Source organism: Sarcophilus harrisii, chromosome 4 (genome assembly GCF_902635505.1).
Source record: "Sarcophilus harrisii chromosome 4, mSarHar1.11, whole genome shotgun sequence".
Classification (NCBI taxonomy): Eukaryota; Metazoa; Chordata; class Mammalia; order Dasyuromorphia; family Dasyuridae; genus Sarcophilus; species Sarcophilus harrisii.
This window is the reverse complement of record NC_045429.1, coordinates 426772476-426899719: the sequence shown is the minus strand read 5'-3', so window position 1 is coordinate 426899719 and position 127244 is coordinate 426772476. Positions and strand designations below refer to the sequence as shown.

Here is a 127244-nt window from a genome sequence, read left to right as displayed (position 1 = left end):
AGGGAAGAGAGCAGAGATTACAAACTAAAGGTCAATGAGCTTGAGTACAATTCCTGGGAAAATTGTAGAATGAATTATTAAAGTGAAAGATGTTAATGAACATCTAGGAAAAGATGATCACAAAGAACCAGCATGTCTTTAAGAAGAAGTATGGAAGCATATCCAAAACAAAACCAACCAAACCCTTTTTTGGGTTTCTTTAGAAATATTAAAAAATACTATTTCTTTAGCCTAAAACTCATTCTAGAATTTTCCCTTTAGGGAAATGGGAAAAGCAAAAGCTACGATCTTTCTTTACCATGACATAAAGGTGATAATTAAATTTAATCCTAGTCTCTGATTTTTCTTGTGCAGCATGATAAATGTGGAAATATGTATAGAAGAATTGTGCACGTTTAATCTACGTTGGATTACTTGCTCTCTAGGGGGAGGGGTGGGGTGGGAGGATGAGAAGAAAAAAAAATTGAAACACAGGTTTGCAAGGGTGAATGTCAAAAACTATCTTTGCATATATTTTGAAAAAAATTATTACTTAAAAAATAAAATTTTATAAAGTTTCAGCATGAAAAAAGTGGGTCTGTATTCAACTTTTTGAAAATAAATAAATTTGGGGTAGCTAAGTGGCACAGTGGATAGAGGACTAACCCTGAAGTCAGGAAGATCTGAGTTCAAATGTGCCTCAGACACTTAACACTTCCTGTAATGCCGAAGAAACTGAGCAAGACAGAGATTTGAGACCAATTCAATAATTTATTAAATGGAGAGAAATACTGGGACCAATGGATCCATGTTGATCCCAGAGCTAGACAAGACTATCATCTCTCTCTCTCTCTCTTTTTTTAATAGCCTTTTATTTACAGGTTATATGTATGGGTAACTTTACAGCATTGACAATTGCCAGATCTCTTGTTCCAATTTTTCCCCTCCTTCCCCCCACCCTCTCCCCCAGATGGCAGGATGAACAGTAGATGTTAAATATATTAAAATATAAATTAGATACACAATAAGTATACATGATCAAACCGTTATTTTGCTGTACAAAAAGAATCAGACTCTGAAATATTGTACAATTAGCCTGTGAAGGCAATCAAAAAATGCAGGTGGGTAAAAATATAGGGATTGGGAATTCAATGTAATGGTTTTTAGTCATCTCCCATAATTCTTTCACTGGGCGTAGCTGGTTCAGTTCATTACTGCTCCATTGGAACTGATTAGATTCATCTCATTGCTGAGGATGGCCAGGTCCATCAGAATTGGTCATCATATAGTATTGTTGTTGAAGTATATAATGATCTCTTGGCCCTGCTCGTTTCACTCAGCATCAGTTCCTGTAAGTCTCTCCAGGCCTTTCTGACATCTTCCTGTTGGAGACGGCAGCGAGTTTTTTATGGAATAACAAGAACAATGACATTACTGATATTCTAATGACATCTGAAATGGATAAACCTTTATCTTGTCAAACATTAAGGAATGTCTATAAAACCTTTATTTCAAACATCAAGAGGGGACGGTTATAACCTAAGGCAGAACAACGAAATAGGACAATTGGAGGAACTGGTCACCCCATTAAAAGGGAACTTTAACATAACATTCCTAGCTGTGTGACCCTGGACAAGTTGCTTAACCCAATTGCCTCAGCAAAATAAATGAATGAATGAATGAATTTAACTCTAATCTATATAAGATCATTGCCTCCCCATGTTCAAATGTGATTATCATGACTTTTCCAATGACAATGTTTTCTCTTTTGAATTTAGAGGTTAAGATATTGATCTCAGGATGAAACATTTTTCATTCATTAAGTGTGGTGGTCCAGGAAGAAAATGAGTAGTTTAGAATGTTAACTCATGCTATTTTATTTTATTTTAATTATTATCTTTTATATTTTAATATATAATATCACATTTTATATATTTATTATATGTAATATAATAAATTATATTATGTGTCAAAAACACATATATATTATAGAAAATAGAATTTATATTTTATGCTATTTTGTAATTTTATAAAATTAATATTTTTAAATTATTTTTTTCTTTGTTCAAGTCTCCCATAATTGTTACCTAAAATTATCTTGGGGAGAGTTATGTCAGATGACATGGGGGGTCTATGTTAGTATGAAGATTTTCAAATGAAAAATGATCTAGATATAAATTAATGTTCAACTCAAAAATTGTTTTAAGAAGATGAAGCTAAAAGGCAGAGAACATTATTAGTATTATTTCTTTCCCCCTCCCCCCAAACATAGGTCAATCCAGACTAAGTTTATTTTCTTTTATGACAAAGTTATTAAGTTCCCCTCGCTCATTTTGTTTATTTATTTGGTTTGGAGGCAATGGAGTTGTGTTGTGGTTCAGTTATTCACTCATACACAACACTTTATGTGTTCACTCTGCAAACCAACATAACAATATTGTCCATGGGATTTTCTTGGCAAAGGTACTGAAATGGCTTGCCATTTCCTTCTCCAGTGGGCTGAGACAAACAGAGATTAAGTGAATTGCCTAAGCTGATATAGCTAATGAGTATCTGAGTAAGAATTTGAACTTCAGACCTAGAGCTCTCTCCACCTCACTCTCCTGAGGAACAAATGATTCATTTAGATTTTAACAATGTATCTAATAAAGAATATTTTACTGTTCTTATGGAAAAGGTAAAAGGTATGGACTAGAAGATAATACAATTAGATGTATTTGGAATTGATTATCTAGGTTCAAAGAGTATTTATTAATGATTTAATGTAATCTTCTTAGGATAGTTCCAATAGCCTCCCAGGAATCTGTGTTTGATCTTGTATTGTTTAGCATTTTTGCCAATAACTTAGATAAAAATATAAGTTCCATAGTCATAAAATCTGTTATAATGGAAATTCCTTTCAGGTATGGATTGGAGTCAGGAGTACCTGAGTTCAAATCTAGTTTCAGATAGTTACTAGCTGTGTGACCCTGGGAAAGACACTTAACCCCATTACCTCCAAACTAAAAAAATAAATAAAATGGGGTAAGGGTGACTAATTGAATCAATCGCTTCCTTTGTAATTATTTGGAACCAGGGTTTAAAGTCAGAAGACCTGGATTTCAATCCTTACTCTTTGACTTAATTGTTCTATCACCTTACTCTTTTATTCCCTACTAAAGCTCAATTTCCACATCTGTACAATGAAAGAAATTGAACTCAATGCTCTTTAAGGCTGCTTTCAGTTCTAAAACCATGACCCTATAATAAAATTATGAACCTACTGAAGTACAATACCTTAGCAACCAAAATTTTGGACTTTTGCCCACTTCTGTTTGTGGGTGGTATATTTCCCAACCTCAGCTATCGTGTCCTCTATACTATCCCCAAGCTTCTCAGAGATGGTTATCTCCTTTTCTCTTACAGCTACAGTTGTTTTGAGTAAAGCAGATCCATATGTGTAGCAAGGAATTCTGTCCCTAAACATCCTCTGGGAAAATTCCTGACCTGGATGAATCCTACCATGAAGTATTAGATCTGGAATCAGATGAATGAGTTTCAAGTATTAATTCTGCTATTTGGTTGTCATGTGTCTATGGATAATTCATTTGACTTTTCAGGTCTTGGTTTCCTAACCTATAAAATGGAAGAGGAAGGTGGGCTTGATAATCTCTAAAATTCCAATTAATAAATCTGTGATTTTATGTTCTTTATAACCTCCTGACTTTTCCTCTTAAAAGTGACTTTATCTTTTCCTCATCCCCAGTCTTCTCTGGTGTTTTTAACAGATGACCAATCCCTCCATATCCCCTTGGCCAGAGATTTTTGCATCCCAAGCATGCTTTGGAGATGGAGAGGGCATGGGAAAGAAGAAAAATGGCATGCAAAGAAGCAGGAAGAATTACAAGCCCAAGGACCATAGAATGTTGCCAGCTCTCACCAAGTCTGTTTACTGTCAACACATATGTACTAATATATACAGATCTCACAGATGTTTGCAAATGAGGCAAAGCTGTGAGGAGGACTGAAACAAAAGAAATGGCAGCCCTGTAGAAGACCTCCTTTCCTGGTAACCAATGATCAGGAGCCAATTAAGAGGATTGTCCAGTTCCTAGATATGAATTTTAAAGTCAAGGTTCAGCTATTCTCATCAATCCTATTCTCTCCAACTTGCTTTACCAAAAACGTGCTTGACAAAGGAGTAATTCCTGATCTTAAAGAGTTTCAGAGAAGAGATTCTATCACTTCCTCACTCTTCAATTCCATGATTTAATCTCTCTCAGGAAGCTTTTCTTATCTAACTTCCATTCCTATTGTTGCAACTGAAATAGATGCTAGCCTTAAGGCATCTTGCAAATAATGGATATGTTGCCTCGTATTATTGTTGTTGGATATTATTCTCATACTTGTTGACGTGTTGCTTTGCAAGTGGATAGTGCTAACAAACTATAGATGGCATAAACTGGGGATAGTAGTCTCAGAGGAAAGGCACTGAGATTAAGGAGCACAGAAGATGGGATTTTTCACAGACTTGAAGGAATCCAGGGAAACCAGAAGGCACAGATGAGGAGGAAGGAAATTCCAAGCATGGAGGATGCTCAGAGTCAAGAGATGAAGAGAATGATGTGTGAGGAAAAGCAAGACCAGTGGCATGGATCTTAGAACACAAAGAGAGCAATAAAATATAAGACTGGAATAGAGGAAGGGAATAGATTACAAAGGGCTCTAAAAACCAAAGAGAGGATTTTATATTTGATCCTAGAGGTAATAGGGAGCCACTGGAATTAACTAGGGGAATGTAACAGTCAGATCTGTACTTTAGGAAGGCCACTTGACAACTGAGTGAAGGATGGACTGGAAGACTCCCCCAGCTATTGTAATAGTCCAAGCATAAAGTGATGAGGGACCGTGCCAGAGTAGTGGCAATCTCAGAGAAGAGCTGGAAGCATGTATGAAAGATTTTACAAAAATAAAATTGACAGACCTGGGCAACAGATTGGATGTGGGGAGTGAGAGAGGAGCAGAGATGGACCTCTATAGGTTGCCGGAGTAACTGGGAGGGTAGCGGTGCAAAGGATATATAAAAAAATAAAGCAGTCTCTTTCCTCAGAGAGCTTACATTCTATTAGGGGAAACAACAGAAATAGATTTGGAGTCTGAGGCTTCAAATTCCAGTTATTCATCTTTATACCACCTGTATAATCTTGAGCAAATCACTTAGACTTTTGGGGAGCCTCAGTTTCCTTTTCTGTAAAAGGAGATGGTTGCACTAAATTACTTTTAAGGTCCTATCCATGATATTTTAATGATCCTAGCCTTTCTTAGCAGTATTATCTCTGAATATATTCATTGTCAACTTGAATTAAGATAGAAATAGATTTTTAGTTTTCCATAAAATATTTGCCAGACTCCAGTATGATTTATTTTAGACCTAACCTAAATTCCTTGTGGTCCAAGAATTAATTTGAGTAACTTGATTTACTTTCTTGATTGCCCTCCTTTATACTGAAGAGCTGAGCTCTGAGGCTTCCTAAGAGAAAACATCAAAAACCTAGCTCATGGATAGAGGCTGAAGGTATGATTGACTAATTTTCCCTCCCCAGCTACTCCAGGTTGTAAAGATCTACCGCCCTCTAGTGGATATACTCTTGGGTAGTAGTAGCATCTCTACCACCCAAAAGGATGCTATTAAATGAGAAAAAGAAATTGAAAGAAAAAGCACAGGCAAAGAGGCAATGAATGATGGTTTGTTTAGAGAAACCTAGTGAAAAAACAAAAAAATATTTGATGTAATTAATAACTTCAGCAAAATCTCAGGTTATAAAATAAGTCTGCACAAATCATCAACATTTCTATATATTACCAACAAAACTGAAAAAGAGATAAAAAGAGAAACAACCTAAAATAACCACTGGATGTATAAAATACTTAAGAGTCTATCTACCAACACATGCACAGGAATTAAGAAATCAATAGAAATAAAAGATAGAGCTAAATAATTAAAAAATATCGATTGCTCAAGCCGTAAAATAAAAATAAATGAACTACGTAAATTAATTCACTTACTCAGTGCCATGCCAATGAAACTACCAAAAAATTATTTTATAGAATTGTTCTTTTTTTTGTTTTAATGATGAAATTCAGAGACAACTAGGTGGTATAGTAGCTAAAGCACTAGTCCTGAGTCATCAAATATGATTTCAGACATGTGACACACACTATCTAAGCAAGTCACTTAACCCCAATTGCTTTTATAAAAAAATAAAAATAGTGAAATTCATCTTGAAGATATTCATCTGTGGTCATCAAAACTATTTGGTACTAGGAGGATGATTTCAGAAAGGCCTGGAGAGACTTACATCAACTGATGCTGAGTAAAATGAGCAGAACCAGGAGATCATTATACACTTCAATAACAATACTATATGAGGATCAATTCTGATGGACTTGGCCATGTCCAGTAATGAAATGAACCAAATCTGTTCTATTTGTTCAATAATGAAGAGAACCAGCTACACCCAGCGAAAGAACTATGGGAAACGAGTATGAACCACAACATAGCATTTCTACTCCTCCTGTTTTTGTCCTCTTGCATTTTTGTTTTCCTTCTCAGGTTATTTTTACCTTATTTCTAAGTCCGACTTTTCTTGTGCAGCAAATAACTGTATGGACATTATACATATATTGTGTTTAACATATCCTTTAACATATTTAACATGTATTGGTCTACCTGTCATCTAGGGGAGGGGGTGGGGGAAGGAAGGGAAAAGTTGGAACAGAAGGCTTTGCAAGGGTCAATGCTGAAAAATTACCCATGCATATAATTTGTAAATAAAAAGCTATAATAATAATTTTAAAATGTAAAAAAAATTGTTTAATGTAAAAAAAAAACCTATTTGGTACTGGTTAAGAAACAGATCAATCAGTAGAACAGATTAGGTATACAACATATAGAAGCAATAGAATAGTAGCTTTTTGTTGGAAAAACCAAAGACTCCAGAGTTACTGGGATAAGAAGTTTGTTTGACAGAATCTATGGGAAAACTTGGAAGTAGTTTAATAAAAAGTAAGTATAGATCAGTATCTCACATTATATACCAAGATAACCTCTAAATGGATATATGATTTAGCCATAAAGGGTAATGTCATAAACAAATTACAGAGGCAAGGAAGAAATCACCACAAATTTTTGGTTGGGGAAGAATTCATGATCAAACAAGAAATAAAGAAAATAATAAAAGATAAAATGGAAAATTTTCATTATGTAAAATTTTACATATTTTTAAAGTTTTTCCACCAAAAAAAAAAAAAATAAAGGTAAAATTAGAAGAGAAGCAGGTAACTAGAAAAAATCTGGCAATTTTCTCTAACAAAAATTTCATTTCCAAGGTGTAAAGAAGTGATTCAAATTCATAAGACAAAGAGCCAGTCTCCACTTCATAAATGGTCAGAAGATATGAATGGGCAATTCTTAAAGGAAGAGAATCATGCTATCAATAACCATATGAAAAAAATGATCCAAGTCATTAATAACTAGAAATTTTCAAATTAAAACTCCTAGGTTCTACCTCATATCCATCAAATTGGCAAAAATGTGAAAATAACAAATATAGGGATTTCAGGAAAATAAATACATTTAATATAATTGGTAGAGCTGTGACTGTAACAGGCAGAATTGAGAATTTGCATAGCCATTGTGGAAAACAATTTCAGACCATATCCTAAAAGTTACTAAATTGAATGCACTATTTGATCCAATTATACTAAAACTAGGTCTCTTTCTTAAAGAGATCAAAGAAAAAGGAAAAGGACCCATACTTATTATTATCTTATTCCTACTTTATTGCAAATCAACTGTCATGGTAGAGAAAGAACACTAGGTTGTTAGGAGACCTGGATTCTAGTGTACACTAGCATAAAGCATAAATTATCAGTGTAAATTTAGGTAATTACTTCTCTGGATCTTAACTTTCTCATCTGTAAAATTAAAAAGAGATGGTCTCTAAGATAACTTCCTGTCCTGAAATTCTATGAATTTATATTGGTTCCTAAGTAGGTAATCCTCTGAGAATAAATTATATGGCAGAAGGTGTGTGTACTGATATTGGTAAACACTTGGCTCTTATAAAAGGTTGGATTTTCTCTCTTGTGGAAAAATTTTATTGTATGTGTTTTCCATAGAAAAGCACTGACAGAAACAAACCAAAAAATGTGGTGCATTCTCATTATTTTCTGAAAAATGCCAAGATTAGTGACTTTCTCCACACCCAGATTTGGACTAATATTTAATAGATCTCATTCATACTCTCAAAATGAAAGCTAAAAATTAAAAAAAAAGATTTTTGAAAAATCAACTGATAAGAATTCAGATATCTGGCATTCAAAATGCCCTCTTACTCCTCTCCTCTGCAAATCTATGCATAGATTCCTGCTCCAACTTAAAACCCCAATCACCTCTCAGGTTGAGGTCACATTTTTGTTCTATGTGTCACTCCAGTGCCCTTTTTTCTCCTGGCTTTGTAAAATCACAAGCCAGAGTGTTAACCATTCTCCCCACATTATCTATGATAATAGCATTTTGACTCCTTAACAATGGAAACCTCAGTGCTTACATGTCTATGTGTGTTTATTACTGTAAGTAATTATCAAAGGATGACTTTGCTTTGTTGGGTTTGTAAATGCTAATCCCTGAAAAAGAATCATTTTGGGGAGAGTGTGTCTGTACTTACCTACTAGAGGCAAGTATTCTCATACTGACTTCTTTGCCATCTCCATATTTCCTATCAGTAATACTGTTTAACTGGCATCTCATTAAGGAAACAATGCCTTGAGCTGCTCTCCTAAAATTGCATTTCTCATTCTTCTTTTAATATAAGGCATTTTGCACTGAGGAAAAATCACCCATCTAAGTCATTCTATTGACTGAAACAGACTTTACTCCCATTTACCCCACACCTCCTTCTCTCCCTTTCACCAACAAGGTAGCTAGATAGAAAAAAGGGAGATCTGAGCCTTGGTTTTTGTTTTGTTTTAAATTTTCAGCAGTATTCTATTTTTCCAAATACATGTAAAGATAGTTTTCAACATTCATTTTTGTAAGACTTTGTCTTCCAAGTTTTTCTCTTTCCCTTTCTTACCTCCTCCCTCCCCAAGGCAGTAAGTAATCTGATAGTTAGATATGTGCAATTCTTTTAAACATATTTCCATACTCATCAAGTTGTGCAAAAAAAAAATCAGACCAAAAGAGGAAAAAAAAACAAAAGAAAAAAAAGGTGAAAATACTATGCTTTGATCTGCATTGAATCTCCAGAGCTTTCTCTCTGGATGCAGATGGCATTTTCCATCCCAGGTCTATTGGAATTGCCAAGGCCTTGTTTTAAAGCTAATTCCACTGCCCGCAAGGGGCCCTTCTGATAGGCTCCATTCCCTGATTCTCAGTCTTTCCCCGGTGAGTGATTGAGTGTCCAGGATCCCCAGTGCAACCCCAGGATGGTTCCCAGAGGTGCTGGGAGACAGATGGGGCTCTGCTCTCACTGCTGGGATCACCATAGTCCAGTCCCACAAAACTCCCAACTTTTGCAGTTAGTACAAGTGGGCGCCCAGCGCTACTTTCATGTTAGTTTTGTCAAACAGAAAGCAGAGAAGAAACCAAAGGCCAGGAAGGTTCATTTAAAATGGTTTAGATTCTTCGGATCACCAAACCACACGCTGGTATGCGTCTGCTTCCCCCTAGTCTGGCGAAGGAAAGGGGCTATAGAACAGATGGCCAGATACTGCTTTCATGTTCGTCCATTTTGGTTTTTGTAGCCCATCTCCCTTGTTCAGTTGTTCTAGTTCCGTTTCCTTAGTGCAAAGTGTACCTGGGTCTCAAACTTTATGATGTAAAAATGAGAAGAATCACTTTAGTGGATGGGGTGGATGAGCTCAAAGCAATGCAGGAAATGAAATCCCACTATGCTGAGGGCATGCAGATAAATGACTGGTAGATACGTTGTAAACAGTACGAAGTGTTCTGGCTATTCTCTCCCACACAGTTAGTAGCTCAGGGACAGTGGTGATCCATCTTTTGAATATCTCTTACACTGCAGTGATGGGCTCTGTCAAGTTTGATGCTCCCGTACTTTGGACACTTGAACATCGTTTGCCTTGGCTTCAACTGTAACTTTTCACGAATTATTTTGTGGAACTTCTCCTGGGTCCTGCACCTGGGTCTGTTAGCATAGCCTGGAAGTAAGAAGCAAGAGCCAGGGAAACAAGACAATACTACTCCATTGATTACACTATATACACAGTGAGATGTGTGTGGAGGGGCTTTGGCCAAGTAAAAGATGAAGACAACTCTGAAAGAAGCAATCAATGATGCTTCATTATTAAGTAGAATTCAGCTCTATTTTCTTTTTTCAACCTCTATCTTTTCATTTATCTTAAACAATGAATTATTTTAGAGAACTTTCATAATTATTCTCATATAGTTTGATGCAGTCAGCAAATGTACTGATTTCTGAGTTCAACACTTGTAGTCTCATTAATATATTCTAATTTATGAAACTGAGCTAATTGAGATATTGCTGGGTAAAAAGTTCCTTGAGAGAAGATGAAACTATTAGGTACTTCTTAAGAGTCACTGGGAACACTCAGTTTTGATATTATAAGAATATGCAATAGAATTTGTTATTAATGCATTTTAAAACAGCTATTTCAACTATATTTTCAAATATTTGTTGAACACTTAGCACAAGCCCCTTGTAAAAATATGAGAAAATATGCAACACACTTTCTGTTTTTAAGAAGCCCAGTATGGACTTGTAAAGATATGAGAAAATATGTAACACACTTTCTGTTTTCAAGGAGCTGATCATCTAGGGGAAAAGAGAATCAATGCACATGAAACAATTCAATAATAATGCAAGCTACTAAGTAACTAAGAGTAACTATATACCATATTATAAGTGCTTAATAAATTTAAAAGACAGTTCAGTTTGGGCTAAATTAGTAGGGGAAAGGGTTGGAGCTGGCATATACTATATGAATGCTTATTTACTTCCCCTTCTTTCCTCTTCCCTCTAAAGGATTTTCTAAAATCATCTTTGACTCTTTTCTCTCCTATCCTATTGATTTATTCTAGTTTGCAAGCTCAGATAGACTGGAGAGACCATGTCTTCATGATCTTTGTAACTCCATCAGACCATAGCACAGTGCTCCAAAAAATTACAGAGAGAGAGAAGGAAGAGGAAAGAGGGAGGGAAGAAGCGGGAGAGAAAGGAGGAAAGGAGAAAGAAAAGACAAAAAAAGGAAGAAAGAAAGAAAAAGGAAGAAAAATAGAAGAAAAAGAAAGAGTAAGATATTTTGTTAGTTCAAAATGAACTAAAAAAGCTATTAATTCCAACCCAAAAATACTCTCGTCTGATTAAGTCTTTTAGTGGTTTAGCTAAAAAAGGTCCACTTTAATTTAAATAGGCTGAAAAAGCCAGTCAATTCTTTTGTTAAAAATTTTTAACTTCTTTGTTTATCTCACTCCCCTCACCTCCCATTCCCAGATATCCATATTGCTGTTGAGCGTTTTCATATCTGATTTGGTCACGGGGGAGGATGAGGAAAATGAAAAAATCATAGAAGGAAAGGTGTACTGGAGCGCCAGCTTTGAACCAGTAATACCATTGTTAAATAAATTTTTAGTGTGAACATTTAGACTTCAGAAACTGGCAAAGGGCTAGAAAGTGGGACTTGATTTATTGTTTGGTTGGTTGTCTAGGCTTAAGAAATTGATGGAAAAGATGTTAATAATGCAGATTAAAATTTTAAAATGTGTCAAGGCACTTTCCGCCCACAGGGTTGGTTATTAAGCATTTGCTAGAACACCCCTGGAAAGAGGTCTCCCCAGTTTCTTTTCCCACGTTGGGGCTGAGCACTCCAGGCTCCCAGGAGGCTGCTAATGAGAAATGCATGTCTGGGCAGCTTTGACACCCAGCTTAAAGAAACTGGCTGATCCTGCAAAGGCTCCAGGGGATAGGGCCGGATCCTCCCTCCACAAGATGTGAAAGCAACAGAGGAGCTGGCTCAAAAATGACAAAACACAGGAAATAAATAGAGCATTCAGTCCAAGAACAGCTTACCTCACCATGCCCAGCCTAGAGAACACTAGGCCCTCTCGATCTCACTTTTTTTCCTCCCTCCTTCCACCTCAAGTTAAAGAGTTTCCAAGACTTGGATGCCTTTCTCTCCCTACCAACCCGATACCCCTTCCCTATGTCAAATTTTCTGCTCTACACAGAAAGGACTCCACACCTACATGGGGAAATACAGAGACTCAAGATTCCTCAGCTGAAAGGGAGCCCAGAGACTATCCAGTTCAGCTCTTAGATAAAACATAAATCTTATTTTTTCATTTCTCTATCAGGTTTTCCTTGATTTCTCCTGCTACCTTCTCTGGATATAGTACTCTCTGTATACATACTTGTATATAAGAATATACATATGTATACATCCATATAGACATAATTTACACATATAGACATATACACATGTAAACATTTATATGTTAATTTTATTATCATACGTAATGCCGTTCAGCCCTTTCAGGTATGTCTGATTCTTTGTGACCCCATTTGGGGTTTTCTTGGCAAAAATGGATGATTGGCCATTTCATTCTCCAGCTCATTTGACAGATGAGGAAACTGAGACAGGCAGGGTGAAGTGATTGGCTCAGGAGCATATTAAACATTTACTAGAATGTATAATAGGGCAATTAGGTAGCACAGTGGACAGTGTCAGGCTGGGAATAAAAAAGACTCATCTCGATGAGTTCAAATCTAGCCTCAGACAGATAACAGCTATATGACTCTAGGCAAGTTATTTAACTGTTTTCCTCAGTTTCCTCATCTGCTAATGAGCTAGAGAATAAAATGGCAAACTACTCCAGTATCTTTGCCAAGAAAACCTCAAATGTGATCACAGAATGTGACGAATGAACAACAAATGTCATATACACATATTACATTTATTCCATTCCTATGTTGTATATTCTATTTACATAATTTGTCTTTGCCTACAGACTGTAATGTCCTTAAAAGCAGAAACTGTTTTCATTTTTTGCTCTAATGCTTAGCACATCTGGCACATCTGTAGGTTAACAAATGCTTGTTGAATGAGCTACAACATCCCCACTTATCAACCAACCACTCTAATCTTGAAGACCAAGAAAGCTATTTATATTAGGTGGGCTTCTCCTTTCTTTTAAAAATTAACAAGCATTTGTTTTTCCTTCCATGACCCTAGTTGGGGGGAAGAGAGCAGAGAAAAAAACAAAAGCCCTTATAACAAATCTGCATAGTCAAGCGAAATAAAGCAACATATTGGCCATTTCAAAAAAGTCTCATTTTGAATTTTTAAAAAATTTTTATCCTCCCAAATGGGAAAAAAAAAAAAAAGGAAAAGGAAACTTTCCAATAATGCTTCATCAAATAAAGCAATTCCCACATTGGTCATGTTCAAAAATTGTCTACTCCTTGTCTGTCTCCTCTGTCAGGAAGCAGGTAGCTTTCTTCTTTTTCCATTCTTTGGGAATTTTTTTTTTTTTTGGTCATCATATTGATCAAAGTTCTTAAGCCTTTCAAAGTCTTTTTTTTTTTTTTTGGGGGGGGGTTAGGTTATTGTATAAATTGTGGTCTTGGTTTGACACATTTCACTTTGTCTCAGTTCATACAGGTCTTCCCAGAGTTCTCTAAAATGGTTCATTTTGTTATTTCTTATGCTTTTCTTTTCATAGATTCTTTCCAGAAATTCCTTTACAATTTGGTTACAAGTTACCTTATGAGGTTTACCGCACATACTTCCCCTTATAAATCCTGTTTTAATTAAATTGACTTAGTTGCTCATTTTGACATAAGACATTCTACCTCTTGCCCTCGTGCCTAGAATTCACTCCTTCCCCACTTGCTTTCCCCTCCTTCCCATTAGAATTCTTTTTACTTCAAGGCTTAATTCAAATACGAGGCCTGTCTTGGTACTAGTTTTTAAGGGATATTCTAAGCCCTCATATTTGCTTTGTATTTGCTTAATCACAAACACATTGCTCTTCCTTACCTTGTCCCCCAGTTGCAGTATGCCTTTTGAGGGCAAGGACTTTGATTTTTGTTAAGCACACAGTAGTCCTTAACAAATACTTGTCAAAAAAATAAAAAAGTCCTTTCCTTTTTATAGCTGGATATTCTTACCCCCTCACCTTTCCACTACTTCCAATGGGAAATCTCTCTGGTACATTAGTCAGTATCCACCCCACTGTTACCCTGTTCATAATACCCAGCCCAGGCAGACCTGCCAGAGAGAGGAAAGACTTGGTGAGTTAGTTCTAGGAGGAGGAGAGAGGTTCCTGGTGCCTTCTGCACCCCTGGGTGTGAGCCTCCTGAAAAAATGAGAAAAGGGAAATAAAAAAAAGGGAGCTCAAGCCCTCTGTGGCGGAGCGAGCCAGGGCTGGGGTTGGGATTTCAGGTTCCTCTGGTCCAGAGAGCATTAGTGTAAATTCAGCCACGTCCCCATTCAGCCCTGCGGCCATCTGCATACCCAGCCAGAAAGAAAGAGTTGGTGCTAATTGGATGATGCCCAGAGATAGCCCAAACACTCCCCAAAAGCCGCAGTCAGCATTTCCAGAGCTTTTCATTTTTGCAAAGGACTTGGCAGTTACTCATCTACCCTGCGGTGCTAGTTGGTGGCTCTATCTGTAATCACTGCACTTCTATCTCCTACCAGTTCCCTTTCCCAAGCCAGGAGACATTCAGGCATTCAGCCAAGGTCTCCACTCCCGGCAGGGCCCAATGCCAGAGTTAGGAGTCACCCCCAAACTCTCCTGGTCCCTCCGAAATCAGGATGCAGATTGCTTAAGCTGAGCTCCCCTTCTGCAGCCCCTACACTCTGAAAGAACTCAAGCGAGGAAACCACAAATGCTTTGGGTTGGAGGGTTTGCAAATCATATTAAAGAGGAAGATCTGTCTCTCTAAGAATTCTCCCCATGTGGAAAGCAGGGCTTCCTTCAGGAGGCTAAAGGAGATATTTTTGCTTTTTTCAGCCTGTAAATAAAAATCAGACCAGAATCTCAAGAGACACGTTAATATAATTTATTCAATTCACCATATAAAGAGTATAGACTGGAAACATTTTAGAGCTAGAAAGGACTTTGGAAATGGGCTAGTTCAGACTCTTCACTCTATAGATGAGTTACCTGAAGCATGGAATGACTTGCCTACAGGGGTGGAGCAAGTTCTGGGTCTAGTACCTCTACACAGATACAGAAAGACTTGAGCTTTCTACTTTTGAGTTAGGCAGAGCTAAGGGACTTAAGAGCTTTGCTTTTTGTTAATATTTTTCTATAGGATTCCATTAATTCTCTTTTGCTTTATTTCTCCATCACCTGAGGCTACAAGTCAGGGACCTAGAAGAGATCATTCAGAGGCAGTATACCCAAAAGGCTCCTGAATGGTGGAGGAGGGAAAGAAAGCAGGGTAAGGGAGATTCAAGGGAAATCCTTTTCCAAAGAGTCCTACTCATGAATTCTCTGTACAATCAATATACACTTCCTTTCCCACCTGCTCTCCCGCCCCGCTATAGTCTGAATATGTAAACACACATACAATTCCCTACCTGGTCTACAACTTGGGCATGGGAGAAGGGGAGAGGAGAGGAAAAACACAGAAAAACACATGAGAAAAATAAAAGCCACAACTCTTAAGTTCCAGAACTTTGGTATTAAAACAACTACAAGACATAACCAAAGACACCAATAACTTAGCAAAATAAATACTGGGGGAGCATCTGCTGCTTCTCTGGGACTCATGCAATCTGGTGGAAAAACTTTCCTCCAAGCTCTGGGACCAGGAAGCTAGGATGTTTCTAGGGCCGAGTTTAAATGGAGGAAAAAATAAAAATAAAAAACAAACAAAAACACTTCAAAAGTTTCTGGGAATAGTGGTAGAAGCCAAAAACAGCAAGGACTAGGGCCTAGCTGTCAGTGTCCCTTCCCGCTCCAGATCCATTTTCTGAATATAGATTTTTTTTCTGTCTCATTCTATTCCCCAGGAAAATAGGAATTTAACCATAAGGTAAGACTCATCCCCATTGTACCCACATGATCCCAAGTTTGGTGGGTACCCCACCATCTTAGGAAGCAGAGAAATGGGGAAATGGTGTTTTGCTAGGAGCAACACAGGAGGAAAAAGGTTCGGTCCCTGAGGATGAGAGCCAGTCTAAGTGGATATCTGTTGCTCCGTGTCAGGGCTGGGTGAGCCAGGGCACCCCGTCCCACTCCTGTGCAACCCTGGTCTCCGGGGCAGTCCGACACCCACTTTCAGAGGGAAACTCTCCTCTCTAATGTAGATCAGCAACAATCATGGTATTATGGGCGTCACCACGGGATCCACCCTGGTCCTGGGCCCAGCAAAGTGGGTTTCTGTCCTGGTGGCTTCCTTCACAGGCTCCGGGTCTCCAGAGGAAGGCCTTCCCCTTCCTCTGTCTGCCCAGCACACAGAAGAAAGGAGCTCAAGAATTAGGCATAAATGGGGGCCTCGGGGCAGCCAGGGAGCGGTCAAGAAGTAAAAGTCTGCGACACAACAGGGGACGGGTTTTCTCTTTAGGCCAGTAAGGGTAGCAAGCAGCACTATTCACTTTACGGCTCAGGTTTCCACCACGCGGATGAGAGGCAGGGGCTTAGGATTTGGAGGCCTGGAGATCCTGCCGCTGGGAAGAGACAAGAGGAGAACACTTAGGGCCCCGAGTCCTGCTTGGGCCCCTCCTCCACCCACTCTAGCCGCCACTTTCTATCTGGTTAACTTTCGTGGTAACTAATCTTCCCAGTGCTTATATAATTTTTTTAAACCCAAATTGCCAATCACCTCTCAGAAGACTGTTAAGACTTCAAGACCCTTTTCAATCCTATGAAGCTGACGCTGTTCTTTATATCCATACATGATCTTCTTCTCCAATCATCCCATAAATCATCTTCAATCTTGGCCCATAAATGATATCAGGGAAGAGGAGATGAGAGGGCAATTTAGAAGTGGAAATGCAGAGAAAAGGAAAATGGGAGGTGTGTCAAGGGACCAGGGTGGGGGAATTGGTCAATAGTGTTTTTGAATAGTGAAATTTTGAATTTGAAAATAAAACACCTAAGTTTACAAAGGAAACCAATTAATTAAGTAAAATTGTCAAAATATTGGGGGGAAAAAGGTTCAAAGGAACCAGGTTAAGAATCCAACCTGGTCTAAGGGAATAGACTTGTTCTATGTCATTCTTTTGAAAGCAAGTGAGATATGGAATTGAGTAAAGGCGCCCTCCACAGCCAAGATTTTTCTCTCTTGTTCTTTTCCTTTTTTTCTGAATTGAGCCCATATACATAGATTACATACTCACCTTCCCAGGGTATCACTCTTGGTTCGGGTTTGGGTACTGAAATTTCCAGGACTGATCTGTTTTTCTATCAGGTGTTCCATTCGGTCATGCATTTCTAAATTCTAGGATACACATCTCAAGGTGAGAGCACATTCCTTCTCTTGTTGTCCCCCACCCACTGATTAATCCTTTCTTGCAACCTCTCCCTGCCACCTTTGGAGATATTACTCCTCAACTGAAATACCTTCTCCTCCGTATCCACTACTCCTTTTCTTCCCCCCCCTTCTTCTCCAGGTTATCTTCCATCCAACAATGATGATTTCTTTAGTGACACCCTTTACTGCATCTATTCTTCAGTCCTCGATGTATGGACTTGTCTAGGTAGCCTTAAGTGTGTGTACACATCATGTGAACACAGGGACACACATCCAGTCTCCTAAATGAGGCTGTAAGCAGCCAGAGAGCAGAAGGCCCATTCTTCCATTTTTATTTTGTCTCTCATGTACCACCCACTCAAGTCTTCCGCAGACAGTGGTTGCTCAATAATTATTAGTTACTCAAAAGTATGTAAGAGCCCCGCAGCTAAGTTAGAAATTATTCAGTAAACACAACTACACTTCGCAGAACAAAGGTACCATCCCAACAAGGAAAATTAATTGTCCCAAAGACTCACTTCCTGAAGCTTTCCCGCCCCCATCAGCCTCCCAATCTTCTCAGGCCCCAAGAACCCACATTCCCCTCTAAGGTGATTTCCATGTGTCTTACCTCAGCTTCCAAATAGGCAACCTTCTCTTTGAGCTCCTGGATGGTTGTGTCCTTGGACTGAATCACCGTTTTAGAATTCTGAAGCTGTAGGGGCAAATAATGGGCTATTGAAAAAAAAAATAATCAACATAGGCCAAATGACTTTCACCTGGGGCTGCTAGAGAAGCTATGGAATGTGAATTTTCACCCCTTTATGAGCTGGCTTTCAGTTTGCTTTTTGGTACAAAAGGCATTTAAATCAACATAATGATCTCAGATGGAAAAAGAAGCCAAAACAATGTACTCTATTTGGCCTGGGAACATATACATTCTACAGTGCAGCAGATTCACCTTCCTAATTATGTTTTGCTTAAGCTCATAGAAAAATGAGTCTGCATTTCCTGAACACACACTACCAGTGGGGAAGAAAACCCTGAAATATGCCAGCCTGAGTGTATGAATCCGGTTTAGGATTTAAAATCTGCTCTATATAGGGACAAATCTATACCCCCTAGTCAGGCTTGAAGCAGCTCCACAAGATGAGACCTCCATACCTTTGCCCCAAATGAATTTGGGGGTGACTGCTTGAGGGGGAAAATGATGTAGTGGGATACTTTGGTCCTCTGATCTTTAAGGGAGGTGGGGAGGGCTGGGTCAGGAAACCCTGAGTCTTCTGACTTTGGAATCTGTCCCAGAAATCTCTCCTGATTACTCCTTAGCTTCTAAGCCTCAGGAAACTCCTAGGATAATCACCACCTTTAATTCTCCTAGAGATTACTCCTTAGCCCACCACCTTCCACCCTTAATTCATCTGGAGATTACTCCTTAGCCCACTACTCTTAATTCATCCAGAGTAATCTTTTAACCTTGGGCCATAAGAATCAATATGTACTCCTTAACCTTAGACTATAGAAGACTAGATAAAGCTGTACTCTGCCTTTCAGTCATCTGCTATTTTCCAATCATGAACCTAGCCTGCTGAGAATACTCAGTGTCAAAATATACCCTTTTTTTGCCAACTTAAAAAATAAAAAATAATAAAATTTTCTCTATATCACATTTAAAGACAAAGCAAAGAGAATTCACTCTTTTCTTTTCATTAACAACATTTTTCAGAATGGCTCACAGAGAAAGGAGGAGAATGAGTTTTGGCTCATTTTCTTTCCTCTCCCTACCCTCTATGGAAATCAGATGATAAAAAGGCAAAGGGGGAGAACTAAATCAGGACAGTATAATCCCGGATTATAAATATGGATATAGATATATATCAAGAGAGAATATGCTATAAACACTCAAACAGAAACCTCTGGGTAAAGGGGCAAAAGGATTTCCCTGGCCCAGACTTGACAGGCAAAAACAATTCCATAGGGCAGTGAGGGATGGGATATTTTGGAGAGGGAGAAAGGGAGATGAGATCTCACCTGCTCTATCATCTGCCGGACTTTCCGCTGCTGGCTCTTCAGCATGTCATCCAGGTGATGGATCTTCTCCCGAAGGCCAGCCACTTCTTTCTCCAGCTGAGCAGCTCTGGAGACAGAAAGGATCAGAGGATTGATGCAAAGAGAAAAAATACTGTCTCTGTCCCGTTACAAGGTCAGGACAAGAGAGAAGACAGGATTTCAGGGCTGTTAAATTCTGTTTCTCTTTGCTCTGAGGAGTATGTAATCTATGTATAATATTCTGTTTTACTATCATCTCTGCCAACTGTCCCAAGGGCTTGGGGTGGGATGCCACAGAATCATAACGTTCTGGAGCTGGAGTTCATTGGGCCTATTATATGCCAAGGCATTATGCTGGGCCCTGGAGATACCAAGAGAACAAAACACAATTTTTGCCCTTCAAGGTTTATATTCTACACTTGTGCATTTAAGAAATGGTAAGTCTGAAAAGAAGCCTATGATCTTACTATGAAAGCTTTTATCATTACACTTTCACAATAGCTGCTCTGTTTGGTTTTGACTTTATACACATCATGTTCCCATGTTCCTTTCCTCCAATGGCAAGCAGCCTCTTTTTAGCTTCCTTTCCCCCATTAGACTAAAACTTCTAGACGGCAAGGGCCATCTTTTTCTTATTTGCATTTTCACACTTAGGATAGTGATTAGCAGAGAGGAAGCACTTGATAAATGTTTACTGGCCATTGAGTATTGAATAAACCAAAGGGCTTGTTTTGATATTAAAGACAATGGAAGCCAATTAAGATTGTTTAGCAGGAGTGACAGTCTCAACTCTGCTTCAGAAAGATTATTTTGGCAGTTTTGCTGAGGAGCTATAGAGGTGAGAAACATGAAGGGTGATCTCAGAATTTAATATGGGAAGAGATTTCAGAAGTCACACTGACAAAAACAATTCTTGCCATAATCTACGAGCAAGTGGCCAAGAAGCCCCCACTGGAAGATTTCTACCACCTCCTTCCAGGCAGACCATTTGGCCTCTGGCAATACCCGATTATTGGGAATCTTTGCTGTATCAAACCTAAATTGGCCTTTTTGTAAATCCCTCCTATTGCTCCTGATTCTGTCCTCTGAGTCCAAGAGAACCTGTACAGTGGAAAGAACATTTGATCAGAGATCCCAGGTTCAAATCTCCATGATACACATCACTTAACTTAAAACCCTCCGAGTCTGTTTCCTTGTGGGTAAGAAGAGGCTAGACACCAAATGGGCAGCCATGTTCCAGTTCTAAGTCTGTAATCCTCCATTCCCAAAGCTCATCACCCCTCCCTCCAGGAGGACCTTCCAAAACTTGAAGCCAGCCAGTCTATCTCCCTGAGCCTTCTCTTCTCCAGGCTGAAAACCGCTAGCTCCTTCAGCCTGTCTTCTCAAGATACAGATTCAAGGCTCTTCACCATCTGGGCTTCTTTCTCCAGACACTCCTCCAGCTCCTCAATGCCCTTCTTAAACTATGGCACCCAGAACTGAGCACAGCATTGCAGATATAGTCTGAGACAGCAGGACAGAGGAATCCCTGGGAAATTCTGGAGATATCAACTGACTTCTGGAAGCTTTCCTGACTCTCAAGGGCCACCAAGATCTCCTTGGCTCCCGCCCCACCTCCACTGCTAATTTAAATTAAGCTTACTGTTCACTAACACTCCCAGATATTTTTCAGATGACTTTTGCCTAATCATGCCTTTTTCTATCCTTTGCTTTTGAAGTAAATTTTTGAGCCCAAGTATAACATTTTACAATTTCATCTTAGGAGCTTCAGTCCACTGCTCTAACGCGGGGCTTCTTAAAATTTTTCCACCCTTTGGTGGACCCTTTTTCACTGGAGACATTTTTACATGATCCCCAGGTACACAAAACATTTACTAATAAATCATAATTTTACAACTCTCATATTCAGCTATTAGACCTCATATGGAGTTGCAACCCAAAGTTTAAGATGCTGAGCTCTAGCCTATTAAGACCTTTTAGGATCCTGCCATATATCATGTTCTCCTGGTTTTGTGTCATCTGCAAATTTTATAAGAATGCTGCCTGTGCTTTTATTCAGATCCTTGATAAAAATCTTAAACAGCCCAGGGACAAGAATAGATCCCTAAAATCCTCTACTAGAGACCCTTTGCCAATGAGACATCGAACCACTTATGACCACTCTAAGGAGTTCAGCCATCCAACCTGTGATAAATCCATCTGTGTTCTCCTTTAGTCCACATCTCCACTTTTTCACAAGACTAGTATGAGATTTACTTTATCAAATGCTTTGCTAAAAATCTTGGTGAACAACACATCTGCTAGTTTTGTAACCCTGTCAAAAAAAGAAAATGCCAATCTAGAATGACCAGTTTTTGGTGGAGCCATGCTGCTGTGCTTCTAGATTATCTGCTTACTGTCTTTTTCATGATCCATTGTAGAAGTCAAGCTCACTGTCTATTGTTCACAAGCTTTCATTTTCTTTGCTGAAATTTTCCCTTCTCCAATTGAGCAGCAATTCCATTTTTAAAAATATCACGGACAGTGACTCAATAATCATATCCATCTGTTCTGAGTACCTAAGGATGGCTCATTTGGGTCAGATGATTTGAATTAAACAAGGTCACTCAGATAACAAAGTACTCTCTTATTTGGCTTGGGCAGCAACTGCCTATCAGTTATTTGTATGTCATTTGGGGGTGGGGGGTTGGGGGCAAGTAACAGATCCATCTTTTTAAAAATCTAAGTTGGCTGGGTATTTTCCTATATAGTCACAATGGTTTCTGTTAGAGCAGGGCTTCTTAAATGTTTTACACTCACAACCCCTTTTCATCTAAGAAATTTTTACTTTACCCCATTTATATAGGTATATAAAAGGTATACAAAATCAAACATTTACTGATAAATCATAATTTTTTGACCCCCACATTCAGTTACAAGAGCCCATATAGGGTCATGATCCACAGTTTAATAAACTTTGCTTTAGACAACTTTGCTTTTTCCTCCTCTCATCCTTCTTGGTCTGACTTCTGCAAAATATTAGTCCAGGATACCTATTTCTCCTGTGAAATGGGGGTTCTTAATCTTTTTTTTTTTTTTTTTTTTTGTATTATGGACCTATTGGTAGTTTGGTGAAACCTATGAATTCCTTTTCCAAGGATAATGTTTTTTAAAAGCACAAAATAAATTACATAAGATTACAAAGGAAACAAATTATACTGAAATATAGTTATCAATTTTCTTTTTTTTAATTCAGACCTTAGGTTAAGAACTCCTCTTCTGTAACCTTTAAAATCTATTCTCCCCAAATCTAGGATGTATATAAAACTATACTTATAGCTGCATCTAGCTTTTGTTTTAAGTCATTCCCCCCTACTCCAATTATATTCCAGTTAGTAAAAATCAAATTTAACTCAGAATTTTCCCTTATTGGTTCCTATACCTTTTAAAGGTATAGAAAATTATCTTTAAATCAAATGAAGTTTATCAGTTACTCTGCTTTTGGCAGGGAGAATGCTCTGGCAGGTATCTGGATGAATGAAATCTTTCATCGCTTCTATATCATGTGCAAATGCCAAACATGTGGCAAACTCCTCATCTAGTTCTCCTTTCTGTCCAACTGATCTGCAGTATATTCTAATGACAGAGTAATACCAATTACACACAGCTCAGCCTCAGCCTTGGATCACACTCACCATTTTGGCTCCTACATATGCGCTACTAAATGAAAGGGAAGAAAATCATTCAACTCTGAGTCCACTACAAATTTATGTTATTTAAGCCCAACTGGGCCCTCACTGTTGCTAGGCAAACCTGCTATACCTTCCCTTATTAACTCACCATCCTGCTCTCCACAGGGACTCTTCCAAAGTTTCTCATCCCTTCTTAAATATCCCATGGCTTCCCATTCCCTTCAGATGTCCCAATATCTCTGGAATATGGCCCCCTTCTCTCTCCTGACACTGCTATCGCCTCAATTTTGGATAACCACAAAAGCCTCATGTGAGTCTGCCTGTCTCGGGTCTCTCCCAACTCTGATCCATCCTCCCTTCAACCACCAGAGCGATTTTCCTACTCGACGAACTCTAGTGGCTTCCTGGGACCTCCAGATCCCTTCATTACCTGCCCCCACCTTCTTACACCTTACTCCTTAACTTGTAACTCTGTGATCCAATAACACTGGCCTCCTGGCTAGTCCATGAACACGACACTTTGGGTATTTTTCTGTCTGTCCCCCATGACTAGAATGCTTTTACTACAGTTACTGATTTCCCTGGCTTCCTTCAAGTCTCAACTAAAATCCCATCTTTTTACAGGAAATCTTTCTCAATCTCCCTTAATTCTAGAGCCTTCCCTTTATTATTTCCTGTTATCCTGTACATAACTTGCTTGTTTGCCTGTGGATTTCTCTATTAGATAGTAAGCTCCTTGAAGGTGTATGGATAGGATTTTTCATCATAAGTCCTTCATAGTCATGGATCACTGTATTGCTGCAAATAGCAAAGTCATTAACTGATCATCCCAAAACATTGCTATTACTTTGTACAAGGTACATTTCACATTGATTGAGTTCATGAAGGACATTCCAAGTTTTTCTGAGAGCATCCTGCTTATCATTTCCCATAGAACAACAACATTCCATCATAATCACATACTACAATATCTGAAGATATGTTCTTAAGATATAGAACTTTGGGAACCTGGGTGACAGTGGATAAAGAACTCAAACTAATGTCAAGAGACAGGAGCTCAAATTCTGCCTTAGTCCCTAATAGCAGTATCTCTACAGTTACTTCCATTATTAGTCTCATTTCCTCATTTGTAAAATAGGGAATTATAATGACACCTACTACCTCAGGGAATTGTTTTGAAGATTAAATGAGTTAATATACATAAAGCAACTTTTTTAAAGCAATTCTTAAGAGTACTACATAAACATTTTTATAGTTATTGTTACTAATCTTTTTCACTTATCCCCCTCTCAATCATGCCATTTTTTCATCTCCCTGTTTTTTGTGTGTGTGTAAGGTATACTTTAAAAAAGCTATATTCCAGGTATGAGTTTTAACCACCAAATCTCAAAGATACTTCTGAGGTCAAATATACCTATACCTCCTTACAAAAGGCCTACTTACTTCCTTTTTGGTGACTTAAAACACTGGTCCATTTCTGTATAGCTATCTGACTTCATGACCCCTTTGGGGGTCCATTTTTTCCTTTAAACTTTTGGGTTATCTTCTCTGATATTTTTCATTCACTGTACCTATGTACTTTCTATGGAATCAAACTTGGTAGATATACATAGGAAATTCCCTTGCTCCCCATATTTATTTTAAAGCCTAAAGATGGCAAAGATCTATCTTTATACAAAAGATAGACACCAAAAAAACCAAATCCCATTCTCAGATACCATCTTCTTTAATCAGTCAATTCAAAATCTTAAATTACCTATAGTCTTCTTCATCTCGTCTTCAAGAAACAGCAGTAAAGAAAAATACAAACTTTCTTGACCAGAACATTTTCATAATCTCAGCAATTACTTTTTAGATTCCTTCTGGCAAGGTCATGTGTCTCCAAATGAATCACAAGAACTGGTGGTAGTCATCTTTTTTTTTTTTTTTTAATTAGCTAAAATGGATTTTCAAAAAAATATTATATCTTTTAAGTCATCAATTTTCCTAAATCTTGGAAAGCGCCATCATATCTTGAATACATAGGATATATACCCCAGAAAGACAAGAAGTCTATTATTATTGGGTCAACCAACCATTGCTACTTCTTTTCTGATCCTTGCTAGAGGATCTCACCCCCCCACAGCTGCTGTATTTGTGTCATGTTATTGTTTAGAAGATCAGTTTCTTCTTGGAGGATCTAGCTCCTTCCTCTTCCTCATTTTTAGAAGAGGAAAGTGAAGTATAATAAGAAGTGACTCCCTAAAATCACAAAATCATTATTAGCTCAGCCAGGACTGGACCTAAAGCTTTTAACTTCCAGGCCAGTAATTATTCTATCACACTACATGATCTCTTCAAAGCAGACAGAACCAAAAATCCCCAGAAGGCCAAGCCACTTGAGAAAAATATGCCATGACTTTCCAGCCTGCTGCTGCTATCTCCCTATGCCTCAGAAGCATAATGCTTGGTGACCCCAATTTTCTTTTACAAGGTAGAGGAGTCCAACACTATTGGGAAACCAAAGTAGAGACTATGATGGAAGGTTTCATTATATTGCAGTTACATAACCAGCCCCTTTTGGGGTAACAGTGAGGGATACCTAAAAAACCCAGAAATCTACAACTGTCTCCCAAGTCTGGCATTTAAGCTCTAAAACTTCCTTTTTCTACCTCTTCTCTATTTTCTTTCTCAATTTGTTTTGTTTGGAAAATCTGCATTTTATATGGCCAATTATTAAAATAGTTTAACTGTATATGAATATGGATAAAAAAATTTATTAAGCACTTACACATCAACTACCTGATTATAAATGTCAAAGGAAAGAGAATTCCTGCCCTTAAGGAGCTTCTCTGCTAGAGGGCAGAGTGGATTTGATTATGGCTTGAGAACTCCATCCTCCAGATGAGGAAGGAGAAAAGCAGAAAAATGGCTGAGTAGGCAGGGAAGTCTGACTGCAGCCCGCCTGCTCTAAGCCCATTACTTATATATGTTATAGATCAGATTTTATATAAGCAACATAATCTGTAAAATAAATGGTTTTATGAATGTAGGCGGCCAACGGGTACAGAGGACAGAGCACTAGCTCTAGTGAAGTTTAGCAAGTGGGCCACTGTGGCTGGAGGATAAGTAAAGCATCAAGACTTGAAAGGTAGGGAGGGGCTAGATTATGAAAGTCTTGAAGGATCATGGAGAAGATTTTATATTTGATCTTGGAGATAGAAGGGAGCCACTGAAACTTATTTATTGAGTTGTATGTATAGGAGGCTTGGGTAGATCCATGTGTTAGGAAAATCATTTTGGTAGCCGAGTCAAGGATGATTTGGAGAGAGTGAAGAAGAAAGATGTACAAGGAAATACCTCTCAGAGTTATGGATACCAAACCAAACCAAACCAAACCAAACCAAACCAGAGAAAATTACAAAAAAATAAAATAACTTCAACTACCTAAAACCAAAAAACTTCTGCATAGACAAAATTAATGCACCTAGTATAAGGTAAGGAGAATAAAAAATCTTTGTATCAAAGTAATCTGATTTAGCATCCAAGATAAATATAAACAAGATAAAAAACAATGCCATTCCCAATCGATAAGTGATCAAGGGGCATGAACAAACTGTTTTCTTTCATTCTTTCTTTCTTCTTTTTTTTTTTTTGAGGCAATTGGGGTGAAGTGACTTGCCTAGGGTCACATAGCTAGGAAGTGTTAATTGTCAGAAGCCAGATTTGAACTCAGGCCCTCCTGACTTCAGGGGCTGGTGTCCTATTCCCTCCCTGTGCCACCTAGGTGCCCCGAACAAACTGTTTTCAAGAAAAGTTGCAAAGTAATCAGAAGCATGAGAGAGAATCCTCTAATTCAATAATAATAAGAGAAATGCACATCAAGGTAATGGAAGTTTCACTTCACATCCCAAAACCTGACAAAAGACAAAAATAGATAACAATAATTAATGCTGGAGTGGTTGGAAAGATAGGTTTTCTGGGGGCACTACTGGTGGATCTGTGAATCAATATAATCACTTTGTGTAAATAAAATCACTAAAACAGTCATATTTTTTGGCTTGGAGATTCCATTTTGGGGCTTATATCCCAAGGAGGGCATAAGAAGAAAGTCTCCATAAATACCAAAATATTTACAATGGCAATTTCGGCAATGGCAAAGAATTAGAAAACAACGTAGATACCCATCATTTGGGGAATGGCTAAACAAATTGTGGTATATGAAAGCAATGGAATATTGTTGTGTTGTAAGAAACAATTAATGTAATAAATAAAAGCACAAAAATATATAAACTGGTGCAGAGATAAGGAAGCAGAATCAACAAACTTCCTTTCTATCTCCTCCTTCCTTCCTCCCTTTTCTTCCTTCATGCTTCATTTTTACTCTGTCTTTCCCTCCTCCTTTTGCCTAAAATCCATATAACCACATAGATTTAGTTTCTTCCTCTTATATTTCCATTAATTCAAACTTTCAATATGGGGGGGGGAGAGAATAACCCAAAATAATTCAGTTGTATTTTGAGTTTCTGACCCACTCTGGAAACAGATTAGGTCAGGGAGGCAGATGACAAAAGCAAAGAACTAAAAATAAAATGTTTAGATTTTCCATGGCTGACCTAAATTTAAGATCTAGAGTCATAAGGACAAGGATAAAGGCCTCAAGAAAGCTCTATCCTCAAAGACTGTGACGGGAATTACGATGTACAGGCCTAATAAGATTATAGTTTAGACTATACCCAATACAACATTAAACTGGATCTATGATTCATTAGTTGACAGTTTATTTCTGTTTATGGCCTACAGCATAAGGAGGCCAGAAATTCCTCAGTGGCCTAGGGCTGAGAGTGGCCTAATTTGGTGATACTTTGTTTCAATGACACAGGCTTTCTCTGTCTCCCTGACCATAAGGAAAGTAGAAAGTAATTTATTCATCATTTAATATTAATTAAATTAGAGGTAACTTAAGTCTACCTCCCAAATCACTGTTGAAATTTCTTCTTTTGCCTCTGCTGGATAAATACACCTTTTCTAGCTTCTTTCAAGGCTCTACTTGGTTCCTACCTTCCCAGAAGAGGCCTTTCCTATTTGAAATGGCTTTATACATGTTCACCCATACATATATAGAATCAACCACACCTACCACTGGGTAATAGCAATAGCAACTATTTCCCGCTAACGTAAATTCTTCAGGAAAGTTTAGATCTTGGTTTTCTCAGTAATTTCTCAGGATTGCAATAAAGGCTCCCTTCTTCCATTATATCAAACTGTTTCAGGTCACCCATCTAATCTCTGTTGGAACCCTTCCAGAGACAGGGAGTTCCATAAATAGGCCCTTCTGTTTCCACTCACATTCACCCTCCACATCATCCTTTAGTCTGTGGCCAAATCTCTTCTTCATTTGCAAAGCCATACCATTCATTAATCAAAACCTTCCATGGATTCACCAAATTAAAGTTCAAACTCTGACACCTGGCATGTAAGCCCTTACACAACTGCTGCTGTCTGAGCTCAGTCATGGCCCTTTGTGGGACAGCTAGCTGGTGAAGTGGGTAGTGCTGGGCCTGGAGTCAGTAAGTCATCTCCCCAAGTTCAAATGCAGCTTCAGACTCTTACTAGCTGTATGACCTTGGATAGGTCTCTTTGCCCTGTTGACCTCATTTTCTTCATCTGTAAAATGAGCTGGAGAAGGAATTGGCAAACCATTGCACTATCTCTGCTACAAAAACCTCAGACGGGGTCACAAAGAATCTGACGTGATTGAAAGAAGACTTAATTTTTTAAAAATTGCCTTTCCACATTTTTCTCAAGATACTCCTCTCTCTCTATGACTGGTCTGAACTAGGCTACTATTTGTATCCCATACATGACCTGTATTTTATCTGCCCTCCATCCCTTTTTTCCTAACATCTTTTTTTTTTTTTTAATTTTATTTTTTTTTTCCTAAGGCAATTGGGGTTAAGTGACATACCCAGGGTCACACAGCCAGGAAATGTTACGGGTCTGAGGCCAGATTTGAACTCCGGTCCTCTTGCTCTATCCACTGCACCAACTAGCTGCCCTTAAAGCCAAATTCAAATGTCACTTCCCTCAGGAAGCCTTCCTTGATTTTCCCTGTTATGGTGCCCTCTGCTCCCCTTGGGCCTCACACATGCAGCACTTGGCCGGGTGTGTCACACACTCTGGATATTTCACATCCGTTTTATGGAGGACAGGCTACCCTGAATGGATACGAACCAGGTCTTATTTTGCTCCCACTTACGACACCAGGTTCCCTTCCTGCTAATCTTCTCTGTAGCCTTCCAATTTTAGCACACGTGCTGCTGAAGCAAGCGCCCAGGTCCCCTTCCTAGCTCAGACAGTAGATCCGTCCCTCTCAGCCATGGCTCTGACCACCCAGAGCTCCCTGGCAAGGGGGGGACCCCTCAAGGTGGTCCAGGCTCCCAAACCAGGGAGAGTCCACACCCTGCTGAAGCATGTGGGTGAGTCAGGCCAGCCAGGTGTGACATCAGCAGCAGCTCCCACCCCAAATCTGGCCCTGTAAGAGCCCCAGCATGCAACGCCCCCGCCCCAGCTGCAAAGTGAGCAAGCAGGAGCCTTACTTTTCCTGTTCTGCAAGGCAGTCAGCACTGCGGGTCCGAAGCTCCTCCAGGGCTGTGTTCCCTTCCCTGACCTTCTCCTGCAAGCTCTCTTGTTCCTAGGCAGGGCCAGAGAAAGGCAAAGTTGGGATGGGGGAAGGCGTCTGCCTCCACGGAGAATCACAGGGTCCGCCGCCGCACAGAGATGGGCTCACGGGGCGCCTTCTGCCGAGATCGAGAACCCTTCCCTCTCCCCCTCAGAAACCTCACCCTGCTGCCCTGTGGGAAAGCCCAGCCCTGATGATTCCAGGGCTGGTTCATCTGCCAACTCTGGTTACCATTCCCCGGGCACCAAATGCCAACTTAAAACAATCTCCAAGCCTAAATGGGAGATGTACAAGCTGGAAGGGAAAAGTCCCTCAGCAACAGGAAAGGCTAAGAGGAGAGCCCCCCCCACCCCCCAAAAAAATAAAACAATCTTCCTCATCTTTCAAACAAGGAAGGAAATCCACCATTGTGGAATGTCCATTAAAAAGAAGGCAGCTGGGTCTGAGTTTGCAGGACAGCACAAGTACCCAAGGCAGGAGGGTAGACTAGGGTCATATCTTAGGGTATCTCCTAGCCCTGAGGATCTGAAATCCAAGAGAATAGAATAGTCACCTTCTCCATCCCCAACATGCACCTCTGAAGCTCGAGAACCTCCGCATCTCTCTGCTCCAACTTGCTCTCCGCTCTCTGAAGGGCAGAACTGCTCATCTCGGCTTCTCTCTGGTACCGGCTAAGTGTGGTCTAAAATACAGAATGGTCACTTGGTAACTGGGAAGATCCACCCCACAGATATCTGTGGGGGAGAGCTATAAAATTCCTTAGCAGGTGCCTACTTTGTCCAAGTCACTGTGCTAAATACTAAAGAATGAGAGACAAAAATTAATCAGTCCCTGCCTTGAAGCAGCAGCTGACATCTTTATTAGGGAGGGACACCATGGACACAGACAAGTAAATATAATTTATTTAGAACTGGTAGGAGAAGGAGGAATCTATCCATGTAAAGGTTGGGGGTGGGTGACCCCTGCTCCTTGGAAAGCTAGAGATTCTGAGGGGGTAAAGAAGTGCCTTCCAGCCCAGGGCAGGAAGTCAAAAGATGGCATGCTGAGTTTGGAGAATAGGGAGTGGACCAGTTGGGCTGGAACAGAGTTCAGGAAGGGGAGTAATATAAGTCTGGGAAGGTAGGTGGGAGCCAGATAATGGCAGATGGTTAAACATCACACTGAGAAGTTAATATTTTATCTGCAGGTTGGAAAGAGTCATCTAACAAGAGGAGAGCAATATTGTCAGCCAGGTGTGGAAAACAGATGAAAAAAGGAGGGAAGCAATAAGACCACGTGAGAAGCTCCTGCAATAGGCCAGGGAAGAAGTGATGAGACCCTGAACTTGGCTACTTCCTGAGAAAGAGGAAAAAGAATGAAAAAGAGCTCAATGTGGGGAAATGACCAGACATGGGAGGGCTGAGGGCAAAGGGCCAAAAATGACTCAGAGGTGATGAACCCGTGTCATGGAGAAAATAGGGAAAGATTCAACAGGAAAAGTGAAGTCTGACCAAGGACACTACACGGCAATAGTTGGGAGAACAGGACAAAAGAAAAACAAGGCTTTTTTCCCCTCTCCATTTCAAGGTAACTCCAGTGGGCTAGAGCTGAGCTCAGCCAACCAATAAGTATTTGTTATATACCTAATTATGCCAGGCATTGTCCTAGGAACCAGGAATAAATACAGAGACAAACTTGAAACAATTTGTCTTCAAAAGGCTTACATTTTATCAAGGTCTCCTTCCCTGGCCATACTTCCCCAATAACTACAAGATTAAACTTAAAAATAAAAGATGGAGATGGTAGTCTGCTAATTAGCCAAGGCCTCTTCTCTGCTACAGAGCCAAACACATCGGGATTCCAAAAGTCCACAAACGATCTGGCCCTCGGGGTAAACAAAATAGGGAGCTCTCCCCTTCTGATTTAGAGACAGATAAGCCAGGCTGGAATTATCCCAGCATTTCACAGAGAGGGAATTCCCACTGAACCATAAAGTGCTAAATAGTAAGAGTCTAATCCACCGTTCGTGGTCCCAGGATCCCAAGTCCTGTCAATAGATCCAACAGTACTGACTGAGACATTTCTTTCAAAATGTCCTTAAGTCTTTTTTTCCACCGGGGGCAGGAGGCTAGACTTGAAATCAGGAAGGTCTTGGTTTAAAATCCTCCTCTGGGACTTCCTACCTGGGCACAGCTTCTAACAAGCCCTTTTCTCCCCTCTGCCACACTTTTCTCCCCTCTTAGCAGCATTCCTGCTAAAATTACACAGTACTTTTCTGGTGCTTTTTCGGTGTCCACAACAAAACATGAGAAGACTGAAATTATATAGTAGGAAGAACTTCCTTAGTATAGATTGGGTAGGTAGGTAGAAAAGGTTCTTTTTTCCCCCCTTTGTTTTTTTTTTTTCCCCTTTCTTTTTAAAGAGAGAAAACCAATATTTTAGATTGGCTCAGGTCTGGAAAGTTCACTTTTAAAGATTAGAAAAAAAGCCTGACACCCAGGGACATGAAGTGACCTGCCTACAGTATGAGCACTGACTGAGTCAAGGCTTAGACTGGATGTCCCACAGGCTTTCTAGCTCAGAGTTCTTTACATTTCGTCATTATTCTGATATAAAATGACCCACGCTGGACGAGGCACAGGGGAAGGAGCCAGATGGCCTCTGAAGGGCCTGCCTAGGAGTGGGGAAAGTAGAATAACAGGCAGGTCCAGCTTCTCCCCAGGGTAGGTTCCGGGAGAGGAACAGGAGACTTGGTATCCAGGTGGTTTTCTTTTGCCATGTTATCTCCCTTGTTTGTGGTTATCAAGGAAAGTTAAGATCTCCATTAGCAACCCCCATCTGGCAACAGTTAGTGAATGTTACTAGATTTTCATGGCAATCATGTACCTTGATTTTATTCTCTCATTCTCATTCTCTCCCTCTCCCTTTCCTCTCCTCTCCTCTCTCTCTCTCTCCCCGCCCCCCCCCCCCCATTCATCCTCTCAACCAGAACCATAAACAAAGAAGGTGTATTTGTTAGAAAAGGTCAGAGGATCATTCAAACAAAACAGCAGGATGAGACACTCACAAAAGACTTTTAAATCCAAACAAGCTTCTCTTGTCATCTAACTTCTGAGGGAAAACATCTGGTTTTCTCAGCCCCTCAGCCCCTCTCTCACCAACTTTATTCCATTTTACGACCCTGCACGGACACTTGGGTCCCAGCCAAACCAGTCTCTGGGCTAATCCCTGTATGGGCCACTCAAATTCCTGCCCTTGGGCTTTGTGCAGCACTAGCCCTCACAGCTGGAACACTTTTCTTCCTCGCCCCTGGCTGGTGGGATCCAGGGCTCCTAAAAAGCCCTGCTCAGGAGCCACTCTTCCTAATACAAGGCTTGTTCTACCTCTATTATTACTAATGCTACTATATTACCATGACTACTAAAAATACTGCTGCTACTGCCACATACTATTAAGGTTACTACTATTACTACCACCACCACTACTAAAGTTACTACCACTATCCCTATTACTGCAGCTACCACTCTTACAATTAGGGAGGTAAGTGTTATTATTCCCCATTTTATAGATGAGGAAACTGAGGCTGGGGGGAAAAAGGATTTCACTTATCTAGGACCAAATGGCTATTACCTGCTTTGTTTTTCCTTGTGTACTCAACACTTAGCATAGTGACATTTAACAAATGGTAGACATTTAATAAATGTTTACTAACTAAAGTAAAATTCAAATTCAGATCTTCTTAACTCAAAACCCAAAGTTCTAGAAACCATATTCCCTAAGCCAATTCTACCAGGTATTGGTATTCTTGAATCCCTGGCAAATTATTTTGTATTTGTGTACTTCTTGTATTCCTCTAAAAGAATGTTAAGCTTTTTGAGGACAGAAATTCTTTTTTTTTTTTTGTCTTTGCACCACCCCCTCTCCCCTAACATGGTGTCTGGCTATATACAGTAGAGGGTTAATACATGCTTATATAATTAAAATGAATAGTATTGATGAGGTCAAAGTTACCGATCTAATCCCTCAAAGGAAAGAAATATCTCTATTCCAAGGTCTCACTTCACTCTCAGAAAAGGGACTCACAAATTCATCCCCATCACTGAAAATATACCATTGAAAGAGGACATTGTATCACCGGTATATAAATAGCACCCTGGGTCTGAATTGTCCTTGTCTTGCTGGCCAATGGGAGCTGGGCTTTTTCACTCCAGCCACTTTTATGTGACCCAAGGAAGGTGGTCAACCCAGAGAAACACTGCTGTGGAAGAGGCTCTCATGCTCCGGATTAAGCTTTCTTCCAGAATTCTAAATAATCAACAAGCTCTCCTGGTCAGCAGTGGCAAGCAAGGTTTAATCCCAAGCAGGAAAAGCAGCTCATCCAGCAGCAGCCTCCTCTTCCTCCTATTCGTGGAGGAAGTAACTAGTAGTCACCTCAATACCTATCGATTCTCCACTTAGAATTATAGCCAGCAAATTTTTAGCCCCAGGCTCCATCCCTTCTCCAGCCTTAAAATAGCAGAAGAGAGTAGTGGAGATAGAAGGGACCCTAGAGATTATCTAGCTCTTCCCCTCTGGATTGCCCTTCTTCATTTTAAGATGGAGTAGATAAAATCTGATTGGTGCCTCATAAATGAGCTAGCCCCATATTAAAAACCTCTATATTTAGAATGAAGTCATAAAGAAAACTTTATATTTATCCCTGATCATTCCAGAAAAATAAGTCATTTTAGAGACAAGGAAATTGAGATGTAAGTCAGCTCCTTGATAGTTCCCTTACTCTTCACTGATCTGGAGCTTCTGCCAAAGCAGAACCCAGTAAGCGTGAGGTTTACCGGGGAGGGCAGTGTCCACTAGTCTGCGAGCAGTAATGGCAGAGCCTACCCCGCCCTGATATTCTTACTTTCTTACCCTCCCCCAGCACCGTGACCGTGACCCAATCCCTGGGCCACTCCTCCTGGACCGAGTCTGTCAACCTCCTCTCCTGCGGCCCCACTCATCCCCTCTGTAAGATCCAGGCCCAGAGTGAACCTCAGGACCTTCACTCACTGAAGGGTACGGTCTGTCTCATCGGAACATAAGCTTCTAGCTAGCAGGAATTGGCTTTGCTTTCACCTTTATATCTCCAGGGCTCAGCACTGTGCTCGGCACAAATATACACATGTATATACAAACACACACATACATTACATATACACACACATGTTTATATGTACATATACACACACACATATGTTTATATAGACACATACACACATCTATATGTATATACAAACACACATACAGCTAAATGGTATTTTCACTTTTTTGTTTGCTGCCTTTCTTGTAGTTTTTTCCCCTTTTGGTTTGATTTTTCTTGTACCACATGACAAATATAAAATATGTTTTAAAAGATTCCACATATTTAACCTTTATCAGATTGCTTGTTTGGGGGGAGGGAGGGTAAGGAAAGGAGGAAGAAAAATGTAGAACACAAAGTTTTACAAAAATGAATGTTGAAAACTATCTTTATAAATATTTAGAAAAATAAAACACTATTGGGAAATATTTGTGTTTCTTTGGAAGTCAGCTCCTCTGACTCAGCCTGAAGCTGGATTCTCGAGTTCCCATTTTATCACAGGGGCGGCTCTACCCCTCGGTCTGTTCCAGGACCCAACGCCTGTTCTCAGATCTGGGAAAATGGAAGCCGGCCATCTCCCCTCCAGCTCAGACCCAAGACCAAGCCAGCTTGTGCAGAGACTGCACATTAATTCTGATGTTAGTCTAAGTCAAAGGTATTTGGAAAGAAAAGCCCGCGAACAAGCATGAGGGACACCTGCGGCAGACAGCAATGACTTCTGAGTTAGCCATCTTTGGGACAATTCCTTGTCACTCTCCCTCCCCCAGCCAGAGGGCACAGACTCAACTGCTGACTGCCGAAGTGGCCCCGAGGCCCTTGAGCAAACAGTGACCGTAGCTGCCTAAGGGGGAAAATGCACCCAAGGCCACCGTCCTTCTGTGACATGTTCCAGACATGTCCATCAGGACCATCAGAAGGACGGGGGGAGAGTGGAAAAGGGAAGATGGCAGAGACAGGCGGCGGGGGAATATGGCTCCTCACCTCGAAATGGGTCCTGTCTGACTGGTGCTGCCTCTCAGCCTCCTGCAGCTTAGCCAGCAGCTCTCGGACGGTTTCCTTCAAGCTCTCGGGGTCTTCGTTGTGATGACCTCGTACCTGTAACCAAGCACTGGCCGTTAGAGGGCAGGGGGGCCCAAGAGTTATTGCAGCTGTTCAAGAGACCCAGGGGGAAGGGGCGCACCAGGCAGCCTGCCCCCCCCCCCCCAAAGGAAGTCCGTCCCACCAAAGAAATGGCCGGAGACCAGAGGTCCCAGAGGAGCCGACTTGCTGCTGGCTGCCCTTCACCCCGGGGTCATCTTCAGCAGGGTGTTCCACAGGGTCTCATAGAAGGGAGGTAGCACAGCACTAGAGAGCGGGACTGAAAGCAAGAAGGCCCGAGTTTTAAATTTGCCTTGGACACTCACCAGCTCGAGGGCTGTGCGCAAGTCCCTGAAACCAACTAGACCTGCTTCATGTAAAAGGAAAATAATGCTTGTAGGTAGCAACCCCTTCCACCCTTAAAGTCTGCGTGAAGCTCAGATTATATGTGTAAAATATCGTGTGTGTGTGTGTCTATGTAAAATATTGTATATATATAGTGCTTTGTAAACTTTAATGTGTTATATATCAATAATTATCCTGTTCTCAGCTAAAATGTTAAGATGATATATATATATATGTAAAGTATTGTGTGTGTGTATATAAAGTGCTTTGTAAACTTTAATGTGTCATATGTCAATCATCTTGTTCTCAGCTAAAATGGAAAGATTTTATGTGTGTGTGTGTGAGAGAGAGAGAGAGAAATATTGTATATATACGTATATATATAGTGCTCTATAAACTTTAAGGTGTCATATCAATAATTATCCTGTTCTCAGCTAAAATGGAAAGATTTATATATATATATACACACACACATACACACATATATATGTAAAATATTGTATATATGTTTATATAAGTGCTTTGTAAACTTCAAGGTGTCATATGTTAAGAATTATTCTGTTCTCAGCTAAAATAAAACGATTATATATATGTATGTGTGTATACACACACACACACACACACACACACATACATATATATATATATATATAGTGCTTTATAAACTTTAAGGTATCATATGTCAATAATTATCCTGCTCTCGATTAAAATGGAAAGATGGCAGAACCTCACATGTATCATGGCGAGCACACTGCTGGTCTTCCTCAATGGGTGTGGGAGGGGCTGGCTGGCAACAGGAGAGAACTCCAAACTCAAAATTTTTAAAAATGAAAGTTAAAAATATTTTTGAATGATATTTTACTTCTTTTTCCAATCACACATAAAAACAATTTTTACCAATCTTCAAAAAAATTTTTTGAATTCCAAATTCTCTCCCTCTCCCCCTTCCTGTGATAGCAAGCAAAATAACTTTTTTAAAATCAAAATTCATGGCTTTTCAAAATAAAAACTATATGATGTTCTTGCAAAGGTCTTGCTTCAATTCTCAGTCAAATCACTCTTTCCTGAGGGTAGGTAGGGACACCAAATGAGTCCCTCCAACAAGGTTGAGGAGCCTTTTCCTCAGTGACACTAGAAACGCCTTCAGGGTAGGGGCCGCAATTCTCCCACTTCGCTAGGGTGTCCCCTGAGCAGTCCTTTAAGCCTTTTTCATCCCCTCCCTGTTGCCGGAGAGTGTTGGGGATTAGATGGGAAGCCGTCCCCCACCTTCTCCACACCCCGCCTCCCAGCACGGGTTAGTGCTCAGCTTGAGCTTGGCCACACCCAGCCATGGGCTGGTAGTTAAGATGAGCTGGCACGTAAGCTAGGAGCCCAAACTCTGCCGTCCCACTGCCAGGCTCTTTAGCCCTGAGCCTCGAGGGGCTGACAGGACGGGCACTCAGCTGCAAGAAGAACCTGAACTCCAATCCTTGATCCCTCGAGTCAAGGAGCAGGTCCCTTATTTGAGCCCCAGTTTCTCCATCCACAAAATACAGAGAAGGAACCCCAGCCTCTCCCTGCCTTACAGGGCTGCCACAGAGATAAGGGCGATAACATCGGCAGAGCTTTGAGTTTGTGAGAAGAAAGGGGCTAGATAAACATTAAAAGGTATCATTATAACTGGTTACCCCAACGTGGCAGTCAAGTGCAGAGATAAAAAGGAGGTGGGGGAGGAGAGGAGCAGGGAGGTTCCAAAAAGTCCATTTGGGCAGCTGGGGGCACAGTAGGCTGGGCAGTGGGCCCAGAAGGACGCTTACCAGCTGTGTGAGCCTGGCCAGTCACCTCAACTCTGTCTATCTCATCTTCTTCAATTGAAATGGGGACAATAAAAGCATCCCCCCCCCCCCATTGTTGTGAGGATCAACTCAAATAAAATAAAATCTGTCCCAGTGCTTGGGCCGACACAGAGAGGACACAGTATAAATGCTTCTTCTCTACCCTTTCTCATCCCGACTTGTCTAAAGGGCATCCTCATACTGGGCATGTGGCTCACGCTCCAGCTCTATAAGGGGCCTAGAAGAGAAAGGAAGGCTCATGGGGAGCCCCCCATACCAGCAAGGGAAGAAGGGGCATGTGGGTCCCCGAGGGAGCTTCTCTGGGCTGTTACCTACCAGCATGTCTGAGGGGCTCTTGTACAGTGAAGTGAAAGACTGCCTGAAGCCATCTGGCTCGTCCAACAGCACCTGTCCAAAGTAAAAAAGGAAGTTGGTCAGCTGGCATGGAGCGGCCTTCCCAGAAACCCTGGAGCCTTCCGGGACTTCAGGGAAACTTTCTAGAAATAAGGGGTGGGGGGTAGGGCTGGTATTGTGGGCGGCAGAGCAGGATGACCTAATCGCTTACTGGTACATTCGGAAAAACGAGAAACCAAAACCTTCCCAGCTGGGAAATGAGAAATTGGCCCCAATCTCCGGAGCTCAGCAAATACAAGCATCTGCTTGTAGCCAACACTCAGACTTTCCTCTGCCTCAGAATTTCAAAAAAGTCTGGCACAGACAGGGAGGAGAGAGCGCCGAAAAGTGGCACTTCCAGCCTTCTAGCCAGAGATCTCCTCCATGGGGCTTTGGGAGCACTTCTGAACAAGTAGCAGAGGGGCTGCTCCACAAGCTGCCGGGGAATTCTCTGGGGCCCAATCTCAGGCCCAGGCTGGGTTCTCTCTACCTCCCTGCCAGGCCCCAGACTACCCGATGCCCTCAGTAACAACGTGTGTGCTTTACCCAAAATGTAACCAGGAGAACAGGGGCATTTATATCAGAATACATACATATACATACCCCCCCCCCCCCACACACACACACATTCCTGTTTGTACTGGATGTACCTTCTATATTTAATTTAACAAACATGTATTAAGTATGTGTTAGAAAAACTGACAGTCCTGACTCTCAAGGAGTTAACATTCTACAACCTGAGACACACATATACAAAGTACACATGTCTGTCTCTACATATATATATACACACACTATAATCTCTATATATACTGTTATCTCTTTGCATATATATTCTAGCTTCTATCATATAAACATACACTCTACATATATGTACATTTACATATATATCTCTGCAATCTATATGCTATATAACACACATTATGTTTGCACATAAATTTTATAAACTGTATCATGTGTTTTCACATATATTCTAGTCACTATCATATGAATATATATGCACACACTCTACATAAATTGCATTTGCACATATAATCTACACTCTATATCATATATAAGACAGAATATGTTTGCATGTAGATTCTACAATCTGTATCACATGTTTATGTTCTATAATCCTTCATATATAAACCATATATATGTTCTCATACATATTCTATGATCTATAACATATATAATGCATATTAGATTCTACAAGCTGTATCATGTTTGCATATATTCTGCAATCTATACCATATACAAGACATTATGTTTGCATATAGATTCTATAAGTTTGCATGTATTCTATGATCTCTTATGTATAAAATGTGTTCATGCATATTCTATAATCTGTATCTATATATCTATGTGTGTATATATATATATATATCCTATATAACATTATGTTTGCACATAGATTCCACAAGCTGTATCCTGTATTTACATGTTCTATAATTCACCATACAGAAAACACATAACATACATATTCTACAATCATATAATACATTATATCTGCATGTTCTACAATGCATCACATACATGTTCACAATCTAAATCTGTATCCCATAACACCGTATGTTTGCATACAGATCCTACAAGCTATATCACATGTTTGCATGTATGTTCTACAATCTAACATGTTTGCATTCTACACTGTGTCATATTGGGTTTGCATGTAGTTTTTACAAGCTATATCGTTCTACACCCATATATAAAACACGTATTCACATATATATTCTACAATCTGTTATCATTCACGTATGTCTTCTGTATTTGCACACACGCATATGTGATGTACACACTAAATAGGAATTGTTTTCTCATCTGCCTCTTTGGGATGGTTCTGATAACCTGAGCCACGTCTCCCATCCATTATAAAGACAAGACTTGTGAGAAATGCTGGGCTAAGGCTCTACAAGTGTAGGGGCTTCAGTTGTGGATCAGAGGCATCTCTAAGGTTCCCTTCAAGCTCTGGGATGTCCCGACTTTAACTGTCAGCCCCCTGGTGACTGGACCCCCTAGCTCGGGTGAGTTGTGGAGGACAGCGGCATCTTAACCCGTTGGCTACATGACGTTGCCTCAGTGTCAAGAGCACCTTACCTCCTGGGACTGTGGTGAGGATCAAATGAGATAATAATTTTAAAGTGCTTAATACAATGCCTGGCACTTACTAGGTGCTAGATACAGGCTTATTATTATCATCATCATCCTGGGAGACACGAGTCCCATTTCTGCCACTTTCTTGTTGGGTGCCAGTGGGCAAATCACAATTCACCTTGAACCTAGAATGGGGGATAATAACACTTGTTTTTATTGACTTCTCACATGTTTGTTATGAGGATCCATGGAGATCATTTGTGGAGGGTACTCTGTAAACTTTTAAGGGGATCAACGTCAGTTATTCATACAGAAACCAGGCTTTGATTAAGAGGACGGAAGGGTAGAAGGTGGAGAAAGGATTTCTGTCCCGGAGACAGCACTCTTTACCAATCTATTAAAAAATCTATTAAAATAAATGAACGAATGAAATGGCTCTGTAACTATACCAGTGGTCTTGCATTATTTATATATTTACTATGTGAAAATATGAATTTGAAAACCAAAGAGGCTAAGGAGGGATTATCTACTGTATGAAAAAAATTCATCACTTTATAGGAGTGATGAGATTTCTTTAAATTAGCAAACTTCCCTAGTGAATTTGAAAATTATGCAATTTACAGAAATTTAACTTTTATATAATTTTTTGAACCAGTACATTGCATGCATAATGAGGTCTACCTAGCTATGTGTATGTACCTGAATGCAGGATGAGACAAAGCTCGTGTGGGTGAGTGTGCACATGTGTGAGCATAGGTGTGCATACATTAGTCTTGGCTCCCTAGATTGTAAGCCCCCTGAGGACAGGATTGCTGCATTCTTGTCTCCTCTCTCACCACACGATTCACAGAAGATTATCCACAAATGCTAACTGATGTACAACCCCATCTTTCCACTGAAAACCCAGCTGCCAGGAATAGGCAAGGAGACATTTCCCATTAGTTACCTGCATCTCCTGCTGCTGAGGAAAGTCCCTTGAGTCTCTCTCAAGCTTGTTGCTTATATCCTCCCGAAGCTTCTGCAAACAACTCCTAGCCTGGTGGGGAGGGCAAGTGATTTTTAGCTGAGAAGAGTGGGAAGGTTGGAGGGAATGGAATGCTCAGATCTGTCTATTTATATAGAGTTTCCATTCTCAGCCCATTCACTCAAAATACTCATGTCATCCAGAGAAATACTCAGGAGGGACAAATAGTTTGATTAGGTATTTTTGGAGTACAGGGAATAGATCAAGTTCCCAAAACCTCCACCATCTCACAAAAAGTCAAGAATTGACTATCTACCCTGATGAATAAGAAATCCCCAATGTGCATCATCCAAAAAAAAAAAAAAAAATCATCTGGATTAGTTTGGCCAGATTTACCTCAAGTTGTCATTTTAAAATATTTGCATTCCCTGAAAACTGATAATGGGGCAGGGATTGAAAAATAGAGGAATAGAGAAAATCGACAACTCATTACCTAAAATGGACAAAAGCTAATTAATCCAAATCAATAAGAATTTATCAGGTGTTAGGGTTTATCAGGTATACTGTGTTAGGCACTATGATAGGTGTTGGGGATAGAAGGATAAAAATGAAATAGTTCTTGCTCCAGGGAGCATAAATCCTATTCATAACATTTTTCTTTTTATGTCACGTCTGACTGTGATGCCATTAAGGGTTTTCTTGGCAGAAACACTGGAGTGGTTTGCCATTTCCTTCTCCAGCTCATTCAACAAAAGAGGAAAACAAAATAAATAGAGTTAAGTGACTTGCCTAGAGTCACATAGCTCAGTAAGTGTTTCAGGCAAGATTTGAATGCAGGAAGATTGAGTCTTTCTTGATTCCAAACCTGGAGCTCTGTCTGTTTTGCCACCTGCTCACTATCCACATGTAAATAATGTGAAATGACATATGCTGAATTATATTCTCAAATTCCAATGATTCCTCTCACCTAACTTCATCTGAGTTCTTCTCAGATCCTTTGGTTTTTTCAGAAAATAGCTCAGGCCTTAAAATTCATGCCTTTTAAAGAATGACTTTCATAAAGAATAGAATGATAGTTCAGGCTTATAGACTAATATATGCCTGGAATAATCCCAACCACAGACTGAATGCTTAACAAATACCTGCTGATTAATTTGACTTCTGCAGGATCAACAGTGACAACCGTGGCTTTTATTTGATTGGGGAGAGAGTGTGAGCTTACAAATTTGGGACATGGGTTGGGGGGGGGGGGGGGGGGGAACGAGTGAAAAGGAGAAAAACTATTTATCTGCACCCAAGAGAGAAGGGACTCAAGCAGCTAAGCACTAAAAACACCCAACCCCACAAATAGTTAACTTGATGGGTTCATGCAGATTTTATAGACTTGGATTTGGGAAGAAGAAAGAGACTAAAGAATTTACAAATGGCCAATTGAGATACAGACAAGGTGAGGTTCTGTTCACATTCTAAAACTGCTCATTACATGAACATCTACTTAACATGAGACCCTGTGCTAAGTATGGTGACAGGTATAAAAAAGGTATAAAGACAAGCTTTTTTTCTCAAGGAGCTTTCAAGCTAGTAGAATTTTAATGGAATACAATGAAGAAAATTTGGCTGCCTACCTCTTGGATGTACTGAACTTCACTTTTCAGCTGATCAATATTCTTCTCATGGATGACTTTGTCACCAGTTTTCCCCTTCAAGTAAACCTGTATTGGGGGAATGAAACAGTTCTAGTTACAAAGAATCACAGTCAGATCAGGCCCACCAACTCCCCTTGCCCAGCACCTGTTTTTCAATAAACACAGAAGATCTGGAAGGAACCCAGGAAGATCATCTAAGCCATGTCCCTTCTTCACACCCATGTCATGTGAGGCAGATCACTATCAATCCCTTCTTGGAGATCTCTAATTCTGGAACTTCTTCCCATTTTCTAACCACAAGACTGCTTTTTGCAACATCAGTCCCTTGCCATCTTTTTGACCTTCAGTGAAAAGTGTGGAGAAAGGAAAGGGGAACAGTATTTACCTTGATGATTTCCTCGTGCCCATCATTGGATTCTACCAGCTCTGATGACAGGGAATGACTGACTGATCTGCCGGACACCATTGTGTAGGACTTTGGAACTGGCTAAAGAAAAGAAGGAGAGAGGTTCAAATAAAACCTGACTAAAGCGAGTTAAGTAGCCCAAGATCGATAGTTCTCAACAGAACACCAACACAGAAAAGCTATTTCTTGAAAATGTCTAAGATAGTCTTGTGACTTCCCCCACCAAAGAAACTTAACATCAAGCCAATTTTACAATCTCAGCAAGAAGCCAAAATAATTTTATTGAAGGAACTCAAGCCCCTCATCCTTCCCACTAAAAGATCAGACTAACAAGCCAAGGATTAGCGAAGATAAAGGTCTCAAAGAGCTAGACATGACTGAAATGGACAACATCAACAAAAGGACTTGTTGGGAAACTTTAATAGAAATCACAGGTTCTAATTTTCCTTTGATAGGCTTCCTCCCACTTTCAAAAATGTGGTTTTCCTAAGGCTTAACTAGAAGTAAAAAATTATTCTGAGCCCACAATAGCAGATGTTTCCAATGTAGTAATAGAGGGAAAGGAAATGGCATCAGAAAGGAAGACTGGGCCATGATAAGGAAAGAAACTGGCTGTCAGAAACCCAGGTATCCTCTGCCTTCAAGACATGTGTCTTGAAAATATTTATCTTTGGGGCAGCCAGGTGGCCCAGTGGATAAAGTGGAGTAAGAAGGACCTGAATTCAAATCAAGCCTCAAACACTTGACAGGAAAACAAGAAAGGAAGAACAAAAGTAAAAGCAAAAGAAAAATGTCTCCATCTTCTGATGGATTATTCTCAAGAGTGAGTCTCAGAATATTCACTTTTTTTTAATGGAAGACATTAGGTAGCACATGTCCCCATTATAACCCTGGCTCAGACCACTATCCAGAGATCACATCTCTAGTGGAGGGCCTCTCAGAGAGATCACTATATTCATGACCTGATATTCAGAAAAAAGGAAATATTCTGGTCTTTTCACTTGCCCATTCTGGATTGAGTTGTTGAAAAAGTATTGAGTATAAATATTAAGAATATTTCTAAATTAAAATAATAATGGTTGCGATTGTGAAACCTATATCCATCATTTGCCACACAGAAATTGTCTTATGTGAAAGGAATTTTTTTAATTAAAGCTTTTTATTTTCTAAACATGCATGGATAATTTTTCAACACTGAACCTTGCATTGCCTTGTGTTCCAAATTTTCACCTCCTTTCCCCCACTTCCTTCCCTAGATGGCAACCAATCCAATATATGGTATACATGTTAAAATATATGTTAAATCCAATACATGTAAACATATTTATATAATTATCTTGATGCACAAGAAAAATCGGATCAAAAGGAAAAAAATGAATAAGAAAATGTGAAAGGAAGTTTTTAAAGAAACTTAAGAAGAGTAACACAAACTGATGCTGAGTAAAGTAAGCAAAATCTGGAGAACAATTTATATAGTGATAACATCATTAGAGAAAAACAACTCCAGAAGACTTAAGAATTCTAATAAGCTCAGTGACTAATCATGACTTCAGAAGACCGGTGATGAAACATGCTACCTGACTCCAGCAGAGAGGTGACTGACCCAGGGTGCAGAATGACATACATTTTGGGACATGACAAATGTATGGATTTGTTGTATTTGACTATTTTTTCACTATTTATTGGTGGGGAAAGGGCTTAGTGGAGAGAAGGGGCTTAACAATAGTGTTGATTCTTCCAAAAAGAAAAGAATGAGAAGAGGATTATTGAAACATGTTTTTATTTTTTTAATAATAAGGTTTTTTTTATTTTTCAATATTTTATATGGAAAGATAGTTTTCAATATTTACTCTTGCAAAACCTCGTGTTCCAAATTTTTCTCCTTCTCTTTCCCTCCACCCCCCCAGATAGCGAGTAACCCAGTACAGAAAACACATTTTTAAAGAAAGAAGTTCAGAAAAAAATATAGATATGCAGGACAGTTTTGAAAGTAATATGCTGTATATTGTATTTACATGTATACTTAACATGTATGAGACTACCTGCCATCTAGGGGAAGGGGTGGAGGGAAGGAGGGGAAATGCTGGAACAAAAGGTTTTGCAAGGGTCAATGTTGAAAAATTACCCATGCATATGTTTTGTATATAAAAAGCTATAATTAAAAAAATTGCCACTGGGGGGAAAAAAGTAACAAGTTCAATTTAGTATACTTTGAAAAATAAGCTCTAGGTAATAAAAATCTGGTTTTACATATAATTTTTTTCTGCTCTACTTTGTAAATGAAAATGGTCTTTCTTTTGAGAGAGGGAGGCATTCATTAAATTCAGAAAAAGAAATTATCCTAACAAAAAAATGAATGAATTCTTTAGGAATCAGTCTATCTCCAACTAGCATTTTTATGCAAATATAGAAAAATTTTAAAAACTACTTCAGCAAAATTTTGAATTAGATAATAACACAAGAACAGAATGATCAGTAGGAAGATAGTGTTTAAGAGACTAAAGGTAGAGTGTGGTGATAGAAGAGAACATGATATGTTTAAAGTAGCAAGATTCTAGCAATCAAAAGTGCAGTTTCTTCTTGTTCTAATAATAACAATAAACTGGAACCTTGGTCAAAAAAAAAAAAAAAATCAAAGGCCAAATCATCCAAGAGGCTATAAAAGAGAGGTTTCTTGGTCAGGTCCCTATGGGACCTCTAAGGTCCTGCCCAACGCTGGATCATTGTGTGGTCTTAACTAGCAATGTCTACTGCTCCACTACAACTTCCAGTTTCATAAGTGTAGTTATGAAAAAAAAACAGATGACAAGGAAACACTTTCAAAGTAGCTAAACTTGCTGCCAACTCTTTTTCCCCCACGGACACAAACATGTTCTCGATCCAAATTCATCTCTTCCCTGCAGGCAGCTGGGGAATGCTGGGGCATCCCCAATCAGCAGAAATAAAACATAAAGGTGTATCAGTCAGTCACCATGGCCAGGTCCAATTTCTTTGACCAAACCAGCCTTTTGGGACTAGAAAGTCACTGAAGATATGTGGTAGGAGGGGCCCAACCTATTCCACTGATTAGGACATAAAACCATGAAGTTCAGAAGGATGAAAATGGCCTGAGTTTCCCAATATTCCTCAGCCTCTTTACACTGACATTTTATACTTTGCTGCTGTTGCATAATCTCATTTAAATTGGGGGTGGGGGGAAAAGAGAGCAAGAAAAGATAAGATTCTATGAAGTTTCTCTTTCTGTATCACCAACTGGTCCTTTTCTCCTAAAATGTAGTCTAACTTCCCCTTCTCTTCCTCCATTTACTCAGGACTCTTCAACAAAAGTCTCAAATTACCCTCTGAAATCTATTTATTTGTTCTCATGAAGTATCCACCCCCCTCCTCTCCTCATTCATTATCCTGAATCTAGAAGTTCAAACAATGTTCTCTGCTGACTCTTTGTCTAGGTTAATCTTTCATGGCTGGTAAATAAACCCACTCGGCTGTATCGCCCAACAAGTTGCTAAGGGAGATAGAAGGCAGGCATTTTGGGGCAAGCCACAAAAGTTTTCCACCTGGTGTGCCAAATCCCCACTAGCAGGTGACACAGGGATTGGACAGAAGCCATTAGTGTCACTGCCAGCCAGATGCAGCAAGTCCTGAGGGCCAGACCAAGGAGAACCCAAGAGCCTTCATTTCCCTTTGGCCATCTTTACTCCTCGACCAGAAGCCAAGAGAGAGGTTCACCCTTTACAGGAGCAATAGGATTTGCAGCTTTGGGCTTCAGGAAACCTGGCAAATGACTTAACCGATCCCCTTATTTTACTGTTGAAGGAACTGGGAGGACGTTGGGGATGGCCAGAAATCACCAACTCATTCAAGATGAAAGAACCCCAGGTTTTCTGAATTCAAATTTAGTTTTCTTTCTACCACACTATGATGCTATGTGCAGAGCAGATACATGGAAAGTTTAGGGGGAAACAGGCTTTGAAACTTGGGGTAGTCATGTTTAATATATATTAGATCACTTGCCATCTAGGGGGAAAATTGGAACAGAAAGTTTTGCAAGGTTTTTCAAGGGTCAATATTGAAAAATTATCCATGCATATGTTTTGAAAATAAAACTTTAGTTAAAAAAAAAAAAAACAAGAAGAAAACAACCTTGGGATAGTTAGGCAATGCAGTGGAAAGAGAGCACTGGTCCTGGAGTTAGGAAGATCTAAATTCAAATACAACTTCAGACACTAACTGTGTGACCCTGGGCAAATCACTTCACTTTGCTTCTGTTTCCTCATCTGTAAAATGAACCACAGAAGGAAACGGCAAACCATTCCAGTGTGTAAAAACCCCGTATGGCATCACAAAGAGATAGGACTGAAAAGAACGAACAAAAATGATGGACATTGAAACAAATAGCTAGAAAGAGATCAGAAATAAGCCAGAGAGGACTGTATTTTATCAACAAGCTACATCCAAACTCTCCTTCCTAATCTCCACCCCCACCCAAAAATCACTCAAAAAAAAGCATCCAACTGCAATAATCCCTGGAATATCATATTAAATGCACATTCTCTAGCAGATGGTGCATGACCCTAATACAGAGAATATCCCAACCTGGTGTTTTAGGGACAACTGCCCATTGAATATAGGCCCAAGGATCCTCCGTGGCAAGAATGGAAGTATTTTTTTGAGGGGAAAATCCACAGGGCCTAATCAAAAGGCAGGTAGCCCTGTAAACATTCTTGGGGAGAAGAAGCACAGCCACCCTCAAATTACAGACAGCCTCTTGGCTCTGTTCAAACAAATCTCCAACCTATGACTCAGTCCCCAAAGATGGAGAAGAGGGGAGGGGGTAAACACATAGCTAAGAGGTTAGGGATTCTGACGCTGGGGAGAGAAAGAATAAACTATGAGGCCCCAGGGGGTTCTCACAACCAAAAAATCTAATCTGTACAGGCTGAGGGGTATTAGGCGGGAGCTTGTGATTTCTGCCTTCCTCTTCTCCAAGCGTGAAACTTAACAAGTCTAGGAATGTTTGGGAACAGAAAGGTTTGTGGGATGTAGGGAAATGCCTGTTTTGAAGGAAAAACTCGGGGTCTCCAAGCTGGAAGATGGCACTGGGGATTCGGCTATCCCATGGGATCTCTTCAGCCTCATTAACTGCTCCTGAGGTCAGCTCAGTTTTTCCCACTCTGAGAAACAAGGATAATCAACCACTTGTCTAGCTGCGGTTCCCAAGGGTTATAACATAATGATAGCTCCATAAAGTTAGGGAAGAAAGGCAGAAGGGATTATTAGGGGCCAGGAAACCCTTGGGGCCAGGCTCTCTCACTCCTACTCACCTACTGAAGACTGTCCACCTTTGTCCCTGTTCAGAGTTCTCTGGGGCAGAAATTGCCCTTTGTGTATTTAGTCTCATCACACAAAGAATCTTTATACTTCACATCTCACAACTACCTACGCAGAAAAGTCAGCGAGACTAACCCTGGTTTGTCTCCCTATCCCATCTCTTGCATCTGACCCTTTTAGAGTCACCATTCTGGGTGGGGACCCTCATCAGATCCTGTCTGGATTACTGGAACAGATTCTGAATTGGTATGGCTGCCTTAAGTCTTCCCCTATTTCAGTCCATCTTCCAGACTGAAATCACCTTTCTACTCCATAAAGTCCAATGGCTCCGTATTACAACCAGAATAAAACAGAAACAGATCTAATCTTGCCTCTGTCCAGCTTTTAAAAGTCTCCATCACTTGGTCCCAATGTGTCTTTCCTCTCACCCCTGCCACTGGATTTTTATCCCCTTTCTGCACCCTGCAAACTAGTCTCTCTATTCCTTACCCACAAAAGGCCGTCTGCTGTTCCAACTGTCCCCCCATTCATGGAATGTCTTCCTCTTTACTTGAACCTAGCATCCCTCTTCCTTTAACATTCAGCTCAAGTATCACTTCTGTCCAAAGCAATAACCCAGTGCCAGGCACATAACTGACACTTAATCAATGCTTGCTGATTGACTGGTTTTTCCTTAGCCACTCCCAAACTTTCCTAGGGGCAAATAGGACTGGATTATCTGAGTGGGCTCATCCCTAAATAATAAGGAATTAGGGAAGGTGTACAGTGAAATGGGAAAGGAGAATAGTAGAGATATTTCATTCTCTAGGAACATCTGTGCAGGAGATAGTTGGGAACACAGAAACTGGAAGAGAAAAGGGAATGCTTCTAGGGAGTTTCAACTACAATTCAATGCTGATGCACAATTTCTAAGCCCTGAAGGAAGTTACCCGGGTCCCACATTCCAAGCCAAAAGAAGCCCGTCAGACTGTGTTCAACTTTTCTCTGCTTTCTCCCGCAATAGCTGGGAGATGGTCCAACAGGTGTTTCATTTATGTCACTCTAGCTAAGAGTGGGAAATTGGCTGTTCTCCTCTGCTCTTCCCCACCATGTCTGGAATGACACTGCCTTTTCTTCTTTCTTCAAAGAACTTAGAGATCCCAGAAGACTGCTCCTCTTCATTTTTCCATGATCCCAAACCTATTTTTTACTCCTTCCCCTAAAGGAACCAGCATTAAATAAATCTTGACTATGGGCTCCTCCACCCCACCCCCCCACCCCAGGAAACTATGCTATTTCATAAGGGACTCTAGTGCCATGACCCAGAGAAGCATGCACTACAATTACAATCAGTACATATGTCTGGAACCGAAACTATTGGGGTGCACACCCCACCTCCACCCTGAGGAAATACCTACTGATTATGTAACCTAACCTCCCTTCCCTGATCCTCCTCATTATTATTATCATTCCTTCAAAAAATAATCAATCAAAAAACCCTAATTTTATCCACCTGTGCAAGAATCTTCTGAATGTTAATTATAAAAGAACAATACAAACTGTCCTTAGACTGGTTCTATCTGAATTCCATGTAATATAAGAAAACACCTGAGAAAAATCATAATACTAACAGCTCACACAGAGTGCTTCGATGTTCAGGAAGCCCTTCATAAACTTTATCTCATTTTAATCTTCATACTATCTCCTTTTTACAAATAAAGAAACTGAGGCTCAGAGAGTAACTTGCTCAGGGTCATAAAACTAGTAAGTTTCTGGGGCAGCATTCGAACTCAGCTCTTCCTAATTCCAAGGCTTGAACTCTCTCTAACCATTATACTGCATACTCTTCTCAGCTCTGTGCAGAGCCTACACCTAATTAATTCCAAATCCTGACAAACTTAGCAAAGCCAATTATGGTATTTATGAAACGGGCCAACATGGTGTCAAATTTCAGCTCTGTCACTCTCTGCTTAAGATTCTCTCAAGTTCTTTATCTGCAAAATTAGGGGGTTAGACTAGACAACCTCTAAATCAAATCTCCCTCTAGTTCTAACATCTAAGCATTTTGGGAGAGCAAAGTGAAAGGAAAGAACAGATTATGAGGAGAATTTAGTAGAGCCCAAAAATAGACAGTCTTTTATCCAGGAAACAATAGTGTCATCCCCAAAGTATCTCCTCCATCTACTTATCATGGATGCCTGAAATTCCACCAATACAGGATATCCCATGCCTTTGGATTAAGCATCATTATCTTTCCTTTTTTTTTTTTTTGCTGAGGCAATTGGGGTTAAGTGACTTGCCACACAGCAAGGAAGTGTCAAGTGTCTGAGGCAGGATTTGAACTCAGGTCCTCTTCTTCAGGGCCAGCATTCTATCCACTGCACCATCTAGCTGCCCTAACCTGACTCCTTTTTAACATGACAATGTACTTCAGAAAGGTAATTCATTCACCCTGTAATATACATTAGTATAGGGCCCTTTAAACTTTTTCCACTCATGACTCCTTTTTGCCCAAGAAATTTTTACATGGCACCTGGTGTATAGGTATATAAGATAGGTAAATAAATCAAATATTTACTGATAATCAATCATAATTTTTTGATCTCTACATTCAGTTATGAGACCTGAGATGTCACAACAGCAGAAATTCCTGGGTTAGTTGGATTTTTTTTTTCCTTTAAACCAAAGTTCTGGGCTCATTCTTAGCCAACTCAAACCTCTCCTTTCCCCCACCCACTTAAGAGAGAACGGAGGGTATCTGAGGGACAAAAGGAAGATGGAAAGAAAGATAAAGAAAAGGGGAAGAATGTAATCAAAACAATGTAAGATTCCAAATACTTCATCTATAGGCTAGCTCAATTATCTAAGCATAGTTGATATATAATGAATTTTAAATTCTGGATCAGTTCTTCCTTGTCTAACAAACTCCCATCCGACTGTGTATAAACAATGCAAACACATTCTAATAATCTAAGACCAGGAGTTCTTAACCTAAGTCCTTTAAAGAAAATTTGGGGGTCAGCTAGATGGCACAGTGGATAGAGCACAGGTGCTGAATTCAGGGGGCTCGGAGTTCAAAATTGACCTTGCACACTTAACACTTCCTAGCTGTGTGATCCTGGATTAAGTCACTTCACCCCAACTGCCTTAGCAAAAAAATAAATAAAATAATTTTTTGATAACTGTAACTCAATATAATTAGTTTCTTTTGTCATCTTAAATATTTTATGCATTTACAAACATTATATAAGGAGGAGCCCACTAGCTTCACTAGTCTTGCCACAGAGGTGGGCCCAGAAAAGGTTAAAAAAGGGTTAAGCAGATAAAAAGAATGGCTTGAGGGGAAGAGGGGAAAGCTTGGTAAAATCAGAGAATCCATGCCAAAGATAAATTGCCGTTATACAAGTCACAAAAAAAAGCACTTAAGCGTTTAACAAATGCTTTTCCATTCATTTAAACAAGAAACATTTAGATTACCTGCTGTTTTGGTTCATTCCTGCTGTCCTCCTCCAGCAGAGAAAGGGGAAGTCAGAGGATGTTTTTAAGGCTCACATAAATCATGTCCATATGGAAAAACTCTGCAAGACATCCTGGCCCCTGACTCTGCTCTAGCATTCCACGTTTTAGGTCAGCCAGATACACTGCCCACCCACAAAGGAATCCATCAATAAGTATTAACAGGTTTTTGGAGACCAGCCAGGGAGCCATAAATCCTAGGTGCCTGACCAGGGCTGGGTCAGGAGAGCAAAATCCAGGACATATGTGGGGGCGTCTCCTCTGATTACCTCTACCTCAGAGTAGTCATCCCTACCCACTTCCTTCAGGGTCCAGGAAGGGCAAGCAACTGACCAGTTCACTCCTCTAACCTTAGTGCAAGAAAAACCTTTGCTTTAACATCCATGATAGACAAAAAACATGTGGAGGTTTCTATCTCCCCCATGTTCAAAGAGATCTGGTTTCAAATTCTTACAGAAAGGAGAACAAGGTCTGAATTCCATTCTCCCGTTGTCCTATCCATTTTTCTGCTCCACCAGACAAGAAAAGAATATCAGACAGACTGAAACAACAAGAATTCACTCTCAAAGTCACTGCTTTGGCCTAATGATCTCAGGAGTGCCCTGCCATATTCAGTTTTTTCATCTGTACAACAGAGAACCTTGAATATTCCCCTGTCTCTGTCCATTCCCTGCCTCCCCTACTCCCAAAACTTCTCCCTGCCCCTACAGGAACAGGGAACAACAAATCACATGCAAGCTTGGCTAGGGCAAAGAACAAAAGAGAATGAATGTCCTGTTAAGAATCCAGAAACTGGCATAGAATAATTGGCCCTTTGGTACCTCCTCTTTGTACTTCTGCTCAAAAAGAAATCTGATATACAAATACTCAGCCTTTTAAGCTGTGGTTCAAGACCCCATGTAAGGGTCTCATAACTAAATGTAGAGATCAAAAAATTATGATTATCAGTAAATGTTTGATTTGTATACCTATCTTAGGGTGTGGGGGGAAGCCCGACCAAAGCATCTGCTTGAAAGAAACTCAAATCTCCTTTGCTGGGGGAACAGCAATTATATGAATAATTGCCAATTATATGAAATTACCAACACATAAATATGCTTTAAGTGAATTGGATCAGGGCTATCTCAAGGACAATGCACCAGGTAGGAACCGAAGTAGAGAATAAAATCTAGGGAGAAAGGGAGACACACCCCCTTAAAAACAACATCTATCCTGTTTCACTTTAGAAGCTTGAAAAATCTATGAAACCAGACACGCCCACGCTGGATAAAGTTCTCTTAAGCAGCCAGAAAACACTCAACCTCACAACTCATCCTCTATCTCCTCCCCTCGGTCTCCCCAGAGACCGCTGGGTAGCCGAGGTGAGAGGGGGCCGAAGTGGGGGGGGGGCACACATACACGGCAGTGGGGACTTCTCTGGGCCCTGTAGCAAAGGACCAGTGCCCATTTCTTGTCCCAACTCCTCTTTCGGATTCCAAGATGAAAGACAGGAAGTAAAAGTAAAAGATGGGCTCTAGGCCACAAGAGAATTAGGCAGGGGTCAGAGTATGTAGGAGAGAGGAAGCCTTATTGGATGCTCTCCTGGGAGGTAGATCACTCCATAGCAGAAAAGGCCCCAGGTCTCAAACAAAGAGGTGACTCTCTGGGTGGTTTTCATTTGAATCTTGTTTCCCAGGAGGAGAAACCTCAGGAACACGAATGAGGAGGGGGAAGGGCTGGCCTGATCTTTTTATTGTTTGTTCAAAAAGTACCCTGGCCATCTTTTAAGGGCTCAGGTGTATCTTTGAGGCTACAAGACACAAAAAGGAAGCCATGAATTTCTGGATTCTTCCAAAACCAGAAACTAAGAGATAACCAGAAATAGAATAAATTAAAATTTCTCTATTCACAACCCTGTGATATAAATTCGTCAGCACCATCCATCACACCATCACACCTTGACAAGTCACTTCAAGGGAGCCTGAGTGCTTGCCTCACAATGAGCCGGGGAGGTGGGGAGAGCAAACGCTATCATAAATATTCTCCTTTTACAATGCAGAAAAACCGAAGGGAAAGAAGAGTTAATTAGCTTTTCCAGGTGCGCACAACAGTTAAGAAGATCTTAACTCGGGCTCCCAATCTACTTGGCTCTACTTCTGGCTCCTCCCGGGCACCAAAGCACCTCCAACTTCCTCCGAGGACCCTCAGCCGCGGCTGCCGCCTATTTTTGCGTCTCTTCTCCAGCTACCTGATATTTAAGTTTCTCGGGGGCACGTGCGCCGCTTCCCGGGGGGCAGGGACTGTTTCCCTTTACTCCCACGTACAAGTAGCTAAAGCGCCCGGTCCATGACCAAGGGCTTCAAGAATACAGGTGGGACTGAGCGATGTCCCAGTCGCAAGGTTCAAGGTCCCGGCAGGGGGAAGCCACGTCCCGGAGCGGCGCCCGCGGGGGTGGGGGCGGGAGGGAGCCGGCACGGGTGGGAGGGAACGCCTAAGACCGCGCGGACCGGGCGGGGCGGGGAGGGGAGGCAGGGATGGAGGGCCGCAGCGCGCCCCGGCGGGACGCTTCTTACCGCGCTCTCCCCCTCGGGGTGCAAGCTCACCGCTGCACACCAGTGGCGCGTCCCGTTCATCGTCCTCCGCCCCCGGACGGCTCCGGAGCGGCTCGGACACGGCCAGCAGCGAGCTCCCCGGCGGTCCAGCTCCTCCGGGGAAGGCGGGAGGCAGCGACCCGCCCCCCTATATATAGACTCATGGGCCGCGGAAGACCAAGGGAAGCCACGCCTCCGGTTGCTCTACGCCCAGCCAACTGGAAGAAGGCAAAGGAGCGGGGGGCGGGGCGGGTGTGGGGGAGCGGCTAGGTGGTGCCGCGGCATTAGGAGCCTGGCCACGCCCTCTCGGTGACTGTTTCATTTGCATAAAGGGCGGGGCCATGGCGCCACGCCAGAGCTACTTTCCAAGTCTCCTGGGTTCAGGCCGGGGATCGCTGTGAAGGACCTGAGCGGTCGGTCGAAGCGGGGGCCAGTCCCGCCTCATGAGGAACTGAGACCGGAGACGGGGAGTAGCCTAAAGTCAGACAGGCAGCCAATAAAGCAGACTCACACTTGGATCATCCCGGGCCGGGCAGCGCCGCTTTCCCCGCCCTCCCCAGCGAGAATTAGTTCCCAGCTGGATGTTTGGGACGCGCCACCAAGGGGCGGGGGAGATGTCAGAGCTCCGCCGCGGAGCCCCGATGGGCAGCGGTGCACCGGGCGCGCACCTGCAGACGGAGGCCCTTTCCGGTGCGGAGCCCGCAGAACTCTGGGGATGGGCGGCCCCTTCCCCTCCCCTCGCAGTTGTGTCAGCAAGGACACCGCACTGAAGCCGAGCTTAGGGCCTGCCCGTCAGGTGCCCGCGTTTGGCAAGAGCGGGTGCTGTTTGTGCCCGGGCGGGGCCTAGGATAACTGCAGCTGCTCTCTCTACGGGCAGCAGCCGAGGGCTGAACTGCCAAAAGGGCGATCCGGGCTTGCCCTGCCCCGTCCCGCTTGTAACTCGATCCCAGGGAACCATCTTGAAGGCTTCGTGAAGTCCTACAATCTCCCAGGTTGTCTAACCCAAACTGGAGCGGATGTGAGAAAATCCCCCCCACAAACCCAACGGAGCTCCGGGGACGGAGAGCGCTCCGCGTTTCAGGTGCCAGCTCGCTCCGCTTTAGAGCGCTGGGCTCCTCCTCTGTCCCGCAGCCTCGGTGCCTGGCTGGGTTCTGCCCTCCGGGGCCAAGCAAAGCAAATCTGTCTCCCTGTTACTAGACAGGCCTTTCACTATCTGCAGATAAGCAATATCCTTCCAAGGCAGCTTGGAGGTGGGGCTGGTAGAGCTGAATTTGGAGTGAAAACCTAAGTTTGGATCTGGCCTCAGAAAATTAAGCTGTGGGACTGTTGGCAAATCATTTCACCTTCCTCAGCCCCTCTTCTCACCTGTAAAATGAGTATAATAGAACCTATCTCACGAGGGTGTAGCGGTTCAAATGAGATACTATATGTAAGACACTTGCAAACTCCCGAGGTTGTTGCGGTTCAAATGAGATACTATATATAAGACACTTGCAAACTCCCGAGGTTGTTGCGGTTCAAATGAGATACTATATGTAAGACACTTGCAAACTCCCGAGGTTGTTGAGGTTCAAATGAGATACTATATATAAGACACTTGCAAACTCCCGAGGTTGTTGCGGTTCAAATGAGATACTATATGTAAGACACTTGCAAACTCCCGAGGTTGTTGCGGTTCAAATGAGATACTATATATAAGACACTTGCAAACTCCCGAGGTTGTTGCGGTTCAAATGAGATACTATATGTAAGACACTTCGCAAACTGTAAAGCACTAAATAAGTATTAGTTGTTATTACTGGGTTTTTCCTCTCGAGTCTTGTTTTCTAGGCAAAGCAGTCCCAATTCCTCCAGATGACCTTTGTATACATGACGTCCCGGTGGCCTCACCCAATTGGCTGCACACTTCTGGATGGACTCTAGCTCACCAATGCCCTCCCATGACGTTTCATTTAATATGTAAACAAGTAATCGCAAAGGAATGTAAGCAAGTATATCAACAATTTTCATGTTAATAGCAAAACAAAGGCTCATTAAGTATGAACAGGCAAAAAGAAAGTGCAAAGACAGGCAAGCAAAATCTCCTTTCTTCTACTTAAAACACATCCCAAAGGAAGAGGAGACTAGAGGGTGAAACTTTTGACATGAGACCCAGAGGTTCCGGTTCCCAATCCATGCACTCTACTATTCTAGGTAGGTGACTACCACACTGGGTCACAGGGTAAGTTAGGGCTCCTAAATGAGCCATGATGACTCTTGGCATTGGAAGGATTGCAGGTGGCCCCAGGCACATATTTGGCAAGCTTGCTGCTGTCACACCCCTGTGCTCAGATCTACCAGGTACTCTGGATGATAGCACAGAGATGAATGGGCACTAGAGATAAGATTGGCCCATGCTGGATGATAAACTAGATTTTGGGATAACTTCTCTTTTCAAAACAGACAGTTGAACAGAATTGGCAGAAAATCCCAGGCAGGAATTGGGCCCTATGCCAAGTAAGAATGGGTGGGACCCTTTGCACCTGAGATTAGAGTGTTGGAGTTCCCTTTCCCCTTGTCCTGATAGCCCCAGGAAGTGAGAGAACCGGTTCTGTCTAGTTCCCTATCAGCTCTATAATTCCTCCCACCCTTACAAAGCCCCTCTATCAACTCCACAACCTCCGTGCCTTTTGTACCTCCCTTGGATTTAGTGGAGAATGGGATTGGTTGTACAGCCAGGACTCCTATGCTTCTCAGGCCCCAACTCCCTCCCCTCCCTTGCCTTATCACATAGAGCTGTGAAGTCCATTCCAATCTCAACTTCTAGATGTTAAAAATTCTTAACAGTTAAAAGGGTCTTACTTCATAGGAAAACAATCACACAGGAAGATGAGAGGTTAGCAAGGTTCACAATATAAAGATATATATTTAATTTAAAATAAAATCAGGGAGGAAAAAACTGGAGGGAAAGAGTTATCTGATTTGCCCAACCAACAGAAGTACAAAAATCACAAAGTTACAAGCCATTGATGAGTGTAGTCTTGTTTCCTTCCCCCAGGCTGCCCGGAGATGATTCATGTGGGCTGGGCCTGTCCTAGAAAGCCAAAGGCAGGATGGAAGTCTTTGGTTCCTCCTCCCATTCCATTTTGAAGTCAGAATTCCCAGCTTGAGGCACAGGAGCTAAGCATTCAGAACCAGAGTCCTGAGAAAATAGGGATCCTTGCATCCCCTATTGAGGACAAGAGTAGTTCTGTGGGAAGGCTTCAGTAGAATCATTACACCTGAAGAGGCCCTTTGATCTGTGAATCTTTAAAGGTATTTAGACAGCTGGCAGGGTGCCCTGGCCCCAACCAAATCATAACCACACAGCCACCAATGGAAGCCCTGTGAACATAAGAAGTCCTTCCCACAGCACCACGTTACTCTAGCACAGGCCTTTTTCAGTTCTCCTTTTACCAGGAACCAGGAGACTTATCCATCATTTTGGCCCTAAAAGAGCTTGCCTAGTTTTACCTTTTTTAACCAGCCACTTGGGGAGCAAGGACAAGCACAAAGGCTGAGAGGGGAACATGCTGGCTAGATGAGGAGGTTGAGTTTGGAGGAGAACCACTTCATCTCCTCACCCTAGCTAAGGCACTGAAAGGGAAGTAGCATGCTCTTGGGGAAAGGAGAAGTGGTCCCTTGGAGCTGCTGGCTCAAAGCAGGTAAAGGGAAAAAGGAAGGTCTAGAGGCATGGGGGCACCCCAGTGGCCCCCAGGATTGTGCAAAGAAAAGCAGGCAGGACCACGCCAGCGTGTCCACGGCCCATGATATCTCCCTTCTCCCATACCTCCCTACCCAATTAGAAAAAGGATGGGTAAAGGGATCTCATGGGGAATATGTCCCTGAGCCTTAGGATAAAGAGGCTGAAAAAAATACAAGTTCTATAGTTTAAATCTCTTAATTCTTTCTGCCCCCCTGCCATCTACCCACTCCCATCCAAAATCTATGTTCACATGGAGGAGAGGGGAAGGCAGGGAACGTCCATTCTACAACCCTGCTCTGTCCCATGCTTAGGTTCCCTTACCACCACCCAGGCCCTCCTTCTAGCAGTGTAGTGTTATCTGGGGGACCCAGGGAAAGGGAGCCTAAGGCTAGAGGAGGGAAGGACCTTCTCCCACACCTTGGCCACTAGTCTCCTTGCTGACCAATCGCTGGCTAGCAAGAACTAGTTTGGAGGTTACTCTCAGTGAGCAATGATGCAATGGATGAAGGGTCATAGATATTGTCAAATTCTTCATCTGAGCTCAGTCCATCATGCTTGAGGGATGCCTCAGCTGCTGACCGCGTAGCCTTGCGCCTAGAGGAGAGGGAGAGAGCACTGTAGTCAGGAGAAATGATGAATATGTAGAGTCAAAACCCAATTCCTTAGGCTACGCGAGCCCAGGCAACAACTAGAGCACAAGCACCTTGGGGACGACTGTTTTTTCCCCTTTTTGTCCTTTTTGTATTCCTAATACCTAACACAGTATCTGTACATATTTGGCACTTAATAAATGCTTCTTAAATTGAAAGGGTCTAACTTTTAGAATCTTCTTTCAACTCATCTCAGATCATAAGAATAATAGCTAACATAGGAAAACAGGTTTGCAGAGCACTTTACAAATATTTCATACAATGCTTACAACAGTCCCAGGAGGTTGGTACTCTTAGCCCCATTTTATAGTTGTGAAAATTGAGGTAAACAGAGATTAAGTGACTTGCTAGTAAGAGTTTGAAGCAGAAGTTGACCTCAGTTTTACTGAGCCCAGCTCCAGATGCTCTATTTACTGTACCACCTAGATTCTAGAGACGATCATATTCAGTGGGATCCAACCAGGGACTCATGATACATACAGTCAACCAAGGCCTGAGCTTCCAATAGAGCAACTAAGGATTGCTGATCCCTCCTTACAAGGCCGGCAAGAACCCCGGTGCTGACCAGAGCCTATTTGTCTCCATCGTCACCTTCTCCTCCCCATCCTAATGGAACCTACCGGGAATCCTTTTCCAGGGCCTTAACCCGGGCCTGCAACTGCTCATTGATCTCATGCTGCTCTTCTAGCTCCCGTTGGGCCTTCTTCCTCAAACCATCCAGCCGTTCGATTTCCTCTTCTGCCTCATCGACCTGTCGCTTCAGGGCCTTCACCCGCAGGCTCAGCTAGGGAGAACACATGGGTCACAAGAACATCTGCCACCCTGAAGTGGACCCTTCCTCCTCCTCCTCATCCAACTGATTCAGACTCCCCCCCGCACCCCCCATTTGTCTAGAAAGGAGATATTCACATTTGACCCTTCTACATCCCACATGCATACCTGATCTTTCTGGTCGTTTACATGCTGCCTTTCATCATCAATCTGGATGGAAAGCTCCTTAACTCTCCTTTCCAGTTTTCGGTTTGTGGTCTGCAGAATGGTCTTCTCCCTAAGGGATGAAGGGGATTGCTCATGACTCTGGTTATCACCAGTAAGAGAATTACCCAGCACACCCACACGTACCCACACCCATCCACACACACACATCCCTATTCTCTTCTCCTATAACAGCTTCTCTTGGTCATAAGAGCTAACACTAGACAGAGAAAGCACAGCCAGGGGATCTGGAAAGGTATAAGGGGAATTAGATACCATAGCTTTAGATACGGATGAGACCTTAAGAAACCACTGAAACCAACCCCATCTTTCCACAGATGAAGAAACTGAGGTTTATTGATGAATGCATGTTTACCCAAGGTCATACCAACTGGCTAAGTGTTCTAAGCAATATTCAAACTCAGATTTTCCTGACTCCAAGCCAGGTACTGGCCCATCCAGCTATCTCACTACTTTTTGGCTGGTGGCAACAACAGGCCACAGAAGCAACTCAGGAGGAGCCGATCGTGTTTCCTACCTTTCTTCAGCCTGAAGTCGCTCCTGTAGCTCCTGGTTCTGGGACTCCAGCTGAGAGAGGCTGACATTGGGCTTCTGGAAACCCTCTGAACTGGCCAGTCGGCTTTTCAGATCCTTGTTCTGGGGAAGAAACCAAACTAAATCAGACGTCTTTCTTCCTGCCCTCAGCCAATGGTTGGTTCTCTCATGAACTCATCATCACAGGGCTAGCCATAGGGCCGATGCCATGTAAAATGTTAAAAGGGCTGAGCAGAGTAGATGGCTATGATTGTTCCCCGTGTCTGCCGGCCAGCTCAGGTTTTCAGCACGCATCCTTCCTCACCACAGCCAGATTGTTCCCCATGTCTGCCGGCCAGCTCAGGCTATCAGCACGCATCCTTTCTCACCACAGCCTTCTCACCTGCCTCTCCAGAGAGATCTTGTCACATTCCAGGTCTTGCCGAGTGGATCTCTCCTGCATCAGTTCTCCTCTTAGCTGGTCGATCTGGATTTGGAATTGGAAAGATTCAAGATGGAGAACAAGGAAAGGCAATGGGCCAGAACTCCATTGGTGATGGGGAACCCCGTTTTTCTGCTGCGGCCTTGGAGTGATGGCGGCAGGATGGGAAAAGGCAGAACTAGACAAGTTGATTCATTTAATTAACCTCCCAAAGACTACTAGAAAAACCACAAGTAATTGAAAAGCAACCTTCTACTAAAAAGGGAAGAGTCATGAATTCAAGTTGAGCCGCTGCCAAACACTCCTACTCTTACCCCGCCATCAAGCCTCCTCTCCCAAAGGGGAACTACACCCCCTCCTGGAGCATGAGCACAGACACAACTGGAAAGGCTGGGCCAGCATCCCAAGGGGCAAAGGGGCTTTGCTTTAGGACCAGACATGGGGGGAAATGGGAGGGAGGCCCCGGCCCATCACCTGGTCGCGTCCACGGTTCACTCGATCTGTCAGCAGCTCCACCGTGTTTCTTTCCTCATCCAGCTCTGCCTCCAGGCGGGAGACCTTTTCCTAACAGGGAGATGATGGGTTAACTCCCTGCCTGAATGGGACCTTGGCCAGGCCCTCCCCCACCTATCTACCCCCACCCCAAGCTCTTTCTGTGGCTCAGGAGCACCTGGCCAGAGCCTCCACACTCAGCCTGTGGTGGCCATCGGGAACCATGGGGACAGTGCCCTCTGCTGGACAGGTAAGTGGTCCCAGGAAAGGAAGGGAATGAATCCCGTTCCTTTAGGGAACAACAGGAAGACAAGCTCCCAGGGGCCAGATGGGCAATTAGGCAGGTTAAGCCAAAGGCAAGTCTTTGTTCACATAAGTGCAACTGGGAAAAGCATCAGGAAAGCTCTAAATAGGCCTGGTGAAAAACAGAAACCCAAGCACAAGGTGACAGAGAGGGATCTTCAGGAGCAAAGCCCAGGTATCTTGGGCCAAGAATGGCAGTCGGGAGACCACTGCACTTGTAGGAAGGCCGAGATTTGAAGCCTGGCTCCACTATTGGGAGCTGTGTAACCAGGAGTGAGCCTAAGGCCTCTGAAGCTTAGTTTATTTTGCTTTGGTTCTGTTCTGGACCCAAGATTTCCCTGGTATAGGGAACTCTCTCATAAGAACAGTCTCTCTCCCAAAGTGATCAGGAATTGCTTTGTCATTGATAGTCTTAAGACAGTTATTTGGGGCAATGAGAGGTCCAGTCACTGGGCAAACAGGTCAGTAGGGGGACTGGAATTCGGGTCTTTCTTACTGCCTTCAAGGCCAGCTCTCTTAACTAAGCCACACTGACTTATCATAAAGTGTAAATCACTTCTATAGTGCCTACCTCATAGGGCTGTAGCCCTATTAAAGATTTATTAGATTGTGAGCTCCTCGAGGGCAGGGTATTCCCCAGTGCCTGGAACATAACAGGCAGTTAATAAAAATTTACTGACTCTGATTCTGATTGGTGTAAAAGAAAAAAAAACAAAACCTCTTAGTAAACCTTAACAAAACACTATATAAATGTAGCATTGTTACTACTATAGCAGCACTGAGCCGTGAAGTTAAGCACTTCATCATGCATCCTTCCTCGTGGCTCACCTCTAGGTTCTTGAGTTGCCGGACCTTGTCATCCTGGGAACGTTTTTTGCTTTCCGTCTCTTGCTCCAGCCCCTGTAGTCTCTGGGCCAGCAGGTCCTTGTCTAACAGGGCTGTATCTCGCTCGGCCTGTAACGTTTGCAGGGCCTGGCGCAGCCGTTGAGCCTGAAGGGAAAGAGAGAAAGGGCCTTCAGAAGTAATCTCCAAACCCTGCCAGACACAAGGATTGCAGTAACTGCTACATCTTTCCAGGGATAAACCTTCCAAATCCTTAGCACCTTCTTCTCCCAGCCCCTCATGGCTCTACCTCCTCCTGCAGTTGGCCCAGACCTCCGGCTGCCTTCTCCGCTTCACTGGCCCATTCTTTGGCCTGGCGCTGGGCACCTGCCACATCCCGACGTGCTTTCTCCTTGTATTCTTCCAGCTGGGCTTGGAGCTGCCCCAGGGCTCTCTGTGAATCCTCTCCAATTTTCTCCAGCTGAAAAGTGGAGAAAGAACACAAGCTGGGGTGCCTCCTTCCTTAACAGATGCCCTAATGCTCTGAGGGCCTTGATTCCTAAGGTTCTCTCCAGAGGCCTCCCCTTCACCATGGCATCCCCGGATAACTCCTGTATCCAGAATTGTGCCCCTAATCTAGGCCTTTACTCTCACTTACCAGAATAGACAAGAGGGGCCTTATAAAAAGAATCGAAGGATAATCAAGAAAGCTCTCCTTCACAAAAATGTGTTCCCTGATAGTCTACGAATCCGCCTTTAGAGACCAATTTATTTGAGTGTTTAAAATAGTTTTCATAATAAATATCCTTGTACGAGGGTTTATCAGCTCTTAGGATGCCATTCCTGTACAAGAGAAGGGGTAAAAAAGCCCTCCATTTCCTGGCTACACCCGGGAGAGTGAGGGATAGAATAAAGAGCCTCCCAAAGTGACGGACGGAAGTCGGGGCCTCTAGGCTAAGCTAGGACTCTTGGTCCCTCACCTCCTTGTTCAGTTTCTCTACAGTCTTATCCAACAAACGTTTCTGCTCTTCCAGCTCGGCCTTATTCCGCCGAAGGATTTCCCGTTGCTTCCCTTCCTCCTCAAGGGCCCGGTTTAGCGTCTGTTGCTCCTGCCCCAAGCGGGCAAGACCTCGTTGTGCCTCCTCCAACCGCCCCTCCAGCATCCTCTTTGTCCCAGACAGTAATTCTTCCTCTTCCTGGGATGCATTCAGAGCCTTCTCCAACCGCTGTCTCTCTGCCTGCAGGGAGGACAGGTGGGGGAACATGGGTGGGTGAGTAGGGCCGGTGTGGCAGGAGCAAAGCTTGGATTTAACTTGTCTGGAGATTAAGAGGGTGGGAGACCCAGGAACTCAATGGAATCAGGCCTGGAAGGACCAGGAGGGGAGCTAAGGAACAACAGGTAAGCCCAGGACAGGGAAAGAGGCAAACTGAAGCAAAGAGCACTGGCCTACATGCTGGAACATAGAAATTAAAGGCTCAGATATCAAAATCAAGGCAGAAGTAGAGGCTTTGGGGGGAGAAAATTCGACGTGCCTTAAGAAGGCCATAAATCCTAAGATGACAGGAAAAAATAATGATGATTGTTGGAGGGGATGTGGGAAAACTGGGACATTGATTCATTGTTGGTGGAGTTGTGAACGAATCCAACCATTTTGGAGAGTAGTTTGGAACTATGCTCAAAAAGTTATCAAACTGTGCATACCCTTTGATCCAGCAGTGTTACTACTGGGATTATATCCCAAAGAGATTATAAAGAAGGGAAAGGGACCTGTATGTGCACGGATGTTTGTGGCAGCCCTTTTTGTAGTGGCTAGAAACTGGAAACTGAATGGATGTCCATCAGTTGTAGAATGGCTGAATAAATTGTGGTATATGAAAATTATGGAATATTACTGTTCTGTAAGAAATGACCAACAGGATGATTTCAGAAAGGCTTGGAGAGACTTACACGAACTGATGCTAAGTGAAATGAGCAGGACCAGGAGATCATTATATACTTCAACAACAATACTAGATGATGACCAGTTCTGATGGATCAGGCCATCCTCAGCAACGAGATCAACAAATCATTTCTAATGGAGCAGTAATGAACTGAACTAGCTATACCAGAAAAAGAACTCTGGGAGATGACTAAAAACCATTACATTGAATTCCCAATCCCTATATTTATGCACACCTGCATCTTTGATTTCCTTCACAAGCTAATTGTACAATAATTCAGAGTCTGATTCTTTTTGTACAGCAAAATAATGTTTTGTCATGTATACTTATTGTGTATCTAAGTTATATTTTAATATATTTAACATCTACTGGTCATCCTGCCATTTAGGGGAGGGGTAAGAGGTGAAAAATTGGAACAAGAGGTTTGGCAATTGTTAATGCTGTAAAGTTACCCATGTATATATCCTGTAAATAAAAGGCTATTAAATAAAAAAAAAGAAGGCCATAAATCATGTTATCCAATAGGTAAGGAGAATTGAAGCTCACAGAGTAATAGAAAGGGCAGGGGGGAAAGCTGAGCAGCACAGACTGACCTCCAGCCGCTGCACCTTGTCCCGAAGTCTGGCCTCCACAGCTTCCCCACCCTCGGCCAAGCTCCGGGCCTCCTTCAGCTGCTGTTCCAGGCCCAAGATACGCCTTCGGAACTCATCATTCTCCTCTTGGGTTTCGCGTAGCGTGGACTCCACTGCCGCCCGCCGCTGTCCCATCATGGCTGCCTCTGCTTCAGCCACGGCCTTGGCCTGGGGAGGAATAGAGGCAGCTCAGAGACTGCCCCAACCCAGATGGACACACGGAGATGGACATTGTTCCCAGGAACCCCACGGCCCCAGAAATATATGCCCGCAAGCACATGACTCCTCCTGAGGCTGCAGGGTCTTCCAGATCCCACAGCCCCTCTCCTCCAGCCCCCCTCCCGCTCCCCTTACCTTGGCAGTCTCTTCATAGTCCTGCCGAAGCTGCTGAAGGGTCTTATGCAGCTGTAGCTGCTGCTGCTCGACCCCCTTTCCCCGTTCAGCTTCTTCTCTGAGAATTGCTAGTTCTTGTTCTAGTTCCCGTTCCCGACTCCTGCCAACGGCTTCCTGACTTTGATGATCCCGCAGGTCCTGAAGTTCCTCCTGTGCCCGCTGCAGTTCCTGGGAGGACAAGAATATGAGATGCTGAGGATTTGGGGCTGGAAGGGTCCCTTAAAAGGTCCCTTAATCGCCAGGTAGGTACCTAAAAAAACAGAGGAACACTAGAGGGGGAACCTAGGATCCAAACAAATATGGCCCCTGGGTAGTGCTACAATACAAAATTCCCTTTTATTGTCAATTAACCAACAAGTATTTGACAGCTATATTGTTGATAAGTTCCCTGAAGACAGGGAACTGCCTCCAGAGAATCTAGTTTCATTACTAGTACTTGACAATTATTTATTGAGTGGCTGATGTGGTCTGCGCTGTGCCAGACAACACAGGGGAATCAAAAGGAGTAAAGCACAGATTCCTGTTCTCTAGTAATTTGCCGATAAATGGCTCCAGATAACCCTGTGTTGAGTAGAATACTATTATCTGAAAGTTCCATTTCACAGAATGAAGATAATCCTGAGGAAGGCTTCGTGGAGGAGGTGACATTCAGGATGGGTCTTAGAAGAGGGACAGGATTAGCTGGATGGAGGATAAGGAGATGATGCTAGACAAGAAGAATTCATAACTGACAAGAGAGTTTGGTGCAGTGGCTAGAGATGGCCAAGGGTCAGGAATCCTCGGACCTTGAATCTTGGGTTCAGTTCCTGCCCCTGACACATACAGATGCCTGACTCAAGCCAAGTCACAAACTCTTGGTGTCTCAGGCAGTTCTGAGTTCCAGATCTAAACTTATATCCATTGCATGAATGAAATCATAAGGCTGAATCAAAAAGAAAAGTGATAAACAGTAAAAAGACCAATTCAGTTAGATCCTAGGATTCATGCAGAAATGCAATGAAAAAGGGAAAGTCGGATATATCCAATGGATACAGAGGGAAAAGAACCTTCACTATGCGTCAGAGAAAACCTGAAGCCAGTTAGCTGCTGGGATGAGTGGATATCCTAAGGACTCATCATCTCTGGTTTTTTATGCTCCTGTTCCCGTCTGGTACCTTTTTGAGGCTTTCCACCTGGCGACTATCACCAGCACTGGCTCGGGCCAGCTCTAGATCCTTCTGCAGGGCCCCGATCTGTTCCCGGAGTTCTTCCTCCAGATCCTCTTTCTCCAGGCGAAGCTGTAACAACCTATATCCCAGAAGGAGGAAATGGAATGAAAAAGGAGGTACTTTGGCTCTCCCACCAGGGAGACAAAGGCTCCCTCCCTCTCCCTTCTATTAGCATTCCAAATGCCTTCCCACAGAATCTGGGGCCAAGGCTCCTGGGTGGGGAAAAGGCAATGGGGATTTTATTTTTGGAACCCCGGTAGAAATGTCAACCAGGCAATTGCAAGTCAGGGGTGTAACTCACTCCTGCTTGGTTCCACGAAGCTCTTCTTTGTTTTTCTGGAACATGCCTTGCCAGTGCCCGGTCTCCTCAGCACTCTCTTGGAGTTCTCGCTCTAGGCCCCGTATGAGGGCTGACACTTTCTGCCTTTCTGCCTCCAGGGTGGCCTGATCCTGGCAGAAGTTAGAAAGAGGGGACAGAAAGCTGAGTCCCAAAGAAGCTCTGTTCGGTGCAGGAGGGAGGCAGGGAAGATAGTGCCGAGGTTCTTTCTATACTGGTACTCTCTGCTGTAACACCAGACCTTCAAGAGGATGTCCTTTCCTTCCAATCATCTTCCACTCCTTCCAAATCCTGTTTAAAAATTGGCTTCTCCAGGAAGTTTCCTCCATTTAACATTCCTTCACAAAAGTGGTTGCTGCCATCACAGAATACTCTACATTTTAATAACTATTATCTGTTTCTTGACCACTGTTTGGTCCCTTATCCTGAAAGGCCAATTCTAAAAACCTGCCAAAGAGTTGAGAACAGGCTCCTCAGGCTCATTGTCCCTTGGTGTTTCCCAAAATCTCAGGTGCTATGTTATTTTGTATATATTTTTAGCATCAGTGGCCTTCTCTGCACCTACAAGTAGGAGCAAATACCTTCTATTTTTTTCCCTATGCTCTCGGGAGACAGCCCAGAAAGACAAACCCAGCTTAGAGCATCATTCCTCCCAGAAGCTTGTACATTTGAACAGGGATTTCTGGATAACCCTAGTGAGTAGGAAAAGGCTTGAGATCAATGGGATCTTCCCAATATGCACCTGAAGATACCTCCTGGAAACAGGCAGTCACCTGCATGTGAGGTTGGCCACTGTGAATTGTCTCTTTTGAGGTTGAGAGGTCAGGAAAAACAAGGGCAGTATCATCTCTCTTCCTCAGGATCATTCCCCATGGATGCCTGGCAATAGCAGACCCTATCAATAGTGTTTATTTGTTCTTCAAATTAACCAAGTTTTATCTGTTTTATTTGTTTTTCATAAAATCAGCTCCTAGTTTTAGTTGTTATTTCAATGGTTTCCTTACTTTCAATTTTATTTATCTCTCCTTTGATTTTTCAGGATTTCCAGGTGTTTAATTGGGGATTTTTATTGTTTTTATAATTTTTTAAAGTTGCATGCCCATTTCATTGATTTGCTCTTTCTCTACTTTAATGATATAAACAATTAGAGATATAAATTTCCCCACAAGTGCTGCTTTGGCAGAATCCCATAAAATCTGACATAGTTTCACTGTTGTCCTCCTCTTTAATGAAACTGTTGACTGTTTCTAAGATTTGTTCTTTGACCCACTCATTCTTTAGGATTATTTTGTTTTGTTGATTTATTAACAAGTGACAAGACCAGGGACTCGAGCGACACCCAAGTTTCTTTCACTTCTAGTTCTCCCTATGGGATACTGTGACTCTGAACACAAAATCCAAAAATCCCTTTCTCCCTGTAACCAACCACAGCCATCCCACATACTTGGGAGGCATCCTTCATACTCCGGCGCAGCTGCTCCACGTCCTGTTGGCACTGCTGCCGGACCCGTTCCACCTCCTGGTCCCGAGAGGCCACCTCTTCCTTCAGCACCCCCTTCAGGGCCGTCAGTTCGCGCTCCCGCTGCCGGAGCTGTTCCTCTTGCCGCTGCTTCCCCTCCAGTACTTCCTCTAGTAACTCCCTGGTCTCCAGCAGGTCCTGAGTCGCATCAGACAAGGGACTGTTCTTAGGAGTCAGGAACTGAACTTCTCCATTTCCCCATCACTTTTTAGTTAGTGTAGAGAACCATTCTCCAAGGGTCTCCTTTCTGAAGCTTGCAGAGCAAGGGGCCCCCAACTTTTAAAGATTCATCATTGGCCTCTGGAACCAAGCCACAGATGGCTGGTCTCTGCAGCCCAGTCCCTCTTCCCAAGTGAACCCTGTTTGGGGCAGCCCTGAAGATAGGGGTTAAGGAGCCATCCCTCCTTCCCTCTACCTTCAGCAGGGCCTCCTTCCCAGTCTCGGAGGTCTGTTCCTGCTTTAGCCTGTCTTGCACGTCTTTCAGCTGGTCCTCAAGCCCGTGCCGTAGCCGTTCACCCTGATCCAGCAGGAGCTTCATGTCCTGGAGCCTGGCAGCAAAGGCAGCAAACCATCAGTCCCCCTTCCAGACAATCCCTGGGCCGATGAGAAGAGCCCTAGGCCCCCTCCCGCCTTCCCCGGGTCCTACTCACTCCTGGGCACTACGCTGCGTCTCTGCCTTCTTCCTTTCCAGTCTCTCCTGCAGCCGCAGACACTCCTCCACCTTCTCCTCCAGCTGCCGTTCCAGCCCGAGTCGGGAGGGCTCCCGAGAGAGCTCCAGCTTCTGTCGTTTCTGGAAGAAGAGAGGACGGGGACGGAGGGGGACCCTCCAGGGAGATGGGGTGGAAACAGGATCAGCTGCCATGATTCCTCCCTCATTTTTTGGCTTGTTAGCAATTCAAAGGAACAGAGAGTTGTTGGGGTTTAAACCTTTTCTCCTCTTCTGCTTCTAATGACATAAGAGCTCCCTTCTGCTGTTCCAAGAACACCAATCACTTCATTTTCCTCATTTTTCTTTCCTTTTCCCCCTCCCAAATTATTTCTAGCCAGCAGAGCTAGGTGGTGCTATTGAGCACAAAGCAATGGTCATGAAGTCAGGAAGACCTAAGTTTAAAACCTACACCAGCCACTTAGTAGCTGTGGAACCCAAGGAAAGTAATTTTCTGTCTGCCTCAGGTTCCTCAACTGTAAAATGGATGGTAACGGCACCTTTCTCTTGGGATCACATCCTGCCTTGCGAGGGATAATAATAGCACCTACTCGTAAGAATTAAATTAAAAACAGGACATAATGCAAAGTGCTTTGGAAACCCGAATGTGCTATAGAAAGATTACCTACACGTAGCCTGTTCACTCACCTTTACCTCCTCATCCAGCTTTTGCTGCAGCTCATCTACCTTCTGAACCAGCCCACGATGTACGGCCACAGACTGTGACACATTGGGAGGGTTTACCTGCTAGGGACAGGGAGGAAAGATAACTCTCATTTCAAACCCCATGGCCCGTCTTCGTGTTTTTACCCTAAGGTACCACTCACCGCTAGGGCCTGCATCTGTTCCAAAACCAGGCTGACCTTCCTCTTCACAGATGCTTCACTTTCTGAACTCCTGTGGGAGAGGTACAAAGTAAGGGGCTGAAAGAAAGAAGTAGTCAAGAATGAGCAAAAGAAAGGTGGAGGGAAGGAGAGGGAGATGGAGGAGGAGAGGGGAAGGCAGAGACAGAGAAAGAGAAAGACAGCAACAGAGGCAGAGACAAAGAAGGGAGAAAAAGAGTGACAGAGACACAGAGAAGCAGAGAGAAGAGAGCAACAGACAGAGACAGACAGAGAGACAGGCAGAAAAACAGAAAGAAAAAGACAAAGTGACAGACACAGGCAAAAAGAGACAGAGAAAGAAGGGAGAAAAAGTGACAGAGACACAGAGAAGCAGAGAGAAGAGAGCAACAGAGACAGAGAGAGGCAGAAAAAGACAGAGAGGGTGAGAGCGCACCCCCTTCCCTCCTGCCCCAGGACTCTGGTCTCTGCTCCACCTTTGGTAACTCTCTCCCTTAAACTTACCCTTCTCGTAGGATACTATAGATGGTCGCTTTAGCATGATCAGCACTGCCAGGGGTCGTGGCTTCCTGCTGGTCCCTCAAAAGGTCTGGGGTTGACTTGAACTGTAAAGACCAAGCAGAGCAAGACAGAGGAGTCACGGAAGGAGAGATACAAGGTGGCAGGGACAGAGAGGAGGAAGGTGGGAGCCCTGCTGAACAGGGATAGAAAGCAGATAAGCCAGCTTAGATTTAAGATAATGAAGGATTGCTACTGGGAATTTGAGGAAGAGGCTTGAAGAGGAATGTCTGGACATGCTATGCTTGCTTGCTATGTTTTTTCCTAACCCAAGGTAAACTATTTATGGATGAGTAAAATATTTAAATTCTCTACTGTGGACAGACTGCTTGGCTTTCTAAAGGCTTGATAAAAATGCTCTTAGTAGAGGAGCAGGGATGGGAGGTCAGAAAGAAGGAGCCAGGGGTATAGATGGACTAGAATTCAGGGATAAAGGAGGCAGAGTAATAGGAAGGTTTTAAATGTTTCCAGGAGGATCCCTGATAGTAAAAGTTTTAAGGACATGAAACTGAGAAACCCTGTTCCCTAACTGTAACACTAGATAAACGGTTACTCCTAGTATTCTGGCTTGATGGGGGAACCTGGGAGAAGCTGAGGGTTAGGTGGTGACAGGCTGGGGAACCTCACCTGTATTAGGGAAGGGTCCCGGGCCCTCCCTCGTGGCTCCTCAAAGCTCTGCAATACCCATTCTTGGGTCTGTCGGGATCGGCTGATGACATTTGTTGGGGCTTGACCCTGATTTGGACCACTCATCATACTGGGTGGCTTCGAGTTAGGGGAGGAGGAGTTGCTGAAGTTCCGATCCTGGTCCCGATTCCGATCCTGGTCCCGATTCCGATCCTGGTCCCGGTTCCGGTCCTGGTCCCGGTTCCGGTCCCGGTCCTGGTTCCGGTCCCGGTCCTGGTTCCGGTCCCGGTCCCGTTCCTCTGCTGTATCTCGAGGTGCATGACTATCCAGGCTCTGACTCCGCTTTCGGTGTTCAGTGGACAGTCGAACACGGTGGCCAGTCCGGCCCCTCGTTTGGGAGCCTCGGCTGTCAAACTTGTTAATAAGCGAATCCACGGAGGAGAGGGGCGCTGTGTCAATGGCACTCCCAGGGGGGCCGTCCGGAGAGGTTAGTTCTAGCAGGCTGCCAGTCAGGACACCTGGGCCCGCAGGAGCCGAATCCAGCAGGGAGGCGTGGGAACGGGAGCGCTGGAGCTTGTTCTTCTGCTCGGCTCCAGGCTCCTCATCAGAGGTGCTGCCCTGGGAATAGGAGCCAAAAAACCTCCGCGGCGAGCCATAGGGATTCTCGGGGAGCTCCGAGTCTGAGCTCAGCGAGTCAGGGGCTCCCCTGCTGCCGTTCCCCTTGATCTGTACCCCAAAGGAGTCGCCGCCCTTCTCCCCGCTGTTGAGCACCACAAAGGGCTGTCCGGCAATGCCCTGCACCCGCACTGCCACACCGTAAGAACTAGCTCTGGAGTCCTTGGCGGGGCGACGACCACCCCGGCGGAAGGTGGCTGCCGGGGGGTTATCAGCTGACTCTGTAATGAATCGGATCTGCACACCATGGTCCACTGGCGCCCGGGGCTCGGCGACGGCTGTTGCCCGCTCCATGTACATGAGGGGATCCTGGAGTACAGAAAACAGATCAACCCTAAATCAACAAAAGCATCCCGGTTTTCTGCCTTGGGTTTGTCCTGAGCCAGAAGAACTGAAAACGAAACTCGGACGTCTTCATCTTTTCATCCCCCCCCATGCCCTAATATGAGTTTTAACTTTAGCTCTAATGTCTCTTTAGCCACCAATAGCTGGGTTATGGAGGAGCAGCACAGTACAATGAACAGAAAAAGTGAGGGGCAGCTAGTTGGTTTAGTGGATACAGCACCAGCCCTGAAGTCAGGAGGACTCGAGTTCAAATCTGGTCTCAGACACTTAACACTTCTTAGCTGTGTGACCCTGGGCAAGTCACTTAACCCCAATGGTCTCAGCAAAAAAAAAAAAAAAAAAAAAAAAAGAAAGAAAGAAAAAGAAAAAGTAAGGTAGACTCAGATTGAAGTCCCACTTATGTCAGAATACATTTTCACTTTGCAAAGTCACTTAACCTCCAAGCAACTTCCTAAGACTTTATGTTACAGAAAAGTTCCTTTCACCAAAGAATCCAAAGTCCAGTTCCTATCTCTTAAGGGAAGCATGTCAGCTATCTGCTTCTGGTACAGCCACTGAATCCGAGAAGGAAAAGCTGTAAAACTAAGCTTGCTTCTTTCCTAAAGTATTCTCAACCTAGATGAAGGCCTTCTTCCCCAACAGCAGGTCTGACACCTCATTTGGCAGGCCTGGCTAGCCATCTCTGAGGACTATATTTAGACAGGAATTCATTCAATCAACTAACATCTACTTATCGAACACATAGCGTACAAAGAACTGTGCTAATAAGAGCTTTTAGAGTTCTTTAAAGTTTTACAAAGGACTGTATGCATATTCATGCTTAGAAAGCCCGGGCACCAGCCTGGTTACACAAGTGATTTTCAGAGGTAGGATCAGCATGGAGGTCTCTCTGCAGACTTCCGAGATCCACCAAGGCCGCCTTTCCAGCAGATCCCTCCAAGAGCCACTGCGAGAGATACCATTTATATACAATGACCACAGTGCAAGAGAGACTCATGGTGGGGTCCCCAGCAGGCAAACAAATCGGGAGTTAAGATGTCCACTCCCCGGGACTGAGAGTGATCCCTTCTTTCCTTTAAGGCAGTAAGAGGAACATTCCTGGTATGTGCTGGCAGAGGGAGTCTGGGGGAGGGAGACAAGGAAGGGAGTTTCTTTTCTAGGTATACAAAGAAATCCAGCTCTTCCAGCTCTTATGTTAATCTCCACCATGGACCGGGACCAAGCTGGAGGAGAGGCACCAGACCCAAATGCAAAAACAAACACCCATTAAACTCTCCTAGCTCGGAACCCAGCTCGGGGAGACTTGGCACTTCCCAAACTCATGTCAGGAGCCTTCGGAATAGGGTGGGGTCAAAGCTCGGTCAGAGAAAGTGAGGAGGGAGCTCAGCTCCAGAAAGGAATTAGGGTAAGAACAGCCTGAAAATGGAAGAAAGGGAGTCTCCTCCACTTCTGCTAGTCTAACAAACTTAGGTTTGAGGGCAAACTCAAACTAGGGGGAAAATTTAAAAACACCATTGATTTATCCCATTACTAACCAGGCTAATGACTTGGGCTAGCCAACCAAATTCAAGCTGGGCGAAGTTAAGTAGCCAGAAGAAACTCTAGAGGAACCACCCACAGTAACTTTCAAGTCAAGTCAAGAAGCATTTATTAAGTACTTGCTGTATACTAGTGATTACTATCTATGCTACTTGCTGGGAATACAAAGGCAGAAGCACAGTCCTTGCCCAAAAAGAGATTATAGATGAATGGAAGCCACTACAGAGAAATAACTATGTGCATAAATAATGGCAGTTAGCTGACAAGCAGATAGCCTGCAGTCAGAAAGGCCCATTCAAATCCAGCCTCAATTACAACCTGTGTGACCCTGGGCAGGTGACTTTACACGTGCCTCAGTTTATCTGTAAAATGAGCTAGAGAAGGAAATGGCAAACCACTACAGTATCTTTGCCAAAAAAACCCTTAAATGGGGTCACAAAAAGCCAGACACAAGTGAAACAATTCATTAATAAACCAACATTGAAGAGATGGAAAGCATAAATTGGAAGTATCTCAGGGGGAAGGATCAGCAGTGAGAGGGATGGGGAAGATGTCCTGCAGTAGGTAGAATCTGAGTCATGGCACGAAGATAGTTAGGAGGTGGAGGCGAGCGCATCCTAGGCATGGGATGAGAGCCCATGAAAAGGCGAAGCATCCGGAATGAGGTTTGTGTCCAGGGCAAGATGGCCCGTGCTGCCAGATCAGAGACTACATGGAAGGAAATACTGTAAGACCGTAGGGGACCAAGTTGGAAAGGGCTTTGAAAAGCAAACAAGATTTTGAATTTGATCATGGAGGTAACAGAGCCACGGGAGTTTACTGAATACGGGGGTGGGATGACACTGTCAGATCATGTTGGCAGCTGCATGGAGAGTGGACTGGAGGCTGGGAGGGCAATCAGAAGGCTACTGAATGGTGCATGTGTGAAGTGCTGAGGGCTCCCATTAGGGCAGCAGTGATGTCAGACAAGAGGCAATAGCTACAAGAGCTCCCAAAGACAGAACAGATAGGACTCAAACTGGACATTTAGGGTGGGTGAGAGCAAAGAGCTGAGGATGCTCTCATTTGGCTGGCAAGAGGGTGGTGCTTCTCCACAGTAAAAGTGGGAAGGAGGGGAGGATTTGAAGGGCTGAGGCTACTGAATTCAGTTTTCCTAGCTTGGTCTCACTGCTCCTCTCATTCCCATCTTTGGATCTAGCAGAAGCAAACTCTACCTATACTTCTGGGTCTCAAAAAATGACTTGACTTATTAGGGCTGCCCGACATTAATAAGGCAGCTACCAATCGCCCAGATTCAAGTCAGTACCTTCCTGGCCTGGGCAAGAAAAGGTGGCCACCCAACCTTCTGGGAGGAAATAACGAGCTCGTCCCCTCCGTTTCAGTCATCTGGTCTCATGGCCTGTAATCATCTGATTGTCAGTCAGGGGACAGGAGGATTGGAGGGATAGTTCAGAGGAGGTCAGAAAGAAAGGCTTTAAATCATTCAAGGTGGAAAACCCGAAACCTACACGCCTACTGTTACACAGCCATGAGGGTGGAGCCACTGAAGACCAGGGCAGACTCTGGGGCCTTGTGCAATCCCCCAGCGCCAGTAAACAGTACCTCGACCCATAACATGGAAGCCAGGTGCTTCCCCAGCCCAGATCCCAACCTAAATCCTTCCTTTGCTTAGACTTTTTGAAGACAAAAGGCCTCTCCTCATCAGCCGCATACTCTCCAGGAACAAGTCTCAAAGTCAATCTCACCTCTGTCATTCCTGCTTACAAGGAAGGGGAACAAATGAAACTGCTTTAGACTACTTCCATAGTTACTCATTAGCTTGCCCTGCCCCAGTTCTTTCACCCCAGCCCAGTGGCAGGAGTCCAGCACCCACGGAGGGAGTGACAGTGTCCCTGGACTCTAGGTAGGAAGGCCTGGTTTACAGGAAAATTAAAGGTAAGGCTGGATCCCCCAGGGAGCAAGCTTCTGGGTCTTATGGATACAGAGATTGAGATGTCAAAGAATGATAGGTGTCTGATTCTGACCTTTTTGCTCACCCTTGGGACATAGAAGCCATGGGGTCATGAAGATTCCTCATATTTAGGCCAAGTGCCAAAACCATAAAATGTGAGTGGCCTGTGGCAGAACGATGAGAAAATGCTGAAACTGGAGAGCCAGGCTAGAATTGCTTGGCCACTAGGTAAGAAAAAAAAAACAAAAAAAAAACACAATGAGGAACTGGGCCCCTGCAAACTTGATGAACTGGTTTGGAAAACAAGATAAAGGGGGAGGGACATGGGGAATACATAGGAAACTGGGGAAGCAAAAGAGAGAAAGTCCAGACAATATGCAGAGTAAGGGGGGAAGGACCCTGGGCAAACGCTCTGTCTAGCTGGCATATAAGGCAGGAAGTAAGGAGAGTAAGGCCAGAAAGGGTCAAGACAGAAGAATTTAGTATGACAGTATTTGACAAGAGATCGATTCCCTTCCCAAATCTTTTTATATGACCCTAAGTTGCCTTCCTACTCCATTAGTGAGCTGGGCAGAATTCTTTTTGGCAGAATCACAGAATTGTTTAATTTCCAGCTGGAAGAGCCTTTAAAAATCTTCTAATCCAATTACTCCTATTTTACAGATAAGGTAACCAAGGCCAGGGACATAAAATGATTTCTCCAAGATCATATAAATATCAAGTAGCAAGAATGAGATTCTGATTCAGAATCTGGATTGTCCTGAGTCATTTTTCCCCCTCTAATCCTAGTCAAGGATGTTATAAGAGTGTTCAGGCCAGAAAACAGAGAAGGTAGACATAAACCTGCCAGGTAATTCTCTGGACCACAGACATCACCAGGATCCATGGTGAAATAGAAGAAGCAGGAGTGTTGGCAGCTTGACTCCAAAATAGCGGTTACTAATTACTTTCAAATTAAAGCAACTTTCCTGAGGCAAGGCATCAAAGCAACCAAGCTGAGGCTGGATCTGAGTTTTCTTGTTCATCACTCCATAAAATTAAACTTGGGATTCTTTAGCAGCTTAGCAGAGATATTAGATTTCTCTTATCCTCACAATTAATGATTATTAAACTCCTGAATGTTTTTCAGCTTTATCAGTGTATAATCTATCCAACCAAACAGCACAATTAGATAAATATTGATGCTTGAGACCAGGAATCTCAGAAATGAGGGACTGTAAATACTTCTTGCAAATTACAGGGTAGGGCAATCGGTATCCTAATACCAAGTTTTACCTAGCAGATGAACCTAGAAACAACAAAGACAGTAAGAAAGGGAAAAAATCTTCAACCTCTGCCATAAAGATCACACACTGGAGGCCATCTAATAGGTGTTCACCCTCACATGTGTTCCCAGGGAAAACTCCTCCCAAAAGGAACAGCCCTGGATCTAGAGTCAAAAGAGCTGAATTTGAATTCTGGTTCTGCCACCTTTGTGGCAGTTTCCTCATCTGTAAAAGGAAGGGTTACACTAGATCAAAGGTTTTTACTCATTTTGCCTCATGGCTGGTTTTTAGCAATTTAGTGAAACTCATGGACCATTTTTCAGAACCAGTGTTTTTTTTAAAAGCATAGGAAAAATACATAGATTACAAAGGAAATCAATCAATATTAAAATACAATTATCAATGTTTTTTAAGTTCCCAGACCCTCTAAGAAGAATCCCTGGACCAGGAAATCTCAAATGTCAAATCTAGAACTAATTCTATGATCTATAAAATGATCTAGGCTGCTCTGTGGTATACCTCCCAGAGATTGCAGGAAAACAAAGGTGAGGAAGATTTGGACAGATCAGAATGGAAAGGGGCAAAACTAGGGATTTTAGTATGATAGTGGTATTGCTTCCCTTTCTGACATCCCTTAATAGGACCCTAACTTGCCTTCCTATTCTACTAGTGACCTTGACAACATCCCTTCTGACTGAAGGAATCCCAAAAATCACTGAATTTTCAGCTAGAAGAGTCCAATCATCTTTAATTTACAGATGAGGAAACTTAAGACAGAAACTCAAAATCTTAAACGGCTTTATTCCCAGATAGAGACAGGAGACAAAAAGGGTATCATTCCCTCGTTTGATGTCTCAGGGTCCCCTATTTGCATCTATGTAGATGGAATAGATTTCTGAGTGGCCGGGAGAGGGGGAAATAGCTGAGCCATCGCACCGGAAAGAGGGAAGAACGAACCAGCAGCCACGTCCAGGGGAAAGGCTGTGGCCAATTCTGCCCGGAGGTTGGGAGCAGGACTGCAGAGACGGAGCTGTCTTCAGGTCCTCTCCATTCTAAATTCCCGTCTTCGTTTTTGAATCCCCAGAGTTCCTCTATCAGCTGCCAAAGTCAAGAGAAATCTAGTCCCTAGGAGACTCCTCCATGCCCGAGGCAAATCCTGCCCCCCGGGCGCCCTTACCTGGCACCTGCCCAAGGCCCTGCCGGGTCACCTCGCGCAGGGGTGTCTAGTTGGAAAAGGCCCTCCAATTAGTTGCATTTCCCCAGGTTCCAGCTCGGAACCTTAGCCCCAGCGAATAACATCGCCAGCGCACCTGCCCAGCCCTTGCCCAGTCCTCCCCAACCTGCCTTCCTCCGCACCTGAGTGTCCCCCGGAGGGATGGGATCAGATTACCGCTGCTGCCCGCTTCTGGGCTCTCCCTGGTCACTCACCTCCGGCCCTGCCCGGCCTGGCTCTGATCGTCTGCTGGGCGCTTTCGCTCCGGCTGGCCTGGGCTGGCCTGGCCTGGGCTGGGCTGGGGCTGGGGCTGGGCTGCAGGATGGCACGCGCGGCTCCGCTGCTCTCCCCCTTCTTCCTCCCTCCCTCCACCCCCCTCCCCTACCTCTCCAACCTGTTACTCCCTTCCCCCGAACTCCGCCCCTTCCCCGCCTCCATTGGCCCATCACCGCCCCGCCCCGCCCCGCGCTTCCGAGGATTGGCCCGTGAATCCCACGCTAGGCGGACCTGCAGTAGACCTGGAATGATACCCGGGGTCTGGTATGGGGGTCGGAGAGGGAGGGCGGGGGAGGTCACGTGGTGCCAGACGGTTAGGAAAGGGGAGGGGGTGGTGCGGCTAGTTACTAGGAGGCCATTTTGGGGGAGTAGTAGAAAGCTTCCAGTATACCCCCCCAATACACCTCCGCCCCCTTTTCCTTAGCCAGATGAACCTGCAGGTTAGAGCATCTTTCCAACTCTAAGAGGAAAAAAGGCTTCACCTTGAGCCACGGATTCTTGTTTTAGCCCAGCTAGAAAAAATCTGCATTTATCTCCAGCAGAATTTCTTTCCTCCTCTTGACTTCGGTTCACCTTAGCTAAAAATACAATACAAACCAAAAGCCTCAAACAAACCCAAAAGACAAACAAAAAAACCCCCAATTCTTCCGAAATGTCCTTTATGAAAACCCAAATACTTCATTTTCACCTCATGCAGAAAATTTCCACCTTTTCCTTAAGCCCAAACCATCCCTCCAAGCCTACCTGAGATAAAAAATGAAGTATAAGACAGCAAAAAGCTCATTCCTCAGAAAAAGGCCAATAGAAGGATCCAAGACCCGTCTAAGCTCGTATTCCTACTTAACCTGCTTTGGACAGTGTTGCTTTTATTCCATTGAGAAGAAAGGGAAACGTGGAAGAACGATTTACATTGAGTACGGCACAATAGAAACAATAAGTGCTGGGGGGGTGGGGGGAAGAGGGAGGAGGACACCGGCAATGTCAGGAACAATTTACTGGCCTACTTCCAAATCATCCCCCCCCCCCCCCAAGAGTCCAAGAAATGCTCTGAATGATCCCAACAATCGTCATAGCTAGCATTTATATAGCGCTTTGAATGTAAAGCACTTTAAATATATTAATTCATTTGATTGAGACCCCATGAAGGACAAAGCTATCGCTCTCGACACATGGAGAGATTAGAAGGAGGGGAGATTAATGCTGACAAACGCTGCTGTTAAAAACAGCATGATTTCCTAGATCTAAAAAATGAGCCAATAAATCCACCAATAATCAACAAGCAATTATTAAGCACCTACAAGGTACCGGGCATTGGATTAGACAGGGACTGGGAATAAAAGGACAGGAGGGAAACAAACAGCTCCCCCCATAAAATCAAGATGCAAGAGTCGAAACGTCTTCATCTCGGATCTAAGGAGCTCGAAGAGGAATATGTGAAGAGCCAGCTCAGAGACCAAGAATTCACTGAACAAGCTGACTCCCTCCCATCCCCCAGCTTTCCAATCTCAGGTGAGTAAGGTGTGTCTAAATAACTAGAAGACTAAAGTCCTTTCCTTTCCTAGGCTGGGACAAAAACAAAGCCTCTGCATTCCAGGGGAAGCTTTATATAACAATTAGGGCCATCAGCCTTGGGCTTTGCCCCACGTGGTGACAGAAGGAAAGCTTTGCTTTGGGTTTTAAGGTGAGGTCTAGTCCTGAGGCAGGTTTCTCCCAGGAAGATAAGACCAAAGGTTATAGAGACGAATATTTTTTTAAGCATATGACACTATAGAATTAACTCAGATTAGAAAAGGGGAAACTCCTAGATTAATGACCAATTATACATATAAACATATATATATAGTTGAATCACATAATATCCTCCAGATCTTCACTACATAGATATATAACTTATGTGGTACATATATTATACAATATTTAGCACTTTAATTAACACTTAATACATATGCAAGACAAACTAGAAGAAACCCCACCTTTTACCCTTTGGCCGGAGACTAGGGAAAAACTGAGCAATAGTGAGTCATTATCATCTGTTCCTTAAATATGCAGTTGATATTGGATTTGAGGTCATCAAACTGAGGCTGTACCACTTTTACATCTCTTTTTTTTTTTTTTTTTTTTTTTTTTTGTTTGTTTGTTTGTTTGTTTAGCAATGGGAGTTAAATGATTTGCCCAGGGTCACACAACTAGCATCAAGTCTCTGAGTTTGGATTTGAACTCAGGTCCTCTTGACTATAGGACTCCATCAATTATACCGCCCAACTGCTGGGCACCAACTTAAGGATCTGCTCCTTAAAGAGATAAAAATATAAGAGAGTTGGGAAAATGGATAACTACAAATTGCAAAGTTTGGGAGGGGTTAGGTGGGGTACAGATAGAGATTGAGTCACTGAGTGCAACAATCTATATACACTTATTAGGTGGCTACCCCCAGCAGTAGCCTGAGGACATAAGAGGCTAAAGACAGTCCCTGCCCTCTGAAAGCTTACATTCTAAAGAGAAAAACAAACAAAAGTCTACAAATCAAACATTATAAGAGCATAAATAGGAAATATTTAATGGAGAAAAAAATGATGTAATTAGGAAGAGTTGGGAAAGGCTTTTAGTTGGGATTTTAATTGGGACTTGAAAGAAGCCAGAAGAGCCAGATGAAGAAAGCTTTCTATGGGTGATAAAGAACATTCCCAGAGCTGGAATGTATACAAATTTGTATACAAATATATACAAAACAAACACAGAGAATAAATAGGAAGTATTTATCCAAGAGAAGATGATGCAATTAGGAAGAGTTGGGAAAGGCTTTTAGTTGGGATTTTAATTGGAACTTGAAAGAAGCCAGAAGAGCCAGATGAGGAGAGAGAGATTTCTATGGGTGATAATCAGAGAAAATTTCCAGAGCTGGAAAATGAAGTGCTTTTGCACAAATAAAATTAATGAAACTGGAATAAGAAGAAAAAGATAAAGAATTAGGGGGAAGAAAAAACTTCCTACACTGATTAAAACAAAAAGTCTGAATATGGCACAGTGAAAATAGAAATCAGCTCTACAATCAGAGAACACAGTTCAAATCCCACCTTTGGCACTGCCTGTGTGGTTTTTGGCAAGTAACAATGTTCCTGAGCAGTCTTTTCCTCATCTCCTTAGACTTAGGCTTTGAGGTCCTTTCCAGCTCTAAATTTATGATATTGTGATGCCTTAACCTTCTGAAAGAGAATGCCATCTGCAAAGTAACTAAAAACTCAACCTTCATTTACTCGTTCAACAAATGTTTAATTATTTTTAATCTGTATAGAATATTATATAAATATAAAATATTATTAAGAATATATATTTATTGAGCAATATCTCTGCAAGTCATCATTCAGAGTTGTGTGAAATAGTTTCTTAAATCTAGGAGACAAGATAAAATTCAAATGCAAATATATATATATTTTTAAAAAAAGATCATACATGTAGGACAAACTGATTCAACAAATCCAATAAACATTAATTAAGTACTTACTATGTGCAAGATTTTGGGGGCCAGATCTGGGGAAGCAAGACTACCAAGTTTTAGTTCTTCTAACACTCCTGCTGTGGACCTTTAGTCAAGTCACTTAATTCAAAAATTCTAAATTGCAGGACAAAAGCTAATCTGCCTAAACTTCCCCTTTGGAAACTCCCCACTCTTTGAACCCTAGAAATGTGTAACACTCTGCTCTAGGGTGATGGCAGGGGGCTATAAAGATAAAAACCACAGCAGCCTCCGCCTTTAAAGAAATTCCGTTCTACTGAGGTGGATGTAAGGGAAGTCAAAGGGAGGAAAGAAGCCCTGTAAGTAAATGCCAGGTAATTTGAGGAGGCAGAGCACTAAAGCTTGGGGGAGAAGGAATGTTGGGGGCAATAATCAAGTTTTTACAAAATCTTAAGAGCTTAAGAAGCAGAGACCAGACAATACTTGAAGGACAACACCGAGATGGTGATAGAATGTCAAATTTATTTGTCAGGAATTAAGTGTAGATTCCCATAAACTTGTGATGGAGAGAGTCATCTGCATCCAGAGAGAGGACTATGGGGACTGAATATGGAGCACAACATTGTATTTTCAATTTTTTGTTCGTGTCGTCGTTTGCTTGTTTGTTTTTTCTTTCTCATTTTTTCCTCTTTTTTATCTGCTTTTTCTGGTGCAGCATGATAAAGGTGGAATATCTTTAAAAGAATTGTACATGTTTAACACATATTGGATTACTTGCTATCTAGGGGAGGAGTGGGTAGGGAGGGAGGGAGAAAAATTTGGTTGAATGTTGAAAACTATCTTTGCATACATTTTGAAAAATAAAAAACTATCATTAAGAAAAAAAGAAAAAATTCCTTTCTGAATTTCAAGTCAAAGGAAGAGGAAAGCATCTTTTTTATCTAGGAAAGGCAACTTAGAGAACTATTTGAAATTAGTTCATGATGATTTGCTAAGATTCTGGAAGATAAAGCCTAGGGGTGGTAAAGCAGAGGCAGGAAAAGACAGTCTGTACTGTAGAATGATAAATAGAGCAGCCTTGTTTTGTGGTTTAGTCATGTCCCACTCTTCATGGACCATAGCACATTAATACTGTATAAGGGGATTTCTTGACAAAGATACTAGAGTGGTTCCCCATTCCCTTTTCCAGTGGATTCAGGTAAACAGATTAAGTAGTTTGCCCAGGATCACACAGCTAATAGGTATCTGAGGTAAAATTTGAATTCAGGTCTGCCTGATTCCCCATCTGGCATTCTAGCCACTACTGCCAATTTCTGGTGAGGAGCCCCAGTGGGGGAGATAAGTCAGAAGAGACCAGATGCTAACAGACTCAAATACCAAGTTCAGAAGTTTGGAATAGGGAAGCATTGAATACTGTTGAGTAGGGAAATATTTCATTACAATTCTTTTGTGAAAATTAATCTGAGGCTTAGTACAATCAGATTAAAGGACAGAATCTAGGGAGAAGAAGACCACTTATGAATCTTTTTCCATTCTCATGGGCTGTGTTAAAAGCTTAAAGTAGGATGATGATGATAAAAAGAAATAATCTGAGGAATGGAACAATTTGCCCTGACCTCTTCCTAACATATAATTTATGATTTATCTTTTGATTTGTTGTTTACAAATACATTATTCTTTAATAACAATAATGACCTATCATTAGACAAAAGCCTTTGGGCTTGTCTGCCAGAGTAAAATTTTCTGTCCTGGACATAACCTAGGGAAATGATTTCAGAAGGTAATTTGACTTCCATTCTCTAGCCTTTCATTCTAAAAATCTCAGTAAACTTTCAAGTCAATTAGTCTTGCTGACCTATCCATTGCTCAGCTCCATTTCTTCTTTAGTTTGATTTTTTTTTAAGATAACTATTAAGAGGTCCAGGTGTTTAATCTAGCTGACCAAAATTGTTTAATCCTGAGTAAATCACTCCAATGCTCTGTGACTCAGTTTCCTACTGAAAAGAGAAATAATGGAAATAATCTCCAATCCTTTTTGCCTAACTTTTATTATTTATTGCCATTATGGCATTTTTGTATTTTTTTTCTTTTTTTTGGTCTGGGCTTCCTCTTAAGGGAAATCTGCCATGTTATCTCCAAATTTCTACTCCTTTTCAATTATCAGCTGATAATATAAGCAACTGTAACAATATCTGGAACAAACCATGGGAGCTGTCTAGAACAAAGAATTCTCAGCAGTTTTTCCCAGATTAATCAGGGTCACTCCCTGGGAAAGGGACAAAGCCTGATCTCAAAACTCACTGCATTTCCCTCCCCCACCTCTAAAACTTCACTCCTTGAGTTTTAGGCCCAGCCTACAAGTTCCAAGTTGAGAGGAGATGGCACTATTAGAAATAATATTGTGAAAAAAAAAGAAGAAATATTAATGTCCACTTTTGATAAAAATACAGGAGAACATTCTTTTTACACAATATTTTCTTCAATGATGTCAGAACAGTTCTGGAGAGCAGATTTCTTTTACACACCCAAACAGCTGATGTCACTTCACTCCCTTCCTAGGAAGAAAGAAGATAGAACTTCAGTGATTTGAACGTGTAGTGTGTTTGTGTGTGTGTGTGTGTGTGTGTGTGTGTGTGTGTTATGTCTTGTGACTTAGGGACTTCAGGTCTCAAATATGGAAAAGCCATTATTATCTTTCCTTAAGCTTTTCAAGGACCTTTCATGGAAGTAGGAGGGGTGCAAACTTTTCTTGCTTTTGAGATCAGAATAAATATGGGCTTTATCCAGGGAGTGAGAGGGATTGCTCTTTGACCTTTCTGGATTTCAAGTCAAAGGAAAAGCATTCTATCTTTTAAGCTTTATTAGCTACAGTTCCAGCACTACTCAGTTTTTTAACAATTAATTAACTACCATTGATTACTTTTCTGTTGTATGCCCAATGCTTAGCAGAGTGCTTGGTATATAGTTAACAAATATTCTGTGCCAGACAATGGGCTAAGCATTAGGGATACAAAAAAAAGAAAAAAATAGAACTTAAACAGTTCTTGTCCTCAAAAAGATTACATTTTAATGGGGAAGACAATATAAATATAAATAGGTATATTCAAGATAGTAGGGAAGGAACCAGTAGCTGGAGAGATGGGAAAAGACCTCCTACAAAGATGTTTGAGTTGAATCTTTTTTAAAATAAATTGTTATTGGGAAAACTGGGACACTAATGCATTATTGGTGGAGTTATAAAATGATCCAGCCCATTTTGGAGAGTAATCTGGAACTATGCCCAAAGGGCTATCAAACTGTGGGTACCCTTTGACCCAGCAGTGTCTCTACTGAGTCTGTATCCCAAAGAGATCATAAAGGAGGGAAAAGGACCTACATGTGCAAAAATGTTTGTAGCAGCCCTTTTTGTGGGGGCAAAGAATCGGAAAAGGAGTAAGATGCCCATCAGTTGGGGAATGGCTGAACAAGCTGTGGTACATGAAGGTAGTGGAACATTATTGTTCTATAAAAAATGATGAACAAGATGATTTTAGAAATGCCTGGAAAGATTTACATGAACTGATGCTGAGAAAAACAGGCAGAACCAGGAATACACTGTACACAACAGCAAGAACATGCAATGATCAACTATGAAAGGCTTAGCTCTTTTCAGCAGTTCAGTGATCCAAAGCAATCCCAATAGACTTTGGACAGAAAATGCCATCTGCATCTAGAAAAAGATCTAAGGAGACTGAATGTAAATCAACACATACTATGGTCACTCCATTTTTCTGTTTTTTGGTCTCTTCCATGGTTTTTCCCTTTTACTCTGATTTTTCTCTCCCAGCATGATTCATAAAGTAATGTATCTTACAAATAAATAAACTTACTACAATAAAAAATAAATTGTTATTAATATATTTTGTTTCTTAAACCACCAAAATTTCTCTCACAAAATTTTTCTACCCCTCCTTCAAGAAAACCACCCCATTTTTTAAAATTATTTTTTTCAAGTAATGAAAATCTACCTTTTCTCCTCTTCTCATTGAAAAAAAAGAGAAAAAAAAAGAACTTTGTCAAAAATATGTATAGTCAAGCAAAACATTTGGCCATGTTATCTGTCCGCACCTTGAATCCATCACCTTTTTGTCAGGCGATAGTAGGTTTTACCAAGAATCTTCTGGAATTGTATTGGTCATCACTGTGTTGATCAATTTCCTTTTCTTCATAAAAAGATATTAAGAGAAGAGGAATGGAATGGATTCAACAGCACTGATCTAGGTTTGCTGTCTTCTAATTCTGCTCCCTGATTTTCTTCTCTTTTGCTTTCCCAGAATTCTCTTTTCTTGTTTGTTGGTTTGTTTCCTTTTAAATCTCTCTTAGAATTCTACTTGCTCACTGTCATTAGAGTTTGTTTTGCTTAGGACTAGTCCCTCCCTAAATGTAATCTTCTTCTTATCTCTCTCTCTTATATTTCCCTATTGAGTGAAATGTATATCTTTTCTTTTTTTTTTTTAATGTTACATTTTTGTTATAGATTTTTATATACAAAACATAGAGTGAAATGTATTTCTGTACCCAACTTTGTGTGGATGAATTTTGATCAGATCTTCACTTAGATGAGAATGAGGTTTGAATGTCACCCATCCCCATCATCCCTTTCTCCTTGTTTATATAGTTTTCTACCTGTACAATCAAATTATGAAAACTTAATTTCCTCTACTCTCCCTTTAAATTTTCATCCTTGAGGTATTTCCCCCCTTCTCTTTCCTTTTTTCTATTAAGATCATAAAAATATGAAAACTACTCCTCTCTGTTATTAGATTTCCTTTATGACCCCTAATGATTATAAGATTTTTTGAGGAAATACATATATCATCTATCTCTATTCAAATATAAACATTTTATTTTTATTTAGTCAATTGTGATTGTTTATAGTTACTTTTTAAATCTTTTATCTTTTTTCTTGCCCTGTATTTGTATTGGAAAATTTCTACTAAACTATTTTTTATCAGGAATTCTTGAAAGTCTTCTATTTTATTAAAGATCCATAATCTTCCTGTAGGATTATAGTGTTTTGTTGGGTAATTGGAGATGTTTGGGAGAATACTCAAGAGGACTAGAACCTCTGATGTGAGGGCTTAGCAAGCCCTTTTCAGGGCTGCTGATCCAACTCTGGATTTATCCAACTGGTGGTTTCAAGAAGTTCCAGCATATACAGGGGCTACACTTTGCTAAACTTGGTTAGCTGACAGGCTGATAGACCTCAAACTCATTGGTGATTTAGAAAGGTGTCTACACCAAGCATGTGAAGACTTTCTCTGGTGGAATGGATGGATGAGAACAATTTATTCCAACAGCCATGAAAGTAGCTGAAGCAGTATGGAGCACTTACAGCTTGGTCAGACGTGGAAGACACCAAGGTCATCTACTGCATCTCAGGCCATTGCCACTGTCCTTGACCTTTGTCTTGCCATTGGATTTTGATGTCTCTGGAAGACAGGATGAGGCTGACAACTTTGTATGATTCTGTCTCACTTAAATCTGATTCACAAGCAAGTCAAAGCATCACTATGATGTATTATTCCTCTTTGAAAACAAGGGACAAATAACAAATGTTTTAATGGATAAGCTATTCTTGATTGTCTCCTTGGTCTATATCCTTTGCCTTATAGAATATTCTAATTAAAGATCCCATTCTTTTATAATAATGACTACAAAGTCTTACATGATTCCTACTATGTCTCTTTGATACTTCTTTCTTTCTTCTTGCTTGCAGTATTTTTTCTTTTACCTGAGAACTCTGGATTTTGATTAGAATATCCTAGGATATTTCATATTGGTGTTTAAGGAGAAAGACTAAAAGAGGTAGATTCTTTCTATTTTCTCCTTTGTCTTCTGACTCTAAGAGATCTGAACAGTTTCTTTTATGATTTCTTGAAATGTAATTGGACCATCTGAAAGCCATTTTTTTTTTGGTCAGACTTTCAGGTAGTCCAATGATTCTTAAATTATTTCTCCTCAATCTTCTTCCTAGGAGAGTTGGTTTTGCAAGAAGATATCTTATGTTGTTCTTTTTTTAATCTTTTAACTTTGTTTTTAATATTTCTTGCCTCATGCAGTCATTAACTTCAGTTTGGTTACTGGCTAATTAACCAAATTCTAATTTGCAGGATTCTGTTTGTATGTTTTTTACCTTCTTTTTTCAGACTGTTAATTCTCTTTCCAATTCTTTCTTCCAAAACTCCCATTTATTTTCCAATTCTTTCCTCTAGTAGTGTTGTTTCTCCATTTGTTTCCTCTAGCATTCTCATTTTATTTATAAAACAACTTTTTCGTTCTTTTAAAAATTATTTCTCCATTTCTTCCAAAAACCTTAATTGAACTTGTGTTGCTATTTTCACTTTGTCTTCTGACTCTAAGAGACACTAACAAAATAATGCTTTAACAGAGGTTACTCTGAGTGAGCTATACTATACCAGTGAGTTATTTGTGGGTTTTATTGATTTTGAAGTAAAACTGATTTGAGAATCATCTATGAGTAGAAAATTTAATCCATAGGAACTAATATCACCAAGTAAAATATTGTAGAAGAAAAGACCTTAGACAAAACCACTTTTAGTAGGTGTGACCTAATCTGGTCTAAATTCCAACAAAGGAGGTCAGGCAAGCAGAAGGAAAACCAGGGTGGAATTGTGTCATAATAGCCTTAACAGCTAAGTGGAACAGTGAATAGGGCAGCCAGGGGGTCAGAAAGGTTCATGTTCCTCAGTTCAAATCTAGCCTTAGACACTGTGTAACCTGGTAACAAGTCACTCAATCTTGTTTGCCTCCTGGACAAAGAAATGGCCAAGAAAACCCAAAGAAGGTCACAAAGAGTCAGACCTGACTGAACTGACAAAACAATAACACAGAAACTAGAGAGAAATATCAAGGAAAAGAGAGTTATCAGTAATATCAAAAGATAGGATTGAGGATTGAGAAAAGGCCAGTAGAATAGGAATTAAGAGTTTACTTTCAGTTGAACAATGAGGTTGGAAGCTAAGATGTAGAAAGGGTAAGAAAGTGAGGAAAGGAAATGGAGACCATCAACTTTGTACTTTTCCCATTAAAGAGCCTAGGGTCCACGACTATTTCTTGACCCATATTAACCCCATAGATCCAGTAGCTTGAATCAGTCTTTTCTGGATCTGTGACTGGCACTGGGTCCCAGATTTGGGACCTCTTCTTTATTAAATGTATAGCTGCCCTCATTCATTTTCTGGCACTGGAATGCTCAGCACAATTGTTCCTAACCAGATCCCATCCTGGTTTGTGGATCTCTCTATATTTCTTTGTGCTTATCTGGGAAAGATGACTCATTGTGATTTTCTGATGGAATATTTCAACCAGGATTTACGTTTGTTTTTTAGATGTTTGTGAAGTGGTCATCAAAGAGATCACAGTTGTACTTTCTGCTGCTTCACCAAGTACATAGTTATGTTTAAATTGAAAAAAGAAGCAAAATGATTAATATACTAAAAAAAGTGAAAACCTATGCAAGGTAATATAACATGTACTTTCTACCCTTTGTTCATTTCTGAAGAGAACCAATGACATCTTGAGTAATGACTTGTACATGAATTTGATTTAAGTAAGGCAGAGTTGTATAAAATTGTCAGCCTCACTCTCCAGAATTAGCAAAGTTCAGTAGCAAGGCAAAAATCAAGATGACTGCCTGGGACGCAATGGATGCTTCTCTACATTCATAATAGTCATTATTTCTTATGGCATAATTATATTCCATTAAATTCATGTACCTATGTTCCTTTCCAACATTGACTATTCTCATCTTTTGTCTCTTTGAGTTGTTTCAAAGACCAGAGAGTGTAAGAAGTGGAAATAAAGAAGGAGAACATTCCAGGCATTAAGGGACAATTAGTACAAAACAAAAAAAATGGGCATGAAATAAATATTTTTTATTATTTTAACTTTTAAAAAATTATACATATTTATTGTATTAAAAGATAAACATGTTGAAGTTACACAATACTATACATATATTTTATACATTTCTGAGTTTCTAAACTTTTTCTGTGTTGTCTGCTGATCTTTGTATGTTGTCTGTGGCTTCTGCAAAACTCCCCTCAAAATTCCTATTTATTTAATTTCTTTTTTTTCTATTTAATTTCTTATGCCAACTTGCAATGTATCAAAACCACAGCAGAGAAAATTTCAATGTGGAAGAGATAACTGTATATATATTTGTTTATACATAGTTATTTGCATGTTGCCTCCCCATTACATTGGGAATTCCTTGAGATAAAGAAGCATTTTTGTCTTTCTCTGTGTCTTGCAGCACTCAGCACGGTGCCTGCACATAATAAACCTTTTAAAAATATTGTCAAGTTATCAACTGCCTGAGTGATGGGTAGAGGGAAAGACTAGAAGTAACAATTGGGGGCAAGAAGTATTCCCACTTACTCACCCACTATGCCAGTGATTTGGGGAATATGGAAAGAATACTGGAAAGAATAGCAAGGGATGAAGTGCTATCTTGGAGGACTCAGATTTCAATGAATTCCAGAAGATAGCAGGAATAAGAAAAGGTCTAAAATAAAAGGAAGTTTATTAACTATAGAGTGGAGTTCCAGAGGTCACAATGGAAAGGATACATAGATCTGTTGTAAATCATTTTGGGAGTAGAAGTGAAGTAGTTGAGAATGAAGAATCAGACACCTTAAATGGGGTGGGGAAAGACATATTAATTCTATGGTAAACTAGAGTTCAGTGTTGTTAGAATAAAAAGGAAGAGATTATAAGAGTATGTTATCATTGGGAAACAAATTCAGGCAGAATATCTGGGGGTGAAAAGGGATACCGTGATGAAATCCATGGATTAGAAGGTTCAAGGTCACTCCTCAAGCACAAGGTCCTCACAGTCTATAACTTTAAACAATCCAGTCTCTTAGAAATCCTCCTGAGCCTAAGAGGTACAGAGCAGCTCAAAAGAGTAGCAGTTCTTTGTTTCCATAGCATGAGCTTTAATCCAGAACAATTTTAATCTTTGACTATTTAAATCCAATTCCTTTGAAAATTATTTCCAAAATAGTATCACAAAATGGGACTGGTTCCAATGATAAGGGCTCTTTGCTTCAATTCCTAAGCATAATGTATTCAATGGCCTCATAGTCCAAAGCAAAGCTTCTTAAACTATGGGGCACAACCTCGTATAGGATTGCATAACTGAATGTGGGAATTAGAAAATTATAATTTAATAACAATAAACAGTTGATGTGTATACCCATTTTATATAACTATATATGTGGGGTTGCATAAGAATTTTTGGGGTGAAAAGGGGTTGCAAGTAGAAAACTTTAAGAAGTCCCAGTCTAAAGAACATCTCAAAAAAGTTGACTGAGGTCTAAAGAATAACCTAAGAATAAGACTAATAAGACTTGATTCCTTAGCACAGATATACTTATTAGAGTATTAGAGAGAGGGGGCAGAAAGAAGGGGCTGTTAGATGACTTTGGAGTTTATAAAAATAGTTGGCACTTCATTCCATCTATACATCAATCCTTTCTCAACTTACTTTGCACCCTCATTCTGAATTTCACACACAATAATGAGAAGCCCTGTTTCATTTTGCCAACCTAGGCATCTATCATGTGCTAGATAATGGGAGAGATACAAAGGTAAAATTAGACGTGGTCAGCCCCTGTCTTCATGGAGCTTGCAGTTTAGTATGGGGACAAGCCACAAACAAAGACAGCTATAATATATAATATAACTCACTAAACACATTAATGATTTTCAAGACAAAATGATATGTGAAATAAGAAAAGGAAAATCCTTACAGATGGAAGATTAGAGAAAGCTTTATGTAGGTTATATCATTTGGATTTGGACTTTAAAGAATGGTTAGGTTAAAAGTATTAGAGGATATTTTTTTTCTCAATAGTATTTTATTTTTCCAAATACATATAAAATTAGTTTTTAACATTCATTTTTATAAGACTTGGTGTTTCAATTTTTCTCCCTCCCTTCTTTATCTCCCTCTTCCCCAAGAGAGCAAGTCCTCTGACATAAGTTAAATATATGTGTAATCTTTTTAAACATATTTCTATATTTGTCAGGCCAAAAGGAAAAAAATATGAGAAAGAAAAAGCAGACAAATAAACAAGGGTAAAAATACTATGCTTCAATCCACATTCTCCATAGTTCTTTCTCTGGATGTGGATGGCGTTTTTCCATACCAGGGCTATTGGGATTGCCTTGAATCAGCACATTGTTGAGAAGAGCCAAGTCCATCACATTTGGTTATCACATAATCTTGCTGTTACTATGTACTATGGTTTTTGAGAAGATATTTCAAGCAAAGGGTAATGAGGTAAGAAAGGGGAGGACATATTCTAGTTTGGCTAATTAGAGTTACCCTAACTCTAGGTCTAATACTCTTTCAACTATACCATTTATCTCCTATGAGATAAGAATGCAAAAGTAGGGTAAGGTCAAACTGCCTTGAATAGTAGGCAAGAATCTAAATTTGATTCTGCAGGAAGTAGGGGAAAATTGAGAATTTTTGATCAGAGGAGTAAAAAGATTTGTGTTTTTAAAAATATTAATGTCAATTCTGATGGACGTGGCTCTCTTCAACAATTAGATAATTCAAACCAATTCCAATTGTTCAGTGAAGAAAGCCATCTTCACCCAGAGAGATGCCTGTGGGAACTGAGTGTGGACCACAACATAGCATTCTCACTCTTTCTGTTGTTGTTTGCTTGCATTTTGTTTTCTTTCTTAGTTTTTTCCCCCTTCTTGATCCGATTTTCCTTGTGCAGCAAGGTAACTGTATAAATATGTATACATATATTGTATTTAACATATATTTTAACATATTTAATATGTATTGGACTACCTGCCATCTAGGGGAGGAGGTGGAGGGAAGAAGGGGATAATTTGGAACAGAAGGCTTTGCAAGGATCAATGTTGAAAAATTACCCACGCATATGTTTTGTAAATAAAAAGCTTTGATAAAATTTAAAAATATATTAATTTGGTGATAGTATGAAGTGTGGATTAGAATGGGAAGAGAATAGAAATGGAAAAACCTGTTAGGAAGGTATTTTCATAGTTCTGGCAAGTGCTAATGAGGCCTAGGATGGTAGCAGTAGGAACAAAAAGGAGGGGACAGATGCCAAAGATGTTGCAGAGGTAAAATCAACAATTCTTGGTAATTGATTGGTCATGAAAGCTAAAGAACATAAGAAGAGGGAAATGAGTGAAAGATAACTTCAAAGTTTTAGACGTTGGAAATTGAGCTATTGTCAAAATTAATGAAGTAAGAAAGAAAAGAAGTTTAAGTGGGAAGATAATAAATCTGGTTTTGGACTTGTTGAATTTGAATACTAAGTGAAGATTTCCTTGGGTAGTGGGAGATTCAAGTTTGGAGTTCAGAAGAAAGGTAAATAAATCTGGTTTTGGACTTGTTGAATTTGAATACTAAGTGAAGATTTCCTTGGGTAGTGGGAGATTCAAGTTTGGAGTTCAGAAGAAAGGTAAATACTAGGAAGAAAACAGGTTTAGAAGTTATCTGCAAAGAAGTAAGAGTTAAAGCTGTAGGAAGGAATGTTTTATAATCCAGACCTGGGATTTGTCAGTAGAGTGAGCTCCCATGGTGAGCAAAATCCCTATACCAATGCAGAGCTGCACTGAATAATCTTAGAGAGATACCTGGCTCACATTTAGGGTTAGATGTGGAAGTTTAATTTTTTTGTCCAGAATTACACAGCCAATATGAATTTGAAGTAAGACTCAGGTTTTCCTAACTCAGAGATTGGCTCTCTTACCTACTATAGTAAATTGCCATTCATGTGTGTTTGGGGGAGGGGGAGAAATGATTGATAATTTCTTTTCCACATACCTCAATGAAAATATGAGACGGCAGAGTAGCTGGCATCCTGGAAGGAAAAAAAACCTCTGATTTCTCTGAGCTGAGAAATAATATAACTAATTTTTACTCTGCACTTTAAATTTTGAACTGTGTTTTCCTTAGGAAACCCTATGATGCAGGTAGTAGAGGTGTAATTTCCTCAATTTCATAAATCAGGAAACTAGAGCTGTGAGAGAATGTTCACACAGTTAGTAAATGTCTGAGACAGGATTTGAGCCCAGTCCACTGATTTTAAGTTTCACATTCTTTGTATTCCACCACACTAGAGTACTCCATCCAGGATAAAGAGAATACCAAAAAGCATACGAAAGAATTCCAAACAAAATTTTTTGGCTCACTCAGCCACATAACCTTGTCCTTTTGTAATCCTCCCACCTTACTGCCTAAGCCAAAATCCCCAAGAAGGGGGAGTGACTGAGAAATACTGGCTGTACATGTTGAACAACATTCAAATAATCATTGAACCAGAGATACACAGTAATACATTCATACAGTCTCTCAATTTGTATCTTGTTTTGCTTAGCTTTAGTTACTTAATATCAGCTGAGGAATTTGCGCTCTTTGATTACCTTTTTTAGCCTGTGTGTGTGTGTGTGTATGTGTGTGTGTGTGTGTGTGTGTGTGTGTGTGTGTGTGTGTGTATGTGTTACAAAAGGAGGGGGAAAAAGTTTTCCAAAGTGTTGGAAAAAGGGAAGAAGAAAACAACAAGTTTATCATCATTTAGCAAGAGGGAAGAATTTCAATTTCTTAGTGGATGTTTAGAAAAGGGTAGTCTTGTCATTAACCCAATTATGTCATTACATTGTCATTTCTTTCTTCTTGTTTATTCTGCCCAGCTGGAATACAATAGGGACAGAAGAATTCCTAGCCAGGGTCCCATGCTGAGAACTCTAGGATAAACCTTCTGACAAACTTGAATCACTATTCAACCCTTGTCACTTCTCCCAGATTTTTAGCCTACTCCAAGCGATACTGCACTGCCAACCTGATGTCTATCCCATTTAGCTTTAAAAAAAAAAAAAAAAAAAAAAAAAAAAAAAACTTTAAAATTTTTAAACTTAAATGCAAAATAAGGAAAGGAAAAAAAAATTGCATGAGCACAGCAGGACATGAAAGGATTCAGAATACAGAGCAATAAATTTCCACTTCAAGAAAGCCTGTATAATAAAAACTACACATTGTGTTCAGATCTGTCCCTCTTTTCTTTCCTTCCTTGTAGATTTTCTTTTGTCTTCTGTTGTGTACTTTTTACTTTATTTTCCCCATCCACCCAAGGCTATATATGATTAAGTACAGACACATATACATGGATATACATATATACATATATACATAGATGTTTATAACCATACTCACATTTACACATAGATTCATATGCATGTGTGTCTTATTTCCACTTGTCCTCTGAAGGTAGTCATAAGTCCAAGCCTTACTTATTTTTCTAGATCTACCAGTTTGTTATTTCCCACACCACAGCAATATTCCAACTTTATACTGTCTAGTTATTTTAAATAATCTAAAACAAAATTGATTAATATGGCTGACATATAATTTCCCTATTTTTCTCTTTTGATTAAAATTATTTTAACTTTGAGATCATGATTATTACCTCTTCTTTTTTTACATAGTAAATTCTACTCTGTTCTTTTATGTTTGTGTATATCTCTCATTTTTATAACATTTCCCGAAAGCATCATATTGTTGAATTCAAATTTTTAATCTATTATCTGTTTTCATTTTAGGGTGAATTCATTCAATTCATATTCTAACACAATAATTACTTGTTTTCCTCCTTCCTATTTTCCTCACTATCCTCATCCTATTCCTATCCCTTCTCCCTCCTCTGGTTTGTTCCTTACCCCTACTCTATTCATATCCCTCTTGACTCTGTTTCCTTGCCCTTTTATTATTTAACCTACCTCTCCTTCCAAGAATCTCTTTCTTATCCTCTTCTCCCTCCTATCCTCTTGCTTCCTTGTTTCTATCTGAATTTGGAAAACTTTTATACCCTTCTCATATACATACGTGTTATTCCCTCTTTATCTCATTCCCATTAACCTATATACTCTTCTGTACCCTTCTCTTATATCCTATTCCCTCACCTACTTATTTCTTTATAAATTTAGAAAACTTTTATGCCCTTCAACCTATTCACCCTTCCAAGAATCCCTCCCTTATCCTCCCCTCTCTCCCTAACCCCTTGCCCTCTTATTTCTTTCTGCATTTAGAAGACTTATACATACACACACACACCCACACACACACATACGTATATATTACAGTTGTTTAACCTATTTTGGATTGCTTGCTGTCTTAGGAAGGAGGGAGGTAAGGGAGAAAGAAGAAAAATTTGGAACACAGAGCCTTGCAGAAATGAATGTTTAAAACTATCTTTACATGTATTTGGAAGAATAAAATACTATTGAGGAAAAAAAACCTCTCTCTCTCTCTCTTTCTCTCTCTCTCTCTCTCTCTCTCTCTCTCTCTCTCTCTGAAAGTAAGGCTTCAGCACTTCGCTTCCTACTAGTTTTTTTATTTATTTTTCCTTTTTTTGCCTCGATTGTAGGAGATTTATTTTTAATCTCTCCTTATACAACTCTCTCTCTCTCTCTCTCTCTCTCTGTATGTATATGTATGTGTGTTTTTAACATCACCCCATCATACTCAGCTCAGTTCAAGCCTTTCTTTCAAAGTACCCAGATCAAAATGGCTGTCATAAAAGAACTGATAATATTTTCACATATAAGAAGTAAATGATTTAACCTTATTGAGTCTCTTATAATTGATCCTTAATGTTTATATTTTTCCTGGAAAAAATTGGGGAATTATACCCCAAGCCTCAGGTCCTTCTTACTGTTTTTTTTTTTTGGTCTGTTCCAAGACTTAATCTCAGTCTCTCACTTCCACTCCTAAACTACAGTAAGGGCCCCCAGCCACACTGTTCCACAAATGATCTTACTCCCTGTGGTCCTTCTGGGGGTTGCAAACTGCTCTGGATCTTCCCAGATAACTGGGGATCTTCAATCTTCTACTTAGCGGTCAGACTCCCTCCCTATCTCGGAGATGAAAGTTTGAGGGAAAGGCCTCCCACCCCCAGCTTCCCCCAGGACTTGTTTGTTTATTCAGAAGATTTGTTCTGGAGGTATTTGCACTTCACTCAGTCTGTACTTCTGCCTGGGCAGGTCAGGTCTTCCCTGGGGTCCTTTTAGATTGTTTTAGAACAATTGCTTTGGCGGGCTTTGGCTTCACATTCCCTCTGAGGGAATTCTGTCTTTCTGTGACTGTGGAGAGTGCAGTTTTCTGATCTACTACATTATCCTCCCAGAATCCTCTCCCCACTTCCTATTTAGCTTTGAAAGTCATCTCCAATCTGGCCTCAGTCCTACCATGCCCTTTAAGCTAATGCCTACCCTAGAAAACTCTTACTACCATTTCTTCTTCTGTTATTGGCCCCTCAGCCAATCTGGAGATTGGTCTGGTCTATACCAGATTCAAACCCTCTATACTACACACAAGCCTGCTTGTCACTTCCTTCACTCAATTCTCAACAGTTTTGTCCTGTAATTCTCACAGAAATCTCTCATTCACTTCTCCTATTCCCTCATTCCAACCACTGACACCTTGCCACACATATTTTATCCCTTCTACTTTACAAAGAAATGTTACATCCTTGTAACACTATTTACTGTGACCTCTTAAATATTTCTTTTTTTATTAAAGCTTTTTATTTTTTTTTATAGTCCTTCCAGCTAGTCTTTATTTTTATTTATTTATTTATTTTATTTAATAGCCTTTTATTTACAGGATATATACATGGGTAACTTTACAGCATTAACAATTGCCAAACCTCTTGTTCCAATTTTTCACCTCTTACCCCCCCCACCCCCTCCCCTAGATGGCAGGATGACCAGTAGATGTTAAATATATTAAAATATAACTTAGATACACAATAAGTATACATGACCAAAACATTATTTTGCTGTACAAAAAGAATCAGACTCTGAATTATTGTACAATTAGCTTGTGAAGGAAATCAAAAATGCATGTGTGCATAAATATAGGGATTGGGAATTTAATGTAATGGTTTTTAGTCATCTCCCAGAGTTCTTTTTCTGGGCATAGCTAGTTCAGTTCATTACTGCTCCATTAGAAATGATTTGGTTGATCTCGTTGCTGAGGATGGCCTGGTCCATCAGAACTGGTCATCATATAGTATTGTTGTTGAAGTATATAATGATCTCCTGGTCCTGCTCATTTCACTCAGCATCAGTTCGTGTAAGTCTCTCCAGGCCTTTCTGAAATCATCCTGTTGGTCATTTCTTACAGAACAGTAATATTCCATAATTTTCATATACCACAATTTATTCAGCCATTCTCCAACTGATGGACATCCATTCAGTTTCCAGTTTCTAGCCACTACAAAAAGGGCTGCCACAAACATTCGTGCACATACAGGTCCCTTTCCCTTCTTTATAATCTCTTTGGGATATAATCCCAGTAGTAACACTGCTGGATCAAAGGGTATGCACAGTTTGATAACTTTTTGAGCATAGTTCCAAACTACTCTCCAATAAAGCTTTTTATTTTCAAAACATATGCATAATTTTCAACATTCACCCTAGTAAAACCTTGGGTTGCAAATTTTTCTCCTCCCTTTTCCCCATTCCCTTCTCTAGACGTCAAATAATTCAATAGATGTTAAACATGTACATTTCTTCTATACATATTATTTTGCTGTACAAGAAAAATCAGATAAAAAGAAAAAAATAAGAAAACAAAATGCAAGCAAACAACAAAAAGTGTGAAAAAACTATGTTGTGATCCACACTTAGTTCCCACAATTCTCTCTCTGAGTGCAGATGGCTCTCTTCATCATAAGACCATTGGAAGACCAGAATCACTTCATTGTTGAAAAGATTCACGTCCATAAGAATTGATCATCATATAATCTTGCTGTTACTGTGTATAATGATCTAGTTCTGCTCACTTTACTTAGCATCAGTTCATGTAAGTCTTTCCAGGCCTCTCTGAAATCATCCTGCTGATGTTTTCTTATAAAATAATAATATTCCATGACATTCATATGCCAATAACTTATTCAGCTTTCCACTCAATTTCCAGTTTCTTGCCACTACAAAGAGGGCTGCCAGAAACATTTTTGCACATGTGGATTCCTTTCCCTCTTTTAAGATCTCTTTGGGATACAGGTCTAGTAGAGACACTGCTGGATCAAAGGGTGTGCACAGTTTGATAACTAGTTCCAAATTGCTCTCCAGAATGGTTGAATCAGTTTACAACTCCACCAACAATGGATTAGTGTCCCAGTTTTCCCACATCCGCTCCAACATTTGTCATTATCTTTTCCTGTCATCTTAATCAATATGAGAGGTAAATAGTATTACTTAAGAGTTGTTTTAATTTGCATTTCGCTGATCAATAGTGATCAATAGCATCTTTTCATATGATTTTAAATGATTTCAATTTCTTTATCTGAAAATTGTCTGTTCATATCCTTTGACCATTTATCAATTGGAGAATGGTTTGAATTCTTATAAATTTGAGTCAATTCTCTCTATATTTTAGAAATGAAAAAAAAAAGAAAAAAGAAAACAAGAAATGAGACCTTTATCAGAACCCTTGGATTAAAATTTTTCTCCCAGTTTATTACTTCCCTTCTAATCTTGTCTGCATTGGTTTTGCATTGTACAAAATCTTTTAAAAAATTATCCATTTTGCATTCAATAACATATTCCAGTTCTTGTTTGGCCACAAATTCCTTCCTTCTCCATAAATCTGAGAGATAAACTATCCTTTGTTTTACTAATTTGCTTATACTATCATTCTTTATGTCTAAATCATGAACCTATTTCCATTTTATCTTGGTATAGTGTTTTAGGTGTGGGTCAATGCCTAGTTTCTGCCATACTAATTTCCAATTTGAATTTTTTGTCAAATAGTGAGTTCTCATCCCAAAAGCTGGAGTCCTTGGTTTGTCAAATACTAGATTATTATAGTCTATAGTGTTTTTGATTACTGTGTCTTGTGAACCTAACCTATTCCACTGATTGACTACTCTATTTCTTAGCCAAATGATTTTGATGACTGCTGCTTTATAATATACTTTTAGGCCTGGTACAGCTAGGCTACTTTCATTTGCATTTTTTTTTTTCATTAATTCCCTTGAAATTCTTGACCTTTTGTTCCAGTTGAACTTTGTTATTATTTTTTTTAGCTCCATAAAATAATTTCTTGGGAGTTGGATTGGTATGACACTGAATAAGTAGATTAATTAAGGTAGTTTTGTTATTTTTATTATATTAGCTCGGCCTATCCATGAGGACTTGATATTTTACCAATTGATTAGATATGACTTTATTTGTATGGAAAGTATTTTGTAATTGTGTACATATAGTTCCTAACTTTTTCTTGGCAGCTAGACTCCCAAATATTTTATATTATCTATAGTTATTTTAAATGGAATTTCTTTTTGTATCTCTTGCTGCTGTACTTTGATAGTAATATATTAAAATGCTGATGATTTATGAGGATTTTTTTGCATCTTGCAATTTTGCTAAAGTTGTGAATTATTTTTAGTAGTTTTTAGTTGATTCTCTAGTATTTTGTAGTATACCATCATATCTTCTGCAAAGAGTGAGTCCTTATTACCTACTCTTTTTCTTCTTTTATTTCCAAAACTAACATTTCTAATAATATATTGAATAGTAATAGTAATAATGGGCAACCTCGTTTCAGCCCTGATCTTATTGGGAATGTTTCTAGTTTATCCCTATTATATATGATGCTTGCTGAGGGTTTTAAATAGAAGCTACTGATAATTTTAAGGAAAACTCCATTTATTCCTATACTCTTTAGTGTTTTTTTTTTTTGTTTTTGCTGAGGCAGTTGGAGTTAAGTGACTTGCCCAGGGCACACAGCCAGGAAGTATTAAGTGTCTGAGGTCAGATTTGAACTGCTCTATCTACCACATCAACTAGCTGCTCCTCTCTCGAGTCTTTTTAATAGGAATGGGTTTTGGATTGTGTCATATGCTTTTTCTGAAAAAAAAAATCTGAAAAATATCATATCTGAAAAAGATATGAGATAATCATATTCTTTTTGTTAGTTTGGTTAATGATATACTCAATTATGATAGTATTTTTCCTAATATTGAATAAGCCCTTCATTCCTGGTATAACTCCTACTTGGTCATGGTGTATTATACTGGGGATAATTTGCTGTAATTTCTTTGCTAATATTTTATTTAAAATTTTTGCATCGATATTCATTAGGGATAGTGGCCTGTAATTTTTTTTCTCTGTTTTGACCCTACCTGGTTTAGGTATCAGCACCATATCTATGTTGTAAAGGGAATTTGATAGGACTCCTTCTTTCCCTATTTTTTCCAAATAATTTATATAATATTAGAATTAATTGTTCTTTAAATGTTCTGGCAATGAATTTTTTTTCTTAGGGAGTTGATTAATAATTTGTTCAATTTCTTTTTCTAAAATGGGATTAACTGATTTATTTCCTCTTCTCTTAATCTGGGCAATCTATATTTTTGTGAATATTCATCCATTTCACTTAATTATCAGATTTATTGACATATACTTGGGCAAAATAGCTCCTAATTATTGCTTTAATTTCCTCTGGTGGAATGTTCTCCCTTTTCATTTTTGATACTAACAATTTGATTTTTTCCTTTCCTTTTTCTAATCAAATTAACTCAAGGTTTATTTATTTTGTTGGCTTTTTCTTAAAATCAACTCTTAATTTTGTTTATTCAATAGTTTTCTTACTTTCAGTTTTATTAATCTCCCTTTTTATTTCCAGAATTTCAAATTTGGTATTTAATAGAGGGTTTTAAATTGGTTCTTTTTTCTAGCTTTTTTAGTTGCATGCCCAATTCATTGTCATACTTTTTCTCTATTTTATGCAAGTAAGCATCTAGAGATGTAAAACTTCCCCTAAGAACTGCTTTGGCTGCATCTCATAAATTTTGCTATGTTGTCTCATAATTGTCATTCTCTTGGATGAAATTATTGATTGTATCTATGATTTGTTGTTTCACCCACTCATTCTTTAGGATTAGATTATTTAGTTTCCAATTAATTTTTGATCCATTTTATCCTGGCCTTTCATTGCATGCAATTTTGATTGCATCATAATTTGAAAAAAATGCATTTACTCTTTCTGCCTTTCTGCATTTGATTTTGAGGGTTTTATGCTCTAATACATGCTCACTTTTTGTATAGGTTCCATGTGCTGCTGAGAAAAAAAAGCATATTTCTTTCTGTCTCCATTTAGTTTTCTTCAAAAGTCTCATACCTAACTTTTTTTTTTTCCTTTTTTTTTTTTTAAAATTTTTTTTTATTTAATAGCCTTTTATTTACAGGATATATACATGGGTAACTTTACAGCATTAACAATTGCCAAACCTCTTGTTCCAATTTTTCACCTCTTACCCCCCCACCCCCTCCCCTAAATGTCAGGATGACCAGTAGATGTTAAAATATATTAAAATATAACTTAGATACACAATAAGTATACATGACCAAAACATTATTTTGCTCATACCTAACTTTACTAAAATTCTACATACCTTCTTACTTCTTTATTATTTATTTTGTGGCTTGATTTATCTAGTTCTGAGAGAGCAAGATTAAGATTCCCCACTAGTATAGTTTTGCTGTCTAATTCTTCTTATAGCTCTCTTAACTTCTCTAGGAATTTGGATGCCATACCACTTGGTACACATATGTTTAGTATTGACATTACTTCATTATATACCCTTTACCTCTTTTAAATAGATCTATTTTTGCTTTTGCTTCATCTGAGATCAGGATCACTACCCTTGCATTTTTTACTTTATTTGTAGCATAATAGATTCTGCTCCAACCTTTTACCTTTACTCTGTATGTATCCCTATTTTAAATGTGTTTCTTGTCAACAACATGTTGTAGGATTCTGGTTTTTAATCCAATCTGCTATCCGCTTCCATTTTATGGGAAAGTTCATCCCATTCACATTCACAGTTAAAATTACTAATTCTATATTTCCTGCCATCTTGTTTTCCCCAAGTTATACTTTTCTCTTTCTTTTCCTACTTTCCCTTCTCCCCACTATTTTACTTCTGACCACAACCTCCCTCAAATAGCCTTTCCCTTTTACAGCCCTTCCCCCTTTCTTATATCTTTCTTCTTTTATTTCTGTTCTCTCTTCTATTAACCTCTCCCTTTCCTTTCCTCTTTCCCTTCCTATTTCCCTATAGGGTGAGACAAGTTTCTCTGTGAAGCTAAATATGTCTGATATTCTCTTTGAACCAAATCTGAAGAGAGTAATATTCACACAATTATTATCCCCCTTCCTTTTTCCCCCTAATTGTAATAGATCTTTTTTGCATCTTCATGACATGTAATTTACCCCATTTTAACTCCATTTTCCTCTTTTTCCAGTACAATCCCCTTTCCACCTCTAGTTTCTTTTTTATATCATCACAATAAAATTAAATTATACTTGCACCCTCTAAGTATACCCATAATAGAGATACAGTTCTCAAGAGTTAAACATCATTTTCCCATATAGAGATGTTTGGTTTTTAACTTTTAAAAGAAAGTTACCTTTTTTTTCCTTTTTACCTTTTCATTTTTCTCTTGAGTTCTGTATTTGAAGATCAAATTTTCTGCTCAATCTGGTCTTTTCATCAGAAATAAATGAAATTCACCTGTTTCATTGAATATCCATCTTTTTTCCTGAAAGATAATGCTTAATTTTGTTGGATAGTTGATTCTTGGCCACAATCCAAGTTCCTTTGCCTTTCAGAATATCAGATTCCAGGACCTTTGAACTTTAAAGTGGAAGCTGCTAAATCCTGGATAATCCTGATTATAGCTCCTCCATATTTGAATTGTTTCTTTTTGGCTGCTTGCAATATTTTCTCCAGATAATTCTGAAATTTCACTACAATATTCCTTGGAGTTTTCATTTGGAGTCTCTTTCGAGGTGATTGGTGAATTCTTTCAAGGTCTTTCTCTTATTTTAGGACATCAGGGTAGTTTTCCTTGATGATTTCCTGAAAGATGATGTCTAGACTGTTTTAACATCATGGTTTTCATGTAATCCAATAATTCTTAGATTGTCTCTCCTGGATCTATTGTTCAAGTCAGTTATTTTTCCAATGAAGTATTTTACATTTTTTCTTTTTTTTTTCTTCTGGTTTTGTTAGACTGTTTCTTCATGTTTCATTGAGTCAATCACTTACATTTGTTCAATTCTAATTTTTAGTGAATTATTTCCTTCAGTTAGCTTTTTTTTAAATCTCCTTTTGCAGTTGGCCAATCGAACTTTTAAATGAGGTGTTTTGTTCATTGGATTTTTTTCCATTTCACCAATTCTGTTTCTTAATGAGTTGGTTTCTTTTTCAAATCTATTTTGTAAGGAGTTATATGCTTTTTCCATTTTGTCAAATCTATTTTGTAAGGAGTTATATGATTTCTTTCATTTTAAATATATCTGTTTTTAAGGAGTTTTCTTCAGATAATTTCTGTGTTTCCTTTTCTAAGTCCACCTGCAATATGTTCTTATTTCTTTTCCTTATTTTTCTTCTAACTCTCTTTTAAGATCCTTTTTGAATTCTTCCAAGAGAGCCTTGTGACATGGGGATCAGCTCATATCATCCTTTGGGGGTTCATCTGGAGATTATTTGTCTTTAGTGTCCTCAGGCATGAGGTCTGTTCTCTGTCTCCATAAATAACCATTAATCTATGGTTAACATTCTTTTTTGGTTTTTTGCTCAGTTTTTAAAGTTGAAGTCTGCTCTTAGAGCAAAAGGGAGATTATCCCAAGTTTCCTCTGCAAATGCTGCTCTGGGTTGGTGCTGCTGACTTCCTTCCAGTGCTGAGTGGGTATGGCTAAGCCCTGCATTATTCAGCAGTTCAGAGGCTAACTGCCTTTTGTATTTGCATTTGGATGTCTTACAGCTAATCTGCTGATCCACTGGCTTCTGAACCAGGACAGAACAGTCTAACCTGGTGTATTTTGGCTAAGAACTTCCTAAGAGATTCCCCCAGACCCCACAATGTTCTGGGTCCCTGTGCTGTGTGTGTTTCCCCACACAAATACCCTGCTTCCTTTTCTGAAGTACTTCCAAAGTATCTTCTGCTGGAAATATGTTACACTCCAAATATTTGTGGGTTCTGTCACTCCAAAACAAGTTCAGATGCTTGAACTAGGGTACAGAGGATGTCCTCAAAGTTAGGGAATTTTAATGGTGGAGAATGGAACCATTTGTAGAAAGCCTAGGCACCTCCAATCCCCTAAATATACCAGACAACCCAGGAGGAGGGATGAGATGTAATCTGTTTGAGCTTGAGGCAATAGGGTGCTAACTAGCCAGTGCTATATAACCATAAACTCTTGTGCAAGGTACCACAGAGGTTATCTAACCCAAATCATATCTGAGCAGGAACTCACTCTACAATATCCTCACCAAGTGATTATCTATCTTTTGTTTAAATATCATTGCTCATGTGTAACTTACCAATCACTTGTAAAGGTAATACATCTCATTTTTAGATAGTTTTAATTGTTTGGAAAATTTTCCTTGCATTGAAGCAAAATCTGACTTGTACATTCCAACCATTATTCTAATTTCTGTCTTCAGAGGCTAAGCAGAACAAATTTAATCTCTCTTCCAAAGAACAGGCTTTTAAATACTTGAGAGGAGTTATCATTTTCCCTTGAGTCTCCTCTTTCTCCTGGTAAATAATTCTAGTTCCTTCAATTGATCCTTTGGGCATGGTCTCTAATCCTCTTCCTATCCCAATTGTGTTTGTCTGAATATATTCCAGTCTGTTAATGTCTTCCTGAAAATGTGGTGCCCAGCACAAACATGATAATCCACATACAGCTTGATCAAAGCAAAGTACAATGGCACTATCAAGTGACAATGTGTTCTATATACCATGCCTATTTTTTAAAGATAAATTTCCATTGACGTTATTTTTAAAGCTATTGCCTACATTTTCTAATGTATAATTCCAAATTACCCTCCAAAATGGTTATACCAACTCTCAACTCCACCACCAACATATTAGTGTGCTTCTCTTTGACATTGATATTCAATGGCAGAAAAGACAAAATCAAAATGAGAATTGATAATGACCAAGCTTGGTTGTGGAAAAGAATTGAAAAAATACATTTCTCTTCTTTCATTATAAGGTGAGGAAAGATGGATATGGAACTTTGCATATACTGTCAGACATGGTCAGTAAGTTGATTAATTTACTGAGCTGCTTTTTTTCCTCTTTTAAAAAATATCTTTGTTATAAAAGAGTTTTCTGGATAGAGAAAGGAGAAGGAAATATTTGAAAACCAATGTAATATAAAATAAAAGGAATCAATAAAAATGTTATAACTTTTTTAAAAAGAATACACAAAAGAGTTTAGTTTTGTCTTCTATTTTCTCTTATCATTGTCCCACCCATCCTTGATCTTTGCCCAACATAGTTAAAAATAGTTCTTTTGTTATTAATTTTTATCACTAGCCTTAGCTTAATTTTTTTTAGTATTATTGATATTAATTGACTTTGTTTGATTTCCCTTTATATCTATATCTATCTCTGTAGGTAATTATTTCTTTTTTTCTTTGTCAGAATTGTTTATACATACAGAATTTTATCCTTGAGAGTATCCTCCTTTTTTAAAAACTATTTTTGAAATCTACTCATTAAATCTAGGATCTTGCTATAAGGTAGAACTTTCAGTCCCTGCCAAACCTCCTATTTCTTCTTTGACAGCAAGTTTCTCCATATTGATAATCAGATCTAGAATGGTAGTTCATCAGCTGCTTCTTCTCTGGGAGCAACAAATATTTATTAAATGCTTATATGTGCCAGCATGGTGACAAGGACTTTACAAATATTATTTCACTTGATCTTCCACACAGTCCTGTGAAATAAATGCTTTTATGATCCCCATTTTACAATTGAGGAAACTGAGGCAAACAGAAGTTAAATCACTTTTGCATTGTCACTTAGCTAGTAAGTATCTGAGGCCAAATTTAAACTCAAATCTTCCTGACATCAGGCTCAGAACTTTATTCACTTTACCACCTAACTGCCTCTTTTGAGGAATGAGTTGATCATTGAGGTAAATCAACAATTTATCTGTTTCTCTGCTCTCAACAGATGTTCAAAGAGTACAATTCCTTATCACTCCCATATCATACTTTCTCACTATGTTCTTCATCCCTTTGGCTAATCGATTACCATCCCACGACATATTACTTCCTTTTCCCCCCTCCATTAATTCTCACACTAATGTTTTGTGTTGTCTTTTTTTTTTTTTAACTGTTTCCTTACTTTGATTCATGGATTTCTTCCCAGGGGCATATCCTTTAATATATAATCTTATTCCATAGTCCTTCAATCTAATATATTACTTTTGAATAAAATATGTCCTTTCACAGCCACATTCTAGCCATGAGTCAAATTTTTTTATTAAAGTTTTTTTATTTTCAAAACATAAACATGGATAATTTTTCAACACTGACCCTTGCAAAACCTTGTGTTCCAAAGTTCTCCCTCCCTTTCTCCCACCCTATTCCATAGATGGCAAGTAATCCAACATATGTTAAACATGTGCAATTCTTCTATACATATTTCTACAATTATCATGCTGCACAAGAAAATCAGATCAAAAAGGAAAAAAATTAGAAAGAAAACAAAATGCAAGCAAACAGCAACAAAAAGAGTGAAAATACTATGTTGTGATCCCCACTCAGTTCCTACAGTCCTTTCTCAGATGGCTCTCTTCATCATAAGACCATTGGAACTGTCCTGAATCCTCCATGAGTCAAATTCTTATTAATGCCCATAAAATTAAATTTGCTTTCTTACTTTAACATCTCTTCTCTAATTTATTGCATCTACTTTGTAAATCAGTGTATAGCTATCTAAGGGCATTATTTATTGCTGCCTTTGTTTTTGGCTATTATTTCTTGTGAATTAATGGTTTTCTAATTAATAATAACTCACATTTACATAATACTTTAAGCAAGTATTTGCTTCAAAACAACTCGACTCTTTTTGAAGATGAGTTCTTCAAAAACTCATCTTTTTTTGTATATAGGCACAGAAAAGTGAAATCATTTCCCCCTCTATCACATAGCAAATATATAAGCAGGCATTCAAAGTAAAGTTTCTCCTGGTAGTCTTTCTACTGTGCTATGCTATTTCCTTATTGATATTATTTTTATGTCACACCTATTATTTTCTCTCGCTTCCAGTCTGGCAAGTAGATAGTTATTTATGTGTGTGTATATATATAACTATATATGTGTATATATATATATACACATATATAGTTATATACACACATGCTAAGACAGATGCATGAGAAAATAATGTCATGCATACATACACATATATTTACATGATGTCTATATAGGCAGATTACCCTCTTCCTTTTGTTTCTCATTTAAAATACTTTACATTTCATTTGTAACTATCCACAAAAACATTTTTTCACTGGCCTCCATTACTAGACTTCCTTCTTACCAAAGTGCCTTAAGCAATTCCTATATCTTAAACCATAGTAAAAAGAAAAAAAAAAAAACAAAACTTATTTAGACACCATCTTCTCAACTAGTTGTTCATTCCTTAAATATGACATCTCTTTTTAAGTCATGATTTTCAATTGGCAACAATAATGAAAACATCACCCATGCTACTAAGTTCTTCAGTTCTTTATTCTGGACTTTATAACCTCTGGCAATTCACCCTAGATTTCTTCTGGCAATCTGTCCTTTTGTGAATCGCCATGAGACAGCTTAACTAGTCTGAAGAAGCCTGCCATAGGTTTTTACTTTCCTGACAGGTTAAGCCCTTTACCATTTCAGATTATTTTTGAATCCCTCCCCTGCCCAAATATAGTTGGGATTCCAAGGAGTTACACAGTTCCTGTTAGCATCAAGTGGTACTTATAAGGGCTTATATCTTTGAAGTAAGCAGAACCAGCAGATCATTATACACAGTAACAGCAATATTGTAATGATGATCAAATATGAAAAACATAACTACTCTTTATCAATACAGTCATCCACAATTTATGTCAAAAAACTTTTGATGAAAATGCTCTCCAGACTTACACGAACTGAATGATAAGTGAAGTGAACAGAACCAGGAGATAATTATACAAGGCAACAGCAAGATTATATGATGATCAATTCTGATGGACATGACTTCTTTCAACAATGAAATGATTCAGACCAGTTCCAATGACCTTGTGATGAAGAGAGCCATCTACACTCAGAGAGAGTACTGTGGGAACTAAGTGTGGATCACCACATAGTATTCTCACTCTTTTTTTTTTTTTTTATAATTTGCTTGCATTTTATTTTCTTTCTCATTTTTTTCCTTTTTGATTTGATTTATCTTGTGTAGCAAGATAATTGTATAAATATGTATGCATATATTGGACTTAATATATATATATATTTTACCATGTTTAATATGTATTGGATTACTTACTATCTAGGGGAGGGGGTGGGGAGAAGGGGGGAAATTGGAACACAGGGTTTTGCAAGAGTTTATGTTGAAAAATTATCAATGCATATCTTTTGAAAATTAGAAAGCTTTAATAAAAAAAAAAAGAAAATAAAAATGCCCTCCACCTCCAAAGAAAGAACTAATAAAATCTTGAGTACAAAATGAAGTATAATTTTGTCAATTTCTTCTTTATTTTTCTTGCTTTTTTATTTTGTAACATGGCTAATATGAAATGTATTTTTGCATGAGTTCACAAATATAATTGATATCATATGATCAATTCTGATATGGCTCTTTTCAATAATGAGGCAATTCAGGCCAATTCCAATGGCCTAGTGATGAAGAGAGTTATTTGCACCTAGAGAGAGGACTGTGGGGACTGAATATGGATCACAACATAGTAGTTTCACCGTTTTTGTTGTCATTTGCTTGCTTTTCATCTTCTTTCTCCTTTTTTTCCTTTTTGATCTGATTTTTCTTATGCAACATGATAATTGTGAACATATGTATAGAAGAATCGTATATGTTTAACATATATTTGATTACTTGCTATCTACGAGAGGGGATGGGCAGAAGGGAAAGAGACAAAATTTAGAACACAAAGTTTTGCAAGGATAAATAGTGGAAAATATCTTTGCATATAGTTTGAAAATAAAAAGCTATTATTTTAAATTAATTGATATATTGCTTGCCTTCTCAATAGATATTGAAGGAACTGGAGGGAAAAAAAGAATATAATATTACTCAACATTTTTTTAAAATGTCAAAAAACAAGTAATTTTTAAAAGGACAAATAAAAGACAATTTTATTTTTTAAATAATACATACAAATACCAACCAATCCAATCAGGGTGGCATCCAAACTTGTAACAGCATTTCACTTCTCCTGTGTAGTCACATGTAATTATCCAGTGACTCCCAACCTTTACTACTTGGTGTTTTCTCTTGTTCTTGTTATTTTGTTGTTGTTGTTCAGTACTTTCAGTTCTGTCTTACTCTTTGTGATCCCATTTGGAATTTTCTTGGCAAAGACACTGGTTTGGTTTGATATTTCCTTCTTTAGTTCATTTTACAGGTGAGACTGAGGCACAAAGAATTTGTCAGATTCACATAATTAAGTGTCTCAGACAAGATCTAATATCAGGTCTTTCTGCCTCTAGAACCTGCTTTCTGTCCATTGAGTCCCCTAGCTGCCTTATTGGATAAGGATATTTCAAAATTCACAGATTTCTTGAAAATTATGCTCCCATTCAAATGCATCCCATTCTTTTTTCCCTCCTCATAATAGACCCCCAAAGAATTCCCTCAATTGGCAAGTCTCTAAATTACATTTATAACAGTGAAAACTAAAGCATAATGTCATTACCATCCAAGTGGCAGGAATTATTGTTTGTCTTTCATTCTTGACAAGCACCATGGCATCAGGGAGATGATGCTATAACATGTAAGTGAGAGAGACTGTGTAAGGTCACCTGCCTCACTTTCTCCTCCAGAACCATTTGGGTCCAGTGGCAAAATATAGATCAGGATTACTAGACATTAACTCTGGATACAGTGGGACGCCTTAGTTACCTCTATTAAAGTCTGAATAGCTACCTCACTCCACCATGTTAGTTTTTCTTTGTTTTGTTTTGTATTTGAAGTGAAGGAGGAGACAAAGGCACACAAAGGACTTGATATAGAAGAAGTACCATTAAGGCTGGTTTCTTGATCTTACAAGTCACAAGGTTAAGTAAGATGATCAAATGACCATACCGGGTGACTGTGGATTGTCAAGTTCAACATACCAAGTCACAATGGCCTGGTTTCCTGGACTGTTGCTACTCCAGGTTTCCCTTCTAAACTGATTAAAACATCCTGCTCTGACTCCTGAGCTCCAGAATTCCCATAACTTGATCTTCTAACTTCCTGCAACTAGACTTGAAAAAGACAAACCAAAACAACTAAGATTGACCCCATTTAATTTTCTAATTAAAAAACATAATGAAGCCCTTCAATGATGCCAGAACTCCCTAGTTTCCTTGTTGATTCAACTTAACAAAAGTACACAGAGGCCCTTTGTCCATAATAGGCTGTGAATAAAAAAAAAAAAAAAAAACAACCCAGGATCCTTCTCATATGAGGGACTAATTTACAAAATTCATCAGAATAATATTCAAACTAGCAGAGATCATCTTTCTTTTCTTCTGCCATCTTGGAGGATTGATGATTTTTCTTCCAGGTTCCAGAGAAAAGAGGTTCACAAATTTCTTTGTACAGTTTAATGACTTTTCAGGTATAACTCTCCAAATTGATTTCTAGAATATTGGACCACTCATGGGGTCAATTTCTTTCCTTCTTTTTTGGTGCCTATTTACTTTATTATTTTTTATTAAAGCTTTTTATTGATAAAACATATGAATGGGTAATTTTTCAACATTGACCTTTGCAAAGTCTTCTGTTCCAAATTATCCCCCCTTTCCCCCCACCCCCACCCCTAGATGGCATATAATCCAATACATGTTAAATATGTTAATATATATATATATATATATATATATATAATACATATTTATACAGTTGCTGCACACACACACACAAATCACAGCAAGAAGGAAAAAAATCTGGGAAGGAAAACAAAACGCCAGCAAACAACAACAGGAAGAATGAGAATGCTATGTTGTGGTCCACACTCAGCTCCCATGGTCCTCTCTTTGGATGTAGATGGCTTTCTTCATCACTGAACAATTGGGATTGGTTTGAATCATCTTATTGTTGAGGAGAGCCATGTCCATCAGAATTGATCATCGTATAATCTTGTTGTTGCCATGTACAATGATCTCCTGGTTCTGCTCATTTCACTTAGAATCAGTTCATGTGAGTCTCTTCAGGCCTCTCTAAAATCCTCTTCCTGATCATTTCTTATAGAACAATAATATTCTGTAACATCCATATACCATATTCAGCCATTCCCCAATTGATGGGCATCCACTCAGTTTCCAGTTTCTTGCCACAAACATTTTTGCACATGTGGGTCCCTTTCCCTTCTTTAAGATCTCTTTGGAATATAAGCTCATGGGGTCAATTTCATTTTCTTTGCACTAAAGAATTTATTTAATCAGAATAAGTAATTCTTTTAGATTACTCAAAATTATGAAAGAGATAAGAATCTCAGTAGAATGGGTGTGCACATAAGTCAATAAATGATTAATTATTGTTTGGAATATGAATTAGACAAGCAACTCAAGTTAAGGCAATAAAAGAAAGGGCTGAGAGACATAGGACTCAGGCAGTTTCTATATACAAATATGCAAAATGATTTTTGGGGCTGCTCACCCACTTTTGGTGTTTACCTGCCATCCAACTCTCACCTATGGCTCCAAGCAGTTTTAATACATGCAATGGCCACACCTGCAGATGGGCTGAACTGAGGTGAACCAACAAGCTTCAAACCCACCAGTGAGTTAGGGGGATGTCTACCTCAAGCATATGAAAACTCTCCCTGCTGGAATGGACAGATGAGTACAGTTTGTTCCAACAGCTACAAAGGCACCTGAAGCAGGCACTGTGGAACACTTAGAGCTTGATCAGACACTGAAGACACTGCATCCCAATCGATTGCTAAGTCATCTCAACTTCTGAGTTGTCACTGGACTTCAATGACTATGGAAGAAAGAGTGAGATGAGAGACTTTGTACAACTCTACCTCTTGTAAATGTAATTCTCAAGCAAGGTAAGACGTCCCCTCACTATGTCAGTGGTCCTCTTGGAAAAGAAAGGACAAATGAACAATATATATCTTGTATGTACATAGTATTTACATAGTTAGCAAGTGTCACCTCAGTTATATTGTGAATTCCTTGAGAGCAGGGGGAGAGTGTGTGTGTGTGTGTGTGTGTGTGTGTGTGTGTGTTTGGCCTCTTTTTGTATTCCCAGAGCTAAACACAAAGGCTGGCATGTGGAAAGAGCTTAAAAAATTCTTGTTGACTAATTGTAATTTAGGAGCTTGGATTGCCATCTGGTGGTCAATCTAGATATAGCTACCCTAGTAATGCCCTTCTAAACCTAGAAGTAACAGATTAAAAACCCTGGAGTCCTATCAAAGTTCATTCTGTTAAAAGGAAGCAACATTGTTTCATGCCCATTATTTTAGTAATTGTGTGTATGTATATACACACATATTATACTTATTTATCACATTTTTTTCACCCATTCTCCTATCCATGGATACTTGATTTCTTGACGGGATTTGCTCCCATGAAAGTGCTACTAAAACTGTTTTGGCATATGTAGTATTTTTATTTCTGTCATTGATCTCTTTGGGGTAGTAGTGAGATTGCTGTGTCAGAGTATGAACAGTTTAAGAGCTTTTCTCATATAATTTCACATTATTTTCTTTTTTTATTATAGCTTTTTATTTACAAGATATATGCATGGGTAATTTTTCAGTATTGACAGTTGCAAATCCTTTTGTTCCAACTTTTCCCCTCCTTCCCCCCACCCCTTCCCCTAGATGGCAGATTGACCAATACATGTTAAATATGTTAAAGTATAAGTTAAATATAATATATGTATACATGTCCAAACAGTTATTTTGCTGCACAAGAAGAATCGGACTTTGAAATAGTGTACTATTAGCCTGTGAAGGAAATAAAAAATGCAGGTGGACAAAAATAGAGGGATTGGGAATTCTATGTAGTGGTTCATAGTCATCTGCAAGAGTTCTTTCCCTGGGTGAAGCTGGTTCAGTTCATTACTGCTCTATTGGAACTGATTTGGTTCATCTCATTGCTGGAGATGGCCATGTCCATCAGAATTGATCATCATATAGTATTGTTGTTGAAGTGTATAATGACCTCCTGGTTCTGTTCATTTTGCTCAGTATCAGTTCATGTAAGTCTCTCCAGGCCTTTCTGAAATTATCCTGGTGGTCATTTCTTACAGATCAATACTATTCCATAATATTCATATACCACAATTTATTCAGCCATTCTCCAATTGATGGGCATCCACTCAGTTTCCAGTTTCTGGCCACTACAAAGAGGGCTGCCACAAACATTTTTGTACATATAAGTCCCTTTCCCTTCTTTAAGATTTCTTTGGGAGATGAGCCCAGTAGAAACATTGCTGGATCAAAGGGTATGCAAAGGGTATGCACAGTTTGATAACTTTTTGAGCATAGTTCCAAATTGCTCTCCAGAATGGCTGGATGTGCTCACAATTTCATCAACAATGTATCAGTGTCTCAGTTTTCCCACATCCCCTCCAACATTCAGTATTATCTTTTCCTGTCATTCTAGCCAATCTGACAGATGTGTAGTGGTATCTCAGAGTTGTCTTAATTTGCATTTCTCTGATAAATAGTGATTTGGAACACTCATATGAGTGGAAATAGTTTCAATTTCATCATCTGAAAATTGTCTGTTCATATCCTTTGACCATTTATCAATTGGAGAATGGCTTGATTTCTTATAAATTAGAGTCAATTCTCTATATATTTTGGAAATGCCTTTATCAGAACCTTTGACTGTAAAAATGTTTTCCCAGTTTATTGTTTGCCTTCTAATCTTGTCTGCATTAGTTTTGTTTATACAAAAGCATTTCAATTTGACATACTCAACATTTTCTATTTTGTGATTAATGATGATCTCTAGTTCTTCTTTGGTTACAAATTCCTTCCTCCTTCACAAGTCTAAGAGTTAAACTTATCCTATGTTCTTCTAATTTATTTATAATCTCATTCTTTATGCCTAGGTCATGAACCCATTTTGACCTTATCTTGGTGTATTGTGTTAAGTGTGGGTCAATGCCTAGTTTCTGCCACACTAATATCCAATTTTCCCAGCAGTTTTTGTCAAACAGTGAATTTTTATCCCCAAATCTGGGGTCTTTGGGTTTATCAAACATTAGATTATTAAAGTTATTGACTATTTTGTCCTTTGAACCTAATCTATTCCACTGATCAACTAGTCTATTTCTTAGCCAATACCAAATGGTTTTGGGTAACCGTGCTTTATAATATAGTTTTAGATCTGGTATAGCTAGGCCACCTTCATTTGATTTTTTTTTTTTTTCATTAGTTCCTTTGAAAGTCTTGACCTTTTCCTTCCAGATGAATTTTGTTGTTATTTTTTCTAGGCATTAAAATAGTTTTTTGGGAGTCTGATTGGTATAGCACTAAATAGATTAGCTTAGGTAGTATTGTCATCTTTATTATATTTGCTTGCCCTAACTCCGCATTATTTTCTAGAATAGTTCTTATTTTTATTGATATGATAAAGTTGGTACCCAAGATAATAGCTGTTGATCTATGGTATAGTGGGAAAAGTCTTTGAACTGGAACAGTTCAAATCTCACTTCTGATCCTTATTAACTATTTGATCTTGGGCAAGTTGCATTGTCTCTTCAGTCATGAAATGAAGATATTAGACTAGAGAGCCTTAGAAGAAAGATCTTTTCTAGGTCAATTTTTGGTATTTGAATTAACAAATACTTATGAAACATCTAATATGATTTTTTCCTAAAATGTTATATTTTCCCCTCTTTGTTGATCCTACAATGCTTTCCAAACTGGTTATCTCCAACACAGATTTCTATAGTATGTCCTTGGTCTGGTCCAATTCTTTTCTTGTCCTTTTTGGTATCATTTTCTTTCTTTCTTTTTAACATTCATATTTTAAAATTTTTGAGTTCCAAATTCTTCACCTCTCTCTATTGAGAAGACAAGCAAATTGATATATGTTATACATGTGCAGTCATGCAAAACATATTTCCATGTTAGTCACATTGTGAAAGAAAACAGACCAAACAATCCAAGAAAAATAAGGAAGTGAAGAAAATTATTCTTTGATCTCCATTCAGACTCCATCAGTTCTTTCTCTAGATATTAATAACTTCTCCATAATAAATCCTTCAGAATTGTCTTGGATCATTGTCTTGCTAGGAATGGCTAAGTCACTGATCACCATACAATATTGCTGTTACTGGGTTTAGTGTTCTCCCATTTCTGCCCACTTCACTTTGCATCATTTCATGTACATTTTCTTGGGTTTTTCTGAAAGCCTCCTCCTCATTTCTTATAGTACAATATTATTTCATCATAGTCATACATTGTAACTTGTTTAGCTATTCCCCAAATGATAAACATTTCCTCAATTTCCAATTCTTTGCCACCACTAAAAGAGCTGCTATTAATATTTATGTACAAATAGATCCTTTTCCCTTTTAAAAAAAAAACATTTATTTGGGATAGAAACCTAATGGTATTATTTGGTCAAATAGTATGCATGCTTTTATAGCTCTTTGGGCATAGTTCCCAAATTGCTCTACAGAACAGTTGAATCAGTATACAATTTCAGAGTATTAGAATCTCAATTTTCCCACACCCACTCCAACATTTTTCATTTTCCTTTTTGTCATATTAACCAGTCAGATAAGTGTGGGGTGATAACTCACAGTTTTAAAAATTTCCATTTCTTTAAATAATAATGAGAACATTTTTTTCATATGATTATTGATAGCTCTGATTACTTTATCTGAAAACTATCTGTTCCTATACTTTGACCATTTATCAATTAAGGAATTGTCTTATGTCTATAAATTTGACTTAGTTTTCTATATTTTTGAGAAAGGAGGTCTTTATCAGTGAAATTTGTTATAAACCTTTTTTTTTTCCCATACAGGATTACTATGCATTTCCCTCTATTCTATTTCCCTCCCCCATTCTGTCTCTCCTTTCACTTATCCATTCTCAAAAGTGTTTTGTTTCTGACATTTATCTCCTCCAATTTGCCCTCCCTTCTATCTCCTTCCACATCTTCTAATATCTCCTTCCCCTTCCACTTTCCTGTAAGATAAAGTAGATTTTTAAACCCAACTGAGTGTGTATGTTACTACTTCTTTGAGCCAATTCTGAACAAAGTAAGGTTCGTATACTTTCCCTAACTTCCCCTCCATTGTAAAAGCTCTTTCATGCCCCTTTTATGTCAAATAATTTACCTCATTCTAGTTCTCCCCTTTCCTTTCTCCCAGTGCATCCTTTAATTTTGTTTTTTTAGATAATCATCCCATCATATTCAACTCACCTATGCCTTCTGTTTATGTATACTCCTAACTGTCCTAATAACAAAAAAGTTTTTTAGGAGTTACAAGTGTCATTTCTTTTGTAGTAATAGATAGTATTCTAATATAATATATATAAAATGCATTATATATTATGTTATGATATATAATATTAATATATAGTAGGAATATATAGAGTTTATTAAATCCCTTGTAATTTCTCTTTAATATTTGCTTTTTTATGCTTCTTTTGAATCTTGTAATTTCTATTCAGCTCTGGTCTTTTCATCAGGAATGCTCAAAAATCCTCTATTTCATTGAATATCCATTTCTCCTCAAAGAATTATATTGAATTTTTCTGGGTGAATGAATCTTGGTTATAATCTTAGCTCTTTTGCTCTCCAAAATACCATATTCCAAGCCCTTTGGATTTTTAATATAGAACCTGCTACATCTTGTATTATATTATCTTGATTATGGCTCCATGACATTTGAATTGTTTTTGCTTGCTTTTGCTGCTTGTAATATTTTCTCCTTGACCTGGGAGCTCTGGAATTTGGCTATAATATTCATTTTTCATTTTTAGGAAAGAGAGGTAATTAGTAAAGTCTTTCAATTTCTATTTTACCTATTGGTTCTAGAATATTAGAACAGTTTTCTTTTATAATTTCTTGAAATATGATGTCTAGGCTCTTTGTTTTTTATCATGGCTTTCAGGTAATCGAATAATTTTTAAATTCTCTTTCCTGGATCTATTTTCCAGGTCAGTTGTTTTTCCAATGAGATGTTTCACATTTGAAATATTTCACTATTTTTTGCATTCTTTTGATTTGGTTTTATTGTTTCTTGATGTCTCATGGAGTCATCAGCTTCCATTTGCCCAATTCTAATTTTTAATGAATTCTTTTCTTCAGTGAGCTTTGGACCTCTCTTTCCATTTGGCCAATTCTGCTTTTTAAGACTTCATCTCTTCAGTGAATTTTTGTATATCTTTTTCCATTTTACAGATTCTGCTTTTCAAGGCATTCTTCTCTTTGGATTTTTGTCTTTCTCTTACCATTTGGCCTATTCTTTTTTTAAGGTGATATTTTTTCTTCAGTATCTTTGCATCACTCTCATTTTTCTTCCAATTTTTCCCTTTACTTCACTTTTTAAAATCCTTTGAGCTCTTCCATAGCCTAAAACCCAAGTCATATTTTACTTTGAGGCTTTGGATGTAACAGTTTTGAATTTGTGATCTTCTGACTTTGTGTTTTGATTTTCTCTCCACCACTGTAACTTTTTAGTCAGGCTATTTTCTGTTGTCTGCTCATTTTTCTAGGCTATTTCTTCATGTTTAACTCTATGCTAAAGTGGGGCTCTGTTTGTGGAGTGGAGAGGGCATTTTCCCAATATTCAAGTTTTTTTTGTGCAGCTGTTTTCAGAGATAATTCTGAGGATCTTTAAGTTTTTAGTTCTTTCAGGGTGGTATGACCTAGGGAGAGGTGTTTACTACTCTCCTGGCTCATACTCTAGAGTGACCACATTGTGGTGAGTGACCACAAGCACTCTTTTCTGCCCTGAAACTGTGAGCAATGTCCTAGCTGCTCTGTGACCACAAGCTCTGGTCTGCTACTGCTCTTCTTTGACTTAAGACTAAGATTCAGGACTATGACCCAGATTGAAGTATAGATAGTGAAACAGAGTCCTGTCCCCAATACCAGCAGAGAGACTCCTGTAATATCATTCTGCCCAGTTGTCTAACCTCCTTACCATCTGTGGCCTGAGAGGTAACACTGCTATTACTGATTCATTGGACTCCACTGTTTCTCAGACATAGCCTGTGCTCTGCTCTGCTCTCAACCCAATACAACAAACTTTTCCTGCTGAACTTCTAAGTTGTCTTGGGCTGCCGTTGTTTCTGCCATTTCATAATTTGTTTAGGGGCAATATTTAAAATTGTTTACAATGGTTTTGGAGAGAGCTCAGCTGAGTCTCTGCCTTTTTATTTCTGTCTTGGCTCCACCCCCTTCAGTGTAATTTTTTACTTCCTTATATATTATATTATATTAAGTACTGATATTTGGGGGACTAAATATAGTCTACTATCATCCATAATGAGAACTCACTATTGAAATTATATTAAATTTACTGCTTTTTGATATGAATAGACAATTTTCAGATGATGAAATTGAAACTATTTCCACTCATATGAAAGAGTAGTTCCAAATCACTATTGATCAGAGAAATGCAAATTAAGACAACTCTGAGATACCACTACACACCTGTCAGCTTAGCTAAGATGACAGGAAAAAATAATGATGAATGTTGGAGGGGATGCAGGAAAACTGGGACACTGATGCATTGTTGGTGGAGCTGTGAACGAATCCAAACCATTCTGGAGAGCAATCTGGAATTATGCCCAAAAAGTTATCAAACTGTGCATACCCTTTTGATCCAGCAGTGTTACTACTGGGCTTATACCCCAAAGAGATAAGAAGGAAAAGGAACCTGTATGTGCCAAAATGTTTGTGGCAGCCCTGTTTGTAGTGGCTAGAAACTGGAAAATGAATGGATGCACATCAATTGGAGAATGGCTGAATAAATTGTGGTATATGAATGTTATGGAATATTATTGTTTGTAAGAAATGACCAGCAGGATGAATATAGAGAGGCTTGGAGAGACTGATGCTGAGTGAAATGAGCAGAACCAGGAGATCATTATATACTTCAACAACGATACTGTATGAGGATGTATTCTGATGGAAGTGGATTTCTTCAACAAAGAGAAGATCTAACTCAGTTTCAATTGATCAAGGATGGACAGAAGCAGCTACACCCAAAGAAAGAACACTGGGAAATGAATGTAAACTGTTTGCATTTTTGTTTTTCTTCCCGGGTTATTTTTACCTTCTGAATCCAATTCTTCCTGTGCAACAAGAGAACTGTTTAGTTCTGCACACATATATTGCATCTAGGATATACTGTGACATATTTAACATATATAGGACTGCCTGCCATCTTGGGGAGGGGGTGGAGGGAGGGAGGGGAAAAGTTGGAACAGAAGTGAGTGCAAGGGATAATGCTTTTTTTTTTTTTTTAATAGCCTTTTATTTACAGGATATATACATGGGTAACTTTACAGCATTAACAATTGCCAAACCTCTTGTTCCAATTTTTCACCTCTTACCCCACCCTCCCTAGATGGCAGGATGATTCAATAGATGTTAAATATATTAAAATATAAATTAGATACACAATAAGTATACAAGACCAAAACGTTATTTTGCTGTACAAAAAGAATCAGACTCTGAAATATTGTACAATTAGCTTGTGAAGGAAATCAAAAATGCAGGTGTGCATAAATATAGGGATTGGGAATTCAATGTAATGGTTTTTTTTGTTTGTTTGTTTGTTTGTTTTTTGAATTTTTATTTTTATTTATTTTTTTTAATTATTATTATTTTTTTATTTAATAGCCTTTTATTTACAGGATATATACATGGGTAACTTTACAGCATTAACAATTGCCAAACCTCTTGTTCCAATTTTCACCTCTTACCCCCCACCCTCTCCCTAGATGGCAGGATGACCAGTAGATGTTAAATATATTAAAATATAAATCAGATGCACAATAAGTATACCTGACCAAAACGTTATTTTGCTGTAGAAAAAGAATCAGACTCTGAAATATTGTACAATTAGCTTGTGAAGGAAATCAAAAATGCAGGTGGGCATAAATATAGGGATTGGGAATTCAATGTAATGGTTTTTAGTCATCTCCCAGAGTTCTTTTTCTGGGCATAGCTAGTTCAGTTCATTACTGCTCCATTAGAAATGATTTGGTTAACATCCATTCCTATTAAAAACACTTGAGAGTATAGGAATAAATGGACTTTTCCTTAAAATAATCAGCAGCATCTATTTAAAACCATCAGTAAGCATCATATGTAATGGAGACAAACTGCAACCATTCCCAATAAGATCTGGAGTGAAACAAGGTTGCCCACTATCACCGTTACTATTTAATATTGTATTAGAAACGCTAGCTATAGCAATAAGAGCTGAGAAAGAGATTAAAGGAATAAGAATAGGCAATGAGGAAGCCAAATTATCACTCTTTGCCGATGACATGATGGTATACTTAGAGAACCCCAGAGATTCTGCTAAAAAGTTATTAGAAATAATCCACAACTTTAGCAAAGTTGCTGGTTATAAAATAAACCCACATAAGTCATCAGCATTCTTATATATCACTAACAAAATCCAACAGTCAGAGTTACAAAGAGAAATTCCATTTAAAGTAACTACTGATAATATAAAATATTTAGGAATCTATCTGCCAAGGGAAAATCAGAAACTTTATGAGCAAAATTACAGACCACTTTTCACACAAATTAAGTCTGATCTAACCAATTGGAAAAATATTAAATGCTCTTGGATAGGGCGAGCAAATATAATAAAGATGACAATATTACCTAAACTAATCTATTTATTTAGCGCTATACCAATCAGACTCCCAAAAAACTATTTTAATGACCTAGAAAAAATAACAACAAAGTTCATATGGAAAACAAAAGGTCAAGAATTTCAAGGAATTAATAAAAAAAATCAAATGATGGTGGCTTAGCTGTACCAGATCTAAAACTATACTATAGAGCAGCAGTTACCAAAACTATTTGGTATTGGCTAAGGAATAGATTAGTTGATCAGTGGAATAGATTAGGTTCAAGGGATAAAACAGTCAACAAATATAGCAACCTAGTCTTTGACAAACCCAAAGATCCCAGCTTTTGGGATAAGAACTTACTGTTTGATAAAATTGCTGGAAAATTGGAAACTAATATGGCAGAAACTAGGCATTGATCCATACTTAACGCCATACACCAAGATAAGGTCAAAATGGGTTCATGACCTAGGCATAAAGAATGAAATTATTAATAAATTAGAGGAACATAGGATAGTTTACCTCTCAGACCTGTGGAAGGGAAGGTTTTATGACCAAAGCAGAACTAGAGATCATTACTGATCACAAAATAGAAAATTTCGATTATACCAAACTGAAAAGTTTTGTACAAACAAAACTAATGCAGACAAGATTAGAAGGGAAGCAATAAACTGGGAAAATATTTTTACAGTCAAAGGTTCTGATAAAGGCCTCATTTCCAAAATATATAGAGAATTAACTCTAATTTATAAAAATCAAGCCATTCTCCAATTGAAAATGGTCAAAGGATATGAACAGACAATTCTCAGATGAAGAAATTGAAACTATTTCTAGTCATATGAAAAGATGCTCCAAGTCATTATTAATCAGAGAAATGCAAATTAAGACAACTCTAAGATACCACTACACACCTGTCAGATTGGCTAAGATGACAGGAAAAATAATGATGATTGTTGGAGGGATGTGGGAAAACTGGGACATTGATTCATTGTTGGTGGAGTTGTGAACAATCCAACCATTTTGGAGAGTAGTTTGGAACTATGCTCAAAAAGTTATCAAACTGTGCATACCCTTTGATCCAGCAGTGTTACTACTGGGATTATATCTCAAAGAGATTATAAAGAAGGAAAGGGACCTGTATGTGCACGAATGTTTGTGGCAGCCCTTTTGTAGTGGCTAGAAACTGGAAACTGAATGGATGTCCATCAGTTGGAGAATGGCTGAATAAATTGTGGTATATGAAAATTATGGAATATTACTGTTCTGTAAGAAATGACCAACAGGATGATTTCAGAAAGGCCTGGAGAGACTTACATGAACTGATGCTAAGTGAAATGAGCAGGACCAGGAGATCATTATATACTTCAACAACAATACTAGATGATGACCAGTCCTGATGGATCAGGCCATCCTCAGCAACGAGATCAACCAAATCATTTCTAATGGAGCAGTAATGAACTGAACTAGCTATACCCAGAAAAAGAACTCTGGGAGATGACTAAAAACCATTACATTGAATTCCCAGTCCCTATATTTATGCACACCTGCATCTTTGATTTCCTTCACAAGCTAATTGTACAATAATTCAGAGTCTGATTCTTTTTGTACAGCAAAATAATGTTTTGGTCATGTATACTTATTGTGTATCTAAGTTATATTTTAATATATTTAACATCTACTGGTCATCCTGCCATTTAGGGGAGGGTGGGGGTAAGAGGTGAAAAATTGGAACAAGAGGTTTGGCAATTGTTAATGCTGTAAAGTTACCCATGTATATATCCTGTAAATTAAAGGCTATTAAATTAAAAAAAAAAAAAAAAAAGAAATGATTTGGTTGATCTCGTTGCTGAGGATGGCCTGGTCCATCAGAACTGGTCATCATATAGTATTGTTGTTGAAGTATATAATGATCTCCTGGTCCTGCTCATTTCACTCAGCATCAGTTCGTGTAAGTCTCTCCAGGCCTTTCTGAAATTATCCTGTTGGTCATTTCTTACAGAACAGTAATATTCCATAATATTCATATACCACAATTTATTCAGCCATTCTCCAACTGATGGACATCCATTCAGTTTCCAGTTTTAGCCACTACAAAAGGGCTGCCACAAACATTCGTGCACATACAGGTCCCTTTCCCTTCTTTATAATCTCTTTGGGATATAATCCCAGTAGTAACACTGCTGGATCAAAAGGTATGCACAGTTTGATAACTTTTTGAGCATAGTTCCAAACTACTCTCCAAAATGGTTGGATTCGTTCACAACTCCACCAACAATGCATCAATGTCCCAGTTTTCCCGCATCCCCTCAACAATCATCATTATTTTTCCTGTCATCTTAGCCAATCTGACAGGTGTGTAGTGGTATCTTAGAGTTGTCTTAATTTGCATTTCTCTGATTAATAATGACTTGGAGCATCTTTTCATATGACTAGAAATAGTTTCAATTTCTTCATCTGAGAATTGTCTGTTCATATCCTTTGACCATTTTTCAATTGGAGAATGGCTTGATTTTTTATAAATTAGAGTTAATTCTCTATATATTTTGGAAATGAGGCCTTTATCAGAACCTTTGATTGTAAAAATATTTTCCCAGTTTATTGCTTCCCTTCTAATCTTATCTGCATTAGTTTTGTTTGTACAAAAACTTTTCAGTTTGGTATAATCGAAATTTTCTATTTTGTGATCAGTAATGATCTCTAGTTCTGCTTTGGTCATAAAGACCTTCCCCTTCCACAGGTCTGAGAGGTAAACTATCCTGTGTTCCTCTAATTTATTAATAATTTCATTCTTTATGCCTAGGTCATGAACCCATTTTGACCTTATCTTGGTGTATGGCGTTAAGTATGGATCAATGCCTAGTTTCTGCCATATTAGTTTCCAATTTTCCCAGCAATTTTTATCAAACAGTAAGTTCTTATCCCAAAAGCTGGGATCTTTGGGTTTGTCAAAGACTAGGTTGCTATATTTGTTGACTGTTTTATCCACAAGGGATAATGTTGTAAAAAATGACCTTGGCATGGGTTCTGTCAATAAAAAGTTATAATTATTTTAAAAATTTACTCCTTTTTATATTTGTTGTCTACCACTTTTATCTATAAATAAATGCTCCTGAGAGAATCTGGCTGAGTTGGGTTTCAAGCAAAGTTTCCTGTTCACTTGTTTTTCTTTCCCATGTTTTCCACTATTTTGTGAGGCAATCTGTTCATAATGGTTACAGAAATGTAAATAAAAATACCAACTAAACTGAACTAAGATGACTAATATTAAACTCAGAAGAGAGATGACTAATGGATGTTGAATGTGATGAATATGGATAGAAATAGTTGCTTTTTATTGATGTTATCAAGAATAATGATGAAAAGACCTTCACAAACATCATATTATGATGTCTCATTGTGGTATGGAGGGGATCCTAGGTTCTTGATGTCTAGATGAGCTAAGAGAAAGCTCTATCAAGCTAAATAGACTTCAAGTATGGCTGCAATGATAGACTGGACCTGATGTCTAAAAACTATTCTCATTAAGGAGAGGTTTATCACCAGTAGAATGTCCTCCAGGCAACAAATTCTTTAGCTATATAATAAGCCATGAAACAAAGAAAAATGCAAATTTGTCCTCAATTCTTTGTGTGAAAAAGACATGTGGGATGATAATCATAATCAAAAGTGGGAAAAAGAAGGAAGAGGAGAGGAGAAGGAGAAGGGGATGATAGCGATGATAATGATGATGATACATTTTGACTTGATTTTCCCAACTAAATAAAATTGCTCTTTTCCTAGATAATGGTTCTACTCTTTTCCTTTCTTCAGCAGATAGAAACATTCAATTTTCAAAAAAAAAAAAAAAACCCACTACAGTAGTTGCAGAAGACAGTATTATGGGATCACTATAAGAAAAAAATTAAACATGATCTCTGCTCTGATAGAGTTTTTAATCTAGAAAGGGAAACTGAAACTTCTATGAATATACTTTTAATTATATATAATAGGATCTTGGATTTGGGAAAGGGGATAACTATTTTCATCTTTCTTCACTAATCCTTTTTTTTTTTTTTAAATTGAAGCTCTTTATTTTCAAAACATATACAAGGATAATTTTTCACCACTGACCCTTGCAAAACCTTGTGTTCCAATTCCTCCCCTTTCTTCCATGCTTCCTGATGTTAGAATACTTACAAAGTGTTAAGTCATTAGAATTGATAGAGACAATAATTATCTAATTTAGTATGGTTCAGTATGATTGATCTGATCCTATGAGGAGCTGTTATGGGCCAGAACTTGAAACAAGGTACTAAGTGGAATTAAGGAGACAATGTTTAAATCTAGTTTAGAATTGATTTAATCCTACAACAAATAATGGTTTCCCAGTGATTTAATGATTGGTGTGTACTCAGTGTACAGCATATAAGCAAGAAGCTCTCAGTGCCAGACACAGTAGCCCAGAAGCTCACTCTCGGAGGCAGAGACAGATTCATTTCATATTCCACCCTTGTGCTGGCTGAGCTAGGGGCTGAAACTCAAGACTTTGAAGGACACAATAAAGGACTGGATTTTAACTCTTGGCTGCGTTTGGAGTGATTATTACTTGGAACTGAAACTAAGGCTGCCTCCAGAAAACCTCCCCAAGAAACCTGCACCCAGAGAACCATTATATATTATACAAAAGAAGAGAACACCACACCCCTAGATTGCAAGTAATCCAATATATGTTAAACATGGTAAAAATATATATGTAAATCCAATATATGCATACATATTTATACAGTTATCTTGCTGCACAAGAAAAATCATATCAAAAAGGAAAAGAAAGAAAGAAAATAAAATTCAAGCAA

General features: G+C 39.8%; 2 protein-coding genes across 8 annotated transcripts; both read right to left on the bottom strand.

Moving 5' to 3' along the window:
* Window positions 1-15044: 15044 nt before the first annotated feature.
* On the bottom strand, window positions 15045-55264 carry TUFT1 (tuftelin 1). 4 transcript variants are annotated; one of them, XR_004234046.1, is made up of 13 exons: window positions 55044-55264; window positions 43645-43746; window positions 43239-43325; window positions 41596-41685; window positions 38517-38588; window positions 35926-36039; window positions 30403-30531; window positions 29767-29861; window positions 19500-19605; window positions 18100-18183; window positions 17356-17456; window positions 16839-16951; window positions 16592-16683 (listed from the first exon to the last, which is right to left on the bottom strand). XR_004234046.1 is itself a non-coding variant. In XM_012549746.3 (12 exons), the coding sequence occupies exons 1-12, from the start codon at window positions 55101-55103 to the stop codon at window positions 16620-16622; spliced, it is 1104 nt and encodes a 367-aa protein (XP_012405200.1). In that variant the 5' UTR covers window positions 55104-55260; the 3' UTR covers window positions 15045-16619. The 4 variants fall into 4 exon arrangements, 3 of the variants coding, with proteins under 3 accessions (XP_012405200.1, XP_003769983.1, XP_012405202.1); XM_012549746.3 differs by lacking the exon at window positions 16839-16951 and having other exon boundaries at window positions 15045-16683; window positions 55044-55260; XM_003769935.4 differs by lacking the exon at window positions 16839-16951 and having other exon boundaries at window positions 15045-16683; window positions 55074-55260.
* Window positions 55265-57946: 2682 nt separating this feature from the next.
* On the bottom strand, window positions 57947-79144 carry CGN (cingulin). Of its 4 annotated transcripts, none has more exons than XM_031967535.1 (21): window positions 78970-79144; window positions 71767-72750; window positions 71086-71186; window positions 70567-70636; window positions 70388-70486; window positions 69684-69823; window positions 69449-69581; window positions 68959-69171; window positions 67479-67627; window positions 67124-67256; window positions 65931-66137; window positions 65538-65744; window positions 63984-64241; window positions 63314-63484; window positions 63010-63171; window positions 61861-61950; window positions 61348-61431; window positions 60949-61067; window positions 60375-60483; window positions 60056-60219; window positions 57947-59379 (listed from the first exon to the last, which is right to left on the bottom strand). In XM_031967535.1, the coding sequence occupies exons 2-21, from the start codon at window positions 72739-72741 to the stop codon at window positions 59238-59240; spliced, it is 3726 nt and encodes a 1241-aa protein (XP_031823395.1). In that variant the 5' UTR covers window positions 72742-72750; window positions 78970-79144; the 3' UTR covers window positions 57947-59237. The 4 variants fall into 4 exon arrangements, with proteins under 4 accessions (XP_031823395.1, XP_031823394.1, XP_031823397.1 ...); XM_031967534.1 differs by having other exon boundaries at window positions 78898-79123; XM_031967537.1 differs by having other exon boundaries at window positions 70388-70483; window positions 78898-79123.
* Between the last annotated feature and the right edge of the window lie 48100 nt (window positions 79145-127244).

Excerpts from the sequence above, each read along its gene's own strand:
- CGN (XM_031967535.1), bottom strand. The coding sequence starts at position 72,741 with ATGTACATGGAGCGGGCAACAGCCGTCGCCGAGCCCCGGGCGCCAGTG. Across the intron at positions 67,628-68,958 it reads GTATGAAGGATGCCTCCCAA|GATCAGGCCACCCTGGAGGC; the intron begins GTATGTGGGATG and ends AACTTCTGCCAG. Across the intron at positions 63,172-63,313 it reads TGGGCCAACTGCAGGAGGAG|GCTCAACGGCTGCGCCAGGC; the intron begins GTAGAGCCATGA and ends CTTTCCCTTCAG.
- TUFT1 (XM_012549746.3), bottom strand. The coding sequence starts at position 55,103 with ATGAACGGGACGCGCCACTGGTGTGCAGCGGTGAGCTTGCACCCCGAG. Across the intron at positions 36,040-38,516 it reads AGAGCCCCTCAGACATGCTG|GTACGAGGTCATCACAACGA; the intron begins GTAGGTAACAGC and ends GCTTGGTTACAG. Across the intron at positions 19,606-29,766 it reads TGCCTTGCAGAACAGGAAAA|AGCTGCTCAGCTGGAGAAAG; the intron begins GTAAGGCTCCTG and ends TTCTGTCTCCAG.